Source organism: Ranitomeya imitator, chromosome 10 (assembly GCF_032444005.1).
Source record: "Ranitomeya imitator isolate aRanImi1 chromosome 10, aRanImi1.pri, whole genome shotgun sequence".
NCBI lineage: Eukaryota > Metazoa > Chordata > Amphibia > Anura > Dendrobatidae > Ranitomeya > Ranitomeya imitator.
The window spans coordinates 141,067,136-141,210,994 of record NC_091291.1 but is presented as its reverse complement, the minus strand read 5'-3'; the positions used below and the strand labels follow the sequence as shown (position 1 = coordinate 141,210,994).

General features: G+C 50.6%; 6 protein-coding genes across 13 annotated transcripts in view; 3 read left to right on the top strand and 3 right to left on the bottom strand.

Annotated features, from left to right (window-relative positions):
* The window catches only part of NCAPD3 (non-SMC condensin II complex subunit D3), a 28,334-nt gene extending 22,509 nt beyond the window's left edge, over positions 1–5,825 (bottom strand). The window contains exons 1-6 of the mRNA XM_069741745.1: positions 5,678–5,825; positions 2,776–2,918; positions 839–1,001; positions 486–670; positions 203–370; positions 1–17 (exon numbers count right to left, since the gene is read on the bottom strand). The exon at positions 1–17 is cut by the window's left edge and continues 45 nt beyond it. Coding sequence (XP_069597846.1) covers positions 1–17; positions 203–370; positions 486–670; positions 839–1,001; positions 2,776–2,918; positions 5,678–5,744 — 743 coding nt within the window. The 5' untranslated portion in view covers positions 5,745–5,825. The remainder of the gene's footprint in view (positions 18–202; positions 371–485; positions 671–838; positions 1,002–2,775; positions 2,919–5,677) is intronic.
* A 238-nt stretch (positions 5,826–6,063) lies between these two features.
* Positions 6,064–22,426, top strand: VPS26B (VPS26 retromer complex component B). Its single transcript, XM_069741749.1, has 6 exons — positions 6,064–6,399; positions 13,747–13,903; positions 14,247–14,411; positions 14,729–14,904; positions 15,169–15,311; positions 15,687–22,426. The coding sequence occupies exons 1-6, from the start codon at positions 6,177–6,179 to the stop codon at positions 15,831–15,833; spliced, it is 1,011 nt and encodes a 336-aa protein (XP_069597850.1). The 5' UTR covers positions 6,064–6,176; the 3' UTR covers positions 15,834–22,426.
* THYN1 (thymocyte nuclear protein 1) lies at positions 20,592–25,632 on the bottom strand. 3 transcript variants are annotated; one of them, XM_069741752.1, is made up of 8 exons: positions 25,496–25,632; positions 22,876–22,928; positions 22,226–22,398; positions 21,962–22,030; positions 21,795–21,887; positions 21,264–21,359; positions 20,842–20,992; positions 20,592–20,719 (listed from the first exon to the last, which is right to left on the bottom strand). In XM_069741752.1, the coding sequence occupies exons 2-8, from the start codon at positions 22,916–22,918 to the stop codon at positions 20,676–20,678; spliced, it is 669 nt and encodes a 222-aa protein (XP_069597853.1). In that variant the 5' UTR covers positions 22,919–22,928; positions 25,496–25,632; the 3' UTR covers positions 20,592–20,675. The 3 variants fall into 3 exon arrangements, with proteins under 3 accessions (XP_069597853.1, XP_069597852.1, XP_069597851.1); XM_069741751.1 differs by lacking the exon at positions 25,496–25,632 and adding an exon at positions 25,338–25,401; XM_069741750.1 differs by lacking the exon at positions 25,496–25,632 and adding an exon at positions 25,058–25,354.
* Positions 25,517–46,943, top strand: ACAD8 (acyl-CoA dehydrogenase family member 8). 2 transcript variants are annotated; one of them, XM_069741746.1, is made up of 11 exons: positions 25,517–25,639; positions 25,920–26,020; positions 26,171–26,340; positions 31,204–31,313; positions 31,396–31,472; positions 31,721–31,858; positions 32,224–32,359; positions 37,600–37,697; positions 37,779–37,931; positions 39,421–39,523; positions 46,714–46,943. In XM_069741746.1, exons 1-11 carry the CDS (start codon positions 25,534–25,536, stop codon positions 46,764–46,766), a joined length of 1,245 nt encoding a protein of 414 aa, XP_069597847.1. In that variant the 5' UTR covers positions 25,517–25,533; the 3' UTR covers positions 46,767–46,943. The 2 variants fall into 2 exon arrangements, with proteins under 2 accessions (XP_069597847.1, XP_069597848.1); XM_069741747.1 differs by having other exon boundaries at positions 25,626–25,846.
* A 3,597-nt stretch (positions 46,944–50,540) lies between these two features.
* GLB1L2 (galactosidase beta 1 like 2) lies at positions 50,541–81,463 on the top strand. The gene is made up of 19 exons (XM_069742106.1): positions 50,541–50,669; positions 66,464–66,661; positions 67,070–67,138; positions 67,678–67,773; positions 68,193–68,301; positions 68,926–69,018; positions 70,813–70,894; positions 71,042–71,106; positions 71,590–71,674; positions 71,756–71,893; positions 73,723–73,803; positions 75,171–75,277; positions 75,525–75,671; positions 76,044–76,115; positions 76,970–77,048; positions 77,442–77,529; positions 79,247–79,358; positions 80,071–80,187; positions 80,457–81,463. The coding sequence occupies exons 1-19, from the start codon at positions 50,599–50,601 to the stop codon at positions 80,541–80,543; spliced, it is 1,896 nt and encodes a 631-aa protein (XP_069598207.1). The 5' UTR covers positions 50,541–50,598; the 3' UTR covers positions 80,544–81,463.
* Positions 81,464–82,378: 915 nt separating this feature from the next.
* Positions 82,379–136,884, bottom strand: B3GAT1 (beta-1,3-glucuronyltransferase 1). Of its 5 annotated transcripts, none has more exons than XM_069742110.1 (7): positions 136,331–136,884; positions 92,442–92,575; positions 92,187–92,333; positions 87,867–88,375; positions 84,511–84,807; positions 84,130–84,230; positions 82,379–82,863 (listed from the first exon to the last, which is right to left on the bottom strand). In XM_069742110.1, the coding sequence occupies exons 3-6, from the start codon at positions 92,296–92,298 to the stop codon at positions 84,144–84,146; spliced, it is 1,005 nt and encodes a 334-aa protein (XP_069598211.1). In that variant the 5' UTR covers positions 92,299–92,333; positions 92,442–92,575; positions 136,331–136,884; the 3' UTR covers positions 82,379–82,863; positions 84,130–84,143. The 5 variants fall into 5 exon arrangements, with proteins under 5 accessions (XP_069598211.1, XP_069598209.1, XP_069598212.1 ...); XM_069742108.1 differs by having other exon boundaries at positions 92,459–92,575; positions 136,740–136,880; XM_069742111.1 differs by having other exon boundaries at positions 136,740–136,848.
* Positions 136,885–143,859: the final 6,975 nt, after the last annotated feature.

Here is a 143,859-nt window from a genome sequence, read left to right as displayed (position 1 = left end):
GTGAGATTGATGAAGGTCTGCGAAGAAAAGAGGAGAGCAGCCGTCACTCCTATGAATGATGGGATTTCCCAGGCGGACACCCCTGCTAAGAAAGGAGCTGTAATAACGGGTCGTGCCCCACTGCGCCAGCCTCGCCCTCAGCCAGGTGACAGACCGTGGGCACGAGGACTCGGAGCGTCGGACTGCAGCGGCCGCTCCTCACCTGCATACAGTGCACCAAGCTCTGCGGCTTCTCCTTCAGGGAAAACGTCTGCAGGAGACGCAGGAAGTTGTTCAGGAGGAGGATGATGGCGTCTCGGATGTTCTTCAGGTCGTGGGTAGAGAAGAAGACGTCCTCCTCCTGCGCCTCCTCGTCCAAGTCATCACTCATCTGGCAACACAACATGGAGACGAGAGATCACACGGATCCGACTGTTCTGCAGCTCGCTGCATCTTGGTCTCCGAATGCCCCGTGGTGCCCGCCGCCCCGTCATTCCTGGTCATACCTCAGTGTCGTTCCGGCGGGGTGGTCTCGGCCTCTTCCTTCCTCCGCGGTTGTTGCCCTGGGAGCTTTTTGTGGAGTCCTTCTTCCTCTTCCGGTTGCTATCCGGGTCCTGGGGCCAGCACTTCTCCAGGCAGCTCACGCTCTTATCAAACAGCACGGGGTGAAACACCCGATTGACGACACTTCCTGCCATAGAGAAGAGCGGCAGTCATGTGACGGTCACAGCCCGCGACGTTACACTTGGCCACACAGGTGGAACAGAACCAGGAGCCCAAAAACTAATCGCCGATTGCTGCTCCCCTCCCCCGACCTCGCACCAGGCCCGATGCCCGAGATGATATCGGGGGCACTCACCTGGCACTTCCAGCAGAAGGAAGTACAATCCGGCCGCAGTGAGGCCCAGCGTCCGCTGCATGGCCCCCGCCGCCTTCTTCTCTCCCGCCTGGATGAAGTGGTAGAGCACGGCCACCAAAGAGTTACAGCAGATGTTGTTCTCCGACAACAGGACCCAGGCGCTCTGCAGGAAGCGGCAAAAGTAAGAGGCGGCCACAGAGGCGCTACGCGAGGTGGACACAGAGGCGTTACACGAGGCAGGAAGCGGCAGAAGAGGCGCTACACGAGGCAGGAAGGAGCAGAAGAGACGCTACACGAGGCAGGAAGCAGCAGAAGAGACGCTACACGAGGCAGGAAGCAGCAGAAGAGACGCTACACGAGGCAGGAAGGAGCAGAAGAGACGCTACATGAGGCAGGAAGCGGCAGAAGAGGCGCTACATGAGGCAGGAAGCAGCAGAACAGGCGCTACGCGAGCCAGGAAGAGGCAGAAGTAAGAGGCGCTGCACGAGGCAGGAAGAGGCAGAAGTAAGAGGCGCTACACGAGGCAGGAAGTGGCAGAAGTAAGAGGAGCTACACGAGGCAGGAAGTGGCAGAAGTGGAGCTGCACAAGGCAGGAAGTGGCAGAAGTAAGAGGCGCTACACGAGGCAGGAAGCGGCAGAAGTAAGAGGCGTTACACGAGGCAGGAAGCGGCAGAAGTAAGAGGCGTTGCACGAGGCAGGAAGCGGAGGAAGTAAGAGGCGCTACGCGAGCCAGGAAGAGGCGCTACACGAGGCAGGAAGCGGCAGAAGAGGCGCTACACGAGGCAGGAAGTGGAGATGCACGAGGCAGGAAGTGGCAGAAGTAAGAGGCGTTACACGAGGCAGGAAGTGGCAGAAGAGGCGCTACACGAGGCAGGAATCGGCAGAAGTAAGAGGCATTACATGAGGCGGCAGAAGAGACAGAAGTAAGAGGCGCTACACGAGGCAGGAAGTGGCAGAAGTAAGAGGCGCTACACGAGGCAGGAAGCGGCAGAAGTAAGAGGCGTTACACGAGGCAGGAATCGGCAGAAGTAAGAGGCGTTACATGAGGCGGCAGAAGAGACAGAAGTAAGAGGCGCTACACGAGGCAAAAGAGACAGAAGTAAGAGGCGCTACACGAGGCGGCAGAAGAGGCAGAAGTAAGAGGAGCTACACGAGGCAGAAGAGACAGAAGTAAGAGGCGCTACACGAGGCAGGAAGCGGCAGAAGTAAGAGGCGCTACACGAGGTAGGAAGCGGCAGAAGTAAGAGGCGCTACACGAGGTAGGAAGCGGCAGAAGTAAGAGGCGCTACACGAGGTAGGAAGCGGCAGAAGTAAGAGGCGTTACACGAGGCAAAAGAGACAGAAGTAAGAGGCGCTACACGAGGCGGCAGAAGAGGCAGAAGTAAGAGGCGCTACACGAGTCAGGAATCGGCAGAAGTAAGAGGCATTACATGAGGCGGCAGAAGAGACAGAAGTAAGAGGCGCTGCACGAGGCAGGAAGCGGCAGAAGTAAGAGGCGCTACACGAGGTAGGAAGCGGCAGAAGTAAGAGGCGCTACACGAGGCAAAAGAGACAGAAGTAAGAGGCGCTACACGAGGCGGCAGAAGAGGCAGAAGTAAGAGGAGCTACACGAGGCAGAAGAGACAGAAGTAAGAGGCGCTACACGAGGTAGGAAGCGGCAGAAGTAAGAGGCGCTACACGAGGTAGGAAGCGGCAGAAGTAAGAGGCATTACATGAGGCGGCAGAAGAGACAGAAGTAAGAGGCGCTGCACGAGGCAGGAAGCGGCAGAAGTAAGAGGCGCTACATGAGGTAGGAAGCGGCAGAAGTAAGAGGCGCTACACGAGGCAAAAGAGACAGAAGTAAGAGGCGCTACACGAGGCGGCAGAAGAGGCAGAAGTAAGAGGAGCTACACGAGGCAGAAGAGACAGTAGTAAGAGGCCTTAAACAGTGAGTTCACCTGATCATCAGATGTGAAAGGCAGAAGAGCCTCATACAAGTAATTCAGCACCTCCAGCCCGTTCTCCACAATATCAGCCTCCACACGGGAGTCCAGTGGCTCAGACTCTGTGAAGTCCAAGTCCCAGACGGAATCCACCCAGGCTGCAAGAGAAGAAACACCGGTGTAATGTACATGCAGGATGAAAGAATGGTGAGCACAGCTCCGGGGACTAATATATGCTCAGTACTGTAATGTATATACACAGTGACTGCACCAGCAGAATAGTGAGTGCAGCTCTGGAGTATCAGGATCAGTAATGTAATGTATGTACACAGTGACTGTACCAGCAGAATAGTGAGTGCAGCTCTGGGGTATAATACAGGATGTAACTCAGGATCAGTAATGTAATGTATGTACACAGTGACTGTACCAGCAGAATAGTGAGTGCAGCTCTGGGGTATAATACAGGATGTAACTCAGGATCAGTAATGTAATGTATGTACACACTGACTGCACCAGCAGAATAGTGAGTGCAGCTCTGGAGTATAATACAGGATGTAACTCAGGATCAGTAATGTAATGTATGTACACAGTGACTGCACCAGCAGAATAGTGAGTGCAGCTCTGGGGTATAATACAGGATTAACTCAGGATCAGTAATGTAATGTATGTACACAGTGACTGCACCAGCAGAATAGTGACTGCACCAGCAGAATAGTGAGTGCAGCTCTGGGGTATAATACAGGATGTAACTCAGGATCAGTAATGTAATGTATGTACACAGTGACTGCACCAGCAGAATAGTGAGTGCAGCTCTAGAGTATAATACAGGATGTAACTCAGGATCAGTAATGTAATATATGTACACAGTGACTGCACCAGCAGAATAGTGAGTGCAGCTCTGGGGTAAAATACAGGATGTAACTCAGGATCAGCAATGTAATGTATGTACACAGTGACTGCACCAGCAGAATAGTGAGTGCAGCTCTGGAGTACAATACAGGATGTAACTCAGGATCAGTAATGTAATGTATGTACACAGTGACTGCACCAGCAGAATAGTGAGTGCAGCTCTGGGGTAAAATACAGGATGTAACTCAGGATCAGCAATGTAATGTATGTACACAGTGACTGCACCAGCAGAATAGTGAGTGCAGCTCTGGGGTATAATACAGGATGTAACTCAGGATCAGTAATGTAATGTATGTACACAGTGACTGCACCAGCAGAATAGTGAGTGCAGCTCTGGGGTATAATACAGGAGGTAACTCAGGATCAGTAATGTAATGTATGTACACAGTGACTGCACCAGCAGAATAGTGAGTGCAGCTCTGGGGTAAAATACAGGATGTAACTCAGGATCAGCAATGTAATGTATGTACACAGTGACTGCACCAGCAGAATAGTGAGTGCAGCTCTGGGGTAAAATACAGGATGTAACTCAGGATCAGCAATGTAATGTATGTACACAGTGACTGCACCAGCAGAATAGTGAGTGCAGCTCTGGGGTATAATACAGGATGTAACTCAGGATCAGTAATGTAATGTATGTACACAGTGACTGCACCAGCAGAATAGTGAGTGCAGCTCTGGGGTATAATACAGGATGTAACTCAGGATCAGTAATGTAATGTATGTACACAGTGACTGCACCAGCAGAATAGTGAGTGCAGCTCTGGGGTATAATACAGGAGGTAACTCAGGATCAGTAATGTAATGTATGTACACAGTGACTGCACCAGCAGAATAGTGAGTGCAGCTCTGGAGGATAATACAGGATGTAACTCAGGATCAGTAATGTAATGTATGTACACAGTGACTGCACCAGCAGAATAGTGAGTGCAGCTCTGGGGTATAATACAGGATGTAACTCAGGATCAGTAATGTAATGTATGTACACAGTGACTGCACCAGCAGAATAGTGAGTGCAGCTCTGGAGTATAATACATGATGTAACTCAGGATCAGTAATGTAATGTATGTACACAGTGATTGCACCAGCAGAATAGTGAGTGCAGCTCTGGAGTATAATACAGGATGTAACTCAGGATCAGTAATGTATGTACACAGTGACTGCACCAGCAGAATAGTGAGTGCAGCTCTGGAGTATAATACAGGATGTAACTCAGGATCAGCAATGTAATGTATGTACACAGTGACTGCACCAGCAGAATAGTGAGTGCAGCTCTGGGGTATAATACAGGATGTAACTCAGGATCAGTAATGTGTGTACACAGTGACTGCACCAGCAGAATAGTGAGTGCAGCTCTGGAGTATAATACAGGATGTAACTCAGGATCAGCAATGTAATGTATGTACACAGTGATTGCACCAGCAGAATAGTGAGTGCAGCTCTGGAGTATAATACAGGATGTAACTCAGGATCAGTAATGTATGTACACAGTGACTGCACCAGCAGAATAGTGAGTGCAGCTCTGGAGTATAATACAGGATGTAACTCAGGATCAGCAATGTAATGTATGTACACAGTGACTGCACCAGCAGAATAGTGAGTGCAGCTCTGGGGTATAATACAGGATGTAACTCAGGATCAGTAATGTAATGTATGTACACAGTGACTGCACCAGCAGAATAGTGAGTGCAGCTCTGGGGTATAATACAGGATGTAACTCAGGAACAGTAATGTAATGTATGTACACAGTGACTGCACCAGCAGAATAGTGAGTGCAGCTCTGGGGTATAATACAGGATGTAACTCAGGATCAGTAATGTATGTACACAGTGACTGCACCAGCAGAATAGTGAGTGCAGCTCTGGAGTATAATACATGATGTAACTCAGGATCAGTAATGTAATGTATGTACATAGTGAGTGCAGCTCTGGAGCATAATGCTGCACACTGTATATGAGTAGCACGCTGCCGTCACGCTGGACGTTACACAATTGCAGGTCGGGCTCACCTTTCCTCAGGCTCCGGAACCCGCACCGGTCCAGGGCCTCCAGCAGCACCGCCGACTTATCCGCCATCTCCCGGTGTTTTCTGCAGACACCGCCGCTCCTCCGTTAGTTGCTGCCCAGCGCCAAAACCCAACACGAAATTACCAATCACAGATTGGAACGTCATCACTATGCTTCGCCTTCAGCCAATGAGAACCGAGGACTTGAATGTTCGTGTTACGGCCATCTCTCTTACTGGCTCAGGTAGCGGTTGCCCAAAAGAAATATGGCGCTCCTCCATTACGTCAGTAGCACGCTGCATTGACTATGACGCCTGCGCACTGGCTCTGCTTGGCCATTCGGGGATCATATTGGTGTCTGGCATCACAGTGACGTGCGGCGTCATCCAGGCCGAGCTGTGCGCGTGCGCAGTGTGCTGGATCCTCAGCAGCGGAGACCGGGGTCTGTGGAGATTCGGTGCTGTCAGCCGCCTGGTTCCGGGCCCTCGTCTCCGCCGCAGCCATGAGCTTCTTCGGCTTCGGGCCGGCAGCGGAGCTGGACATCACGCTGACGGATGCAGAGAGCCGCCGGCGGGTGGAGCACAAGACGGAGGACGGCAAGAAGGAGAAATATTTCCTCTTCTACGACGGAGAGACGGTGTCCGGCCGCGTCACCGTCACCCTGCGGAGCCCGGGCAAGAGGCTGGAGCACCAGGGGCTGAAGATCGAGTTCATCGGGCAGATCGGTGAGGAGGGCGGGGCTCTGCGCGAGCACGGGGGTGACTGAGGGCACTACAAGTCCCAGAAGGTGCAGCTGGGGGACCACAAGTGCCAGGATTGACGGGGTGCAAATGGGGGACCACAGGTGCCAGGTGATGCAGCCGGGGGACCACATGTGCCAGCAGTGCCAGGAGGTGCAAATGGGGGACCACATGTGCCAGCAGTGCCAGGAGGTGCAAATGGGGGACCACAGGAGCCAGTAGTGCCAGGGGGTGCAGCCGGGGGACCACAGGTGCCAGCAGTGACAGGGGGTGCAGCCGGGGGACCACAGGTGCTAGCAGTGACAGGGGGCAGCCGGGGGACCACAGGTGCCAGCAGTGACAGGGGGTGCAACCGCGGGACCACAGGTGCCAGCAGTGACAGGGGGTTTAGCCGGGGGATCACAGGTGCCAGCAGTGACAGGGGGTTTAGCCGGGGGATCACAGGTGCCAACAGTGACAGGGGTTGCAGCCGGGGGACCACAGGTGCCAGCAGTGACAGGGGTTGCAGCCGGCGGACCACAGGTGCCAGCAGTGACAGGGGGTGCAAACGGGGGACCACAGGTGCCAGCAATGATGGGGTGCAGCCAGAGGACCACAGGTGTCAGCAGTGACGGTGTGCAGCCGGGGGACCACGGGTGACAGTAGGTGCAGCCGGGGGACCACAGCCAGTGACGGGATTCAAACGGGGGACCACAGGTGCCAGCAGTGACATGGGGTGCAGCCGGGGGACCACAGGTGACAGGAGGTGCAGCCCGGGGACCACAGGTGCTAACAGTGACAGGTGGTGCCACCGGGAGACAACAGGTGCCAGCAGTGACAGGGGGTGCAGCCGGGGGACCACAGGCGCCAGCAGTGACAGGGGGTGCAGCCGGGGGACCACAGGTGCCAGCAGTGATGGGAGTGCATCCGGGGAACCACAGGTGCCAGCAGTGACAGGGGGTGCATCCGGGGGACCACAGGTGCCAGTAGTGACAGGGGGTGCAACCGGGGGACCACAGGTGCCTACAGTGACAGGGGGTGCAGCCGGGGGACCACAGGTGCCAGCAGTGACAGGGGGTGCAGCTGGGGGACCACAGGTGCCAGCAGTGACAAGGGGTGCAGCCGGGGGACCACAGGCGCCAGCAGTGACAGGTGGTGCAGCCGGGGGACCACAGGTGCCAGCAGTGATGGGGGTGCATCCGGGGAACCACAGGTGACAGGGGGTGCAACCGGGGGACCACAGGTGCCAGCAGTGACAGGGGGTGCAGCCGGGGGACCACAGGTGCCAGCAGTGACAGGGGGTGCAGCCAGGGGACCACAGGTGCCAGCAGTGACAGGGGGTGCAGCCGGGGGACCACATGTGGCATCAGTGACAGGGGGTGCAGCCGGGGGACCACGGGTGACAGTAGGTGCAGCCGGGGGACCACAGCCAGTGACGGGATGCAACCGGGGGACCACAGGTGCCAGCAGTGACATGGGGTGCAGCCGGGGGACCACAGGTGACAGAAGGTGCTGCCCGGGGACCACAGGTGCCAGCAGTGACAGGTGGTGCCACCGGGAGACAACAGGTGCCAGCAGTGACAGGGGGTGCAGCCGGGGGACCACAGGCGCCAGCAGTGACAGGGGGTGCAGCCGGGGGGACCACAGGTGCCAGCAGTGACAGGGGGTGCATCCGGGGGACCACAGGTGCCAGTAGTGACAGGGGGTGCAACCGGGGGACCACAGGTGCCAGCAGTGACAGGGGGTGCAGCCGGGGGACCACAGGTGCCAGCAGTGACAGGGGGTGCAGCCGGGGGACCACAGGTGCCAGCAGTGACAGGGGTGCAGCCGGGGGACCACAGGTGCCAGCAGTGACAGGGGGTGCAGCGGGGGGACCACATGTGGCAGCAGTGACAGGGGGTGCAGCCGGGGGACCACAGGTGCCAGCAGTGACAGGGGGTGCAGCGGGGGGACCACATGTGGCAGCAGTGACAGGGGGTGCAGCCGGGGGACCACAGGTGTTGGCGCTCCTGCTCTGGTTGTTACAATGTGTCGGGGGCTCCTGCTCTGGTTGTTACAATGTGTCGGGGGCTTCTGCTCTGGTTGTTACAATGTGTCGGGGGCTTCTGCTCTGGTTGTTACAATGTGTCGGGGGCTTCTGCTCTGGTTGTTACAATGTGTCGGGGGCTTCTGCTCTGGTTGTTACAATGTGTCGGGGGCTCCTGCTCTGGTTGTTACAATGTGTCGGGGGCTTCTGCTCTGGTTGTTACAATGTGTCGGGGGCTTCTGCTCTGGTTGTTACAATGTGTCGGGGGCTTCTGCTCTGGTTGTTACAATGTGTCGGGGGCTTCTGCTCTGGTTGTTACAATGTGTCGGGGGCTTCTGCTCTGGTTGTTACAATGTGTCGGGGGCTTCTGCTCTGGTTGTTACAATGTGTCGGGGGCTTCTGCTCTGGTTGTTACAATGTGTCGGGGGCTTCTGCTCTGGTTGTTACAATGTGTCGGGGGCTTCTGCTCTGGTTGTTACAATGTGTCGGGGGCTTCTGCTCTGGTTGTTACAATGTGTCGGGGGCTTCTGCTCTGGTTGTTACAATGTGTCGGGGGCTTCTGCTCTGGTTGTTACAATGTGTCGGGGGCTTCTGCTCTGGTTGTTACAATGTGTCGGGGGCTTCTGCTCTGGTTGTTACAATGTGTCGGGGGCTTCTGCTCTGGTTGTTACAATGTGTCGGGGGCTTCTGCTCTGGTTGTTACAATGTGTCGGGGGCTTCTGCTCTGGTTGTTACAATGTGTCGGGGGCTTCTGCTCTGGTTGTTACAATGTGTCGGGGGCTTCTGCTCTGGTTGTTACAATGTGTCGGGGGCTTCTGCTCTGGTTGTTACAATGTGTCGGGGGCTCCTGCTCTGGTTGTTACAATGTGTCGGGGGCTCCTGCTCTGGTTGTTACAATGTGTCGGGGGCTTCTGCTCTGGTTGTTACAATGTGTCGGGGGCTTCTGCTCTGGTTGTTACAATGTGTCGGGGGCTTCTGCTCTGGTTGTTACAATGTGTCGGGGGCTTCTGCTCTGGTTGTTACAATGTGTCGGGGGCTTCTGCTCTGGTTGTTACAATGTGTCGGGGGCTTCTGCTCTGGTTGTTACAATGTGTCGGGGGCTCCTGCTCTGGTTGTTACAATGTGTCGGGGGCTCCTGCTCTGGTTGTTACAATGTGTCGGGGGCTTCTGCTCTGGTTGTTACAATGTGTCGGGGGCTTCTGCTCTGGTTGTTACAATGTGTCGGGGGCTTCTGCTCTGGTTGTTACAATGTATCGGGGGCTTCTGCTCTGGTTGTTACAATGTATCGGGGGCTTCTGCTCTGGTTGTTACAATGTGTCGGGGGCTTCTGCTCTGGTTGTTACAATGTATCGGGGGCTTCTGCTCTGGTTGTTACAATGTGTCGGGGGCTTCTGCTCTGGTTGTTACAATGTATCGGGGGCTTCTGCTCTGGTTGTTACAATGTGTCGGGGGCTTCTGCTCTGGTTGTTACAATGTGTCGGGGGCTTCTGCTCTGGTTGTTACAATGTGTCGGGGGCTTCTGCTCTGGTTGTTACAATGTGTCGGCGCAGAGATCAGAGTCGGCTCTGGCGTATAAGGATACGTTCACACAGGGCGTTTTTGCTGCTATATTTTTTTTTTTTGCCTTTTACAATACCAGCAGAGCCTATGAGTTTTCAGAAATCTCCTGCACAGTCGCACACATTGTTTTTTTGTGTGATCTGCATTTTGTGCTTTGCTGTGTTTTTTGGACATAGAGCATGTCACTTTTCAGCGTTTTTGCTGCATTTTTTCAGTGTTTTTCGCCAATTGACTTGAATGGGTGTTGAAAAAACGCAGCCCAAATGCAGATATCATTATTTGCTACGTTTTTGCTGCTGAAAATCCAAGGACATTAGAATGGACAAAGAGAAAAAAAAACCGCACCAAATACATACCAAAAACGCACCTAAACCTGCCTTTTTGACGCAGCTTCTTTCCTGCCAAGAAAATCAGGTTTTGCTGCAGAAAAAAAATCAGCAAGAACGCGCTGTGTGAACTTACCCTAAAGGTCTCCATGAAGACCCCATTAGGATCGCTGCCCCCTGTTAGTAAGGAACAATCAGCAGCGGAAGCAGAGATCCTAATGTGGATTTCCAGATACCGGGAACGTTATTGATTTCTGAACTCAACTACAACTCCCAGTGTGGCCACTATGTCAGCATGCTGGGACTTGTAGTTGTTCAGTTGCTGTAGTGGTGACTGATTTCTACATAGCAGCACTTGGTCTCCAGGGTTCGGCCTTTAGCGTACATTTGTGCCCGGCCCCCGGGGGACACTGCGGCCCCTGTGCTCAGCTCAGGACTGTTTGATTCCTGCTGATAGAGGAAGTTGTTTTCTTATTCTGTTCTGATAAACATCTCCCACCTCAAAGAGTGACCGTTCCCGGACCCCACGGCCGCCCGCTGGGCAACCACCCCTCCGCCCGCGAGAAGGGAAACAGCTGCTGATATGAGGTCACTGGTGGAATGGACCCGAAGGCGACTACGTCCTGTGTGGAGCACTCTGCTCAGCCTGAGCCTGCTGATTCAGGAATAGGATACCAGAACTGCAGTGAAGACTGACAAAGTAGGGGAAATATACAGCAGGTGTAGGTGGCATTCAGGCTCTGGGGAAAGCTGGGTGGCACTGTGCAGGTATTCATTATTGGAGTCATCCAGCTGAGAATGCTCCATATATCATGTATAAGACGGCTCAGGATGGGAAGTGTCTGTGCAGCCGTGACCCTCAGTGTCAGGAGATCAGTGTGTATGGTATATGCAGAAGTGCCGCTGCTGGCGGGAAATGCGGAAGCCTCCAGCTCTGCGCCCCGGTGCAGGATTGCCGGCCGGCAGTAGTGGATGGCGGCTCGTGCAGGATCCGTTATATCCAGACATCCAGGTCTGTGGAGTCGGAGTCAGTGCCCATTTTGGTGGAATCGGAGTTGGAGTCTGTATAAAATGGACGGACTCCAACTCCTAATATATAATAAGTTGGGTTCAGTGCAGGATGTGCTGTAAATGTTTTCAGAATAATTTGGGAAAGTTATGAAATGTTCTATAAATGTCTGTTCTGTTCCTGATCTTAGGATCTCGGCATTTAGTGGAGATGAATCTGTGCTGCACTTTATGCACATGCTCAGCAGTGACCGATGCTGTGGAGTCAGGGAATTTGGGGAGTCAGGGGTCTGGCTTACCGACGCCACAGTCTTATCAGTAGTGGATGGCGGCTGGTGCAGGATCCGTTATTTCTTGGTATCTGTCAGGGCTATGGAGTCGGCAATCCAAACCACTGACTCCGACTCCTCAATTTCCCTGACCCAGACTCCACAGCATCAGTCACTACTGAGCATGTGCATAAAGTGCAGCACAGATTCATCTCATCTATGACCCCACAGCAACGGTCACTACTGAGCATGTGCATAAAGTGCAGCACAGATTCATCTCAACTAAAAGCTGAGATCAGGAACAGAACAGACATTTATAGAACATTTCATAACTTTCCTAAATTACGGTATTATGAAAACATTTACAGCTCATCCTGCATTGAACTACTGAAGCCAATTTCTTATATATTTTGGGAATCGCAGTCGGTCCATTTTATACCATCTCCACTAAAACGGACATCAGCTCCGACTGCACAGCCTTCGCACCAGTAGTGGATTGCTGCTGGTGCAGGATCAGTTATTTCCAGGCATTAGTACTGGAATGTGGCTCGTGCAGGATCGGAGATCTCCTCTACGTATTTCTACATGTCAGTGAATAGTCTCCTCTTCTTCCTCTTCACCTCTTTTCACATCCTCACACTCCTCCTCTTCCGCCTCTCCTCCTCTTTTTCACATCCTCAAGCTCCTCTTGCGCATCTCCTCCTCTTACGCCTCGACCCCTTCTGATCTTGCGCCGCTCTTCTTCTCCTCTTGCGCAGCTCTTCTTCTCATCTTGCGCCGCTCTTCTCGTCTTGCGCCGCTCTTCTTCTCGTCTTGCGCCGCTCTTCTTCTCGTCTTGCGCCGCTCTTCTCGTCTTGCGCCGCTCTTCTTCTCGTCTTGCGCCGCTCTTCTTCTCGTCTTGCGCCGATCTTCTTCTAGTCTTGCGCCGATCTTCTTCTAGTCTTGCGCCGATCTTCTTCTAGTCTTGCGCCGATCTTCTTCTCGTCTTGCGCCGATCTTCTTCTCGTCTTGCGCCGATCTTCTTCTCGTCTTGCGCCGATCTTCTTCTCGTCTTGCGCCGATCTTCTTCTCGTCTTGCGCCGATCTTCTTCTCGTCTTGCGCCGATCTTCTTCTCGTCTTGCGCCGATCTTCTTCTCGTCTTGCGCCGATCTTCTTGTCGTCTTGCGCCGATCTTCTTGTCGTCTTGCGCCGATCTTCTTGTCGTCTTGCGCCGATCTTCTTGTCGTCTTGCGCCGATCTTCTTGTCGTCTTGCGCCGATCTTCTTCTCGTCTTGCGCCGATCTTCTTGTCGTCTTGCGCCGATCTTCTTGTCGTCTTGCGCCGATCTTCTTGTCGTCTTGCGCCGATCTTCTTGTCGTCTTGCGCCGATCTTCTTGTCGTCTTGCGCCGATCTTCTTGTCGTCTTGCGCCGATCTTCTTGTCGTCTTGCGCCGATCTTCTTGTCGTCTTGCGCCGATCTTCTTGTCCTCTTGCGCCGATCTTCTTGTCCTCTTGCGCCGATCTTCTTGTCCTCTTGCGCCGATCTTCTTGTCCTCTTGCGCCGATCTTCTTGTCCTCTTGCGCCGATCTTCTTGTCCTCTTGCGCCGCTGTTCTTCTTCTCCTCTTGCACCTCTCCTCTTCGCCTCTTGCGCGTTTCCTTTTGCGGCTCTCCTCTGCTCCTCTTTCTCTGCCCCGCCTCTCCTTCTCTGCTCTTTTCCTCTTCAGCCTCTTCTCTGCACCTCTCCTCTTCCGCCTCTCCTCTGCTCCTCTCCTCTTCCGCCTCTCCTCCTCTTGCACCTCTCCTCTTCACCTCTTGAGCGTTTCCTTTTGCGCATCTTCTCTTTTCCTCTAATTTTGCACATCTCCTCTCCTTTTGCTCCTCTGCTCCTCTTCTCTTCTGCCTCTCCTCTGCTCCTTTTCTCTTCTGCCTCTCCTCTGCTCCTTTTCTCTCCTGCATCTCCTCTGCTCCTTTCCTCTTCTGCTTCTCCTTTGCTCCTTTCCTCTTCTGCTTCTCCTCCTTTTCTCTTCTGCCTCTCCTCTGCTCCTTTTCTCTTCTGCCTCTCCTTTGCTCCTTTCCTCTTCTGCCTCTCCTCTGCTCCTTTCCTCTTCCGCCTCTCCTTTTCTGTCCCGCCTCTCCTCTGCTCCTCTTCTGCCTCCTCACTCTTCTCTCGCTTTCTCCTCAGAGTTGTACTACGACCGGGGAAACCACCATGAGTTCGTGTCGCTGGTGAAGGATTTGGCGCGGCCCGGGGAGCTCTCACAATCACAGAGTTTTGACTTTGAGTTCACGCATGTGGAGAAGCCGTACGAGTCGTACACGGGGCAGAACGTGAAGCTACGGTACGGTGCTGGGGAATCTCACAAGTTAAAGGGGCTGTACAGAGAAAGATAAAGCTCTGTAACTTTGGATCAATATCTCTGATTGTGTCATTGAATGGGAACATTCTTGATTCCATCCAATCCTTCTCACAGCTGAGGGTCTGGTACAGTTATACTCAGTGTTGTGTTAAGTGCCGCAGCAAACATTTGTGTCCTGTCCTGACACTTTGTTGCAATGTGTCAGCGCAGGACTGATGCTGCAGATGGATCCAGAGTGCAGTAATGGCAGCGGAGGCCGGTGGTGTGGAGCGGATGGGTGCTGCGTTTTCTGCCGTTTTCACCTCTGCCGCTCTTGTCCGCCCAGGTACTTCCTGCGCGCCACCCTCAGCCGCCGGCTCAATGACGTGGGGAAAGAGCTGGATATCGTGGTCCACACGCTGAGCACGTACCCCGAGATGAACTCTTCCATCAAGATGGAGGTGGGGATCGAAGATTGTCTGCACATCGAGTTTGAGTACAACAAGTCCAAGTAAGTCTGCGCCCATCGTCTGTTTTCCGACCCCATTCACACGCTATCTTATTTTGGTGCAGCTTTCACCCTCCTCGGCTGTATTCACACTGCGGTCAGATCGCGGTTTATTGCGGTAAGGCGGCCCTGTATATTTGCTGCCGATTGACTAGTTCCAAATTTAAAAAGCAATGCATCAAAATCTTAATTAAAATGCTGCAGGGTTGGTGAGTACGACGTGTGAATGCGGCCACCGGCTGCAGCGGTCCTAATAAGCCCCCCAGTATACGGCAGCCGTCCTCCGGGTCTGAACGCCGCCCTGTTTTCTCCTGTAACAGATATCACCTGAAAGACGTCATCGTGGGGAAAATCTACTTCCTTTTGGTGCGAATCAAGATCAAACACATGGAGATCGATATCATCAAGCGGGAGACCACGGGCACCGGCCCAAACGTCTACCACGAAAACGACACCATCGCCAAGTACGAGATCATGGACGGAGCGCCGGTGCGAGGTACCGTCCACGCCGGCGAGTGTTCGGTGACTGTCTGTGTGGCGAGTTGGCACCCAGCTTTTCCAAACTGAACGGCACGTCTGCCCAACAGTGATTGCCCTGCCCCCATGTAATGTGCTCAGGAGCCTAGAAAAGCTGGGTGACCTCCGATATAGCCACAGGCCCCCTGCAGCACCCCCGCAGTGCAGCGACCATCTTTATTCTCCGGACTGATTACACTCAACCTCCGCGGTAACTTTTCTCCTCGTCTTCCTCGCCCTGTAGGTGAATCCATCCCCATCCGGCTGTTCCTCGCGGGATACGAGCTGACCCCAACGATGAGGGACATCAACAAGAAGTTCAGCGTGCGCTATTACCTCAACTTAGTGCTGATCGACGAGGAGGAGAGGCGCTACTTCAAACAGCAGGTGAGCGGCGCCCCCCGTGGTAGGAGTGAGGGGCTGCACACACTTTCATACACAGGTACAGTCATCTCTTTTCAGCCCTGTGGCTCTAGATGATGCCGCTCTGCTGGTGGCCGCCATCACTGTGCCGTCTGGATGCCACCGGATCCGCGATTGGTGCAGTGATCAGGTGACGGAAAATATCTGAGCGCATGCGCCTGATCACTGTGCCAATCGCTGGCTTCACCTGGACTATGCGGCCATTGTTTCCAGTGAGGGTCCCAGGTGTCAGATCCGTAAAGTGATGGCGTATGCTGGCGACACACAATCGGGCGGGACGTCTGCATGCTTTTTGGCCACACCAGATTATCGTGCCTTCTCCCGTCCTCTCTCCTCCAGGAGGTGGTGTTATGGCGTAAAGGAGACATCGTGCGGAAGAGCATGTCTCACCAGGCCGCCATCGCCTCGCAGAGATTCGAGGGAACGCACCCCGACAACCGGCCTCAGCTGAGCGGGGCGGCTGCAGGAGACCAAGAGAACGAGTGACTGCCTGTTCAGTAGGACAACGGCTTCATTAGTGACTAAACAGACTCTCGGAGCCCACCCGTCCGCCACCCGCGACCCCACGGACACTCGGTGGGTCAAGCTTGCAGAGGGGCACGGCCGGCGTCTCTTTCGGGGCCGGCTGTCCGTTCCTTTTGCTGCTACTTGACATTGTGTAACATAGGGGTGGGGGAGGGAGGGGATCGCGCTCTCTTAACCCTTTGTGTTTATACTTTTTATGCTCTCATCGGCTTGTCCTTGTCGCAGTTGAAGCCCCGCACATCGGGCTGGAGGTCCTAAGGGTCAGTGCCCCTTCACCGTGTGGTTGTAGTTAGTGCTGACCCTCGACTATCGGTGCCCATATAGGACCCGACTGTCCATTCCAAGCACCTCTCACCAGTGCAGCGCTGCTCTGACCACCAGGGGCGCCGTCGCTCTGCTTTACCCCGTCCGTGGATTCAGACGCACAGGACGGACCGTCTCCGTTATATAGACAGTATAAAGGGGGATAATCAGGAGATGCATGCTGGGAAGAAGCCTCGCAGGTACAGTAGCTGGATCTTAAAGGGACAGACTGTGCCGAAGTCACAAAAGTTTTCTGTTGCCGGTCACAAGCCGCTCCGACGCGCGCTGCCATAGACTTCACTGCACTCAGACTCGCTCGCAGTTGTCTGCGATTTTTTTTTTTTTTTTCTTTCTAATTGTCTCACAGACCAGTGCTGCAGAAGTTTTGGGTTGGGCGATTTGTCTGAGAATTGTTGCCCCATGACACAAGTCGCAGGGTGGCCACGGAAACCTCTGAGGAGCGGCTGATATCAGTCACAAATTGATGGTAAAATCCAGGAGGGGTCGCACAGTAGTGATCGGGGGCCTGGGAGGTTCTGCACCTCAGATAAGTCATGAGACTGGAGGACACGGTCTGTGGTGGCTGATAAGTGAGTACATCTGGCCGGAGGTTTGGACTTTGGCCGTGACGCAGATTACACAGAGTAATGCCAGTAAATGGGGTCCCTCGGCCACCCCACGGCACCGTGACAAGCAAGGTACCATGGTTCACTGTCACGGTGGTGGTACCGGGCGGGTTACATCGCTACCTGATTCACCCGCATTACGCCACGATGTTGCTGTCATTGTGTCCTGGTCGTACGCCGGTTACCATATGACTGTGGTATGGTGTCGGGTGAAGTCACGGAGGTTCTGACCTCGGAGTCCAGGTCCATTGAGTGCCGGCGCTGGTATCTCATTCACGATCTGGTTTTATATAAGCTAAAAAAGGAGGACCCCATCTCCTTAAGTGGGGGGCGGTGAACTATGGGACCCCCCCAACAGATCCAGAGAGAAAGGTGGCCGTGACTGTTCAGCGCCGTGGTGCCTTCGTGGTTTTCCGTGCACAATGTGGCCCCAGTAACAGCACAGTCATCCCCGGGGCCCTGCCGTGCAGAGAAACAATGGCTGAAATGCCGCCCCTTTAATCTCTGGGTGGGTAATGGTCTCAGAGGTCTGACCCCCACGATCATAAAGTCCCAGTGCTTACTTTATATGATTGATATACCTCTAGCAAGAACTGGAAAGTTTACGGGATGGGTGTTCTGGAATCCCCTCTGGGACTGGACGGCGTCCCCCTCCTCTATTCACAGACGGTCATTCAACGTGGGGAGACTGACACTGACTGTAAATCACATCGGGATGACCGTCCTATAGTATAGGCATGAAGGAACTGAAGGGGTTAAATTAAAGGGGCGCCTTCTGGCTGCACATCCCACCGGGCCTCCATTAGGACAAGCTCCTTCTGAATCTCATCAATGTTCAACAGCATCGTCCTCTGCGCGCAGCGGCCAAAACGTGCGACCCCACCGCTTTTATATACAATAGGGCATTAATATGCGTTTTTGACGGAGGTCGGGCCACGCTCCTGACAAGTCTGTTAGCAAATGCTGGAATCCCCATGAAATAACCGCTCTGGAGCAGATTTCCATGTGTAGTCCTCTGTTTTCCCTCCTGGAAATGGTAGAAAACAATGCGACAATTTGCGTCACGTAACAGGGGGGTGTAAATTTTTACCATGTCTGATACTGATGATGAGACCACGTGGGGACATGGCTCAACAACAGTGGAATGCCCAGCTGTCAGGTTGGTTATGCATTGCCAGGAGGGGTAAAAGAGGATCGACACAAAGCAGAATCTCCAGATTTTTTTTTTCCTAAATGGGTAATTTTAATAATTTACTAGATTAGACCTGTCCATCATCCTGCAAAATGGACGAACATTTAGACTTCAACCTCCACGCACGCCATAACTCGCCGTCTCACTTATTGTCAACCTCACAGTATTCTTTTCTAGCTGCCATTCGTGTTTACAAACAAAATCTCCCCCCAAAAACGTTAATTTACTTTCCACTTTGACTCATCAAATCCGTTGCAAGGACGGCAATGGACCAAAATATGGAGAGGAGCGAGCAAAGCCGAGTGTATATCATATACAACTGGCACATCTCTCACATGTAAGGTAAGGGTTAAAGGCGGCAGTATCAGTATTTTTTGTTTTATGTTAAAATAATGAAAAAAAATGTATAAAAGTGAAGTCCCAGTATTTCACGTCTCCCGGGGTACAGTAATGGGTACGGACGCTGCCCCTGGTACATGGTATATTGCAGTGTATTTATTAGGTGGGCACTGATGTATTGCACTTTGCACCCATGGCTGTGCCTCTAACGCCACTAGTAGATTGTAAGCTCTTGGGAGCCAGGCTTCGGCGCCCGCACTACACGTCTGCGAGAATCATTTGGACACATTGCAGAAAGGTTAAAGTTCACCCTCGATCCAAAAATCAACCTCCATTCCGACTGCAGTGTTTATTTCCCATGGTTCATTGTATAAATGTCTATTTTACATTGTTTTTATTAGTCTCAGATTAAATAACAATGTCTCAGAATGAAGAAGGGTGCTTATTATGTGGGGGGCCCGATCCTTGGCCGAAAGGTGCTTCTAGAGCGGACAAAGCCCTCCTCGTGCAGAAAGGTGCTCATTATGTTTAAGAGAGCGCTTATTGTACAGGGGGAGTCTCATTGGCTGAAGGGGTGAGCGGAGGGGCTGCTCAGTGCAGGGGGCTGCTCCTGAGGCAGATGCTCCTTGTGCAGGGGACTGCTCCTGGGGTGGAGGGGGCTGTTCCTGGGATGTAGGGGGCCTCTCCTGGGGTGGAGGGGGCTGTTCCTGGGATGTAGGGGGCCTCTCCTAGTGCGGAGGGGGCTGTTCTTTGTAGTGAGGGTCGGTCCTGGGGTGGAGGGGGCCTCTCCTAGTGCGGAGGGGGCTGTTCTTTGTAGTGAGGGTCGCTCCTGGGGTGGAGGGGGCCTCTCCTAGTGCGGAGGGGGCTGTTCCTGGGATGTAGGGGGCCTCCCCTGGTGCGGAGGGGGCTGTTCTTTGTAGTGAGGGTCGCTCCTGGGGTGGAGGGGGCCTCTCCTGGTGCGGAGGGGGCTGTTCCTGGGATGTAGGGGGCCTCCCCTGGTGCGGAGGGGGCTGTTCTTTGTAGTGAGGGTCGCTCCTGGGGTGGAGGGGGCCTCTCCTAGTGCGGAGGGGGCTGTTCTTTGTAGTGAGGGTCGCTCCTGGGGTGGAGGGGGCCTCTCCTAGTGCGGAGGGGGCTGTTCCTGGGATGTAGGGGGCCTCCCCTGGTGCGGAGGGGGCTGTTCTTTGTAGTGAGGGTCGCTCCTGGGGTGGAGGGGGCCTCTCCTGGTGCGGAGGGGGCTGTTCTTTGTAGTGAGGGTCGCTCCTGGGGTGGAGGGGGCCTCTCCTGGTGCGGAGGGGGCTGTTCCTGGGATGTAGGGGGCCTCCCCTGGTGCGGAGGGGGCTGTTCCTGGGATGTAGGGGGCCTCTCCTGGGGCTGAGAGGTGTGTGCATTAGCTGGAGGTGGGTTGTCCAATGGACGGACCACACAAGACCTGGGGTCCCATCTCCATATTCTCTGCTCTATTGAAGCTCCCGGGCACAGTGCATTGTGGGCCGTGGGTACGTTATGGAGCATTTACACCAGTAATCGGCCATTGAGATTATTCACCGGTGTCGGCGCTCATTAGTCGGGTGATCGGATCGTTTACTGTGATAATGGAGCAATCGGATCTGACAACAATGGAGCTAAACTGTAGTCTGTTTCCAGGGGCGACGCAGGCCTTGCCTCTAATTACGGCGGTTTAGGCCCCGATTCATTGTTGCTTTTGCGCCTCTTTTCTCTTTATGGCCCTTATTCTTTGAAAGCTTTTGACTCCTGATTTATTGGTTTCTTCTCTACACCACTGGTGGGCGAATATTTGTGTCTCCTGATGTTTCCGCCTGATTCATCACTTGTGACTTTTTGGCGAATGTAACTGCAGAGGGCGCATTGTAGCTTCCCGGTTACGGATGTAAGTCCCGGTCTGATTGCAGATCTACTGCCCTGAATAATCGCGTTATACTGTTACAGGGATTGTCCGTGACTTAGGTCATCACTAGAAAAGCGAGGGGCGGTCTGACACCCGGCCCCCCGACTAATCAGGTGTTTCCAGGTCCCAGCACGGCCAGATGGAAGGTTTTGGGACAGCACAGCGCCCTACATGATAGTGGCCATTACTGGTACTGCATCTCCGCTATTGAAGCGTGTGATTTGAGCTGCAGTACTGGGAGTGACCACTACACAGAGTATGGCGCTGTGGGACCTGCAAACAGCTGATCAGGGGGCAGCTGACCCCAGAACTCCAGACAGGGACCCCAGATCTCCACTCATGAACCACAAAACTAACCTTAAACTTTTAATACTATAAAAAGTAGGAAAAAAAAGCAAAGAAGAGGTGCAGACGGTCGCTCAGTCGTCACTTTCCTGCTACGGGGTCTTCTCTTCCAGGCTCAATATAAAGTCAAACTCCTCTGTAATAAGAAAAGACCAGCCTTATATAAAGCTGCGGTGTAGCCCGACGTTTTATAACCGTAAGAGTAGCCACAACGCCCCCTAGTGGCAGCGTCCAGGACCTCGGGCCCTTTACACCCACCTTGTGTTAGCGGCTGCACAGACAGCCTCGCTCGGGTGAAGAGCGCCACGGCTCGGAGGGGGCCGCCGTCCGTCTTGTGCTTTTGGTGCAGGGTCTTCAGTTCCGCCAGAGAAATGTAACGTCTCAGCATTCGGACAAACTGCACATCCACCTGTAAGGAGCGGGGGGCACGGATAGTGCGGGTTTATGGATTTTCAGAGAGGAGGAGTGCATTGTGGGAACTGACATGACGGCCGGACAATCCACATAAACAGCACCACCCCTATGTACAGGTTATGTCTGGTATTGCAGCATGGTGACACTGAAATGCTTGGGAGGGCGGAATGAGATGTAATACCAGACATGTCCTGCAATCATGGGTGGCGCTGTTTAGTAGAAACGCCATTGACCTCTTACTAGCTGTGACGTCGGGGCGCGCTCACCATGCACCATTTCGGGTTGTCTTTATTGCTGGCAGCATCATAATGTGGATTCTTTGAATCAAACTGTGTGTGGTCCGGGTGGGCTTCCTTCACAACCTAGAAAAAAGGCAGGACAGGAAACAAGTGACAACCTGCGGTGCCTCGCTCCTGTCAGCAGCCATCCACAAACCTAATGGCACCGTCCGTTATCTCGCTCCATCAAGAAACTGGTCATATTTTTTGTCTTTCTTCAGTCTTACCATTTTGTGTATGCAGCCCCCATGCACAACTATTCATAACCCGATCCTGCAGTCACACGCTGAGGGGGCAGAGGGAACGGAGTGACGCGAGATTTTGCCACCATCTCACTGATCAGACCACACCGGGCCTGTTTGTAGTCTGTAACCATGGAGACACATAGCTATGCATGGGAGCTGTGTACATAAAACAGTAAAGTTCTTCTAATCCTGTAATAAGTCAGGTGTCCACCCTGGGATTGGTTATGACGTTCCTGACAGTATCGGCTCATAGACCCCCGCCCGCCGGACCCACCTTGACAATTCCCGCGATGCCGGGCTCCTTGCAGTTGCTGTGATAGAAGAACGCCTCCTGCCCGATCTTCATCGCCCTCATGAAGTTTCTCGCCTGGAGACATAAAAGTATAAAATAATCAATAATGGACCCGGTTCTGCTGTCGGTCTCATCCGCGGGTCCCGGACCTGGTAGTTCCGGACTCCGTCCCAGCTCGCCGTCTGGTTCGGCTGCGACTTCAAATCTTCTATACCAAACTGAAAAACATAAAAAAACTAAATTGTGACCCGTTCTGTACATACAGCTCCTAGGCAGAGCCATGCGTCTCCATGGTGACAGACTACACAATAAGCCTGTGTAGTCAGATCATCCCGTCGAACGCCCACCCGTACATTCACCACATTACTTAGGAGGAGGGGGCACGGATGTGAGTGATAATCCCCCGCCCTGACCTTCATGTCCATGCTTTTCTCCATTCTGCTCTCAGGCTCAGACTTCATCAGCCAGCAGTGATAATCTGCCTTCCGACTGTCAGCAGAGGTGGACGGCCCGGCCACTTTCTTTTGAGTCCTCCCAGCTTTCTTTGCCCCCAAGTTGCCCCCTGGGTCACAATCATCTTTTCCATCTGCAGTAATAAAAGATTTTTTCAGAAATAGTGTTTTTCAGGTCATTTCTACTTTGGTGTAAGAAAAATTGGAAGCCATCAAGAAGCTGCTGTTGCCAGATCTGTCCCGCCGCTGAGGAGTGGTGCTGTGAATGGTCATGTAACCAGCACATGGGGGCCGCCTGCTCTGGACCTCAGCATGGAGCGCCTCTTGGTGACTCGAGCAGTCTAGTATCTAGTCACAACAGCTCTGCTCCACGTGAAGACGGCAGGAACGTTACAGTACAAGAATCAACTGTAGGAACTATAAACCAGGTAAGATCCGTCAGCAGCTGCTTGTTGATGGTTTCCAGGCCACGTACAGGAAAAGCAATAAGAATACAGAACACTGTCTGGGATCTGCAGCCGCCAATGTCGTTCCCAGCATCGGACTTATGCCTGTCGTCCGGACTGGTGGCAGCACCCAGGTGAGTATGACGGAGCCGACCACTGACTGACCTGCAGCCGGAGATGCCGCGCGCTTCCTCTTATTCCGACGCATCGGTCAATTCCTGAAAAATTAGAAATTCAAAGAAAAAAGTGAAGTCAGGTAAAGAACAGCGACCAGTGGAAGCGCCGCTGCAACCCCTGTATGATCGGCCAGAGGAAACGCTGCTGCAACCCCTGTATGATCAGCCAGAGGAGGGACCGCTGCAACCGCTGTATGATCGGCCAGAGGAAATGCCGCTGCAACCCCTGTATGATCGGCCAGAGGAGGCAGAGCTGCAACCCCTGTATCATTGGTCAGAGGAGATGCCGCTGCAATCGCTGTATCATTGGTCAGAGGAGATGCCGCTGCAACCGCTGTATCATTGGTCAGAGGAGATGCCGCTGCAACCGCTGTATCATTGGTCAGAGGAGATGCCACTGCAACCGCTGTATCATTGGTCAGAGGAGATGCCGCTGCAACCGCTGTATGATCGGCCAGAGGAGGCGCCACTGCAACCGCTGTATGATCGGCGAGGGGAGGAACCGCTGTATGATCGGCCAGTGGAGGCACCGCTGCAACCGCTGTATGATCGGCCAGAGGAGGCGCAGCTGCAACCGCTGTATGATCGGCCAGTGGAGGCGCCGCTGCAACCGCTGTATGATCGGCCAGAGGAGGTGCCGCTGCAACCGCTGTATGATCGGCCAGAGGAGGCGCAGCTGCAACCGCTGTATGATCGGCCAGTGGAGGCACCGCTGCAACCGCTGTATGATCGGCCAGAGGAGGGGCCGCTGCAACCGCTGTATGATCGGCCAGAGGAGGCGCCGCTGCAACCGCTGTATGTTCGGCCAGGGGAGGCGCCGCTGCAACCGCTGTATGATTGGCCAGAGGAGGTGCCGCTGCAACCGCTGTATGATTGGCCAGAGGAGGCGCTGCTGCAACCACTGCACGGTGGGACTTGTGGAGGGTTCCCAGTATGCGGGTCTCATGGGGGGTGCTTGTGGGGTGTTCCCGGTACACGGGGGGGGGGGGGGGTCAAGTGGGGCGCTCCTGGTGTATGGGAGAGGAGGGGGGATTTTGTGGTGTTGCTCCCGATGTACGGGGGGAGATTTGGTGGGGCCCTCCCAGTGTACAGGGGGGTCTCGTGGGGCGCTCCTGGTGTATTGGGGGTCTCTTGGGGCGCTCCCAGTATAGGGAGGAAGGGGGAATTTAGTGGGGCGCTCCTGGTATACAGGGCGGGGGGTGGTGTGGATTTTGTGGGGTTGCTCCCGGTATATGGGGGGGGGATTTTGTGGGGTCGCTCCCGGTATATGGGGGGGGTGGATTTTGTGGGGTCGCTCCCGGTATATGGGGGGGGTGGATTTTGTGGGGTCGCTCCCGGTATATGGGGGGGTGGATTTTGTGGGGTCGCTCCCGGTATATGGGGGGGTGGATTTTGTGGGGTCGCTCCCGGTATATGGGGGGGTGGATTTTGTGGGGTCGCTCCCGGTATATGGGGGGGTGGATTTTGTGGGGTCGCTCCCGGTATATGGGGGGGTGGATTTTGTGGGGTCGCTCCCGGTATATGGGGGGGTGGATTTTGTGGGGTCGCTCCCGGTATATGGGGGGGGTGGATTTTGTGGGGTCGCTCCCGGTATATGGGGGGGTGGATTTTGTGGGGTCGCTCCCGGTATATGGGGGGGGGATTTTGTGGGGTCGCTCCCGGTATATGGGGGGGTGGATTTTGTGGGGTCGCTCCCGGTATATGGGGGGGTGGATTTTGTGGGGTCGCTCCCGGTATATGGGGGGGGTGGATTTTGTGGGGTCGCTCCCGGTATATGGGGGGGTGGATTTTGTGGGGTCGCTCCCGGTATATGGGGGGGTGGATTTTGTGGGGTCGCTCCCGGTATATGGGGGGGTGGATTTTGTGGGGTCGCTCCCGGTATATGGGGGGGGTGGATTTTGTGGGGTCGCTCCCGGTATATGGGGGGGTGGATTTCGTGGGGTCGCTCCCGGTATATGGGGGGGGTGGATTTTGTGGGGTCGCTCCCGGTATATGGGGGGGGGGGGGGTGGATCTCGTGCGGTCGCTCCCGGTATATGGGGGGGTGGATTTCGTGGGGTCGCTCCCGGTATATGGGGGGGGTGGATTTCGTGGGGTCGCTCCCGGTATATGGGGGGGTGGATTTCGTATACGGTGCCCCGTGGATTCCCGTGTGTCCAGACATGTGCTGACCTGTGATGTGGGGGGTGCGGCTCAGTGATCCGGATGGGGCTGAAGCTGCCGTCTGAGAGGGCGGCTGTGCCCGGGTCACTATGGCTGGCGATGTGCTGCGGCGTGTGGGGATGCTCCGGGCTATGGCGGCCGCTGCTCTGCAGTATGTGGGACGATGTTCTGCTGCTGCGGAGTCTGACGTTACAGATAGACGATGTAAATGATAAAGTAAGCACTACAGCTCCCAGCATGCCCGCTCCTCCACAGCACCGTGCGGCCCCACACCTCCAGCCATAGTTACCTAACAGCGGCGGCTCCTTTAAGACGAGCCTCTTCGCCTGGCTAATCAGAAGATCATATACCACAGAGCTCCGCCCCCTCTGCGCGGGCTGCTGGGAATTGTAGTTTCCTTTCTTCCCTGCACAATTGTGCATCTCCTGGGATATAAACTACATGTACCGTGATGCCCCGCAAGCTCGACGTCGGCGCTCACAGTTATGGCCCTCGGGGTCAGGCTCGGATCTCTGCTCTCTCGGTCTCTCAGAAATGTTCTCAGCGGGATGAGCGCAGCTCCCGGCAGAGGGACGGCTTCAGCTGTAGATCGTAAGGACACGAAGGGTTAACAATTAGTGGGCGGAGCGAACGGGAATATGGTGTACACGTGACTTATGTCATTCATCGGCTGCAGGAAAGGTCACATGACGGCTTCTGAGAGAGCAAGGGTTGTCATGTGACTAAGATGCTGTATTCTGATTGGTTAGAATGGAAACCGCTATCAGGACTGGGGTTGCCCTTGGCAACTAATTCTAGGTGTGATATTATAAAAAGGGCATGCTGGGAGTTGTAGTTCTGCTGCAGGTGTTGTGATTCCCGTGTTTTGCAGCCTCCATTGGGCTGAGTGAGGAGCAGAAGGAGTTTCAGAAAGTGGCCTTCAACTTTGCCTCCAAAGAGATGTCTCCAAACATGGCGCTGTGGGATGAGAAGGTGAGGAAGGAGCGTGTGAGGGGGAAGCTCCGCCGGGGATGTGTGTGGTGACATGTGGGGCTGAGCTGCAGTACCGCACACTCCCTGCGCACAGCGGCGGCGCTAATCCTGCAATGTGACCGATATCTCCTCCTCCTCCTCCGCACACAGGAGATGTTCCCCGTGGAGACCATGCGGAGGGCGGCACAGCTCGGCTTCGGTGGGATCTACACCCGTCCAGACGTGGGAGGATCGGGCCTGTCTCGTCTGGACACCTCCATCATATTCGAGGCGCTGGCTACAGGATGCGTCAGCACCACGGCGTACATGAGCATCCACAAGTAGGGGGCACCGCCAGCACAACGACCCACACCGCCCCACGGACCGCACAACGACCCGCACTGCCCCACGGACCGCACAACGACCCGCACCGCCCCACGGACCGCACAACGACCCGCACCGCCCCACGGACCGCACAACGACCCGCACCGCCCCACGGACCGCACAACGACCCGCACCGCCCCACGGACCGCACAACGACCCGCACCGCCCCACGGACCGCACAACGACCCGCACCGCCCCACGGACCGCACAACGACCCGCACCGCCCCACGGACCGCACAACGACCCGCACCGCCCCACGGACCGCACAACGACCCGCACCGCCCCACAGACCGCACAACGACCGGCACCGCACAACGACCCGCACCGCCCCACGGACCGCACAACGACCGGCACCGCCCCACGGACCGCACAACGACCCGCACCGCCCCACGGACCGCACAACGACCCGCACCGCCCCACGGACCGCACAACGACCCGCACCGCCCCACGGACCGCACAACGACCCGCACCGCCCCACGGACCGCACAACGACCCGCACCGCCCCACGGACCGCACAACGACCCGCACCGCCCCACAGACCGCACAACGACCGGCACCGCACAACGACCCGCACCGCCCCACGGACCGCACAACGACCCGCACCGCCCCACAGACCGCACAACGACCGGCACCGCACAACGACCCGCACCGCCCCACAGACCGCACAACGACCGGCACCGCCCCACGGACCGCACAACGACCCGCACCGCCCCACGGACCGCACAACGACCCGCACCGCCCCACGGACCGCACAACGACCCGCACCGCCCCACGGACCGCACAACGACCCGCACCGCCCCACGGACCGCACAACGACCCGCACCGCCCCACAGACCGCACAACGACCGGCACCGCACAACGACCCGCACCGCCCCACGGACCGCACAACGACCCGCACCGCCCCACAGACCGCACAACGACCGGCACCGCACAACGACCCGCACCGCCCCACAGACCGCACAACGACCGGCACCGCCCCACGGACCGCACAACGACCCGCACCGCCCCACGGACCGCACAACGACCGGCACCGCCCCACGGACCGCACAACGACCCGCACCGCCCCACGGACCGCACAACGACCCGCACCGCCCCACGGACCGCACAACGACCCGCACCGCCCCACGGACCGCACAACGACCCGCCCTGCCCCACGGACCGCACAACGACCCGCACCGCCCTGCCCCACGGACCGCACAATGACCCGCACCGCCCCACGGACCGCACAACGACCCGCACCGCCCCACGGACCGCACAACGACCCGCACCGCCCCACAGACCGCACAACGACCGGCACCGCCCCACGGACCGCACAACGACCCGCACCGCCCTGCCCCACGGACCGCACAACGACCCGCACCGCCCCACGGACCGCACAACGACCCGCACCGCCCCACGGACCGCACAATGACCCGCACCGCCCCAAGGAGCACACAACGACCCGCACCGCCCCACGGACCGCACAACGACCGGCACCGCCCCACGGACCGCACAATGACCCGCACCGCCCCACGGACCGCACAATGACCCGCACCGCCCCACGGACCGCACAACGACCCGCACCGCCCCACAGACTGCACTGCAACCCCACAGACCATGCGACGACCAGCACCAACCCATGGATCGCATCAATGTGCTCCCCCGCAGACTGCGCTGTGCCCCCCCATGGGCCACGTGACGACCCTCACCCCGCACCCCGACATGGACCATGCCGCGCCCCGCACCCCTGCATAGATCACGTTGCATCCTGCACAGGAGATTGCACTATATGGGCTCCAATGTGTAATGTCTGTATACACTATGTACAGAAAAGTATGTGCCCCCTCCACTTTACATCACCAGGGCTTCTCTGTCCTGCATCTACAGTTCTACACCATATGCAATTGTGTGAGGGGGGGGGGTGTGAGGGGCCGGAGGATATACACTGGAGGGGGTGTGAGGGGTGGAGGCTATACACTGGTGGGGGGATGTGAGGGGTGGAGGCTATACACTGGAGGGGGGGTGTGAGGGGCCGGAGGCTATACACTGGAGGGGGGATGTGAGGGGCCAGAGGATATACACTGGAGGGGGGATGTGAGGGGCCGGAGGATATACACTGGAGGGGGGGGGGTGAGGGGCCGGAGGCTATACACTGGAGGGGGAGGAGGCTATACACTGGAGGGGGGGTGTGAGGGGCCGGAGGATATACACTGGAGGGGGGGTGTGAGGGGTCAGAGGATATACACTGGAGGGGGGGTGTGAGGGGCTGGAGGCTATACACTGAAGGGGGAGGTGTGAGGGGTGGGAGGCTATGCACTGGAGGGGGTGTGAGGGGCCGGAGGCTATACACTGGAGGGGGATGTGAGGGGTGGAGGCTATACACTGAAGGGGGGGTGTGAGGGGCCAGAGGCTATACACTGGAGGGGGTGTGAGGGGTGGAGGCTATACACTAGAGGGGGGGTGTGAGGGGTGGAGGCTATACACTGGAGGGGGTGTGAGGGGTGGAGGCTATACACTGGAGGGGGGGTGTGAGGGGTGGAGGCTATACACTGGAGGGGGTGTGAGGGGTGGAGGCTATACACTGGAGGGGGTGTGTGAGGGGTGGAGGCTATACACTGGAGGGGGAGGGGTGGGAGGCTATACACTGGAGGGGGGGTGTGAGGGGCCGGAGGATATACACTGGAGGGGGGGTGTGAGGGGTCAGAGGATATACACTGGAGGGGGGGTGTGAGGGGCTGAAGGCTATACACTGAAGGGGGAGGTGTGGGGGGGGTTGGGAGGCTATGCACTGGAGGGGGTGTGAGGGGCCGGAGGCTATACACTGGAGGGGGGTGTGAGGGGTGGAGGCTATACACTGAAGGGGGGGTGTGAGGGGCCAGAGGCTATACACTGGAGGGGGTGTGAGGGGTGGAGGCTATACACTGGAGGGGGGGTGTGAGGGGTGGAGGCTATACACTGGAGGGGGGGTGTGAGGGGCCGGAGGCTATTCACTGGAGGGGGTGTGAGGGGTGGAGGCTATACACTGGAGGGGGTGTGTGAGGGGTGGAGGCTATACACTGGAGGGGGGGTGAGGGGTCGGAGGCTGTACACTGGAGGGGGGGGTGTGAGGGGTCGGAGGCTATACACTGGAGGGGGGATGTGAGGGGCCGGAGGATATACACTGGAGGGGGGATGTGAGGGGCCGGAGGATATACACTGGAGGGGGGATGTGAGGGGTCGGAGGATATACACTGGAGGGGGGATGTGAGGGGCCGGAGGATATACACTGGAGGGGGGGGGGTGAGGGGCCGGAGGATATACACTGGAGGGAGGGTGAGAGGGGCCGGAGGATATACACTGGAGGGAGGATGTGAGGGGCTGGAGGATATACACTGGAGGGGGGGTGTGAGGGGCCGGAGGATATACACTGGAGGGGGGGTGTGAGGGGCCGGAGGATATACACTGGAAGGGGGGTGTGGGGGGCCGGATGCTATACACTGGAGGGGGGGTGTGAGGGGCCGGAGGCTATACACTGGAGGGGGGGGGTGTGAGGGGCCGGAGGCTATACACTGGAGGGGGGGTGTGAGGGGCCGAGGCTATACACTGGAGGGGGGATGTGAGGGGCCGAGGCTATACACTGGAGGGGGGGTGTGAGGGGCCGAGGCTATACACTGGAGGGGGGGTGTGAGGGGCCGAGGCTATACACTGGAGGGGAGATGTGAGGGGCCGGAGGTTATACACCAGCAGTGAGGACCCGGATGTATTACAGATTGGGTGGCTAGGGGTCGGATGTTGTACCCGTGGGGGCAATGTGGCTGAATGGTATACACCAGGGGAAAATGGGGACGGCCTTCATACGGGAGGGACGATGGGACTGAAAAAATATAGCCCCCCATGAATGTGCCGTGGGACCCCGGACGTTTCTGCGTATTGTGCACATTTCATCTGTCTGTAAACGACTAGTACGAAGCAGAAACAAAAACATAAAATGCCCCAAAAGCTTCTTAAATCAATGTTGTAGTAGATGACACATCAGACCGTTGCTGGACGTCCTCGTTAATTTCGGGACGATAATAATAATCTTCCTCTTCCCTCCTGTAATCTGGCTGTTCTAGCCTGTGCCCCCCATGTGTGATGATGGGGTCCGGGCTGCTGGGAGCGTTTGCAGGGGGAACAGAAGTCATCTTTGCGGCCTCGGGCGATCCCTCCTTAGATATTTCCTTCCTGGAGTCTCTCTTCCCTGACCAGTGAGCTCTGGATACTTCTCTATGACCGCCCTGATAATCCGGAATCTTCTCTAATCCGGCATCTCCTCTAATCCGGCACCTGTCGTCCTATTGATGCAGGGGCAGTGACATGTGGTACAGGGGGGTCTTGTTGGGGGAGGATCTGAAGTGACCCTTCACGGTTGACTCAGCGATTTTCAAATTGATCCACAGGGCGTTTTGCAGGCAACTGAAAATGACCAGACGGAGACGTATGTCTCTGTGTCTCTGTTTGGGAGGATCGAGCAGATCTCTGACCCCCGTTTATTGTGTCACACTTTTCATAATCTTAACAAGTTATGCTTCAACCAATCAACATAAGAACACGCTCACAGTTATTAACCTATAAGAATGCAGGAACAGCTTGTACGACAAGGTCTCGTAGAACAATACACCCTCAGTGTCATATCTTGTTCAGGCTGAAACAATCAAGGTCTCATAACAGCTGTGAACTTTAGCCCAGTAACAGAATTTATCTCAAAACAGCAAGATGGATTCGAAAAGCACAAAATTAAGCCCTTTAGTTTAGTTTAACCCTTCACAGTCTCTGTACGGGTGGTCTGTGACGCTCACGTTCATGGTCTGCTCCCCCCTCAGTATGTGTGTTTGGATGATCGACACGTTTGGGAACGATGATCAGCGGCATCGGCTCTGCCCCGCGCTCTGCAGCATGGAGAAGTTTGCGTCTTACTGTCTGACGGAGCCAGGTGAGTACTGATCGCAGTGTATATACCGTATACCTCCTCGGGAGGACATGTTACTGATACGCTCCTCTCTGGCTATTCCCAGGCAGTGGAAGTGACGCAGCGTCTCTGCTGACATCTGCAAAGCGGGACGGCGATCACTACCTCCTGAATGGATCCAAGGTGCTGGATGTGACCACAGATCTGTCCGGTAGGGACTCGGGAAGCTGAGATATGTGGGGCTGTTGGCATTTGTCATCACTGGTAAATCTATGGTTCACCATACAAACAGCGCCTCGTATCTCAGCTTCCCGGCCTCTGGGGAGGAGGAGGACGGTTTCCACTCCAGGTGTCAGGATTTGAGTGATGTTCAGCTGTAACATGAATGTTGTAGGGTGCAGCTCGTTGTCACTCCCGTCTTCATCCTCCAGGCTTTCATCAGCGGTGGAGGAGACACAGATGTGTACCTAGTGATGTGCAGGACGGGGGGCAGCGGATCGCGGGGCATCTCCTGCCTGGTGGTGGAGAAGGGGACACCGGGGCTCAGCTTTGGAAAGAAAGAAAAAAAGGTGAGGAGGCAAATCGGATCTGTGTGCAAAATAAGGGAGTGTGACCTGGTACTGATACTGTTAGTGTGTGACCGTGCAATCACCTGCACAGCCTCACGGCACTCGCCCATAATCATCCAATCTGCTGAGCGCAGCACGGACAGTGTTGTCACCCCTCTTTTTGCAAGTTAAATCTGCCATTCAGGATCTGTAGAAAGCTGGGTGACGTCCCTGAGTGGCCTGCCAATTGCTGTGTAGAGACCTGCATTGGATTGGATGTGTGGAGGTATGTATACCTGTACTGATTTATAGGCCATTCAGGATCTGCAGAAAGCTGAGTGTTTCCGGTCTTCTCCTTTGTGACCCCGCAATGATTTCTGCTGCAGGTTGGGTGGAACTCGCAGCCAACAAGAGCGGTGATATTTGAGGATTGTGTCGTCCCCGTATCAAACCGGCTCGGTGAGGAAGGCCAAGGATTCCTGATTGCAATGAAAGGACTGAATGGAGGGAGGATAAACATAGGTGAGAGCCGGCAGATTTATGCGGTGCTATATATACCTGTATAGGTGACTGATCTGTGCGGTGATATATATACCTGTATGGGAGGTATAGGTGATGGATCTGTGCAGTGCGGTGACGGCTGTATGGGCGGTATAGGTGACAGATCTGTGCTGTGCTGTGACATATATACCTGTATGGGAGGTATAGGTGGCAGATCTGTGAGGTGCGGTGACGGCTGTATGGGCGGTATAGGTGACAGATCTGTGCTGTGTGGTGACGGCTGTATGGGAGCTATAGGTGACAGATCTGTGCTGTGTGGTGACGGCTGTATAGGTGGCAGATCTGTGCTGTGTGGTGACGGCTGTATGGGCGGTATAGGTGGCAGATCTGTGCTGTGTGGTGACGGTTATATGGGAGGTATAGGTAACAGATCTGTGTGGTGACGGCTGTATGGGAGCTATAGGTGACAGATCTGTGCTGTGTGGTGACGGCTGTATGGGCAGTATAGGTGACAGATCTGTGCTGTGACGTCTGTATGGGAGCTATAGGTGACAGATCTGTGCTGTGTGGTGACGGCTGTATGGGCAGTATAGGTGACAGATCTGTGCTGTGACGTCTGTATGGGAGGTATAGGTGACAGATCTGTGCAGTGCGGTGACGGCTGTATGGGAGGTATAGGTGACAGATCTGTGAGGTGCCGTGACGGCTGTATGGGCGGTATAGGTGACAGATCTGTGCGGTGACGGCTGTATGGGAGCTATAGGTGGCAGATCTGTGAGGTGCCGTGACTGCTGTATGGGAGGTATAGGTGACAGATCTGTGCCGTGACGTCTGTATGGAAGGTATAGGTGACAGATCTGTGCTGTGCGGTGACGGCTGTATGGGAGCTATAGGTGACAGATCTGTGCTGTGCGGTGACGGCTGTATGGGAGCTATAGGTGACAGATCTGTGCTGTGACGTCTGTATGGGAGCTATAGGTGACAGATCTGTGCTGTGACGTTTGTATGAGAGGTATAGGTGACAGATCTGTGCTGTGTGGTGACAGCTGTATGGGAGGTATAGGTGACAGATCTGTGCGGTGCGTTGGCGGCTGTATGGGCGGTATAGGTGACAGATCTGTGCGGTGCGGTGGCGGCTGTATGGGAGGTATAGGTGACAGATCTATGCTGTGTGGTGACGGCTGTATGGGAGGTATAGGTGACAGATCTGTGCTGTGTGGTGACGGCTGTATGGGAGGTATAGGTGACAGATCTGTGCTGTGCTGTGACGGCTGTATGGGAGGTATAGGTGACAGATCTGTGCTGTGCGGTGACGGCTGTATGGGAGCTATAGGTGACATATCTGTGCTGTGACGTTTGTATGGGAGGTATAGGTGACAGATCTGTGTGGTGACAGCTGTATGGGAGCTATAGGTGACAGATCTGTGCTGTGTGGTGACGGCTGTATGGAAGGTATAGGTGACAGATCTGTGCTGTGTGGTGACGGCTGTATGGGAGGTATAGGTGACAGATCTGTGCTGTGTGGTGACGGCTGTATGGGAGGTATAGGTGACAGATCTGTGCTGTGTGGTGACGGCTGTATGGGAGGTATAGGTGACAGATCTGTGCTGTGCGGTGACGGCTATATGGGAGGTATAGATGGCAGATCTGTGCTGTGCTGTGATGGCTGTATGGGAGGTATAGATGACAGATCTGTGCTGTGCTGTGACAGCTGTATGGGAGCTATAGGTGACAGATCTGTGCTGTGTGGTGACGGCTGTATGGGAGGTATAGGTGACAGATCTGTGCTGTGTGGTGACGGCTGTATGGGAGCTATAGGTGACAGATCTGTGCGGTGACGGCTGTATGGGAGGTATAGGTGACAGATCTGTGCTGTGTGGTGACGGCTGTATGGGAGGTATAGGTGACATCTGTGCTGTGTGGTGGGTGACGGCTGTATGGGAGCTATAGGTGACAGATCTGTGCTGTGTGGTGACGGCTGTATGGGAGCTATAGGTGACAGATCTGTGCTGTGTGGTGACGGCTGTATGGGAGCTATAGGTGACAGATCTGTGCGGTGACGGCTGTATGGGAGGTATAGGTGACAGATCTGTGTGGTAACGGCTGTATGGGAGCTATAGGTGACAGAGCTGTGCTGTGTGGTGACGGCTGTATGGGAGGTATAGGTGGCAGATCTGTGCTGTGATGGCTGTATGGGAGCTATAGGTGACAGATCTGTGCTGTGCTGTGACGGCTGTATGGGAGGTATAGGTGACAGATCTGTCCTGTGTGGTGACGGCTGTATGGGAGCTATAGGTGACAGATCTGTGCTGTGTGGTGACGGCTGTATGGGAGCTATAGGTGACAGATCTGTGCTGTGTGGTAACGGCTGTATGGGAGGTATAGGTGACAGATCTGTGCTGTGTGGTGACGGCTGTATGGGAGGTATAGGTGACATCTGTGCTGTGTGGTGGGTGACGGCTGTATGGGAGCTATAGGTGACAGATCTGTGCGGTGACGGCTGTATGGGAGGTATAGGTGACAGATCTGTGGTAACGGCTGTATGGGAGGTATAGGTGACAGATCTGTGCTGTGTGGTGACGGCTGTATGGGAGGTATAGGTGACATCTGTGCTGTGTGGTGGGTGACGGCTGTATGGGAGCTATAGGTGACAGATCTGTGCTGTGTGGTGACGGCTGTATGGGAGCTATAGGTGACAGATCTGTGCTGTGTGGTGACGGCTGTATGGGAGCTATAGGTGACAGATCTGTGCGGTGACGGCTGTATGGGAGGTATAGGTGACAGATCTGTGTGGTAACGGCTGTATGGGAGGTATAGGTGACAGATCTGTGCTGTGTGGTGACGGCTGTATGGGAGGTATAGGTGACAGATCTGTGCTGTGTGGTGACGGCTGTATGGGAGGTATAGGTGGCAGATCTGTGCTGTGCTGTGATGGCTGTATGGGAGCTATAGGTGACAGATCTGTGCTGTGCTGTGACGGCTGTATGGGAGGTATAGGTGACAGATCTGTCCTGTGTGGTGACGGCTGTATGGGAGCTATAGGTGACAGATCTGTGCTGTGTGGTGACGGCTGTATGGGAGCTATAGGTGACAGATCTGTGCTGTGTGGTAACGGCTGTATGGGAGGTATAGGTGACAGATCTGTCCTGTGTGGTGACGGCTGTATGGGAGCTATAGGTGACAGATCTGTGCTGTGTGGTGACGGCTGTATGGGAGCTATAGGTGACAGATCTGTGCTGTGTGGTAACGGCTGTATGGGAGGTATAGGTGACAGATCTGTGCTGTGTGGTGACGGCTGTATGGGAGGTATAGGTGACAGATCTGTGGTAACGGCTGTATGGGAGCTATAGGTGACAGATCTGTGCTGTGTGGTGACGGCTGTATGGGAGGTATAGGTGACATCTGTGCTGTGTGGTGGGTGACGGCTGTATGGGAGCTATAGGTGACAGATCTGTGCGGTGACGGCTGTATGGGAGGTATAGGTGACAGATCTGTGGTAACGGCTGTATGGGAGGTATAGGTGACAGATCTGTGCTGTGTGGTGACGGCTGTATGGGAGGTATAGGTGACATCTGTGCTGTGTGGTGGGTGACGGCTGTATGGGAGCTATAGGTGACAGATCTGTGCGGTGACGGCTGTATGGGAGGTATAGGTGACAGATCTGTGGTAACGGCTGTATGGGAGGTATAGGTGACAGATCTGTGCTGTGTGGTGACGGCTGTATGGGAGGTATAGGTGACATCTGTGCTGTGTGGTGGGTGACGGCTGTATGGGAGCTATAGGTGACAGATCTGTGCGGTGACGGCTGTATGGGAGGTATAGGGATGTGCCTATTAATTATTATTATTAGTAACTCTACAGTTGCAGAGGTATGGGCCTTTTCATTCAGTACAAGTTTTTATAGTCTTTACAAGGGGGTGTGGCTCACAGATCCTCCGGGGCGTGTCTGTATGACTCTGTATTATTACCCTGTGAGCGCCGCCTCCTTTTTAAAGGCTATAAAAGTTTGTAACTCTGGAACCATATGATGGGTTAAAAAAACAAAAAGAGGAATAATCAGCGGAAAGAAATGAAGAGCAAACGCCGTCCGCTTCTGACCTGGTGACAGCGCCTCTTTAATGATTGTTGGGAATCCGACCACTGGGACCAGCACAGATCCGGAGAATGATCGCCCCACTGCTTCCTTATTGGCCATGTTTCCTGCATACACAGGAGCGGCCACCATAATGGACAGAAAAATCCAGTCAAACCATTGACTGGAATGGAAAACCCTTCTCCAGAGAAAAGCAATAACAGGGACACAGTGCTGAGGTCCTATCATTCTTAAGGTCAGTGAGGGTCCCAGAGGTCAGACCACCACTGCTGCACATCCCAGTTATGTCATCACTCACTGAGATGGAAGTACCCTGTTAAATCTCAGGTCTTCAGGTGCGCATCTGGTTTTCAATGGGGAGAGGAGAGAAAGCTGCAGCCAAACACAGCTATCCTCCTCCCTCCTTCTCCATCTGTCCTCTCCTCCATCCTTCCCTGACCCTTCCGTCCTCTCCTCTCTCCTTCTTTGACCCTTCTGTCCTCTCCATCCTTTCCTGAGCCTTCCATCCTCTCTTCCATCATTCCCTGCCCCTTCCATCCTCTCCTCTCTCCTTCCCTTACCCTTCCGTCCTCTCCTCTCTCCTTCCCTGACCCTTCCGTCCTCTCCTCTCTCCTTCCCTGACCCTTCCGTCCTCTCCTCTCTCCTTCCCTTACCCTTCCGTCCTCTCCTCTCTCCTTCCCTTACCCTTCCGTCCTCTCCTCTCTCCTTCCCTTACCCTTCTGTCCTCTCCTCTCTCCTTCCCTTACCCTTCTGTCCTCTCCTCTCTCCTTCCCTGACCCTTCCGTCCTCTCCTCTCTCCTTCCCTGACCCTTCCGTCCTCTCCTCTCTCCTTCCCTGACCCTTCCGTCCTCTCCTCTCTCCTTCTCTGACCCTTCCGTCCTCTCCTCTCTCCTTCCCTGACCCTTTCGTCCTCTCCTCTCTCCTTCCCTGACCCTTCCGTCCTCTCCTCTCTCCTTCCCTGACCCTTCCGTCCTCTCCTCTCTCCTTCCCTTACCCTTCCGTCCTCTCCTCTCTCCTTCGCTGACCCTTCCGTCCTCTCCTCTCTCCTTCCCTGACCCTTGCGTCCATCTTCCTTGTAGTGGGAGCCTGTGGGTGGTCAGGTGGACTGCTCAGGTCATCCGTGGTTTCGCCTCTATGCGAGGACTTACTGCAGCTATGTCTTCCTCAGCCTCGTGCTCGCTGGGTGCGGCCCACGCCTCCGTATTACTGTCCCGCGATCACCTTTCTGTGCGGAAGCAGTTCGGGGAGCCGCTCGCTAATAATCAGGTAACGTTATAGCGCATCACTGTAACCGACAGAAATCATCTTCCTCCTCGGGTTTTGTTGTGTGATGTTTCTTTCCCTCAGTATCTACAGTTCCGATTGGCGGAGATGGCGACACAGCTGGTTACTGCGCGGCTGATCGTACGCCATGCAGCGCAAGCTCTGCAGGAGGAGCACAGAGACGCCGCCACGCTCTGCGCTATGGCCAAATTGTACGCTACTGACGAATGTTTTAAGGTGAGCGACGTAAGAAACTGGAAAAATACACCCTGAAATGTCATACACCTCATCAGCGCTCCAGACTGTTATGCGTTAATGCATGGTTTTCATCTACTGCATGGTTACTTTTTTAAGTCACAACCTGTATTATACCCCAGAGCTGCACTCACTATTCTGCTGGTGCAGTCACTGTGTACATACATTACATTACTGATCCTGAGTTACATCCTGTATTATACCCCAGAGCTGCACTCACTATTCTGCTGGTGCAGTCACTGTGTACATATATTACATTACTGATCCTGAGTTACATCCTGTATTATACCCCAGAGCTGCACTCACTATTCTGCTGGTGCAGTCACTGTGTACATACATTACATTACTGATCCTGAGTTACATCCTGTATTATACTCCAGAGCTGCACTCACTATTCTGCTGGTGCAGTCACTGTGTACATAAATTACATTACTGATCCTGTGTTACATCTGTATTATACCCCAGAGCTGCACTCACTATTCTGCTGGTGCAGTCACTGTGTACATACATTACATTACTGATCCTGAGTTACCTCCTGTATTATACCCCAGAGCTGCACTCACTATTCTGCTGGTGCAGTCACTGTGTACATACATTACATTACTGATCCTGAGTTACATCCTGTATTATACTCCAGAGCTGCACTCACTATTCTGCTGGTGCAGCCACTGTGTACATACATTACATTACTGATCCTGTATTATACTTCAGAGCTGCACTCACTATTCTGCTGGTCAGTCACTGTGTACATACATTACTGATCCTGTATTATACTCCAGAGCTGCACTCACTATTCTGCTGGTGCAGTCACTGTGTACATACATTACATTACTGATCCTGTATTATACTTCAGAGCTGCACTCACTATTCTGCTGGTGCAGTCACTGTGTACATACATTACATTACTGATCCTGTATTATACTCCAGAGCTGCACTCACTATTCTGCTGGTGCAGTCACTGTGTACATACATTACTGATCCTGTATTATACTCCAGAGCTGCACTCACTATTCTGCTGGTGCAGTCACTGTGTACATACATTACATTACTGATCCTGAGTTACATCCTGTATTATACTCCAGAGCTGCACTCACTATTCTGCTGGTGCAGTCACTGTGTACATACATTACATTACTGATCCTGAGTTACATCCTGTATTATACTCCTGAGCAGCACTCACTATTCTGCTGGTGCAGTCACTGTGTACATACATTACATTACTGATCCTGAGTTACATCCTGTATTATACTCCTGAGCAGCACTCACTATTCTGCTGGTGCAGTCACTGTGTACATACATTACATTACTGATCCTGAGTTACATCCTGTATTATACTCCTGAGCAGCACTCACTATTCTGCTGGTGCAGTCACTGTGTACATACATTACATTACTGATCTTGTATTATACTTCAGAGCTGCACTCACTATTCTGCTGGTTACATTGCCCGTCTGATGCTATTCTGTCTGCAGGTGTGTAATCAGGCTCTGCAGATGCACGGAGGATATGGATACCTGAAGGATTACGCCGTGCAGCAGTTTTTCCGGGACATTCGCGTTCATCAGATCCTGGAGGGTGAGTTTTGCAGTGTAGCCCCCTGCATACTGGAATGGTCTGCACTACTGAAACAACCTGGTGACATCACGTGATGTGCAGTGATCCCACCATATACTTACATAGATGGTGGTCCGGAGAGCGCTGCACCTGACAAATCATAGCAGGATCTGTTGTCCGCATCTCGCAGTAGTGCAGCCTCAGGCTTCGGGCCTGTAACTTCTGTAAATTATGCAGTCGGGAAAATAAGTATTTGATACGCTGCCGATTTTGTAAGTTTCCCCCCTTACAAAGAATGGAGAGGTCTGTAATTTTTATTGTAGGTACGCTTCACCTGTGAGACAGAATCTAAAAAAATACAGAAAATCACATTGTATTTCTGCATAATTAATTTACATTTTATTGCATGAAATAAGTATTTGATACAATAGAAAAACAGAACTTAATATTTGTGCAGAAACCTTTGGTTGTAATTAGAGGTCAGACGTTTCCTGTGGTTCTTGACCAGGTTTGCACACACTGCAGCAGGGATATTGGCCCCCTCCTCTATACAGATCTTCTCCAGATATTTCAGGTTTCGGGGCTGTCACTGCGCAACATTGAGTTTCACCTCTTTCCAAAGGTTTTCTATTGGGTTCAGGTCTGGAGACTGGCTAGGCCACTCCAGGACCATGAAATGCTTCTTACGGAACCACTCCTTAGTCGCCTTGGCTGTGTGTTTCGGGTCATTGTCATGCTGGAAGACCCAGCCACGACCCATCTTCAATGCTCTTACTGAGGGAAGGAGATTATTGGCCAAAATCTCGCGATACATGGCCCCATCCATGCTCCCTTCAATACGGTGCAGTCGTCCTGTTCACTTTGTAGAAAAGCACCCCCAAAGTATGAGGTTTCCCCCACCATGCTTCACGGTTGGGACGATGTTCTTGGGTTTGTTCTCATCCTTCTTCTTCCTCCAAACACGACGAGTGGAGTTGATACCAAAAAGTTGTATTTTGGTCTCATCTGACCACATGACCTTCTCCCATGCCTCATTTGGATCATCCAGATGGTCACTGGTGAACTTCAGTTGGACCTGGACATGTTCTGGCGTGAGCAGGGAGACCTTGTGTGCCCTGCAGGATTTTAATCCACTACGCCGTAGTAGGTTACTAACGGTGATATTTGAGACTATTGTCCCAGCTCTCATCAGGTCATTGATCAGGTCCTCCCGTGTAGTTCTGGGCTGAGTCCTGACCTTTCTCAGAATCATCCTTACCCCACGAGGGGAGATATTGCATGGAGCCCCAGACTGAGGAAGATTGACCGTCGCCTTGTGTTTCTTCCATTTTCTAATAATTGTGGCCAACAGTTGTTGCTTCTCACCAAGCTGCTTGCCTATTGTCCTGTAGCCCATTCCAGCCTTGTGCAGGTCTACAATTTTGTCCCTGGTGTCTTTAGACAGCTCTTTGGTCTTGGCCATGGTGGACAGGTTCGAGTGTGTGGACAATTGTCTTTTATACAGGTAACGAGGTCACACAAGTGCAATTAATCCAGGTAATGAGTGCAGAGTAGGAGTTTTCTCTTCGCCACGACAGCACCCACTTGAGAGAGGGGATCGGCCCCTAGGAAGAGGAAACCCTATGGAGAGAATAAAAGGGGCGGTCCCCCTCGCTCCCACAGTTGGTTTCCTGTTCCTATGGGAGACACCTGGAGAGAAGAGGATGCCCAGCCTGGATGCCGCTTGCGCAGTTTACCTGTATAGGGGCGGCAAGGGCTCCAGAGCTGGAAGCAGCGTCGGGGGTCCTGTGGCAGCTTCCCCCCTCTGCTGGCAGGTACCGTGAGACCAGGATCGGGGAGTCGCCTGGCTCACGGATGTCCAGCCAGCCGACCTGCAGGGATCGGATCGCTGGGGTAAGAGAACCTGTGACGCCATCTTTGGTGGCGTACAGGCAGCGTGTGGCCGGTGTTTTGTCCCCCGGAAGTATTACTACAACTTCTGGGGTGATACAGGAGGAGGACGGCGCCTGCGCGATCGCTGGATGGAGGCGCAGGCGCGTACAGCAGAGCCGCAACCCGGATGTAGTAGTCACTTCTGGGTGCGGCAGGAAGAAGATGGCGGCCCCCATTACAAAAGGACGCCGGCGCTGATACCCGGCATCCATCATGGCATCTCCCCAGGACACAGCGTTGCCTTCATCTGAGGTCACCGCTATAACGCCTGGTAGCCGGACAAGCAGCAGCCGCAGGTCGTCTTCTAAGAGCGCCAGAGAAAAGAGATCGGACCGGTCGGCTCCTCCATCTGTGCCTCCGTCTCCTCCTCTTCAGCCGGTATTGTGACAACAGCTTCAGGGGTGAGTGTTTGTCTACCCTATTAGGCTGATTATACTTCCCTCTTTTATCTATTTCCCTAGGCTAAAAGAACAGGGAAATCCAAACATAAGCAATGTGCTTTATGCTCTCAGCCGCTCCCGGATACTTATTTAAAGAAGCTGTGCCAGTCATGCATCGAATCCACCTTACGTGAGGAGTCTTCAGTAAGGTCGGAAGATATAAGAAGTATGATTAGAGAAGAATTACGAGCCTTTCGAAGCTCGGATAAAATTCCTGAGAGTCGAAAAAAATATAATTCTCCTAGATCTGAACAATCCTCTGATGTTGAGGATAAAGATTCGGACGGTTCCCAAGAGTTTATATCCTCAGAGGGTGAGCAGGATACATGCTTTCCTACAGACAGTATTGACAATTTAGTCAAATCAGTACGTAACACCATGGGTATTGAAGATACAAAAACCCTTAAAACACCACAGGACGTGATGTTTGCTGGCCTGTCCGAAAGAAAGAGACCTTCTTTTCCTGTTATTCCAGCGATAAAGGATTTAGTCAAAAAAGAGTGGGAAAGCCAGGGGCAAAGAGGGTTGCCGTCTTCGTCAAAAAGACGCTATCTCTTTAATGACGAGGATTTCTCCAAATGGTCATCCATCCACTTCTAGAAAATCTTTACTGCCTGTAGAAGATTCGGGATCTTTGCATGACACGCTTGACCGGAAAGCTGATTCCCTTTTAAAAAGAGCATGGGAGTCCTGTACAGGAGCTTTCAGACCGGCTATTTCGGCTACATGCACTGCTAGGTCCATGCTAGTCTGGTTGAATGATCTAGAAGAAGGTTCGAAAGGTGGCCTTTCCCGGAATAAACTCATGTCTTCCATACCATTGATTAGAGGAGCTACTGCCTTTTTAGCCGATTCCATACGATTGGCAGCCAAATCGGCAGGTCTGACCAACGCGGCTCGCCGCGCCTTGTGGCTAAAGGGGTGGAAAGGAGATCCCCAAACGAAGTCTAAGTTATGTGGTTTGCCATGCCAGGGTGAGTACCTATTTGGTACTAAGTTGGATGAAATTCTTACCAAAGCGGGTGAGAGGAAGAAGGGGTTCCCCAATAACACTTATCTTCCATCCTATAGGAGAGCGTTCCGAAAGCCCATGTTCAACAGAAGACGAGACTATAAGAACCAGGACCGTTGGGCTAATAAAGACTTTAAGCAAAAAGGAGCCTTTTTCGGAAAACGCCCTTTCAAACCTGAGGATAAACCCCGTTAGGACAGATCTACCCGTTGGTGGTAGGTTGTCCTTCTTCTCTACACAATGGCTGGCAATAACTTCTAATCCATGGGCAACTAGCCTTATAACTACAGGTCTAAAATTAAAATTTTCTCGAGTCCCTCCAGACTCATTTTTATTGACTTCCTTAAGGTCTCAATCACAACAAGAGGCCTTGGAGCAGGAAATAATAACTCTCCTGTCCAAAGGAGTATTAGTGGAAGTCCCTTTTCATCAAAAAGGAAGGGGGTTTTATTCCCCTTTATTTTTGATTTCGAAACCAGACGGATCATATAGAACAATAATTAACCTTAGGAGACTAAACGTCTTCTTAGAGAACCAAACTTTTAAAATGGAATCCATTCGGTCAACTATTAAGCTTCTGTTTCCCCATTGCTTCATGGCAGTTCTTGACCTTAAAGATGCATATTACCATCTTCCAATCTTCAGTGAGCATGAAAAATATCTACGGGTGGCAGTTATGATCAAAGGTCAAATACGGCATTATCAATACACAGCAATGCCCTTTGGACTATCAATAGCCCCTAGAGTTTTCACAAAACTAATGTCAGAGGTAATGTCATGTTTGAGGTTAAAAGACACCCTCATAATACCCTATTTAGATGACCTATTGATAGTCGGGAACTCGCTTTCTCAATGTCATCAGCGTTTATCTGATTCAATTTCGTCCCTACAGGAATTAGGGTGGTTAGTAAATTGGGAAAAATCTAGATTGTCCCCCACAACTCATCAAAAATTTTTAGGAATTATTCTAGATTCTATAAATCAAATGTGCTTCCTTCCCGAGTCTAAACAAATAGCAATCATAAACAAAGTACAATCGGTGATTAACAACCCCCTAATTTCTCTAAGAGAAGGTATGTCCCTTCTTGGTTCCTTCACTTCTTGTATTCCAGCTGTTCCGTGGGCCCAATTCCATAGCAGGAAATTACAGTACACAATACTTCGGGAGGAAGAAAGATTACAGGGCCGGTTAGATAGTCGTATTTCTTTACCAACAAACGTGTTACAATCTCTTACCTGGTGGTTAGATCCGGATCATTTTACCAGTGGGGTTCCCTGGGTGGTTAAACCTTCAAAAACTATTTTCACTGATGCCAGTCCTAGTGGTTGGGGAGCACACTTAGGAGATCAAATAGTGCAAGGTCTGTGGTCTTAGAGAATCGGATGATTCTCCTAATAAAAGAGAGCTGAAGGCCATCTATCATGCCTTATCTAAATTCCTTCCGCAGCTACACGGAACGCATACAAGAATCCTTTCAGACAGCAGTTGCATATATAAACCACCAAGGAGGAACAAGATCAGAAGCTCTCATGTCTATAGCCGACGACATTCTAGCCATAGCAGAGGAGCACCTTCTGTCCCTATCAGCGCTACATGTGAGAGGAATCGACAATTCGAGGGCAGATTTCCTCAGTCGCCACACCCTCCACCAAGGAGAATGGGTTCTAAGTCGTCGTATCTTTTTCATGATAGTAAAAAAAATGGGGCACTCCCGAGATAGACCTTTTTGCGACAAGACACAACAGGCAAGTCAAAAAGTTCGCCTCATTGTTCCGATCCGACAATCCAGATATCTTCGACGCCCTACAAGTGTCATGGGTCATGGGTATTCCAGAAGGCATATGCCTTTCCCCCGCTGATACTACTTCCGACAGTAATCAGGAAGATAAGGGAGGACAGAGCAAACGTGATCTTAATCGCTCCCTTCTGGCACAAGAGGCCATGGTTTTCCTGGCTGAGAGCCATGTCAATCTCAGACCCATGGATCCTCCCGGAGGATCAGGATCTTCTTTTCCAGGGCCCCTTCAACCACACTCATGTGAAGGGTCTACGGTTAACAGCCTGGAGTTTGATAGGCAGCTGCTAAAGATGAGAGGATTCTCAAACAAAGTAACTGACACTCTGCTACCAAGTAGGAAAAGATCCACTACCTCCATCTATGCAAGAGTGTGGAAAAAATTTCTAAACCTCTACCCGACGGCCCTGTCAAACGAAATTCATATTCCTATGATTCTAGAATTTCTTCAAAAAGGGCACGATTTAGGTCTGGCGGTCAGTACCTTAAAAGTACACATTTCTGCGCTGAGGGCTTTATATGGTCACGATATCGCAGGTAATAAGTGGGTAGCCAGGTTTGTTGCAGCATGCCAGAGGTCAGAGACAGTTCACATTCCCCATGTACCACCTTGGGATGTTAATTTAGTCCTCGAAGCTCTAACAGACCACCCTTTTGAGCCACTACATTCAGCTCACATAAAACATGTCTCCCTCCAGACAGCTCTTCTTGTCGCCTTAGTATCAGCGAGAAGAGTAAGTGACATACAGGCACTATCGATAGATCCTCCCTTTATGTCAGTCTTCCCAGACAGAGTTGTCCTAAAGACAGACCCTTCATACTTACCCAAAGTATGCACTAAATTTCACAGATCGCAAGAAATTTTCCTTCCTTCCTTCTATGATAACCGTACAAGTCAGGAAGAACAAAGATACCACCCATTAGATGTGAGGAGAGCCATATTAGCCTATTTAGATAGGACTAGTGCCTGGAGGAAGAGCTGGGCTCTCTTTGTTTCCTTCCAGGGTCATAGGAAAGGAGCTGGAATCACGAAGGGTACTCTATCTCGGTGGATTCGGGATGCAATATGTCTGGCCTATTCATCCAAAGGGGAGAATCCGCCCGAGACCGTAAAGGCACATTCCACCCGGGCGATTGCATCATCCTGGGCTGAACGAGCGGAGGTTCCGATAGAGCTGATATGTAAGGCCGCAACCTGGTCTTTGCCTACTACCTTCTATAATCACTATAGATTAGACTTGTCTTCCTCATCTGACTTGTCCTTCGGTAGATCAGTTCTTAACACGGTGATCCCTCCCAAATGACTATCTCTGAAAGTCTCTCAAGTGGGTGCTGTCGTGGCGAGGAGAAAACACCGGATTACTTACCGGTAATGCTCTTTTATAGAGCCACGACAGCACCCCTTCACTTCCCACCCTTATAGGTTTTTTTTAGGAGCACGGTTGAGGGTGTTTGGTTCTTGTAGTTAGCCATACTTAAGTTAACTAATTATAAATGATGATATTGAATGACCTACAAAAATCTGGTGGGCGGTTCCTCGCAATCTCTGTAACCCAACTGTGGGAGCGAGGGGGAGCGCCCCTTTTATTCTCTCCGTAGGGTTTCCTGGTCCTAGGGGCGGATCCCCTCTCTCAATGGGTGCTGTCGTGGCTCTATAAAAGAGCATTACCGGTAAGTAATCCGGTGTTTTTCTTTAGAAGCCTAACAGGTCTATACGTGGCAGAATTCTTGCTGGTTGGTCTGTGATCAAATACTTATTTCATGCAATAAATGCAGTTTTATTATGTAACAATCCTACAATGTGATTTTCTGGATTTTATTGTTAGATTCTGTCTCTCACAGGTGAAGTGTACCGACGATAAAGATTACAGACCTCTCCATTCTTTGTAGGGGGAAAACCTGCAAAATCGGCAGCGTATCAAATCCTTATTTCCCCACTGTCTTCACTCTGGGCTCAGGTCATTATGTTCTTTCCTACAATCTCATGATGAGGAGCAGGAGCCACTAACAAATGTTTTGTTTCCGGTACAGGAACCAACGAAGTGATGAGGATGATTGTGGCCAGAAATATATTACAGGGATGAGCACTGAAAACTCTCCATCATCACATGACCCTCATTACTGCCGGAGAGCAGCGCTCGGTCACCTCTGCTGCACGCACCGGTCTGAGGAGCAGCGACAGGAGCCACCGCAGATCACAGACCGCTGCACTGACTGTGTATTATATTTATATTCTGTGAATATAGTGACCGCAAAGTCCACCTCTGTCTGCTGTATATATGTGCACAGTGAGTGCAGCTCTGGAGCATCAGGGTCAGTAACGTATGTACACAGTGAGTGCACCAGCAGAATAGTGAGTGCAGCTCTGGGGTATAATACAGGAGGTAACTCAGGATCAGTAATGTAATGTATGTACACAGTGACTGCACCAGCAGAATAGTGAGTGCAGCTCTGGAGTATAATACAAGATAAGTGATCCAGATTGTATATATTTTATGGAGGATTATGGGGTGTCTATCGGTTACCCGGTTCATTAATATCCGTACAGCACTACTATTCCCCGCGGAGCCGTCTCTCGGAGCAGTGCTGAGATCTGGGTCTTATCTTGCTCTCATAGAGCTGGATCCACTGCAGGATGTGACCGCGGGTGCTGGAGGTGAAATCTCAATGATCGGATCCATTGGCTCTTGGACCGAGTTCACGTTATATTGTTATATCTGCAGCAGAATGTAGATGAACATATTGAGAGCCAGAGTCCAGGGCCGACATTTGGAGACTCCATCCTTCCGCTCAGCAGAATATCAGAGACACCGCCGGCGCCATCTCGCAGCCTTTTTCCGCTCCTTTGTGTTTGATCTTCTGTGCTGTGGTTCTTTTCCCTCGGCGATCTGGGTCTCTGGAAACTGCCGTCACTTGTTTTGCTGGCACATGGTGGCACCTGTGTACTGTGCCTGCTGCTCACGTTGGGGTTAACCCTTTCTATTTCTGCGGAGGAACATGACGGCAGCAGCTAGATGCCCGTCTGGGTCTGTGGTAAGCTGGGTTCCTGCACCTGTCCGGGTTATTCTGGGGGACTTTTATAGGATGGAAAACTCTTACATATAATACCATGTGTGTAAATGGGTTAGTAACTGGCTTAGTGATAGAAAGCAGAGGGTGGTTATAAATGGTATAGTCTCTAACTGGGTCGCTGTGACCAGTGGGGACCGCAGGGGTCAGTATTGGGACCTGTTCTCTTCAACATATTCATTAATGATCTGGTAGAAGGTTTACACAGTAAAATATCGATATTTGCAGATGATACAAAACTATGTAAAGCAGTTAATACAAGAGAAGATAGTATTCTGCTACAGATGGATCTGGATAAGTTGGAAACTTGGGCTGAAAGGTGGCAGATGAGGTTTAACAATGATAAATGTAAGGTTATACACATGGGAAGAGGGAATCAATATCACCATTACACACTGAACGGGAAACCACTGGGTAAATCTGACAGGGAGAAGGACTTGGGGATCCTAGTTAATGATAAACTTACCTGGAGCAGCCAGTGCCAGGCAGCAGCTGCCAAGGCAAACAGGATCATGGGGTGCATTAAAAGAGGTCTGGATACACATGATGAGAGCATTATACTGCCTCTGTACAAATCCCTAGTTAGACCGCACATGGAGTACTGTGTCCAGTTTTGGGCACCGGTGCTCAGGAAGGATATAATGGAACTAGAGAGAGTACAAAGGAGGGCAACAAAATTAATAAAGGGGATGGGAGAACTACAATACCCAGATATAGATTAGCGAAATTAGGATTATTTAGGCTAGAAAAAAGACGACTGAGGGGCGATCTAATAACCATGTATAAGTATATAAGGGGACAATACAAATATCTCGCTGAGGATCTGTTTATACCAAGGAAGGTGACGGGCACAAGGGGGCATTCTTTGCGTCTGGAGGAGAGAAGGTTTTTCCACCAACATAGAAGAGGATTCTTTACTGTTAGGGCAGTGAGAATCTGGAATTGCTTGCCTGAGGAGGTGGTGATGGCGAACTCAGTCGAGGGGTTCAAGAGAGGCCTGGATGTCTTCCTGGAGCAGAACAATATTGTATCATACAATTATTAGGTTCTGTAGAAGGACGTAGATCTGGGGATTTATTATGATGGAATATAGGCTGAACTGGATGGACAAATGTCTTTTTTCGGCCTTACTAACTATGTTACTATGACAATCTTCGCCATTCACCACGACCCTCAAGTTTGTGCTGAGGATTTCTCGAGGGTCTGTTCTCGGATTGTCTGGCGGTCATGGCGCGTCGCTGCGGACCGTCCGGAGGAGTCTACATGAGACGCAGCGGGCGACAGTTTTACTTTCGTGTGACGTCACCACCCGGCCTACATGTCTCAGCCCAGTTTTTTATGAATTATTTTCATTTATTCCATATTTTTTGAGGATTAAAAAATAAAATACCAAAATTTAAAAAATATATAAATCCTAGAAAAGGGGGAGCGGCGAACGTTTAGGAATGAAGATTGTTGTATGTAAAGGTTCTGTGCATCTCTGCAGAATAGTTGCACAATCTGGACAGGGGAGAAGGGTGACGTCGGGGGAGAAAAATGTCAGATTGTCACATTATTAGGGGTTCGTATTATGGGAGACCTCCGCCTGCTGCTTTCAGGTTCCCCCCTGCTGTTTTTCAGGTCCCCCTGCCTGCTGTTTTCGGGGTCCCCGCCTGCTGTTTTCGGGGTCCCCACCTGCTGTTTTTGAGGTCCCCGCCTGCTGTTTTCGGGGTCCCCGCCTGCTGTTAGGGGGCGTGTCGGTCCTGCTGTCTGCGGGATCAGAGCGTCCCGTGCCAGACAGCAGGGCAAAGGCTCAAAACCGGGACAATCCCGCACAATGAGGGATGGTTGGCAGCTATGGTTTTTGGGCCCCCGCCTGCTTTTTTGAGGTCCCCCCCCTGCTGTTTTCGGGGTCCCCGCCTGCTGTTTTTGAGGTCCCCACCTGCTGTTAGGGGGCGTGTCGGTCCTGCTGTCTGCGGGATCAGAGCGTCCCGTGCCAGACAGCAGGGCAAAGGCTCAAAACCGGGACAATCCCGCACAATGAGGGACGGTTGGCAGCTATGGTTTTTGGGCCCCCCGCCTGCTTTTTTGAGGTCCCCCCCCTGCTGTTTTCGGGGTCCCCGCCTTCTGTTTTCGGGGTCCCCACCTGCTGTTTTTGAGGTCCCCACCTGCTGTTAGGGGGAGTGTCGGTCCTGCTGTCTGCGGGATCAGAGCGGCCCGTGCCTGACAGCAGGGCAAAGGCTCAAAACCAGGACAATCCCGCACAATGAGGGACGGTTGGCAGCTATGGTTTTTGGGCCCCCGCCTGCTTTTTTGAGGTCCCCCCCCCTGCTGTTTTCGGGGTGCCCACCTGTTGCTTTTGGGGTCGCAAGCCTACTGTTTTGGGGGTCCCCACCTGCTGTTTTTAGGGTCTTCACCCCCCCTTGAAGACTTGGGAAATATCTAAAATAAAAATTGTCCTTGTTGCCCATAGCGACCAATCACAGCTCAGCTCGCATTTCGTATTCTGCTCTTGAGAAATGTAAGCTGCTCTGTGATTGGTTGATTGATGGCTAGGTCGTATATCGCAGTGACACGGTGCCGGTAGCTGCAGGGTGAGGCCGCTCCTCTCCTCACCGGCCGCGGCATTTATAATATTCGGCACAGATCCCTTATTGACAATGACAGCTGCAGGACGCGAGAATCCTTGCAACCAATCAAAGCCGAGCTTTCATCAGAACAGCCAATCAGAGCCTTGGCTTTGCTTCTAGGGGGCGGGACAGATGTATCCAGTCAGCAGGCGTTGTTAGAGGTCCGCTTGGAGTTGCCATGGTGACCCGGAAGTGGCGGTTTTCGGTGTCGGAGGCAGCGGAGCTGTGAGGCGGAGAGATGAGGCGGGAGCAGCGCCGGCGGCTGAGCGCCCTGTGCCTGCTGCTGCTGGCGGCCTTCGTGGTCCTCAGGTAACACCGCTGCCTGCTGGGGGTTGTGCTCCGGGGGTCCCGGGCTGTAAGAACAACAACAACCCTCATCAGCGGATCAGAGCATCGACAGTAGGCTTTAACCCCTTCATGACCAGTGTGATTTTAGTTTTTTTTTTCCTCCTTCTGGATCCAGAACATTTCTTTATTCCCAGTCTCCAGCGCGGGGTCGTGGTCGGGGTCGTGCTGGTGATTGTGGTCAGGTTCACAGTCGTGCTCTGGCTTGTGGTCAGGCTCGGGGTCGTGGTTGAGCTCAGGGTCGGGCTTGTGGTCGCAGTCGGGCTCGTGATTGGGCTTGTGGTCAGACTCGTGCTTGTGGTCGAGCTTGTGTTTGTGGTCGGGCTCGCGGTCGTGCTTAGGCTCGTGGTCGTGCTTAGGCTTGTGGTCGTGCTTGTGGTCAGGGTCAGGCTCGTGGTCGGGCTTGTGGTCGTGCTTAGGCTTGTGGTCGTGCTTGTGGTCAGGGTCAGGCTCGTGGTCGGGCTTGTGGTCGTGCTTAGGCTCGTGGTCGTGCTTAGGCTTGTGGTCGTGCTTGTGGTCAGGGTCAGGCTCGTGGTCGGGCTTGTGGTCGTGCTTAGGCTCGTGGTTGTGCTTAGGCTTGTGCTTGTGGTCGGGCTCGCGGTCGTGCTTAGGCTTGTGGTCAGGCTCGTGCTTGTCAGGCTTGTGCTTGTGGTCGTGCTTGTTGTCGCGGTCAGGCTCGCGGTTGTGCTTAGGCTTGTGGTCAGGCTCGTGCTTGTGGTCGTGCTTGTGTTTGTGGTCGGGCTCGCGGTCGTGCTTAGGCTTGCGGTCGTGCTTGTGGTCAGGGTCAGGCTCGTGGTCGGGCTTGTGGTCGTGCTTAGGCTCGTGGTTGTGCTTAGGCTTGTGTTTGTGGTCGGGCTCGCGGTCGTGCTTAGGCTTGTGGTCGTGCTTGTGGTCAGGGTCAGGCTCGTGGTCGGGCTTGTGGTCGTGCTTAGGCTTGTGCTTGTGGTCGGGCTCGCGGTCGTGCTTAGGCTTGTGGTCAGGCTCGTGCTCGTGGTTGAGCTCAGGGTCAGGCTCGTAGTCGTGCTTAGGCTTGTGGTTGTGGTCAGGCTTGTGCTTGTGGTCGTGCTTGTTGTCGCGGTCAGGCTCGCGGTTGTGCTTAGGCTCGTGGTCGTGCTTGTGGTCAGGCTCGTGCTTGTCAGGCTCGTGCTTGTTGTCGCGGTCAGGCTCGCGGTTGTGCTTAGGCTTGTGGTCGTGCTTGTGGTCAGGCTCGTGCTTGTCAGGCTCGTGCTTGTGGTCGTGCTTGTCGCGGTCAGGCTCGCGGTTGTGCTTAGGCTCGTGGTCGTGCTTGTGGTCAGGCTCGTGCTTGTGGTCGTGCTTGTTGTCGCGGTCAGGCTCGCGGTTGTGCTTAGGCTTGTGGTCGTGCTTGTGGTCAGGCTCGTGCTTGTCAGGCTCGTGCTTGTGGTCGTGCTTGTTGTCGCGGTCAGGCTCGCGGTTGTGCTTAGGCTTGTGGTCGTGCTTGTGGTCAGGCTCGTGCTTGTCAGGCTCGCGGTTGTGCTTAGGCTTGTGGTCGTGCTTGTGGTCAGGCTCGTGCTTGTCAGGCTCGTGCTTGTGGTCGTGCTTGTTGTCGCGGTCAGGCTCGCGGTTGTGCTTAGGCTTGTGGTCAGGCTCGTGCTTGTCAGGCTTGTGCTTGTGGTCGTGCTTGTTGTCGCGGTCAGGCTCGCGGTTGTGCTTAGGCTTGTGGTCGTGCTTGTGGTCAGGCTCGTGCTTGTCAGGCTCGTGCTTGTGGTCGTGCTTGTTGTCGCGGTCAGGCTCGCGGTTGTGCTTAGGCTTGTGGTCGTGCTTGTGGTCAGGCTCGTGCTTGTCAGGCTCGTGCTTGTTGTCGCGGTCAGGCTCGCGGTTGTGCTTAGGCTCGTGGTCGTGCTTGTGGTCAGGCTCGCTGTCGTGCTTAGGCTCATGCTCGGGCTTGTGGTTGAGCTCAGGGTCAGGCTCGTGCTTGTGGTCGTGCTTGTTGTCGCGGTCAGGCTCACGGTTGTGCTTAGGCTCGTGGTCGTGGTTGTGGTCAGGCTCGTGCTCGTGGTTGAGCTCAGGGTCAGGCTCGCTGTCGGGTACAGGCACAGATTTATTATTTGCCTTAAAATGCAGAGAAAGAAAACGCAAGTGCGGAAGAATGGGGAGACGCCGCGGCCGCTGCTTTCTGGTCCGGTTCTCGTGGCGTTCGTTGTGTGGTGACAGTGACCCGGTGACGGGATTCTCCAGTGCAGGACGGTTTCGGCGACACCAAGCGTGTGTTTTTTAAGGGTTGACTTTTTTAATTTATAAAATAAATCTTTATGTCCCCATAACTTTTTTTTTTTGCAGAGGTTTTTCCAAGGATCTGTACTGTTTACCCCACCACAATTTAGGCTGCCAAAGCTCAACTGCTCCTTTTAAGTGATCACAGTCGTCATGACAACCCGCCCGGGGGGGTTTCCACTGATGTATTTTGGATTGTTGTTTGCTGTCAGTGAATGGCAACTTATGAAAACCTGGACAGAGCATGTATTTTTCACAGCTGAGGTTGTGTTACAGTTGTAGTAATGTGGTGTCTGCAGCGGTGACAGAAGACTGCACTTTAGTAGACGTACCTCTCTGGTCACAGGACGGTCCAGTGCCCTCGTCTTGTCACCTCTCTGGTCACAGGACGGTCCAGTGCCCTCGTCTTGTCACCTCTCTGGTCACAGGACGGTCCGGCACCCTCGTCTTGTCACCTCTCTGGTCACAGGACGGTCCGGCACCCTCGTCTTGTCACCTCTCTGGTCACAGGACGGTCCGGCACCCTCGTCTTGTCACCTCTCTGGTCACAGGACGGTCCGGCACCCTCGTCTTGTCACCTCTCTGGTCACAGGACGGTCCGGCACCCTCGTCTTGTCACCTCTCTGGTCACAGGACGGTCCGGCACCCTCGTCTTGTCACCTCTCTGGTCACAGGACGGTCCAGCACCCTCGTCTTGTCACCTCTCTGGTCACAGGACGGTCCGGCACCCTCGTCTTGTCACCTCTCTGGTCACAGGACGGTCCGGCACCCTCGTCTTGTCACCTCTCTGGTCACAAGACGGTCCGGCACCCTCGTCTTGTCACCTCTCTGGTCACAGGACGGTCCGGCACCCTCGTCTTGTCACCTCTCTGGTCACAGGACGGTCCGGCACCCTCGTCTTGTCACCTCTCTGGTCACATGACGGTCCGGCACCCTCGTCTTGTCACCAATCGGGTCACAGGACTGTCTAATGTGACCTCACAGCCAGCAGTCCTGTGCCCGGTGCATGCGGCGTGACCTCACAGCCAGCAGTCCTGTGCCCGGTGCATGCGGCGTAACCTCACAGCCAGCAGTCCTGTGCCCAGTGCATGCGGCGTAACCTCACAGCCAGCAGTCCTGTGCCCAGTGCTTGCGGCGTAACCTCACAGCCAGCAGTCCTGTGCCCGGTGCATGCGGTGTGACCTCACAGCCAGCAGTCCTGTGCCCAGTGCATGCCGCGTAACCTCACAGCCAGCAGTCCTGTGCCCGGTGCATGCGGTGTGACCTCACAGCCAGCAGTCCTGTGCCCGGTGCATGCGGTGTGACCTTACAGCCAGCAGTCCTGTGCCCGGTGCATGCGGTGTGACCTTACAGCCAGCAGTCCTGTGCCCGGTGCATGCGGTGTGACCTCACAGCCAGCAGTCCTGTGCCCGGTGCATGCGGTGTGACCTCACAGCCAGCAGTCCTGTGCCCAGTGCATGCGGTGTGACCTCACAGCCAGCAGTCCTGTGCCCGGTGCATGCGGTGTAACCTCACAGCCAGCAGTCCTGTGCCCGGTGCATGCGGTGTGACCTCACAGCCAGCAGTCCTGTGACCGGTGCATGCGGCCTAACCTCACAGACAGCAGTCCTGTGCATGCGGTGTGACCTCACAGCCAGCAGTCCTGTGCCCGGTGCATGCGGTGTGACCTCACAGCCAGCAGTCCTGTGCCCGTTGCATGCGGCGTGACCTCACAGCCAGCAGTCCTGTGCCCGGTGCATGCGGTGTGACCTTACAGCCAGCAGTCCTGTGCCCGGTGCATGCGGTGTGACCTCACAGCCAGCAGTCCTGTGCCCAGTGCATGCGGTGTGACCTCACAGCCAGCAGTCCTGTGACCGGTGCATGCGGCCTAACCTCACAGACAGCAGTCCTGTGCATGCGGTGTGACCTCACAGCCAGCAGTCCTGTGCCCGGTGCATGCGGTGTGACCTCACAGCCAGCAGTCCTGTGCCCGGTGCATGCGGTGTGACCTCACAGCCAGCAGTCCTGTGCCCGTTGCATGCGGCGTGACCTCACAGCCAGCAGTCCTGTGACATTGTATATGGATATTTGCAGCTTTTGTCTCGGTGGAGAAGTTTTATTAGTTAGGTTGTCGGATCAGTGTGCAGCTTATTATCCTGCCCACACCTAACACTTCTCACAGCTGAGGGTTTGTTACAATGCATTTCTGCAGGTGACCTTTCAGTCTATGGCTGGGTTCACATCATCGAGATTTTGTCTTATTACTGAAGCATCAAAAAATCGAATTTGAACCAAACCCTTGATGGAGCCTTCAGTGTGGAGGGGCAGACGGGGCCTCTGGCCTCAGGTCCGTCTTCTTGGGTAGAGGGGTGTGGGAGACCGTGCACTCGTACTGCCTAAGAAGACGTCGCCTCGGATGGAGCCTTGAACGAGGGTTTATATGTTCTGTTTGGATGGTTTATGTCGGAGAATTGTCCGGACTGGACACAATAGTAGCAAACCCTCAGCTGTGAGCAAGACTGAATCAGCACTGTAAGCAGAAAATGTTCTTATTTGCTGACAGCAAGCAGAGATCTTGTAATCAGGAATTGATTTGTTGTTCTGGACGACGCCGTGCTTCTGTATCGTGGATGAGCCCTCACGGTCCTCTGATACTGTCTTGTTTAACCCCTCGTGGTGGAGGCCAGATTTTGTGCTGCGCTGGGTCCTTGTATGGGGGAAGGGCAGCCTGTCCTGTGATCTGTTCTACAGGGCGCTGTCATCACCGGGACACACGGCACCGTCTACTAACCACAGTGTCATCTAATCCCATGCAAATGTCACAGGTGGAATTTGCATCTGGCCAATGATGCAATAGATTTACTCATAGTGCCGCTTAAAGGGGATTGCTAGGATCACAGTCCCATAGACCACCATAGAGACACAAAGCCACCATCGCCTGTATTCTCCCAGCACCGATCACACCATTCACATTCGCCCGTATGTACACCGATCACACTGTCCACTATCGCCCGTATCTCCCTACACCGATCACACCATCCACCATCGCCCGTATACTCCCTACACCGATCACACTGTGCACCATCGCCTGTATACTCCCCGCACCGATCACACCATCCACTATCACCCGTATACTCCCTACACCGATCACACTGTGCACCATCGCCCGTATACTCCCTACACCGATCACACTGTGCACCATCGCCCGTACACTCCCCGCACCGATCACACCATCCACCATTGCCCGTATACTCCTCACACCGATCACACCGTCCACTATTGCCCGTATACTCCCTACACCGATCACACTGTGCACCATCGCCTGTATACTCCCCGCACCGATCACACCATCCACCATTGCCCGTATACTCCTTACACCGATCACACCGTCCACTATCGCCCGTATACTCCCTACACCGATCACACTATGCACCATCGCCCGTACACTCCCCGCACCGATCACACCATCCACCATTGCCCGTATACTCCTTACACCGATCACACCGTCCACTATCGCCCGTATACTCCCTACACCGATCACACCATCCACTATCGCCCGTATACTCCCTGCACCGATCACACCGTCCACTATCACCGGTATACTCCTTACACCGATCACACCGTCCACTATCGCCCGTATACTCCCTACACCGATCACACCATCCACTATCGCCCGTATACTCCCTGCACCGATCACACCGTCCACTATCACCCGTATACTCCCTGCACCGATCACACCATCCACTATCACCCGTATACTCCCCGCACCGATCACACCGTCCACTATCGCCCGTATACTCCCCGCACCGATCACACCGTCCACTATCACCCGTATACTCCCAGCACCGATCACACCAGTGTCGTCCAGGAATGATGATTACAGACTCCGGGTACTTTGGTGCCAGTTTGCGAAATGTGCGACTGTTCACTAAAAAGTTGTAAAATAGGTAAAAGACAAAAAAGCATTTTTTATACAGTGCAAAATTCATGAGCCGTTTGCGCCAATTTGAAGAATTTAGTGCAAAAAAGCAATGAAAACCACAAGTTCTAAAAAGAAAAGTGACTTGAAAAAATGAATTTCAATAATGAGCGGAGTTAAGTTGTCAGTGGTTTGTTAGAATAGATTTCATGGTTGTTTTGCCTGTGGGGGTCTGTGGAGGGTCTCCCTGCTGCCCCGTGTCACTGTGTATTTTCTCCTGGGCTGCACCTGTCATCCTGCTCCGCAGAGCGCCCTCCCGGGGGGACGCCGGCTGCTCCTTCCACCAGGGACGTTCCCAGACCTCCTGCTATCTCCATAATTACATCCCCGGGAATAAGAGTTTTTACCTTGCGATTGCTTCACTCCCTCACATCGCCCCTTGAGAGGAGTGGATATCGCACATTATCCCCCTCCGCACCGTGATATAAGGCCGCATAAATACTACAACCCCCTCCATCCATCGCTCCATGGGGCTGTATGGATCAGTCTGTCCCCGTGGGCCCCGGCAGGGCTCGTTATACCCGCACATCCTGCTCTCTGCGCCACTGCTTTCGGAAACTTATTAATAACAGGAAGACGTATAAATGTCTCCTCCAGAGCCGCGGTATAAAATGGAGCAACACCGACAATATATAATACATTGGGTGCAGTAGTGCGCCTGTAGGGCTGTGGGGGCAGGGAAACTTATCGTGCAACATTCCTCCCTCGCTCCTATTCGCGCATGTGTCAGACCCCCTTCTTTCCCGTTCGTGCATGCATAGGGCTCACTTATTCCCCGTTTGTGTGTTCGTCGGGACCCTTTCTTCCCCATCCTATCCAGTCTGTGCTTCACCCCCTTGTTCCTTCCAGTCTGTGTTTCGGCACCCCCCCATGTCACGTTTGATCTGTTCTTCAGTCCCCCCTTTGTCCAGACCGGTCTGTGCCTCGGCCCCTCCTTGTCCAGTCTGTGCTTCCCGTCCCTTTTGGTCTGTGCTTCTGCCCCCCTTATCCCGGTTGGCTGTGCTTCGTCCCTCTCTTGCCCCGTCCGCTCTGTCTTCACCCACCCCAACTTGTCTTCTCTGGTCTGTGCCTCTCACTCCCTCCCTCACCTTGTTCAGTCCGGTCAGTGCTTCCCTTCCCCTGTCCCTTTTGGTCTGTGCTTTGCTCCTTCTCCCCTTGTCCCGTCCGGTCTGTGCTTCCCTTATTTTTTCCGGTCTGTGCTTCTGCCCGGACTGTGCTTCTTCAACACCCCCCCCCCCCCTCTTGTCCATTCTGGTCTGTGCTTCAGCCCCTCCCTTGTCCCGTCCACTCTGTGCTTTGCCCCCTCCCTTGTCCCGTCCGCTCTGTGCTTCATCCCCTCCCTTGTCTAGTCCGCTCTGTGCTTCATCCCCTCCCTTGTCCCGTCCGCTCTGCTTCATCCCCTCCCTTGTCCCGTCCGCTCTGTGCTTCGCCCCCTCCCTTGTCCCGTCCGCTCTGTGCTTCGCCCCCTCCCTTGTCCCTTCCGGTCTGTGCTTCAGCTCTCCCCGAACCCCCCCCCCCTTTTCCCGTCCGCCCTGTGCTTCGCCCCCTCCCTTGTCCCATCCGCTCTGTGCTTCAGACCCCCCCCCCCCGTCCTGTCCGCTCTGTGCTTCGCCCCCTCCCTTGTCCCGTATGCTCTGTGCTTCGCCCCCTCCCTTGTCCCGTCCGCTCTGTGCTTCGCCCCCTCCCTTGTCCCGTCCGTTCTGTGCTTCGCCCCCTCCCTTGTCCCGTCCGTTCTGTGCTTCGCCCCCTCCCTTGTCCCGTCCGTTCTGTGCTTTGCCCCCTCCCTTGTCCCGTCCGCTCTGTGCTTCGCCCCCTCCCTTGTCCCGTCCGCTCTGTGCTTCGCCCCCTCCCTTGTCCCGTCCGCTCTGTGCTTCGCCCCCTCCCTTGTCCCGTCCGCTCTGTGCTTTGCCCCCTCCCTTGTCCCGTCCGCTCTGTGCTTCGCCCCCTCCCTTGTCCCGTCCGCTCTGTGCTTTGCCCGCTCCCTTGTCCCGTCCGCTCTGTGCTTCGCCCCCTCCCTTGTCCCGTCCGCTCTGTGTTTCGCCCCCTCCCTTGTCCCGTCCGCTCTGTGCTTCGCCCCCTCCCTTGTTCCGTCCGCTCTGTGCTTCGCCCCCTCCCTTGTCCCGTCCGCTCTGTGCTTCGCCCCCTCCCTTGTCCCGTCCGCTCTGTGCTTCACCCCCTCCCTTGTCCCGTCCGCTCTGTGCTTTGCCCCCTCCCTTGTCCCGTCCGCTCTGTGCTTTGCCCCCTCCCTTGTCCTGTCCGCTCTGTGCTTTGCCCCCTCCCTTGTCCCGTCCGCTCTGTGCTTCGCCCCCTGTTAAAAATCGTTATTGAGCAAAAATATCTAATCAAGACTTAACCAGGTGCGTTATTCTTAAAAGAAAAATGTCATGATATTCTGCCGAAAGTATAGTGGTTTATTGAGTTATCCACCATCGCAGCAAAAACATAAAAGGTAGATGAAACAATTACAAACAGAGTGTCCATGTGTAGATATCAGCGCTTCTCCTGTTACTCATCTTTAAAAGGTAGAATGGTAGAAGTCATCTGTCTGTGTGAAAGTCTGAAGTCATCATGGCATGGAGTAGCTAACAGCTGTTGTTCCTCGTGTCGTGTCTCATGTCCATGGAGAATGATGGTGAAGGAAGGGAGGTGACCGTCCCACGTGACAAAAAGCCCCCACCCCCTCCTAAGAGACGTTTATATATGTTCAACACTGATCACGTGTCTTCTGTATATGGAGTTAACTTATACTCTGAGCTACATACACAGAAATAGCTTTTGATAGTGTCAGCAAGAAACCATGTGCTCGGTACAGAATAATTAATATTTAACAATTCCCCCTTTTGAGGGTGACAGACATTGATTGGAACCCTCAAATTAAAATATTAATAAAATCTTCTTTCTTCTTTGGCAAAATGATGTAATAAATAATATTATTAATAATAATATCGTTATATGTTCTCAATAATATAATGATATGTAAATTCATGTTATGGTAGGCCGTGACCAATATTCATATAAAATATATATTATACTTCCCTATATCTACTTGAAGCATCTCAGGTCTGATGTCATCTGGTCTTCATCTTGGTTCTTCTTCTTGGTTCTTTCAAACAATCTTTAATATGTCTTTTGCAATAGATGATAGCATGTAGATATGTAGAGACCGTGTGTCATGTGTCAATCAAAGTCCATAAATTCAAATGTTGATAAGAAAACAAAGTCCATAGATGAAATGTAGCTTTAATATCTGTGTAGTGTCACTTTTAGAGACCTGGACTTACATTGGCTCGCCTTGGAAATCATCTGGAATCCTCATATCATCCACGCTGGTCTTGGGACAGGTGTGACGTCTTTGGTCAGCACAGCAAGGGTTACATTGACTCTTCCTTGCCAAACATAGCACCATAACCAGTCCTTAGTGCACAGGACACATGTCAGGGTTATTACCTGAGTGTTCACCAGCTTTCATGGAAGTCTTATAGGTGATAGGAAACCACTGGATCGTGATAAGAACGTAATAACACAGTTCATCTTTGATACTGTACTCATAGTCAGTGATGGATGCTGTAGTTGTGAATGGTGACATGAATTGTATTTGACACAGTCTATTATTACTCAGAAATCAGAACATTGTTACCTTGTGGAACTTCTGGATAACGGCTTTTCTTCTTGCAACTTTTAAAAATCAATTGAATTTAGAAAAATATAAAATCTTTATTAACGTCTTTAGTATCTTGATTGAAGTCTTCATTCCCTATTCTATACCAAATCTGGTAATTTCCCTAACTTATAATATCACAGCGTACCATAGCAATCAATAATATCCATATAATTATTAAATGATATTAAAATGGAATTTATATTTGGAAAATAATAATAATAATAAATGATAGTATATTATTGACCATATTCTTCATGTGATTGGACATTTTTATGTCATAGGTGTAATTTCTTTTTGAACCCATAGATGTCAGTATGTCTTTTATGTAACAAGTGCTGATATTTAGTATTAAAACTTTATTAATTTATGTTCAGTAGACCAATAATATGTAAGTATGTATAGCCATGAACCAAAATAAGAATATATATGAATAAATGAATGAATGAGTGAAAGAATTGTTGTATTTAACTCAGGAATTGAAACATTTCTTATATAATGAAACCATATGATCACTATATTTGATAAAGCAATATGCTTGTAGACATTACTCTATTAAATATTGATTTTTCCTTGATGAAAAATAAGAATGAAAAATAAAAATTGAAAGAAAAGTGGAAAAAAATGAAAAATAAAAATGAGAATAAAAAAATAAAAATAAGGCCTTTATATGTTGATGACAAATGCTGAGGTTATGTCTCAGTAACACATTCCCTTAATATTTTCCTCATGTAGATGTTGTCATAGCCTTGGATCACCAAAATATTGAAATTATGCAGTTTTGCATATAATACCCTTCATTAGAGGAAAAAATGACTTTTATAATATTTATTGTTATTGTACCCAATAATACCTTATTAATATTTCTTCTTTATTAAAATGTGTGAAGAAGAGGTATTGATGAAATGTGATGATGTGATCAGGATCAAAAACACATTTCCCCCTTAATATCAAAAAATATTATTTTATGAAAAAATTAATTTGTAAAAACCCAAGTGAAAAATCATTATTTTTATAACTGTCATATCAACTTGTGCCATATATTTGTTTGAAGATGTGTACTCATCTATGTAACTATAAAAAAAAAACACTGAATATCATAAAATTATAATTTGGAAAAATTATTCTAAATGTAGGTTTTCTAGAAAAATCATATTGATGTATTATTGTACTTATTAAATAATAATCACCAAAGAAATATATGTTGCATAATAATATTTAAATATATCTTAATATTCTAATAATTTAACTGAATCCTATTATTATTATTTTTTTTAAACACACAGTTGTTGGTTTTTTTTTCTGACATACCATAAATCATGAGGCCTCAGTCAAACTGTGCATCCACATTCCACATTCCACATTCCACATACCACGCTCTGGTCACTCTTACATCACATCTCATGTCAAATTCACTCAGCAGCTGCTCATATGTTCTCTCACCTGTCACATGTGACTCACATAGACGTTCACAATACATTTCACATACAAAGAATAAAAAAAACATGTATATTAACCCAAAATATTGTATCCTAATTATCAATCAATGCGCATTGTAATCTATTAAATTTAGTATTCTAATATTCCTTTGAATATTCCCCAAATATTATGTAACAGTATGTTTTAACCTATAGAAAGGACTCCTCCATTTACAAAAAACCCGAGTTGAATGTTTCAACACTATTTCGGTACAGGAATCCATTTGCAAGTAAAGGCTGAGGAAAATTCCTAAAATTAAAAAACAAGGCTATATGATATTTCTTAACTCACATATGTCACACCATGCACCATGCAGTGGGAGGAAAAAAAAACATAATGTTACAGAAAAACATGTAGTACACACATTTTTAGGTTATTAGATATATTATTTTAAGTGTTAAATATATATATATATATATATATATATATATATATATATATATATATATATATATATATACGGTATATATAAAAATCATGCAGTTAATATAGCTTCCTGTGTGAATAAGACAAATTCATGAAACAGGTATTTTTTGTTCAATCCTCGCTTTGAAAGTAAAATTCTAAGGGAAATGAAAGATAAAGGTTAATTTCATATTTATTTCAAAACAAAATAATTTAAATATCTTATACATATGTATATATTTAATAAATGTATTTAATTGTAATTCTAAATATTTTTTACTGGAGTAAATTTTAATTATTTCACTATATATATAAAAATACAGTTAATATAATCTCTATTTATACAAATATGCTACAGTATTTACTGTATACTATATTAATATATATAACTGCAGAATTATATTGAATAAAATAATTACATATTAATAAATAATACATTGTATAACTCATCATATAATATAATTACATATTTAGCCAATTCCTATCCCAAAATGTAACTCTCTGTCGATTATCTGAAATGCTGTATTTAGTAAGGTCAGATTTAACCCTATGGACTCTTTGAAGAGCTGCTGCGATAATGGAGTGTTCAGCTGAGCTCCCCCTGGGATACTCACCTGCTTCCGTCTGTCAGTTTCCGCCATCTTTAGAGACAGATCTGACCCTTCAGATTTTAAATCTTTCAGAGAAATTTCTTTAATAGACTCCTGAATCTTTTCATACGGTTTGTAACAAATATGTAATTTTCTTCGTACTTCATAGATTTGATTTTGGATCAGATTTGAAGATTTTGATTTTGGCTTTTGATAAGATTGAATTCTGACTGGTTTCAAAAACTTAGTAAAATGTGTTTTCCTTTCAAGATTCTCGTGTTTTCTAGAAAAATCAAGGGATTGGGCGCATTCGTATAAAGAATTTTTCTGTGTAGCAATTATACGAGATACAGGATTTAAGAATTTAAACTTGTTTACAAAACAATTTATCATGGATTGTTGATTCAAATTCGTACAGACCAATTTATAAGTCCTTTCAAAAATGGCCATAAAACTAAACGTACATTCTTCCCGGCCAATCTTCAATTTTAGAAGAATATCAAGATCTGGATAATTTTCTTTCAATCCACAGAAAATCAAAATTCTTAATCTTTCTACATCAGTCATCTTTTCGTGGAACTCATCAGTCTGCATTTTTAGTGAGAGTCTTCTGGAGAAGATTACCGGAAGCCAAATTTTAAACAAATTATTTCTCTGCACATTAGTCAAATCAAACTTATCAGCAAAACTCTCAAATATCTCTGAATTTCTGCACACATGGATTTTGTCATCATATGCAGGAATGATTTTGCATAATTTTAGCAGGATTTTCCTAGATTTAAGTTGGAGTTGGGCCTCTGAGTCGTCTATTTTTAGTGGCCCTTGTACATCTGTCCCTCGTAGATCATCTTTGTCAATTGTCATGTCTCCTTCACTTCCTCCATCTTGTTTTTCATCTTGTGTCACAAAGTCAATGTCACTTTGGGTGGTCATCGTCATCACAGATACGTGCGTCACATCTTTCTCACTCTTCTCATTACAATCAATCTTGGGAACATCATTCGTTTCCTTAGAAATTCTTTCTACACTGTCTTTTTTTGGACTTCTCTGTCACAAACTCGTTAAATACATAAACCATATGTAAAATATTTTTAAGTTGCTCTTTTTCTTTTTTCTTAGACATTAGCTTAGAATCTAAATTCAAATTCGAATTCGCTATTCTGCATTCTGCAAATAAATTAGACCAAAATATTTCTAAGCTAGATCCGTACAAACTTACAAATTCTATCTGACTTGATTTAGCATATGAATTTATCAAATCCATTTGTCTTACCTTGAAATCTCAGCTTGTAATCCCTTTGCTTTTACAACGCTGGGCTCCGGACTTCAGCACGGCTATTTTTAGCACATCTATCTTCAGCACTACCAGTGCTTGCTGTCAATCCGTCTGACACCTGTTAAAGTCTTCGTAATTCGTAGGTTCTTGTATGAGTTCTTTGTGACTTGAAGTGGAATTCCTGAATACTTGCACAATCTAGCGGAACTCTTCTGTCTTCCCCCGTGTGCAAGAAGAAGGAAATTCACGCAAAAATAGCACAAAAAATCAAAACTGGCTGGCTAGGCCAAATGTTAAAAATCGTTATTGAGCAAAAATATCTAATCAAGACTTAACCAGGTGCGTTATTCTTAAAAGAAAAATGTCATGATATTCTGCCGAAAGTATAGTGGTTTATTGAGTTATCCACCATCGCAGCAAAAACATAAAAGGTAGATGAAACAATTACAAACAGAGTGTCCATGTGTAGATATCAGCGCTTCTCCTGTTACTCATCTTTAAAAGGTAGAATGGTAGAAGTCATCTGTCTGTGTGAAAGTCTGAAGTCATCATGGCATGGAGTAGCTAACAGCTGTTGTTCCTCGTGTCTTGTCTCATGTCCATGGAGAATGATGGTGAAGGAAGGGAGGTGACCGTCCCACGTGACAAAAAGCCCCCACCCCCTCCTAAGAGACGTTTATATATGTTCAACACTGATCACGTGTCTTCTGTATATGGAGTTAACTTATACTCTGAGCTACATACACAGAAATAGCTTTTGATAGTGTCAGCAAGAAACCATGTGCTCGGTACAGAATAAAAATAAGAATAATTAATATTTAACACCCCCTCCCTTGTCCCGTCCGCTCTGTGCTTTGCCCCCTCCCTTGTCCCGTCCGCTCTGTGCTTCGCCCCCTCCCTTGTCCCGTCCGCGCTGTGCTTTTGGCTCCCTTTTGTCCCTTCCATTGATCACAGTACTTCTGGCAGGTCAGTGGTTCTGTTGTTTTCTTCTTGTAAATGAAGGGTTAATTGGTTACATGTCCCCCTCTGCTCTGCGGCCCCCTGGAGATGACTTGTAATGTGTTTATACACTGTACACTGTGTAATTTGGATATTTTCCTCGGTAATAATGGGGCTTCCGCTCTGCCGCTGCGGACAAGTCTCCCCTCCTCTGATATTAGTCAGGACATTAAGTGTCTCTCGTCCAGCCCTCGTGCTTTTCACAGCTGAGGTTTTGTTACACTTGTGTCCCGGCTCTGCACTGCTTCCTCCAGCCATTCTATGAAGCTGATCTTTCCAATGGAAATGTAAATATTCGCGCTGCTGGTCACCGTCTGTCACCCCCAGGGACGGCAGCGCTAGGAAATCCTCCTGTGTGGGGGACCTCAGTCCTGGAGGGGATTCTACTGAGCAGCACACTGCCAACACTGAAGACAGGTGGTCCGGGTGGGGAGACCCCCACCGATGGCCCAAACAAAGGAGGCCCAGCCACTTCTCATGCTGGAGGCCCCGATGTCTATATATTACGTTCATAGTGAGGAGCGCTGAGCTCCGCTGTCTCTGGCAGGCCCATAGTCAGTGAGGAGCGCTGTGCTCCGCTGTCTCTAGCAGGCCCATAGTCAGTGAGGAGCGCTGTGCTCCGCTGTCTCTAGCAGGCCCGTAGTCAGTGAGGAGCGCTGTGCTCCGCTGTCTCCGGTAGCCCCATAGTCAATGAGGAGCGCTGTGCTCCGCTGTCTCCCGCAGGCCCGTAGTCAGTGAGGAGCGCTGTGCTCCGCTGTCTCCGGTAGCCCCATAGTCAATGAGGAGCGCTGTGCTCCGATGTCTCCTGCAGGCCCGTAGTCAGGGAGGAGCGCTGTGCTCCGCTGTCTCCTGCAGGCCTGTAGACCATGAATGGAGCAGTGGAGGATATTCGGGCCGGTAATATAGCGCTCTGTTTTGGGGGTCCTAGTTTGTCACATATCTTTTTCCTTGGTGCAGGCTCCTTTAGAGGGCTGTTACTGATTGTCTCCGATTAACCTGTTAATGGCTGGCCTATAGATGCGCGTCGCAGACTTGGACATTGACTTCCAAGATAAGAACTGAGCTGAATGTTGCGGCGTCATTGGCCCTGCAGAGTACAGTGTATGGGGGCCGTGTGTCCACAGAGTATTTCTGCTAACGTTGTCGTCTCCGCGCCCGCAGGCCGTACCTCCAGGATTCCTTCTCCTTCAGGATGTGGAGCCAGCATAGGGGTCTGCAGGCAGAGAACGGGCAGTTCCTGCTGGAGGGCGAGCCGCTGAGGATCCTGGGAGGGTCCATGCACTATTTCCGGGTCCCCAGGGAATACTGGAAGGATCGGATGATGAAGATGAAGGCCTGCGGGCTGAACACGCTCACAACGTACGTACCACGTGGTGGCATATGGCGGTGCAGCCAAAGACAGGCAAGTACGGTGTCACGTGGTGCGGCCCGTTATCGGTGTCACGTGGTGCGGCCCGTTATCGGTGTCACGTGGTGCGGCCCGTTATCGGTGTCACGTGGTGCGGCCCGTTATCGGAGCCCCCTCACTCCCGTATCTGCTGTGCAGAGTGACCACACGGCCCTCGGAGGGGTTTTCGGAACCTCATCCACGTGTTCGGTCGAGCTCCGATCTGATCTGGATTCTGTGACCTATGAACCTGTGGCCCCCGCACACATGCCGGTAAGCAGCCCAGCATCTCGTGTATGGGGGCTGAGGAGAGTGCGGACCCCTGCTAACGCCCACAATGCACTGCTGTGTGATGTGACCGAACCCTTCGTGTGTCCTAGGTACGTGTCCTGGAACCTGCACGAGCCGCAGAGGGGCAAGTTTGACTTTTCTGGAAATCTGGACCTCAGGTAATGTCACATGTGTGGTGGGGGCCGAGCTGCCGTCTGTGCGGCCCCCAAAGATGACTCCTCACCACTCATCTGTGTACAGTCTATTGTGCTTGGTTATCAGCCACTAACTCATGAACCGAGGAGACCATGTCGGCCGGTTCTGCCAATATGGGGGGCCGTCAGCCTACAATCTGTGTATGGGGGCTCCCGAGCGTTCTCATGTCGTCCCCCTCACTGGTCGCCTCCGTTTTCCTCCTCTGCACAGAGCAGTCACACGGGGCGCGCAGGTCTCGTCCCTTCCTTGCCTACCGCCAGCACAGGAGGCTCGGACTAGACGCGCTTCTAGAAGCCAGAAGAAAAGCCGAGGGCTCCAGCGAAGGGGCGACACATGAGAAACACGCAGCCGCTCGTCAGTCACTTCATAGATCGGCCACAATCTCTGATTTTGCTCCTCCGCTTCTGATCTCCACATATTGCTCATACAATGGCTCATTGCGCCGCCATCTTTGTGACATCATTGTCTTCTTGCTCTTCTTCATCTCCTCTGCCCCCTACAGGTCATATTTGGACACAGCCGCTGAGGTGGGATTATGGGTGATTTTACGTCCAGGACCCTATATCTGTTCAGAATGGGATCTCGGGGGGCTGCCGAGGTGAGTTCACACGCAAAGACCGGGAAATGTCCTCTTACATGACATCAGCAGCGACGCTTCCCACGTACCGTCGTCCTGAGTATTTGGCACCATGTCGACAGCCACATGCCGGGCCGCCCCCTGGAGGATGCCGGGCCGCCCCCCACCTGGTGGATGCCGGGCCGCCCCCCACCTGGTGGATGCCGGGCCGCCCCCCCACCTGGTGGATGCCGGGCCACGTGTGCTCGATCCTTTATCACCACAGCACCACATAACGAGGGGTAAGACTAAGTGGAAGAGACTTTCTGGCTCTGGAGAGGTCTAGGCGTTTCTTAGGGCACAACGTACAATCTGAGCCAGAATCTCCGGTGGTCGTAAATGAGAACAATGCGGATGTTCAGATCGGCGGTCCTGTAACGCTCACTGTCCGTGTCTCTCAGCTGGTTACTACAGGACCAGGACATGCAGCTGCGGACCACCTACAAAGGCTTCGCCGAGGCGACCGAGGCTTACTTCGATCACCTGCTCCCCAGGGTGGTCCGACATCAGGTGGGTGCACATTCATCACATCCTCAGCTCTGACTGGTATTGGGGTCTGCTCCCCTGGGACGTGTCCTCCACTGAATTTCCCGATGCGGATTTTGCAGTGGAAATTCTGCTGCACATCTCACTATTTGCTGTGGATCTCGGCTTTGTGAAATCTCCTCAATGCCGCTATCGTATTACACAGCACATTTTCCACCCATAAAATCCACTGCACATACACCCTCTGTCCACCCCGCCTTACACCGCTCACTGAAGAGTTTTGTCCTCCAGGACGGGGGTCAGTGCTGACTAGACCGGTTCCAAGTCGATGGATCCTCATCGTTCACCTCCCTTCTATGTCTATACATCAGCTGTGATGAAGAAGGGGGCTGGCTTGGCCATTAAAATCAACAGCCAGCCCCCTTCATGCACAGCCCTGATGTGTATCTGATGGGAATCGGGGCCGTTCCTCAGTGGTATACGGTTGTAGTATTCTCCATGATGGGGTTGGTTCTTTTTTGTGCTTCTCAGAGCAGTGGGACGGGGATTATTCACATAGTATCCCCCCACTGTACAATCCTAAATCCGGACCAAAGAGACGGGATATTTTATAGGAATCCTAAATGTAAAACCGCTCTGTCTCCGCAGTATTCCAGGGGAGGCCCAATCATCGCAGTGCAGGTGGAGAACGAGTACGGCTCGCACGCCAAGGACGCCAACTACATGGAGTTCATAAAGACGGTGAGTGCGGCCTCGGATCACGGCGTCCGGGCTCGGGTCACGGCGTCCAGGCTCGGGTCACGGCGTCCGGGCTCGCAGTCCGCGGCTCAGCGCCTTCATCTCAGTAAATCACTTACAATTTTACATCTTCTGCTGATTGCTGTCAGTGAATCTGAACACCCCAGCCGTGATCTCAGAGGTCGCACAAGTGTGTCAGTGTAGAGAAAGCGCTGGTCGTTTGTTGCAATGTGTCAGGCAGACTACAAGCGCTTCTCACTAAATTAGGAGATCATCAAGAAGTTCATTTATTTCAGTTCTTCAGTACAGAAAGTGAATCTCCTATATTCTATAGAGTCATTACACACAGAGTGATCTATTTCAAGTGTTTATTTCTGTTAATGTTGATGATTATGGCTTACAGCCAATGAAAACCCCACAGTCATTATCTCAGTAAATTAGAATACTTTATAACACGAGCTTGAGAAAGGATTGTAAAATCCGAAATGTTCCCTACTGAAATGTATGATCAGTAAATGCCCTCAGTACTTGGTCGCGGCTCCTTCTGCATCAATTACTGCATCAATGCGGCATGCGTGGCATGGAGGCGATCAGCCTGTGGCGCTGCTGGGGGCACGCAAAGCTTATTAGAAAGTTGGAGAACTTTTTCACTCCCTGGTTTTCCAGGAGGGCGAGATAATGATAAAAGCGGCTTTACTTGCCTGTTGAATCCTGTCCTGCTGCTCGGGTCATCATGCCGCAGTGATCCGCCGTACAGCACACGCGGGCGCCGCGGCTCTTACACGTGACGGCGGCAGTAACCGCGGAGTACGTCCATTCTGTAGCCCGTCATGTGGCCGGGGATCGTCAGCTTTACGTTCCACTCTTATAACAGCATCGCAGTGTATTGTGTTTAGGTCATCAAGTCCTCCAAGGGGATTAATAAAAACTAAAGATGCCGAATTGTCCAAACTACCAGGAATTCACTGTGCTTAGATTTATCCCTTATGGTGAATGTCACAATGCAGAAAAAAAATTAAATTCCAGATTCACTTTTTTTCATAACTTTACCTCCCCCAAAAAGATCAGAAACCCAAAGTGGTATCAGCCGAAATGACAGCACAAAAAATAACCAAGCCCTGACACAGCGCCATTGTCAAAGGAAAAAAGCTAAAGCTCCGTCAATACGGCTAAATACTCTATAAACTTGGTTTCATTAGTGTTCTCGCCCATAGAACAAAGCGTGCAAAGGGGAGCGCCGTAAAACACCCAAAAAACAAACATGGAGCCATCTGAGAGTTTGGTTTGCGTCGTAAAAAAAAAAAAAAAAATCCTATAATATAACGACGGTCTGCAGACACAACCCAGCTCTCGTATGGCTCCGCTGAACGCTGAAAAAACAAAGTATCACGGTGGAATTTCATTTTTTTTTTTTTTTGCACCCACTTGTAATGTTTTTTCCAGTGCGTTATACGCTAAAATGAACGGTGTCAGGAAAAGATGCAACTTGTCCCGTAAGAAGCAAATCTTGTGGCTGTAGGGAAGGTACAATACAAACGTTACAGCAAAACAAAAGCAGAAAAATAAAAAATGGCCAAGAAGTGAAGTAGCAGCCGGAGCCTTGAATGGACTTTCTCTTTTTGTATTACGTTCATATAGGACCCCGATAATAATAATTATTATTATTATTAATTCCCAGCTTCCCGGCCCCATATGCACATAATAATTTTTTACTTTTCTAAGTGCTCAATATGGCGGCATCCATTGTGTTTAGTAATATCAGGCTGGTTCTCCTTACGATGCACTTTGTCGCTGCAGGCTCTGCTGCGCCGCGGGATTGTGGAAACGTTACTGACCTCCGACAATAAGGATGGGATCAGCTCGGGCAGTATGGAAGGAGGTAGGACGGGATCTCCAGAGTTTACTTTTTTTTTTCTGGGCGTTAAAGGTGAGCGCTTTATGGCGACTTTGGTGTGCGCTAATTTCGCCATGATGGTGTAATGGATTTCTCACTCGTCCTTTATAACCTTGCTTTTCCCTTGCACAGTCCTGGCCACCATCAATTTCCAGAAGATTGAGCCCGTCCTCTTCACGTATCTCGAGTCCATCCAGGTAACGCACACGTGTCAGGTGCTGGTTGTCCGGCGCCGTTCGCTTCTTACTGACCGTAAGTGGAAAAATGTACAAGTGCTCTGCAAACATTGCCGCACATATGTACACAGGGCTGACGACGGCTCCGGCCCATCAGGGATCATAGTCGCACCATTCAGCTATATACCTGCTAGTATTTCTTCCATAGTACAGCCACAAGTCCAGGCCCGACCACAAGCGTCATATCTTAGGACTTGGCTTTCCTCTGTAATTCCTCCTGGAAATGTCGGGAGAAAGATTGTAGCCTGGGTGTTACCATTCCCCTTGTCAGTATGGAAAGTGGTCGCACTTAGGTCATTCATTTCCAGGAGGAGTAACGGAGGAACTGTACAAGACATAATGCTGGTGAAATCGAGATAAATGGCGCATTGTCCGCAGCTTCAGACTCTACGAATAGATGAGGGGTCATCTCGGCGGGTGTAACGGGCCTCTCTCGCCCTGCAGGGTAACATGCCGGTGATGGTGATGGAGTATTGGACCGGCTGGTTTGACTACTGGGGAGGGGATCATCACGTCTTTGATGTTGACCGTAAGTATCGACTCTCTGAATGGCGGTCAGTGATGCACTCACTAATGTCCGAGGACGTTTATTGCAGTTCTGTCTTTCCAGAGATGGTTTCCACCGTGTCCGACGTGCTGACTAAAGGAGCCTCCATTAACCTCTACATGTTTCATGGCGGCACCAACTTTGGGTTCATGAACGGAGCGCTGCACTTCCATGAATACCGCGCCGATGTCACCAGTTACGGTGAGGACGAGGTGCAGGAGGGACGGCCATGCCGGAGGATGTGTTGCCACCTCTGACACTTATTAGGGCACCATGTCATCTTACATATTCATTTAGTTACTCCTGCACCCCGGGCCCCCCTGCACTCTGGGCGTTCCCCTGCTCTCCGGGCCCCCCCCCTGCACTCTGGGCGTTCCCCTGCACCCTGGGCCCCCCTGCACTCTGGGCCCCCCTGCATCCCAGGGCCCCCCTGCACTCTGGGCCCCCCTGCACTCTGGGCCCCCCCTGCACTCTGGGCCCCCCCTGCACTCTGGGCCCCCCCTGCACTCTGGGCCCCCCCTGCACTCTGGGCCCCCCCCCTGCACTCTGGGCCCCCCCTGCACTCTGGGCCCCCCCCCCCCCCCGCACTCTGGGCCCCCCCTGCACTCTGCCCCCCCCCCCCTGCACTCTGGGCCCCCTCCTGCACTCTGGGCCCAGCCCCCTACACTCTGGGGGCCCCCCCTGCACTCTGGGCCCCCCCCCATGCACTCTGGGCCCCCCCTGCACTCTGGGCCCCCCCCATGCACTCTGCCCCCCCCCCCCCCCCCTGCACTCTGGGCCCCCCCTGCACTCTGGGCCCCCCTGCACTCTGGGCCCCCCTGCACTCTGGGCCCCCCTGCACTCTGGGCCCCCCCTGCACTCTGGGCCCCCCCTGCACTCTGGGCCCCCCTGCACTCTGGGCCCCCCTGCACTCTGGGCCCCCCCTGCACTCTGGGCCCCCCCTGCACTCTGGGCCCCCCTGCACTCTGGGCCCCCCTGCACTCTGGGCCCCCCCCCATGCACTCTGGGCCCCCCCCCCATGCACTCTGGGCCCCCCCCCCTATGCACTCTGGCCCCCCCCCCCCCTGCACTCTGGCCCCCCCCCTGCACTCTGGGCCCCCCCTGCACTCTGGGCCCCCCCTGCACTCTGGGCCCCCCCTGCACTCTGGGCCCCCCCTGCACTCTGGGCCCCCCTGCACTCTGGGCCCCCCCTCCCCTGCACTCTGGGCCCCCCACCCCCCTGCACTCTGGGCCCCCCCCCCTGCACTCTGGGCCCCCCCCCCCTGCACTCTGGGCCCCCCCTGCACTCTGGGCCCCCCCTGCACTCTGGGCCCCCCCTGCACTCTGGGCCCCCCCTGCACTCTGGGCCCCCCCTGCACTCTGGGCCCCCCCTGCACTCTGGGCCCCCCTGCACTCTGGGCCCCCCCTCCCCTGCACTCTGGGCCCCCCCCCCCCTGCACTCTGGCCCCCCCCCCCCCCTGCACTCTGGGCCCCCCCCCCCCCTGCACTCTGGGCCCCCCCCCCTGCACTCTGGGCCCCCCCCCCCCTGCACTCTGGGCCCCCCCCGCACTCTGGGCCCCCCCTGCACTCTGGGCCCCCCCTGCACTCTGGGCCCCCCTGCACTCTGGGCCCCCCCTGCACTCTGGGCCCCCCTGCACTCTGGGCCCCCCTGCACTCCGGGCCACCCTGCACTCCGAGCCGCTCCTTCTCAATTGTTAAAAAACATGGAGAAAGGAATTAAATACCGGGAGCTGCGGCGTCTCCCTGTGTATGTGAGACTTCATGCCAGAGGCAGCGGGGAACAGAAATTGTCCCTACCACAAGGTTAGACACAATCGGCCAGGATTAGAAAAACACGGCTGCTTTCTTTGATAAACCATGTCGCCCCTGTCCACGGGCTGTGAGGGCGACGCCGCTGACCACCGGTCTCTGATAATGTGGGAGAAGTCGCATGAATTCTGTGCTAATTGTACATAAAGGGTTAATCCCCGATAGGAGTCCACATTGTCTGACGCTCTGTTATTTTGTGTTTTTATGCCTCTTCTGTCCAGATTACGACGCTCCGCTGACCGAGGCCGGAGATTACACCTCCAAGTACTTCAAACTACGGGAATTGTTCAGCAAACAGTACAGTAAGTGCGGCCTCCCTGCTGCCATGTTGGGGGGAGTAGTTCTATCTGGCGTTACATTAATACACATAAGAAAGCCGTCACACACTCAGCAAAGACAAGCCGATGCCGGACCCTTCAGTCTCCCACCATCCCATCTTATCCTCCCTGTGGACCCTTCATCCTATCATCTCTCCGTCCCCTCTGCCTCCCTCACTTCTCTGACCTGACCCCTCCTCCATCCCCTCTGCCTCCCTCACTCCTCTGTCTGGACCCCTCCTCCATCCCCTGTGCCTCCCTCACTCCTCTGTCCGGATCCCTCCTCCATCCCCTCTGCCCCCCTCTCTCCTCTGTCTGGACCCCTCCTCCGTCCCCTCTGCCTCCCTCCTCTTTCTGGACCCCTCCTCTGTCCCCTCTGCCTCTCTGACTCCTCTGTCCGGACCCCTCCTCTGTCCCCTCTGCCCCCCTCACTCCTCTGTCCGGACCCCTCCTCCTTCCCCTCTGCCCCCCTCACTCCTCTGTCCGGACCCCTCCTCCATCCCCTCTGCCCCCCCTCTCTCCTCTGTCTGGACCCCTCCTCCGTCCCCTCTGCCTCCCTCCTCTTTCTGGACCCCTCCTCCATCCCCTCTGCCTCTCTGACTCCTCTGTCCGGACCCCTCTTCCTTCCCCTCTGCCCCCCTCACTCCTCTGTCCGGACCCCTCCTCCGTCCCCTCTGCCCCCCTCACTCCTCTGTCTGGACCCCTCCTCCGTCCCCTCTGCCCCCCTCACTCCTCTGTCTGGACCCCTCCTCTGTCCCCTCTGCCCCCCTCACTCCTCTGTCTGGACCCCTCCTCCGTCCCCTCTGCCCCCCTCACTCCTCTGTCTGGACCCCTCCTCTGTCCCCTCTGCCTCTCTGACTCCTCTGTCCGGACCCCTCTTCCTTCCCCTCTGCCTCCCTCACTCCTGTGACCGGACCCCTCCTCCGTCCCCTCTGCCTCTCTGACTCCTCTGTCCGGACCTCTCTTCTGTCCCCTCTGCCTCCCTCCCTCACTCCTCTGGACCCCTTCTCCGTCCCCTCTGCCTCCCCACCCCTGTGTCCGGACCCCTCCCCCGCTTTCCTCTGGAGGTGGTCCATCTCCCTGAGAACAATCCTAATCGGATGTTCGAATCCATACTGATTTATTGGGGAGATTCGGGAGACCCCCGCACACTGGATGGTGAACCTTTCCCCAGACATCGGCAGGTTTGGCCGCCATTTATTATTAAGTTTTTGCTGCCATAGTTGCATTTTCCTGCGTCACCTTTGGGGTGTAACTCCTGGGTTGGGGGTCCCATAATTTGTCCTCTCTGGTAGCTGTTGACATCTCCCCATTATACAATGAAGACCATAAGATTCTCTCTTTTCCCGCAGCCGCACCACTTCCCCCCACGCCGGCGCTGATCACAAAGTCCACATATGGGGCCGTGACGCTGAAACGCAGCCTGTCCTTGTGGGACTCCCTGCATCTGATCGGAGAGGTAGGAGATGTATATATGTGTCCTCCACCCTCCGGGGACGGCCTTACATGTATATACCCAGGACGTGACGGTGGAGGAGACCCCACGCCGGTGCAGACTTGTGTCGCCACGCTGCGGTGTCGTCTGATCCTGCTGACATGAGCGGCTCCTCTTCTCGTGGCTTCTGTACATGGCGATGGAGCTGTGTACACAAAACGGTGGAAAGTTTCTCGCACGAGATATAACGCGGTGACTACTGTGTCTGCAGCCGTATAAATCTGAGCTTCCAGTGAACATGGAGAACCTGCCGGTGAACGAAGGAAACGGCCAGTCCTATGGCTACACCCTGTACGAGACTGTCATATACGGCGGCGGAAAGTTCCAGACTAGAGGGAACGTCCGTGACCGCGCTCAGGTGAGGACGGACTTTACATCTGAACCTCTTAAAGGGGTGTTCTGGTGTCCTAAAAGTTCTGTCCCTTGGTGCAGTTTACAGTAAAGCACAAACACACTGTGCTTTACTCACCCTCCACGGGTCCAGCACTGCCAGTCTGTTAATGACTTGATGATGTCACATCAACAGCGCTGCCGCCAATCATTCAGCTCAGTGGCTTGTGCCATTACAAGGGCTGAGCTCAGTGATTGGCTGCAGCGCTGGCTGACTGGCAGCATTCTTGCTGCCCTGCACTGATGTCTTGTCTGTTGTGATTTCTCAGCAGCGTTCCTGCGCCATCTGGTGGCCGTTCAGTGCATGTTCATTGTGACCGGCTTCCACTTGGTTTTGCAGGTTTTCGTCAGCGGTCAGTCTGTGGGATTTGTGGATTATAAGAACACGGAGCTGGACATCGCTGAGGTCCCGGTAAGTAATCTGCGTCCATCATGTCTGTGTGTACAGGACCAAGCGCAGTGGCGTGTACGCAGCGCGGCCTGACAGCCCGGCCCTCACAGGAGAGATCTTCTGGGTCTGTGCTGTTCACACTCGGTGATTGCGACCGCTGCGGGTTCCACAGAATTCGCCGCCTTCTTTTCCGTGCATTTATATTTCTTTTCGTAACTTTCCAGGTGTCTCAGCGTCTCAGGCTCTTCAGACATAAGTTTCCATTTTGTGACAACAAGCAGAGGCAGGGAAGTTGCCGTGATAACAAGCAGAGGCAGGGAAGTTGCCGTGATAACTTTTAGTTGATCCAGCATCATGGCCGATTCTCCGCGCTGCGGCTGCTGCATGCGGCCACGATGGCTGCCGGAATACTAAGGTGTCACCTGAGGCTGCACTGCCATCGCCCTCCGCATGCAGCGTGGGATCGGCCTCAAGCTGCGGCCAGTAAACCCAGAGGTGCGAGCGACGTGTTTCTATTCAGTGACAGCAAGCAAGGTCTGATACCCTGCTCATACATGTGCATACAACGCTAGAAGATGGCTGCCGACCATATGACGCCCAAACTGCACCCGCATATGGTGGCTGATGGTGGCACGATCTTATAGGTAACGCCTGGAATCGTGCAGCCGCAGCATGGAGACCCGGCCCGACAAGCCATGATGCCATATTGGTGAGCAATGGCCAAGGGGGGTTCTGCCTCTGCTTGCGGTCAGTGAATGGCACCATTCTTGTGAGGCAGGTGGAGTCGGTGTGACAGAAGGTCGCAGAGTTTTATATATAACATTGAGAACCCGTGAACATGGCGCAGACTAATCCTGATCTCATTTCGGCCCCAGGGTTACAGAAAGCTGCGGATATTGGTAGAAAACTGCGGACGAGTAAATTACGGAGTCAGAATAAATGATCAGCGCAAAGGTATCTAAGAGGAAGAAGTGTATGGCTGTCTGGGAACTACAAGTCCCAGCATACAAGGTGACAGGTCCCTGTGGTTCTAGAAGTCATCATCTAGATATAAACAACTCTTCCCATCATTTCATCTACAGATCACAACTCCTGTCCTCCGTCTGCTTGTAGTCGCCTCCGGGGGGCGCCCCCTGCTCTGACTTATTAATGTCAGACTGGTGACAGCCCGGCTCCCACCCGATCCGTGACTGAAGGGACTGCGGAGCATCGGAGGTGGCACATGTGCCCCTACATGTTATAACCACCCTTTCCCCCATAGGCCCAAAGATGTCAGTGAGGCCGCAGCGACATCTGGCGTCCGGCCATTAATCTTCTACCTGGTCTCTCCTTTTACTCCCAACTCAGGTCTTGTTGGTGACGTTTTCCTGCGAGATGTTCCCCTGAGGAATTATAAGATCTACAGTCTGGATATGAACTCGACCTTCATCAGGAGGTGAGAGCGGCATCAGTCCGTGCCACACGTAGACCCCGGGCCTCATGCTTTGCTTTTTATCCCATTCCCTGTTTTCAAGTGCTGGAGCCGCCTTTACTAGGACCAAAATGGCGGCTGCAGTGGCGGGTAGGCAGCCAGGATGAACGTGCACTTACGTCATCAGTGTTGGTCCATCTCGTGGCAATGGATGGTTTTGACTTACCACTAGACCTTCCATCCCAGAGGAAACTGCCACGATCTACAACAGGGCACCGACGTATAGAAACTGCGGCGGATCGACGGCGGGGCACCGATGTATGGAAACTGGCAGATCGACAGCGGGGCACCGATGTATGGAAACTGGCAGATAGACGGCAGGGCACCGATGTATAGAAACTGGCAGATCGACGGCAGGGCACCGATGTATAGAAACTGGCAGATCGACGGCAGGGCACCGACGTATGGAAATTGGGGTGGATATACGACAGGACACAGACGTATGAAAACTGGAGTGGATCGACGGCAGGGCACCGATGTATGGAAACTGGCAGATCCGACGGCAGGGCACCGACGTATGGAAACTGGGGTGGATCGACAGCAGGGCACCGACGTATGGAAACTGGGGTGGATCGACAGCAGGGCACCGATGTATGGAAACTGGCAGATCGACAGCAGGGCACTGACGTATGGAAACTGGGGTGGATCGACAGCAGGGCACCGACGTATGGAAACTGGGGTGGATCGACGGCAGGGCACCGATGTATGGAAACTGGCAGATCCGACGGCAGGGCACCGACGTATGGAAACTGGGGTGGATCGACAGCAGGGCACCGACGTATGGAAACTGGGGTGGATCGACGGCAGGGCACCGATGTATGGAAACTGGCAGATCCGACGGCAGGGCACCGACGTATAGAAACTGGGGTGGATCGACGGCAGGGCACCGACGTATAGAAACTGCGGCCAATCGACGGCAGGGCACCGACGTATTGAAACTGGCAGATCAACGGCAGGGCACCAACGTATAGAAACTGCGGCAGATTGACGGCAGGGCACCGACGTATGGAAACTGGCAGATCAACGGCAGGGCACCAACGTATAGAAACTGCGGCAGATTGACGGCAGGGCACCGACGTATGGAAACTGGCAGATCAACGGCAGGGCACCAACGTATAGAAACTGCGGCAGATTGACGGCGGGGCACTGACGTATGGAAACTGGGGTGGATCGATGGCAGGGCCCCAATGTATGGAAACTGGCAGATCAATGGCAGGGCACCGACATATAGAAACTGCTGCGGATATACGGCAGGGCACCAATGTATGGAAACTGCTGCGGATATACGGCAGGGCACCGATGTATAGAAACTGCAGCAGATCAATGGCAGGGCACCGATGTATAGAAACTGCAGCAGATCAATGGCAGGGCACCAATGTATGGAAACTGCTGCGGATATACGGCAGGGCACCGATGTATGGAAACTGCTGCGGATATACGGCAGGGCACCAATGTGTGGAAACTGCAGCGGATATACGGCAGGGCACCAATGTATGGAAACTGCTGCGGATATACGGCAGGGCACCGACGTATGGAAACTGCTGCGGATATACGGCAGGGCACCGACGTATGGAAACTGCGGGGGATCTACGGCGGCAAGGATTTACGGCAAGGCACTGGGTGCATATTGGAGGGGTTTCCACACTACATGGCGTCATCTTCTCCCTCTATTTTCCACAAGTCTGGACAACATCCAGTGGTCGGATGTGAGCGAGGAGAAGACGGGTCCAGTATTCTGCCAGGGAGCGCTCCAGGTGACCTATTCCCCGGGGGACACCTTCCTGTCTATGAAGGTAAATGTGTTCTGGGAATTATCTGCCGGTATCAGTGACTCCCCTGAACCCCAGGACATGGTGCAAAGGTAACAAGGGAGTCCGAAGTCTGACCCACTGGGCTGTGGCCTTTGTGTCGGGGGTTGGGCCCAGCTCTCAGCGGTGTGACCGGCCTGGGCTCGGCTATACGTTCTTCGGGTACCGTCACACAGTGCAATTTTGATCGCTACGACGGCACGATTCGTGACGTTCCAGCGATATAGTTACGATATCGCAGTGTCTGACACGCTCCTGCGATCAGGGACCCCGCCGAGAATCGTACGTCGTAGCAGATGGTTTGAAACTTTCTTTCGTCGTCTAGTGTCCCGCTGTGGCGGCATGATCGCATGGTGTAACATATATCGTATACGATGTGCGCATAGTAACCAACGGCTTCTACATCGCACATACGTCATGAAATTATCGCTCCAGCGTCGTACATTGCAAAGTGTGACAGCAGTCTACGACGCTGGAGCGATATTGTTACGATGCTGGAGCGTCACGGATCGTACCGTTGAAAATTGCACTGTGTGACGGTACCCTTACTATACCTCTACAATCTCCCACTCCGTGCGCACCCCTCGTGCATGCCCTGATATATGTGGATGTTTTCTGACCTCCGTACCGATATGTTCTGCTCTCACTATTCTTCTGTGTTCAGACCCGAGCACTCGGATGCTTTGTTCTGTTACAGGGATGGAAGAAAGGAGCGGTGTTTGTAAATGGGAAGAACCTGGGCCGGTACTGGGATATAGGTCCTCAAGAGACGCTTTATTTACCAGGATCCTGGTTGTGGCTGGGAGTCAATACAGTGAGTAGCGTCACTCTCCTGATCCCCCCCATCATGGTGCCCCCTCATCTGTGGTGTAAGGGGTTCAGGTTACATAGAGTATATAAGCTCTCAGGGGTCTCCATCTCTTGGCCCAGTAACGACCCTCCATTGTGGGCACTGGGGTCAGGGACATATGTGAATGCCTTCCTGTAACACCCGGACCCCCACAGTTTGCTTAATGCAGACAGATCACTAGAGAACCTAATGATGACCCCTAATAACAGATTGTGACCCCCTATGTTTTGTAGATAACAATATTTGAAGAACAAGAAGTCGGCAGCTCGTTATATTCTGTGGATTCCCCTCATCTAGGAAGGACCCAGTATGTGGATTAACTGGAGCAACTGGTATTTTGCGAAGAGCAACTTGGAAGAGGAGGACAGCCAGTGTGTGTCCTGTCCGTGCAGCCGGCCCCCAGTCCATCCATCCATCCGGCCCCCAGTCCATCCATCCATCCATCCATCCGGCCCCCAGTCCATCACTATCCGTGCAGCCGGCCCCAGTCCGTGCAGCCGGCCCCCAGTCCATCTCTCTGTCCGTGCAGCCGGCCCCCAGTCCTTCACTGTCCGTGCAGCCGGCCCCCAGTCCTTCACTGTCCGTGCAGCCGGCCCCCAGTCCGTCCAGCCGGCCCCCAGTCCATCTCACCATCCAGCCGGCTCCCAGTCCATCTCTCTGTCCGTGCAGCCGGCCACCAGTTCTTCACTGTCCGTGCAGCTGGCCCCCAGTCCATCTCGCCATCCAGCCGGCCCCCAGTCCATCTCTCTGTCCGTGCAGCCGACCACCAGTCCATCACAGTCTGTCCAGCCGGCCCCCAGTCTGTGCAGCCGGCCCCCAGTCTGTCCATCTCTCTGTCTGCCCAGCCTGCGTTCTTCTCCTGTGTACCCCGGACTACAGCAGGTCAATGGCTCAGTTGTTTCCATGCTGGTAAGAAAACTGCATCCCACCCTGCAGGACACGGCCGCTGCCCTACACAATGGCTCTTTCTGACTGGTTCTGGTCCGGGGTCCTGATATCGCTCAATGAGAAGCAGGAGAACAAGCCAAACACAGTCGTCTTCCATATTTCTGGAGCTTTCACCAGAGATTTTTCCCCCTTTTTTTAAATTTTTTTAAACTGTGATTTTATTTATAATTTAAAAAAAAACACAGAACTTTGATCTCAGGGTCCGGTGGGTAAAATGTCTGCAATGGTGAATGTAATATTGTATTTTCTAAGTTATTTCGAGATAAAAGGCTCGTATTTAATGTTGATAACACTGCGGGAACGTCACGTCTTTTCCAGTCATTTTATAGAAATAAGAGTTTTCCTTTTTTTTTTTTTTAAATGTATGGAGTCAGTGAGTTCAGTGCTCAGGAAATGTCAGAGATGAACGTCCCCGGTACACGGCGGGGCTTTCTATAGCCCCGCTCTCAGGTCTGTGGGGGTCCCACCAGTCCACATGTGACCGCTTTATAGGTTGGCTTTGTTACAGTCATACCCATTCTGGGGAATTCAATGCACAAATCTCTGTCCTGCCCTGAGGGTCTGTTCCAATGTACCAGCCACATGCTAGGGGTAGTAGTACCAGGAGAGCTGGAGGATGCAGACCACCCATACACCATACTGCTCCCATAATCCATCCTGGCGTCGCACCATGAAGATTTGCATTGAGATTATTTCTAGACCTTTTCATATTAATTTGGAGCAAAAAGAAACATTTCACAAACTTCATTTTTTTTCCATTTTAAATATGCAAAAAAAAAATCTTGTTCCAGGAAAGGGAAAAAAAAACAACTTGTTTTAAAAGCAGCCGCCGGAGGGTGAGGACGGCGGGCGGATGGCGTCGCAGGTTAGTGCAGCTCGCTGCAGGAAGAAAATTAATCACTGTAGCCAGAAGGGGGCGCAAGAAACCCAGCAGTGATGGCGTCCTCTGATGGCAAACACTGCGGCTGGTTATCGAGATTACTCCATGGTGGCCGCTTCGTATCTCCACCATAGCGATGGGTTAAAGAGGCGACGTAACCACTAAACATGGGCCCCCCACAGCAAGCCTTAGGCTGGGACCCCCAGGCCATGATCAGGACTCGGACACGTCATTAGTCCAGTCCCTGCCATCCTCCCCGTCACCTCTACTGGTTCCGCTACTGCCAATAATTGGAATTATTACATACATAAGACCAGTGATGAAAGCTTTCAGAGTTGCATACTGAATCATTTCTTTTTATTATTTGCTGCAGTAAATTGATATGAGCTTGGAGAATCAGTGGTAAATATTACCAAAGTTAGGAAACCGTCAGTAAGGCGATATCCAGGGAGAAGTGATGAAGTCAACCATTTCATGGAGTGACCAGCAGATGGCAGCACCTGCAGTAAGGTCAGTGAGCAGCTCCGCTGATGATGGGGTGGACGGATGTGGGGGTCTCAGTCTGCAGAGAATGGAGGGACAATGGCGCAGGCTGTCACTGACCAGGGGGACGGGGGTCCTGTGCCAGAGGACGACGCAGCTGCCTCCTTTCTCCACATTTGTTTTTCATCACATGTGCTGTGCTTGTAGGAAAATATACCATACACATGGAGTCCTGTGCGAACGGGGCCGATCGCTGCCGGAGGAGAACTCGTCCTCAAAGTTTCTCTGTTAGAGGCCCAAGCGGCGACCAGTAACCAAGGAATCAGCCCCTAGATGGAGAGAGAATACGGGGGGAGACGTCAGAACGCAGCTAGAGACCCCCACAATAGAGAGGTCTCATCATCCGGAGAGCAGGATGATGGGAAGTACTGTCCTGGGACCTTAATAAGAAAGTCGCCTTTATGTGACGGTTTTATACCTGTGCTCCTATGTGTATACGGACTGATATATATATACAGCTGCCATCATCCCCCCACAGACCCTCCTTTCTGTTTATGAGCAAAATTTACAGACTTTCTGCAGTTTGCAATAAATCAATGAAACAAAAGCCATGTAAATATCTGAACCCGACATAGAACAAGAGGTTTATCCAAATTCAGTACAAAATGACTTTCCCGACTGCTGCGGTCTCCGGATTATTCATCCCTTCACAAGCAGTGTCGTTAGCGCCTAGTAGAGCCTCCCTGGCTGTTGTGACCTGCTGCAGACATGATGCATAACCAGACATCCATAAAACTTGGTAGAGCCTCCCTGGCTGTTGTGACCTGCTGAATACATATGATGCATAATCAGACAACCATAGAACTTGGTAGAGCCTCCCTGGCTGTTGTGACCTGCTGCAGACATGATGCATAACCAGACATCCATAAAACTTGGTAGAGCCTCCCTAGCTGTTGTGACCTGCTGCATACATATGATGCATAATCAGACATCCATAAAACTTGGTAGATCCTCCCTGGCTGTTGTAACCTGCTGTAAACATGATGCATAACCAGACAACCATAGAACTTGGTAGTGCCCCCCTGGCTGTTGTGACCTGCTGCAGACATACGATGCATAATCAGACATCCATAAAACTTGGTAGATCCTCCCTGGCTGTTGTGACCTGCTGCATACATATAATGCATAATCAGACATCCATAGAACTTGGTAGAGCCTCCCTGGCTGTTGTGACCTGCTGCAGACATACGATGCATAATCAGACATCCATAAAACTTGGTAGATCCTCCCTGGCTGTTGTAACCTGCTGTAGACATGATGCATAACCAGACAACCATAGAACTTGGTAGTGCCCCCCTGGCTGTTGTGACCTGCTGCAGATGCTGGTGATGAAGGTGTTCAGAAAAGTGGCCTTTTATACAGAATGCAGAGAATCCTCTTGTTTCCAGTCGTGTTCAGATATTGCCAATATTTCAATGAAACAAGAACAATACAAAAGGCAGTAAGTCGGTAAATTTTACTATGACACTGGATTTCCATTATGGGGGGTAATTGTGCGTTACCCGAGACGTCACCCCACTGCGGGCCGTGCTCACCTGTGGACGCATCCTCAGATCTCCACATTGGGGTCTGTGAATCCTTTCTTCCCCTCGTTGACCAGCACGGGCTTCTCCGTCCGCGTGTGCCAGACCAGGATCTGGAATCATGAGCACATTGTATACAGTTCCGGGACCCCTGCACATTTTCCGGTGCACCCTATTCATCGATTCAACAGACCTTCCGGCTATAGAGACCCCTCGTAGAGGTTTGACCTCTGGTTCTCCCCAGTAATCCTGAGGTGCAGGTCTGTATTCCCTATGGACCAGGAGATTCGCCTGGTACTTTGTGTCTCCCACAGGGTATAAAGCAGCTTGGACCCTCCCATTAGACCATTGAATTTTCTGGCTGGTGTGCACCCCGTCCCCGGTCCCACGTACCTTAGTGCAATTGTCGGCTTTGGGCTCCAGGTCGTTGAGGGTGACGAGCTCCCGCAGTAAGCTGCTCTCCTGGTAGCCGCCCTTCACTCCTCGTAGCTTGAAGTACGCCTGCGGTCGCTGCAGGATAAGCCGCAGGTTGACAGAAAAGCCCGCCATGTCTATCGCAAACGGCCGGTGCGGATCGAACACAGTCTTCCATCCGTACACTCTCCCGGCAGAGTTGACCTTTGGCGACTCGTAGCGCAGTCCCCCAACGAAAGCCACCGGCCACACCGACACCTTTCTGGTATTCCGCATCTAGAGAGAGCATGTCAGTGTATCCTTCATATCACACTCCAGAGCTGCACTCATAACGCTGCAAACTTCGAATTCAAAAGCCTCCCAGTGTAGAGCTGGACGCACAATTGTGTCTCATGTACTCTCTGCTATTTCTCCACATTTTCAATATCTCTGCTGTCTGTCAGTGACTCTAAAGGCTGAGAAACTCCACTGACCCAATACCGCTCACAGCTGAGGATTTACCATTGTATCCTGTCTGGACAATCCGCAGTAGGAATCGCCCATCTGTCCTGATCATTTGTTACAATGTGTCGGTACAGGCTATTCAGTAGTGTCTAATCTGGACACAACTGTAACAAACGCTCAGCTCTGAGCAGTATTAGATCCAGACATCTTTTCCCATGAAAGGCAGAGTTCCCATTTCCAAGAAAATCAATGTCAAAGCCCAGAAGAAAGAAATGAACTGGTGAGCCAATAAGTTCAGAAACCTTGTAGTAGGAGCAGGGGGCCCCTTTAATAATTGTGGAGCAGCAGTAGGCGAGGGCTGGGCAGCAGTAGCAGTAGGTGAGGGCTGGGCAGCAGTAGGCGAGGGCTGGGCAGCAGTAGCACTAGGTGAGGGCTCAGCAGCAGTAGGCTAGGGCTGGGCAGCAATAGGCTAGGGCTGGGGAGCAATATGCAAGGGCTGGGCCGCAGTAGGTGAGGGCTGGGCAGCAGTAGCAGTAGGTGAGGGCTCGGCAGCAGTAGGCTAGGGCTGGGCAGCAATAGGCAAGGGCTGGGCCGCAGTAGGCTAGGGCTGGGCAGCAATAGGCTAGGGCTGGGCAGCAATAGGCGAGGGCTGGGCCGCAGTTGGCGAAGGCTGGGCAGCAGTTGGCGAAGGCTGGGCAGCAGTAGGGAAGGGCTGAGCAGCAGTAGGCGAGGGCTGAGCAGCAGTAGCAAAGGGCTCGGCAGCAGTAGGGGAGGACTAAGCAGCAGTAGGCTAGGGCTGGGCAGCAATAGGCGAGGGCTGGGCCGCAGTAGGCGAGGGCTGGGCCGCAGTAGCTGAGGACTGAGCAGCAGTAGGCGAGGGCTGGGCCGCAGTAGGCGAGGGCTCAGTAGCAGTAGGCGAGGGCTGGGTAGCAGTAGGCAAGGGCTAGGCCACAGTAAGTGAGGGCTCGGCAGCAGTAGCAGTGGGCGAGGGCTGGGTAGCAGTGGGCGAGGGCTGGGCCGCAGTAGGTGAGGGCTGGGTCGCAGTAGGCGAGGGCTCGGCCGCAGTAGGCGAGGGCTGGGCAGCAGTAGGTGAGAGCTCGGCAGCAGTGAGGGCTGGGCAGCAGAAGCAGTAGGCGAGGGCTGGGCAGCAGTAGGCGAGGGCTCGGCCGCAGTACCATTAGGCGAGGGCTGGGCAGCAGTAGGTGAGGGCTCGGCAGCAGTACGTGAGGGCTGGGCAGCAGTAGCAGTACGTGAGGGCTGGGCAGCAGAAGTAGTAGGCGAGGGCTCGGCCGCAGTAGGCGAGGGCTGGGCAGCAGAAGCAGTAGGCGAGGGCTGAGCAGCAGAAGCAGTAGGCGAGGGCTGGGCAGCAGTAGGCGAGGGCTCGGCCGCAGTACCATTAGGCGAGGGCTCGGCCGCAGTAGGTGAGGGCTGGGCAGCAGAAGCAGTAGGCGAGGGCTGGGCAGCAGTAGGCGAGGGCTCGGCCGCAGTACCATTAGGCGAGGACTCAGCAGCAGTAGGCGAGGGCTCAGCAGCAGTAGGCGAGGGCTGGGCAGCAGCAGGCGAAGGCTCGGCCACGCTGGGTGCATTCACCGCGCCCTCATACACCGGAGGTGACTGATTACAGTCATTGTGCCTGAGGCTTGTCAATCGCACCATGTGCCACTGACACCCCCTCTCCCATGTGAGCACAAAGCCCCCCAAACAAAGTGTTCCTGCCCCCTGCAGCAGTGGCGGCACATGTCTCTTTTCACGGCCCCTTTACAAACAATATTTTCCATCATGGAGAAAACCCCAACTGCAGATGTACTGATGGGGCCGCGGCTGCACTGAGGCTTTGGTCACACAACTTGCAGAGGATGTCGCCTTAGACTTTGGCCACGACACAGGACATGTGGACGCAGCACAACGCAGGCGAGTGGGTGGGTCGTGCTTCAGACTATGTACACATTACCCCCCTCCAAAAAAAAATTGCTTCCAAGTTTTTGTAACTTTTTGTGATCCCCTACAGGTCGCAACCCCGTCACTGGCACCATGCTGCGATGTAGCTGCAGCCAGAAGACCGGTGTCGCCCGTTGCCCCTTGCACATTGGAGAGATCAGGAGAACATTCAGGGGGGCTTTATAGTCACATCCAGAGAGTTTAGAATTGCGATTTAGCTTTAAAAATAAAAAGTCGCAAATGTTTTTAGTCCCCCAACTTGTTTGTTGCAGCCCTCGTCTATGTGGCGTTAATGGGAATGTCCAGGACTTATTAATAATTACCGTTCCTATTGATAGGACAGCAAAATCTTATCAGATCAGTGGGGTCCCACACCCAGCACCCCCCACTATCTTACACCATGTAGTGGCCGTTCTCGGCTCCTATTGAGGTGAATGGATCGGAGCTGCAGTACTGAGAACGGCCACTACACGGTGCAGAGCGCTGCCACATCTCAGGACCTCACGACCTTGTGGTGGTGCCAGGTGTCCGACCTCCAATCTGATATTGAGGACCACATGTAGTCAACGCAATGAGAAGGATCAAACCTGAGACCACCGCCTTATACCAAGGGTTCGTACATTACCACTGCTTCTGCCAGACCCCAATATTGCAGTAAGACCCCAGCTCATCCATGCTTCTGGAATATCGGGGTCTGTACCCCCTACTGAGCTGCGGCCTCTGTGCTTTGCAATCACTGGGGTAGTAAAGGTAGAAGCAGCTGCAAAGCAAAAACCCTCCTATTTCTATGGTTGCAGCCCAATGTTTCCCCCATACTTTACACTGCAGCTCTCATGATTAGGCACAAGTATAAGAATATCAGCGGGAAGTGAATGGACGCACAGTAAGGAGTGTAGTCCAGCAGTCCCAGGTAACGGCCCCGCACTGGGGGCTTCCCCAATACACAGACTCACCTCCTCGAACAGATCCAGGCTGTACGTGTTGTCGTCATCGGCGAAGTACACGACTCCCGGTAAACTGCTGTTTTTGTTAAAAGTCTCTCTAAGCCATCGCAGGGCGAGGTTCCTCTGCATAGTCCCCCGGGGTATTCGGGGGTCCCGGGTATCTCCCCTCAGTTTATAATTCCGGGGGGTCTCCACATTGAGGTGGGTGTAGTTGAGACCAGACTCCTGCAGCAGGCGGGTGACCAGCGGGGTGCGGCGCTGCGCGTCCTCCACCAGGATCCAGTGCAGATTGGGCACATGCAGTAACGTGTTGGACAGGCGGGTCAGCTCTGCCTTCTGCACCGGCCGGCTGTAGGTGGGGGTGATCACGTGGATGGTGGCGAGGTTGCCCATCCAAGGCGGCGGCCGGGTGTACACATACTCAGTCCTGACCACTTCTACTATATCCCGCTCGGAGGAACAATACTCCCTGGAGTCGGAGCCCGGACTTGCATCTCTGCGGCCATCGCTGCCGTCCTCTGCGGAGACAGAAAACAAGATCAGCTCAAGAAAGTCAGAGGAAGAGACTAAGAAGTTCTGCAGCAGACTCGTCTGCACGATCCTGGAAGGACGGGATGAGTTTCACCTTATCACTCGCGCCTCCATAAAGCCTCATCGGATTTATTTTCTCGCCGTCAGGACTTTTTATTTATGGGACGAGATGTTAAACATCAACAATGATCTTATAATAAGTGGAAAAAACGACAAACGATGATTTACCGGAAACAGAGAATAGTGGGATTACGGCGACGCCAAAGTCATCCACATCCGCCGTGTCACGGAGAGGACGACAACCGTGATTATTGGCGCTGGGCGAGGTCTTGTATTTTATTGGTGCCCTTACACAGACAATTATATCACTTTGTGGAAAGGAGAGAAGACAAAATTGTCATTTTTTTTATTAGTATTATTATTTATTTATTTTTTATTAATTTGTTTTTACATTTTTTATTTTTCGCCGTCTGGAATAACCTGATATTTTAGAAGTTTGGATTTCAGCAGATGTGAAAATTCTCTTATTAAATTAGAGGAGGGGGAGATTTTGTAGTTTTTAATTTTTTACATTTAGTTTTTAATCATTTTTTTTTTTTTGCCCCCGTTCGAGGACATGAACAATAACACGAGTAATAAGCTGTACGTGTAGGTATGGTCCTGACTGTGTCACCTGCGGGGGCTCGGACACGTTTTATAGGGGGGCTCAGGGATCCGGCAATGATCTAATAGAACGATATGGACCAGAACCAATAACAGAAACCAAAGTCACAAGCGGATCCAGAAAACGGATGATGATGATGAAATAATGATGGTTGATGGATCCTGCAGAGTCATGGAGCTGCAACATAGGTCTGTTATACCTATATACACTGTATATGTTGTATTAACAGCCAGGATCAGAAATCCTCCAGCACTACCAGTACTATCCGCGCTGCTCCTTATAGCCCATGAACCTCACTATAGAGACCAGGACGGTGCAGAGACTAAACGCTGCCGGCACCGAGCTCCAGACTCTGACGTGGAAGCGATTCTATAATGTATCATCAGCTCAATGAGAGCGTAATAAATGGAGGCGCCGCCTGCACCCCGACATCTGCGGCCGCGCGACTGTATAGAAACGAGACATTTACTCTGAAATCAGAGCCGTCTACACAGAATCATGGAGAACAGAAAGGCCGCACAATCCCAGAGGGGAAGCACCGAGCCAAAGGGGAGATAATCCAGTATATTCACAAGAGACCGCGCCACGAGATCCGGATCAATGACCTGATACAGACTCTTTACGAGAGGTCGAAACGTCACTTTGTATATAGCAGAATAAATGTAGTTTTATCTCTACATCAGGGATATGGACGCTGTGTCTTGTGAATATACATAGAAAGTGCAGTCACTGTGTACACACATTACTGATCCTGTATTATACTCCAGAGCTGCACTCATTATTCTGCTGGTGCAGTCACGGTGTACATACATTACATTACTGATCCTGAGTTACATCCTGTATTATACTCCAGAGCTGCACTCATTATTCTGCTGGTGCAGTCACTGTGTACATACATTATATTACTGATCCTGAGTTACATCCTGTATTATATCCCAGAGCTGCACTCACTATTCTGCTGGTGCAGTCACTGTGTACATACATTACATTACTGATCCTGAGTTACATCCTGTATTATATCCCAGAGCTGCACTCACTATTCTGCTGGTACAGTCACTGTGTACATACATTACATTACTGATCCTGAGTTACATCCTGTATTATACTCCAGAGCTGCACTCACTATTCTGCTGGTGCAGTCACTGTGTACATACATTATATTACTGATCCTGAGTTACATCCTGTATTATATCCCAGAGCTGCACTCACTATTCTGCTGGTGCAGTCACTGTGTACATACATTACATTACTGATTCTGAGTTACATCCTGTATTATACCCTAGAGCTGCACTCACTATTCTGCTGGTACAGTCACTGTGTACATACATTACTGATCCTGAGTTACATCTTGTATTATACTCCAGAGCTGCACTCACTATTCTGCTGGTGCAGTCACTGTGTACATACATTACATTACTGATCCTGATTTACATCCTGTATTATACCCCAGAGCTGCACTCACTATGCTGCTGGTGCAGTCACTGTGTACATACATTACATTACTGATCCTGAGTTACCTCCTGTATTATACCCCAGAGCTGCACTCACTATTCTGCTGGTGCAGTCACTGTGTACATACATTACATTACTGATCCTGAGTTACATCCTGTATTATACTCCAGAGCTGCACTCACTATTCTGCTGGTACAGTCACTGTGTACATACATTACTGAAACTGAGTTACATCTTGTATTATACTCCAGAGCTGCACTCACTATTCTGCTGGTGCAGTCACTGTGTACATACATTACATTACTGATCATGAGTTACATCCTGTATTATCCTCCAGAGCTGCACTCACTATTCTGCTGGTGCAGTCACTGTGTACGTACATTACATTACTGATCCTGAGTTACATCCTGTATTATACTCCAGAGCTGCACTCACTATTCTGCTGGTGCAGTCACTGTGTACATACATTACATTACTGATCCTGAGTTACATCCTGTATTATACTCCAGAGCTGCACTCACTATTCTGCTGGTGCAGTCACTGTGTACATACATTACATTACTGATCCTGGGTTACATCCTGTATTATACCCCAGAGCTACACTCACTATTCTGCTGGTGCAGTCACTGTGTACATACATTACATTACTGATCATGAGTTACATCCTGTATTATACCCCAGAGCTGCACTCACTATTCTGCTGGCGCAGTCACTGTGTACATACATTATATTACTGATCCTGAGTTACATCCTGTATTATATCCCAGAGCTGCACTCACTATTCTGCTGGTGCAGTCACTGTGTACATACATTACATTACTGATTCTGAGTTACATCCTGTATTATACCCTAGAGCTGCACTCACTATTCTGCTGGTACAGTCACTGTGTACATACATTACTGATCCTGAGTTACATCTTGTATTATACTCCAGAGCTGCACTCACTATTCTGCTGGTGCAGTCACTGTGTACATACATTACATTACTGATCCTGAGTTACATCCTGTATTATACTCCAGAGCTGCACTCACTATTCTGCTGGTACAGTCACTGTGTACATACATTACTGAAACTGAGTTACATCTTGTATTATACTCCAGAGCTGCACTCACTATTCTGCTGGTGCAGTCACTGTGTACATACATTACATTACTGATCATGAGTTACATCCTGTATTATCCTCCAGAGCTGCACTCACTATTCTGCTGGTGCAGTCACTGTGTACATACATTACATTACTGATCCTGGGTTACATCCTGTATTATACCCCAGAGCTACACTCACTATTCTGCTGGTGCAGTCACTGTGTACATACATTACATTACTGATCATGAGTTACATCCTGTATTATACCCCAGAGCTGCACTCACTATTCTGCTGGCGCAGTCACTGTGTACATACATTATATTACTTGTGTTATACTCCTCCAGAGCTGCGCTCACTATGTGTGGTATGGGTTTCTGGATGTGTTTTGCACTGATGAGTAAGTACACTGTTTCTTGTTTCGGCACACTGTAATCTGTGGTGGAGCGATGGGATTTTGCCGTTGGACTTTGGACGGGTCCAGCAGGTCATGTTATGATGAAGCCATGCAGAATGGAGAGGTCAGGGGTGATGGCCATGAGGTCAGAGGTTATGTCAGGGTCATGTGACGGTGATGGGGGTCACAGAGTCTCCTCACCCTTGTGTGCAGTGAGCAGCGGGGACAGGGTGCTGTGGTGCCATACAGTGATGAGTAAGGTCCAGGGCAGAACGATGAGTACAATAGCCAGAATGTCCCTTCTCTTCAGCATCTCCAGGGTGGGCTGACCCCAGTGCTCCTCATTACCTGAGGGGGGCGCCCCGACAGCACAGAGAACAGCAAACAGACAGGAGAGAGGTCAGTATACAAGACAGGCGCAGGAGACACCGCACCGCTCACACAGTCACCTCTTACCAGCGCTTAGAACCCACCCATTGCAGCAGGCTGGGGGTCCCAGGCTCTGCCCAGAAGGGAAGGCAGGTCACAGAGAAGCGGGGCCCGGGCCCCTCACTGGCCACGTCCTGCAGAAGGTCTGCACAGAAGGAAGCCTGCGAGATACACAAAGAGAAAGCAGAGGTTAGCGCTAGATGGAGCCGTCACCAAGGAGGTGAAACCCAGTGAGGACCGCAAGGCAGCAACCAAGTATGTGTGAGAAATGTACCCCAGAAGTATAACTGAGAAATGTACCCCAGAAGTATAACCGAGAAATGTACCCCAGAAGTATAACCGAGAAATGTACCCCAGAAGTATAACCGAGAAATGTACCCAAGAAGTATATCCGAGAAATGTACCCCAGAAGTATATCCGAGAAATGTACCCGAGAAGCATAACCGAGAAATGTACCCCAGAAGTATAACCGAGAAATGTACCCCAGAAGTATAACCGAGAAATGTACCCCAGAAGTATAACCGAGAAATGTACCCCAGAAGTATAACCGAGAAATGTACCCCAGAAGTATAACCGAGAAATGTACCCAAGAAGTATATCCGAGAAATGTACCCCAGAAGTATATCCGAGAAATGTACCCGAGAAGCATAACCGAGAAATGTACCCCAGAAGTATAACCGAGAAATGTACCCCAGAAGTATAACCGAGAAATGTACCCCAGAAGCATAACCGAGAAATGTACCCCAGAAGTATAACCGAGAAATGTACCCCAGAAGTATAACCGAGAAATGGACCAAAGAAGTGTATCCGAGAAATGTACCCCAGAAGTATAACCGAGAAATGTACCCCAGAAGTATATCCGAGAAATGGACCAAAGAAGTGTATCCGAGAAATGTACCCCAGAAGTATATCCGAGAAATGTACCCCAGAAGTATAACCGAGAAATGTACCCCAGAAGTATAACCGAGAAATGTACCCGAGAAGCATAACCGAGAAATGTACCCCAGAAGTATAACCGAGAAATGTACCCCAGAAGTATATCCGAGAAATGTACCCCAGAAGCATAACCGAGAAATGTATCCCAGAAGCATAACCGAGAAATGTACCCCAGAAGTATATCCGAGAAATATACCCGAGAAGCATAACCGAGATATGTACCCCAGAAGCATAACCGAGAAATGTACCCCAGAAGTATATCCGAGAAATGTACCCGAGAAGTATAACCGAGAAATGTACCCGAGAAGTATAACCGAGAAATGTAACCCAGAAGTATAACCGAGAAATGTACCCGAGAAGTATAACCGAGAAATGTACCCGAGAAGTATAACCGAGAAATGTACCCGAGAAGTATAACCGAGAAATGTACCCCAGAAGTATAACCGAGAAATGTACCCCAGAAGTATATCCGAGAAATGTACCCCAGAAGTATATCCGAGAAATGTACCCCAGAAGTATATCCGAGAAATGTACCCCAGAAGTATATCCGAGAAATGTACCCCAGAAGTATATCCGAGAAATGTACCCCAGAAGTATAACCGAGAAATGGACCAAAGAAGTGTATCCGAGAAATGTACCCCAGAAGTATATCCGAGAAATGTACCCCAGAAGTATAACCGAGAAATGGACCAAAGAAGTGTATCCGAGAAATGTACCCCAGAAGTATATCCGAGAAATGTACCCCAGAAGTATAACCGAGAAATGTACCCCAGAAGTATAACCGAGAAATGTACCCGAGAAGCATAACCGAGAAATGTACCCCAGAAGTATAACCGAGAAATGTACCCCAGAAGTATAACCGAGATATGTACCCCAGAAGTATAACAGAGAAATTTACCCCAGAAGCATAACAGAGAAATGTACCCCAGAAGTATATCCGAGAAATGTACCCCAGAAGTATAACCGAGAAATGTATCCCAGAAGTATAACCGAGAAATGTACCCCAGAAGTATATCTGAGAAATGTACCCCAGAAGTATAACCGAGAAATGTACCCCAGAAGTATAACCGAGAAATGTACCCCAGAAGTATATCCGAGAAATGTACCCAGAAGTATATCCGAGAAATGTACCCCAGAAGCGTAACAGAGAAATGTACCCGAGAAGCGTAACAGAGAAATGTACCCGAGAAGCGTAACAGAGAAATGTACCCGAGAAGCATAACAGAGAAATGTACCCGAGAAGCATAACAGAGAAATGTACCCGAGAAGCATAACCGAGAAATGTACCCCAGAAGCATAACCGAGAAATGTACCCCAGAAGCATAACCGAGAAATGTACCCGAGAAGTATAACCGAGAAATGTACCCCAGAAGTATAACCGAGAAATGTACCCCAGAAGTATAACCGAGAAGTATAACCGAGAAATGTACCCCAGAAGTATAACCGAGAAGTATAACCGAGAAATGTACCCCAGAAGTATAACCGAGAAGTATAACCGAGAAATGTACCCCAGAAGTATAACCGAGAAATGTACCCCAGAAGTATAACCGAGAAATGTACCCCAGAAGTATAACCGAGAAGTATAACCGAGAAATGTACCCAAGAAGTATAACCGAGAAATGTACCCCAGAAGTATAACCGAGAAATGTACCCCAGAAGTATAACCGAGAAGTATAACCGAGAAATGTACCCCAGAAGTATAACAGAGAAATGTACCCCAGAAGTATAACCGAGAAATGTACCCCAGAAGTATAACCGAGAAATGTACCCCAGAAGTATAACAGAGAAATGTACCCCAGAAGTATAACCGAGAAATGTACCCCAGAAGTATAACCGAGACATGTACCCGAGAAGCATAACCGAGAAATGTACCCGAGAAGCATAACCGAGAAATGTACCCGAGAAGCATAACCGAGAAATGTACCCGAGAAGCATAACCGAGAAATGTACCCCAGAAGCATAACCGAGAAATGTACCCCAGAAGCATAACCGAGAAATGTACCCCAGAAGTATAACCGAGAAATGTACCCGAGAAGTATAACCGAGAAATGTACCCCAGAAGTATAACCGAGAAGTATAACCGAGAAATGTACCCAAGAAGTATAACCGAGAAATGTACCCCAGAAGTATAACCGAGAAATGTACCCCAGAAGTATAACCGAGAAATGTACCCCAGAAGTATAACCGAGAAATGTACCCCAGAAGTATAACCGAGAAATGTACCCGAGAAGCATAACCGAGAAATGTACCCGAGAAGCATAACCGAGAAATGTACCCGAGAAGTATAACCGAGAAATGTACCCCAGAAGTATAACCGAGAAGTATAACCGAGAAATGTACCCAAGAAGTATAACCGAGAAATGTACCCAAGAAGTATAACCGAGAAATGTACCCCAGAAGTATAACCGAGAAATGTACCCCAGAAGTATAACCGAGAAGTATAACCGAGAAATGTACCCCAGAAGTATAACAGAAATGTACCCCAGAAGTATAACCGAGAAATGTACCCCAGAAGTATAACCGAGAAATGTACCCCAGAAGTATAACCGAGAAGTATAACCGAGAAATGTACCCCAGAAGTATAACAGAAATGTACCCCAGAAGTATAACAGAGAAATGTACCCCAGAAGTATAACCGAGAAATGTACCCCAGAAGTATAACCGAGAAATGTACCCCAGAAGTATAACAGAGAAATGTACCCCAGAAGTATAACAGAGAAATGTACCCCAGAAGTATAACCGAGAAATGTACCCCAGAAGTATAACCGAGAAATGTACCCGAGAAGCATAACCGAGAAATGTACCCGAGAAGCATAACCGAGAAATGTACCCGAGAAGCATAACCGAGAAATGTACCCGAGAAGTATAACCGAGAAATGTACCCCAGAAGTATAACCGAGAAATGTACCCCAGAAGTATTACCGAGAAGCATAACCGAGAAATGTACCCGAGAAATGTACCCCAGAAGTATAACCGAGAAATGTACCCCAGAAGTATATCCGAGAAATGGACCCGAGAAGTATAACTGAGAAATGTACTTGAGAAGTTGTCACGGATCCCAGGGAGGATATCTTTATCATCCCGGCAGATCACACTAATATGTCATGAACCGGGGTTGTTTGGTTGCCCAGTTCTTTCTGAAGAGAATTTATATCCCACTTCCCAGTACCGGTTTGGAACCTGCAGCTCTCTGGCGCCCCCCTTACCCTCAGGTCAGACAGGGTACTGCACTTAGGATTAGTCTCCAGAAAAGCTGCCTTACTTTGTACTGGCTAATGGGCACACTGCAGCGAGGGCGATATAACTACTCCCACTCAGGCGGGAGCAATAATTATCAACGCCATCCGTCGCTACAAAGTCTCCCAAACGCACAGGACAAATCTGCTGCCACCATCTCCGATTTCTTAATAACGGGTCCAGAGCCAACCCAAATTAGTGTAATTCACTTCAGAGGACGTGACAGTACATTATAGAGCAAGGAGAAACAAAGCTAGTAATTTTATTTATTTTACTCCATAAAGGTAGGAAGTGTTTACAGAAGGGTTAAAAGATATTATAAAAGAAGCCAAGTATCGTATGTACAGTACAATTACAAATAAAATGGGATTAACAGTTCCTTATGTCATTTCATCTCATGGCAGACCATGTGCTGTGGGGGATAGGCATATATCCCAGTGCATCACAGATATGATTCTCAGCTCATTCCTTGGGCAAAAGACTCGTGAAGACTGATGTCTCACTTATCTCCGTGCCCAAAACCAAGGCACTCCCCCTGTGGTGACCTCACTCAGAGGCTGAATACTCCCCTTTCTTAGTTATGAAAAGCCATTTCTATACATAACTCGCTGTATGAACCTCGTAGAAGAGCGACACAATGATCATGATGCTCACCACGTCATAGGGGTTGTATTAAGTATAAACACGGCGTAGACATATGACCCACTTACGGAGAAACCTGTTCCTTGCATTTCGTTGGGTTTAGATCCTAGAGATTTCAGTGAGTTATAGATTTCTCGGTGGACATTCGGAATATGTAACCCTTATATCTCTATCCCTGATCAGTGCCAGTATACATAACTTTTCAAGAACAAGAGAGTCCCATGTGGTTTGAAAGTTGCTGTACCAGTTATAGCTGGTATCAGGCGGGAGGGGGGGATGAGGGCTTTAGACAGAAGACTGGCTTTCCCAGCACAAAGCCATAAAAATTCCTCAGTGGATGTTGCTGGCAGCTGGCCTCACATTACAGCTATATAGCAGGGGGGAGGGAGGAAGAGTGGCTTAGAATTCCAGCCAGTGCTGGCAGGCAGAGGAAACTGCAGCTGAGAGCACTGTATGTGTAATTGAAGTAATCAGAACTTCTTCCTATTTCCTGACAGAAGTATATCCAAGAAATGTACCCGAGAAGTATATCCGAGAATTGTATCCGAGAAATGTACCTGAGAAGTATATCCAAGAAATGTACCCCAGATGTATATCTGAGAAATGTACCCCAGAAGTGTATCTGAAAAATGTATCCCAGAAGTATATCAGAAAAATGTATCGGAGAAGTGTATCCAAGAAATGTATCAGAGAAATGTACCTGAGACGTGCACCCACCTATGATCCCAAGTAACAGGAGAAACCTCCGGGAGCAGCGCCACCATTTTCTAAAGTGTCCAGTCACCATTGTAGCTGCGGGCTGATATCTGGGGGGTCACGGCCTATGAGCAATGGGGCTGATCCGGGGCCGCAGTCACCCCGGGGTCTGGAGCTTAGCGGGACCCAAAAGATCTCTTGGGTCAAAAGAAGAGGTCAACACTATCAAAGACACATGACATCAAGGGTATGGGGGCTTTTGGAGATTTTGCATTGGGGTCCATGAGTCAAGAGACGCTTCTGTGGCTGATGTTACCCCTTACTGACAGTGGCTGTCGACCATGAAAATCCCCCCTCCCATATGAGAAATCCCAAAAATGTCTGCCATAGTTTCCAATGTGAAGTAAACATGTAATCTATGGGGACTCATGGCAATGATAAATATTGGGCACCGCCACACTCCTAACTTAACATCAGGGGTCCGTGTGCCCCCATATTTATTACAAGTAGATTGTCCATGGCAGTAACTGTGAGATCACATCACGGTGCAGGGTCTTCCCGATCACCAACATAGCGCTCGCCCCCTCTGTGCTGGAGCCATAACTGCTGTCATCAGAAGTTCTAGAAGTTTATTGCTGCAATTTCATTCGCTCTCTTTTTGGGGGGTTATTAAACTGAGAAAACTGGATCCCTTGTGGATCATCTGCCACAGCACGGGCTCACATATCTGCGACCCCACGGTGGGAATACGGCATTGCCAACCTCCAGTCCTCACCTGCACTAGTTGGCTTCTCACGACTGCTGCAAGTTCACCCGTTGTCCCAGCTTGAAACCACTTTCGTGAGGCAAAACTGTATCCTAGAAACACCATGAGACCAGCCGTGTACTGGGAGTACACCAGGAGCTATGCTGTATGCTAAGGACATGCCACAGGATCATCAAATACCGGGAACACAGCACAAGACATGCCGTATACCGGAAACACACCTACAAGTCCTCCCATATACTGGGAACACCCCTACAAGACCTTCCGCATACTGGGAATATCCCACAAGACCTGCCGTATACCGGAAACACCCCACAAGACCTGCTGTTTACTGGAAACACTCCACAAGACCTTATGCATACTGGGAATATCCCACAAGACGCTCCGTATATCGGGAACACCCCACAAGACCTGCCGTATATTGGAAACACCCCACAAGACCTGCTGTTTACTGGAAACACCCCACAAGACCTTACGCATACTGGGAATATCCCACAAGACCCTCCGTATACCGGGAACACCCCACAAGACGTGCCGTATACCGGAAACACCCCACAAGACCTTACGCATAATGGGAACACCCCTACAAGACCTTACGCATACTGGGAATATCCCACAAGACCCGCTGTATACCGAGAACACCTCACAAGACCTGCTGTATACCTGAAACACCCCACAAGACCTGCCATTTACTGAGAACACCCCTACAAGACCTGCCGTATACCGGGAACACCTCACAAGACCTGCTGTATACCTGGAGCACCCCCTCCCCCCCCCCCCAAGACCCTCCTTAAACCAGAAACACCCCACAAGACCCTCCGTATACTGGGAACATCCCACAAGACCTGCCGTATACCGAGAGCACCCCACAAGACCTGCTGTATACTTGGAATACCCCACAACACCCTTCGTATACCGGGAACATCCCACAAGACCTTCCGTATACCGGGAACACCCTACAAGACCTGCCGTATACCAGGAACACCCCACAATACACTCCATATACCTGGAATAAACCCACAAGACCCGCCGTATACTGGGAACACCCCACAAGACCTGCCATATACCGGGAACACCCCACAAGACCCTCCGTATACTGGAAACACCCCACAAGATCCTCCATTTTGGAGATGCTCTGACTCATTGAACATCACAGTATGTCTCTTGTCTCGGTCACTTGGTGCTTTACATTTGCTCATTTTTTCTGCTTCTAACACCTGAACCACAATAGCTGACAGTTAACTTTCCGATATCATCTCCCACCTCTGACAGCCGCCATTATCAGAAGATAATCAGTGTTCTTCTCTCCACCAGTCAGTGGTCTTATTGTTATGGCTGATCAGTGGTGGAGATTATGACAAAGAAAGCTCCATCTAACGGTTACAAATATGTAATAAATAATAATGTAACAGATTCATGAAGAGGTAATGACAGTTTCGGCTAGTGCCCCCAGAGCTGGACAGTCCCTGACGGCGTCTACTCCGGGATGAAGACCTGGGAAATAATAAACCTAAAGGGAAGAAACAATGGAAAGTGTCCGCGCACAACATATATCCGGCAAGCTGCGGCCATCAGCACCATCCGTCCAGTATGATGCGGCATCGGGGGTCCCGGAGCGCTTCCCTATTTAATCCTCAGTTCTATCATGGAAGTGACAACCCAGCAGTGAAGCATTAAGAGGACTGGGAGCAGTTGTCAGCCCTGGGTTGGAACCAGCGCACGCTGCTTTCATGTTGGTATTTCTTAGCTTTTTTTTTTTAAGACGCTCAACCCATCGCCCAACCACCGATCTGCACGATGTGGAATAAATCTAGTTTGACGTTCGGACCTAGGGGCCATTATGTGCGGGTCAGCGGCTCATAGACTCGCAGTAACTAGTCACAGGCAGCAAGCGGCTCCGACAGTGAGGAATCTCGAAGTCCTCCCTGCGTGAATGTCATCTCCGCTGATATCTATGTCTACAGCAGAAAACCGTGAGACTTCCCAACGAGGGATATAACACAGCCACAAGTACAGAGAGCGGCTGCGATGGGGCAGCAAATCACGGAACCCTGTCATAGAATGTTAGAGTTGGAAAGGACCACCAGGGTCAAGGTGTCCAACCCCCTGCTCAATGCACCTCTAGATTTGTGACCAGATCATCAAGGGTCTCTCCTTCCTATGAGGGGTAACAGATACTGCACCTTCCCTGGTAGGAACTCTGGACATGGTGCATTGGGCCAGCACCTGGAGGGGGCGCTCACTTTACTTGCAGTGCAAAAATGACATTCATCTGCAGATTTACATGAAAAATATACCTTTGTCCAGTTCTACCTCAGTTACTCTGATACAAGAATGTGCATCCATACCCATCAACGCAGCAACAAACGAGCTTCTCAGTGGGCATCCAGAGGACATGTGCCAGGAGGCATCAGAGAAGAAGAGACATGAGTCAGGTGGTGCAGTTGCAGCGCCCCAGGGTCCTGGTCGTTGCAGTAATGTCATTCTTCCACCAGGGGGAGTGATGTTACGTCTGATGGCAATAAAGGAGATCACCTTACCAGGTTTCACAAACCATATACCACACTTCACACTCCAGTCCACCAGGGGGAGCTTTGCTCCTATCTATTAGGGCACTCCTCACAATTGGGTAAAACTGGTGGTCTGGATAGGAAGTGAGGCAGAAGCTGACTGGGCTTCACCCAGGCAGCACCTGTCAGGCAGACAGGGGGAAGGAGGAACATCTAAGAGCTTCAGACAGAGTGGTCCCTGACAGGGGTGGGATCCTGTCAGAGGCTTAGATAGAAGGCCACGGAGCTGCGCCTGCCCGCCGTGCGGCAGCATCCTAAGAAAGGACTCGAAGAGAATTGTGTTGTAGCGGGTGAGAAACTAAGTCATAGCACAGGAGAGGAAACCAGAAGGAGTTCTGCCCTGCAAAAGGCTGCCTCCTTCTGAGGCTCAGAAGCCGGTAGCCGGAACACCGAGGGAGCAATCGTCTCCAAGCCTTGCTCCAGAGACCGGCAGGACAGATAATTCCACGTTACCTGCCTGCACCTACACCCAGGAGGCACGGTGGCAACTTGTGGGGGCTGGGGAGTGATAGAGTCCCTGTAAAAAGCCTCAGGCAAGCCATCAGTCATACGGGTTTGTCCTATCCTTACCATCAGAAGGGACAGAGAGAAAGAGACTTAACATCTACAATAGTTGTGAGGACCTCACCAAGAAGCTCAGCAGGGAGGGACTACAACACTCAGGCGCTAGAGGAAGGCTACTGATTTCCACCTGGATAAGGGGACTCTGGATTTGCCTTCGGACCGGCCAGACTCTGCCTGCCCTGTGATCTGGTGCTCTTGACTGTGGATGCTGAAGCCTTCAGTAAAGGTAAAGAGACTGCAACCTTGTGTCCTCGTTCTTCACTGCGCCTTTCACCATCCACACTCTGGGAAGCCCTGGGGACACACTTCACCTGTGGGAAGGTATACCAACTAGCTGCCATAACATCACCCCAGCGGACCCCTAAGCAGGGTCGGTCACCCTGATCGAATACCAGAGGTGGTGTCACGAACATTTCCCCTTTAAAGACCTTTCCCCCCATTTATTAACGGACGTCCCCTAGGGCCATGGACCAGGTCAGCCACCGTGACATCCCTCCTCGAGAACCGAAGGGCCCGGCTCCGAGTACCCCACTGCCCTACTGGGGGTGCTCCACAGTATACAAGTCCAGTCCCAAACTCCACTCCCAAAAGTCTGCCATAGACCCTGCCCAATAAACCGAAAATCCACAGTGCCTGTATTACTATGCAACACGAGGTGGAAGAACCAGAACCTGTGTAAGGAGCTACGTCATGGGTGTGGGCAGTGCATGGAGACCACCTATGGGTACAAGCCTCTTGTTTAATGGAAAATCTGTCTCAACCAGTCCATGGAATCAAGGAGTCATTAATTGTAATGTCAAGTTGCACATGCGACCTGCTGCTCTGCTAAAAACTAAGACACTGGTGATATTAGCCGAGCGCAACGCTCCTCTCTGCTACCTGTAGAGTCCTAGACGGGAGCCGAGTGGTGGGACGCAGGCACGAGCTGCCACTATGCTCAACTCCACCTAGCCGTAATGTTGCATCCAGGGGAGACCGGAGCTCAAAGTGGCCTGTGGGGGTCCCAGTGGTGGGACGGACGTCAATCTAACAATCACCTGCACCCCTTAAACATATGGTCCAGTCTTCTGTGGCAGCTGTCTTGCATCTCTGGGGTCTTGGCCAACATTTGGATGGAGCTGGTATGTACTCTGCTTGCTCGCATGGGTCTCCGCTAGGGGTCTTGCGCTACCCACCCATGCGGTATGTACATTGGCTGATAATAGATTGGAAGCTCCTGGAGCCGCAGACCGATGACCACAACCTCCATACAATGCTGCAGAACAACTTGGTAGAAAAACAAAAAATGATACGATGATTTCCCCAATGCCAATGATAAATGAACATTTTGTTGGTCCTGTATGTAAATGCCCCGGACACGACAGAGTGACAGCATGGCAGAATGGTGGCGTGGCAATGTGGCAGCATGGCAGAGTGGTGGCGTGGCAGCAAAGCAGAGTGACAGCATGGCAGAGAGGCAGCATGGCAGAGAGGCAATGTGGCAGCAAGGGAGAGAGGCGGCATAGCAGAATGGCAGAGGCGTGGCGTGGCAGCATAGCAGAGTGACAGCATGGCAGAGAGGCAGCATGGCAGAGAGGCAATGTGGCAGCAAGGGAGAGAGGCGGCATAGCAGAATGGCAGAGGCGTGGCAGCGTGGCTCTCCTCTGGCACCTGGGGTACAAGCTTCTCCCCGACTGCAGTCATATAAATCTCTGCACATTATTAGCGCCATTTTCACAGCTGTTATAATAAATGGCGCCAGGTTTCATGCTGCAGTAAAGACTCTGCTTCCCCTATAAGATGCCGTGTATATAGGGCAGGTCCCCGAGCGTCAGTCCTACAGTGTCCCATAGGAAAAGCTTCCAGACTCCTCTAATTAACCTGTAAAGAACCAATAGACGCCGAACACAACTCAGAAATCTTTATTGGGAACGTTCTGACCGGGAAATGTGACCGGAAATTGATGACCGAGGTCTCGGCCGAATATTAAGCCGAAGCAAATACCTGAAATTGTCATTAAATTGAGGATAAAATGGAAGAACCGTGACTTCCACTGACACAGGAAAATGCAGTGAACGCAAGCCTTCATATCTGATCCAACATTCACTGGTTATATATATATATATATATATATAATAAGATTACTTATATTATAAATGTATCGCTCAGCCATTCACCTTTCTACATGCATTACTAATCCTGAGTTACATACTGTATTATACCCCAGAGCTGCACTCACTATTCTGCTGGTGCAGTCACTGTGTACATACATTACATTACTGATCCTGAAATACCTCCTGTATTATACCCCAGAGCTGCACTCACTATTCTGCTGGCGCAGTCACTGTGTACATAAATTACATTAGTGATCCTGAGTTACATCCTGTATTATACTCCAGAGCTGCACTCACTATTATGCTGGTGCAGTCACTGTGTACATACATTACTGATCCTGAGTTACCGTACATCCTGTATTATACTCCAGAGCTGCACTCACTATTCTGCTGGTGCAGTCGCTGTGTACATACATTACATTACTGATCCTGAGTTACATCCTGTATTAAACTCCAGAGCTGCACTCACTATTCTGCTGGTGCAGTCACCGTGTACATACATTACATTGCTGATCCTGAGTTACATCTTGTATTATACCCAAGAGCTGCACTCACTATTCTGCTGGTGCAGTCACTGTGTACATACATTACATTACTAATCCTGAGTTACATACTGTATTATACTCCAGAGTTGCACTCACTATTCTGCTGGTGCAGTCACTGTGTACATACATTACATTACTGATCCTGAGTTACATCCTGTATTATACCCCAGAGCTGCACTCACTATTCTGCTGGCGCAGTCACTGTGTACATACATTACATTACTGATCCTGAGTTACAGCCTGTATTATACTCCAGAGCTGCACTCACTATTCTGCTGGTGCAGTCACTGTGTACATATATTACATTACTGATCCTGAGTGACATCCTGTATTATACTCCAGAGGTGCACTCACTATTCTGCTGGTGCAGTCACTGTGTACATACATTACTGATCCTGAGTTACATCCTGTATTATACTCCAGAGCTGCACTCACTATTCTGCTGGTGCAGTCACTGTGTACATACATTACATTACTGATCCTGAGTTACATCCTGTATTATATCCCAGAGCTGCATTCACTATTCTGCTGGTGCAGTCACTGTGTACATACATTACATTACTGATCCTGAGTTACATCCTGTATTATACCCCAGAGCTGCACTCACTATTCTGCTGGTGCAGTCACTGTGTACATACATTACATTACTGAGCCTGAGTTACATCCTGTATTATACTCCAGAGCTGCACTCACTATTCTGCTGGTGCAGTCACTGTGTACATATATTACATTACTGATCCTGAGTGACATCCTGTATTATACTCCAGAGCTGCACTCACTATTCTGCTGGTGCAGTCACTGTGTACATACATTACATTACTGCTCCTGAGTTACATCCTGTATTATACTCCAGAGCTGCACTCACTATTATGCTGGCGCAGTCACTGTGTACATAAATTACATTAGTGATCCTGAGTTACATCCTGTATTATACTCCAGAGCTGCACTCACTATTATGCTGGTGCAGTCACTGTGTACATACATTACTGATCCTGAGTTACCGTACATCCTGTATTATACTCCAGAGCTGCACTCACTATTCTGCTGGTGCAGTCACTGTGTACATACATTACATTACTGATCCTGAGATACCTCCTGTATTATACCCCAGAGCTGCACTCACTATTCTGCTGGCGCAGTCACTGTGTACATAAATTACATTAGTGATCCTGAGTTACATCCTGTATTATACTCCAGAGCTGCACTCACTATTATGCTGGTGCAGTCACTGTGTACATACATTACTGATCCTGAGTTACCGTACATCCTGTATTATACTCCAGAGCTGCACTCACTATTCTGCTGGTGCAGTCGCTGTGTACATACATTACATTACTGATCCTGAGTTACATCCTGTATTAAACTCCAGAGCTGCACTCACTATTCTGCTGGTGCAGTCACTGTGTACATACATTACATTACTGATCCTGAGTTACATCCTGTATTATATCCCAGAGCTGCATTCACTATTCTGCTGGTGCAGTCACTGTGTACATACATTACATTACTGATCCTGAGTTACATCCTGTATTATACCCCAGAGCTGCACTCACTATTCTGCTGGTGCAGTCACTGTGTACATACATTACATTACTGAGCCTGAGTTACATCCTGTATTATACTCCAGAGCTGCACTCACTATTCTGCTGGTGCAGTCACTGTGTACATATATTACATTACTGATCCTGAGTGACATCCTGTATTATACTCCAGAGCTGCACTCACTATTCTGCTGGTGCAGTCACTGTGTACATACATTACATTACTGATCCTGAGTTACATCCTGTATTATACCCCAGAGCTGCACTCACTATTCTGCTGGCGCAGTCACTGTGTACATACATTACATTACTGCTCCTGAGTTACAGCCTGTATTATACTCCAGAGCTGCACTCACTATTCTGCTGGTGCAGTCACTGTGTACATATATTACATTACTGATCCTGAGTGACATCCTGTATTATACTCCAGAGCTGCACTCACTATTCTGCTGGTGCAGTCACTGTGTACATACATTACATTACTGATCCTGAGATACCTCCTGTATTATACCCCAGAGCTCACTCACTATTCTGCTGGCGCAGTCACTGTGTACATAAATTACATTAGTGATCCTGAGTTACATCCTGTATTATACTCCAGAGCTGCACTCACTATTATGCTGGCGCAGTCACTGTGTACATAAATTACATTAGTGATCCTGAGTTACATCCTGTATTATACTCCAGAGCTGCACTCACTATTATGCTGGTGCAGTCACTGTGTACATACATTACTGATCCTGAGTTACCGTACATCCTGTATTATACTCCAGAGCTGCACTCACTATTCTGCTGGTGCAGTCACTGTGTACATACATTACATTACTGATCCTGAGATACCTCCTGTATTATACCCCAGAGCTGCACTCACTATTCTGCTGGCGCAGTCACTGTGTACATAAATTACATTAGTGATCCTGAGTTACATCCTGTATTATACTCCAGAGCTGCACTCACTATTATGCTGGTGCAGTCACTGTGTACATACATTACTGATCCTGAGTTACCGTACATCCTGTATTATACTCCAGAGCTGCACTCACTATTCTGCTGGTGCAGTCGCTGTGTACATACATTACATTACTGATCCTGAGTTACATCCTGTATTAAACTCCAGAGCTGCACTCACTATTCTGCTGGTGCAGTCACCGTGTACATACATTACATTGCTGATCCTGAGTTACATCTTGTATTATACCCAAGAGCTGCACTCACTATTCTGCTGGTGCAGTCACTGTGTACATACATTACATTACTAATCCTGAGTTACATACTGTATTATACTCCAGAGTTGCACTCACTATTCTGCTGGTGCAGTCACTGTGTACATACATTACATTACTGATCCTGAGTTACATCCTGTATTATACCCCAGAGCTGCACTCACTATTCTGCTGGCGCAGTCACTGTGTACATACATTACATTACTGATCCTGAGTTACAGCCTGTATTATACTCCAGAGCTGCACTCACTATTCTGCTGGTGCAGTCACTGTGTACATATATTACATTACTGATCCTGAGTGACATCCTGTATTATACTCCAGAGCTGCACTCACTATTCTGCTGGTGCAGTCACTGTGTACATACATTACTGATCCTGAGTTACATCCTGTATTATACTCCAGAGCTGCACTCACTATTCTGCTGGTGCAGTCACTGTGTACATACATTACATTACTGATCCTGAGTTACATCCTGTATTATATCCCAGAGCTGCATTCACTATTCTGCTGGTGCAGTCACTGTGTACATACATTACATTACTGATCCTGAGTTACATCCTGTATTATACCCCAGAGCTGCACTCACTATTCTGCTGGTGCAGTCACTGTGTACATACATTACATTACTGATCCTGAGTTACATCCTGTATTATACTCCAGAGCTGCACTCACTATTCTGCTGGTGCAGTCACTGTGTACATACATTACATTACTGATCCTGAGTTACATCCTGTATTATACCCCAGAGCTGCACTCAGTATTCTGCTGGCGCAGTCACTGTGTACATACATTACATTACTGCTCCTGAGTTACAGCCTGTATTATACTCCAGAGCTGCACTCACTATTCTGCTGGTGCAGTCACTGTGTACATATATTACATTACTGATCCTGAGTGACATCCTGTATTATACTCCAGAGCTGCACTCACTATTCTGCTGGTGCAGTCACTGTGTACATACATTACATTACTGATCCTGAGTTACATCCTGTATTATACCCCAGAGCTGCACTCACTATTCTGCTGGCGCAGTCACTGTGTACATACATTACTGCTCCTGAGTTACAGCCTGTATTATACTCCAGAGCTGCACTCACTATTCTGCTGGTGCAGTCACTGTGTACATATATTACATTACTGATCCTGAGTTACCTCCTGTATTATACCCCAGAGCTGCATTCACTATTCTGCTGGTGCAGTCACTGTGTACATACATTACATTACTGATCCTGAGTTACCTCCTGTATTATACCCCAGAGCTGCATTCACTATTCTGCTGGTGCAGTCACTGTGTACATACCTAGCATTACTGATCCGGAGTTACCTCCTGTATTATACCCCAGAGCTGCACTCACTATTCTGCTGGTAGAGTCAGGATACACATTGCTGGACGGGGCGCAGTCACTCCTTTCCTACTTCCATAAACCCAGTGCTAGATGTCAGAGTCAGTACTGTGAATACACTCTGGACCTCGTGTTGTTTCCCTCTCTGCCTGATGGTGGCGCTATGGCTGATGTAATGTAATGCAGAAACTTCCAGAGACAACACCCAGTGCGGATAATGAAGGGAAAACAATATATATTACTTTGAAATGAGGGAAATTAATTCCAAGGCACCTTATTAGTTAACTCATCAGAATTTCCATTAAGTCAATTAGCGGCCCCGATGAAATACCTGAGCAGCTTCATTCTACATCCGCAATTCATGTCACAATTAGCGCCATAATGAGTTCCCAGATGTCATTGAAACATGTTTCACTTTTCTCGTATTTCCATTGTGATGCAAATGAATCAATTACCATCACACCATGGACATAATGCAGAGGAGCTTCATGTCCAAGACACCCACAGAAAGGTAGGAGGCCAGACCCTGCGCCCACCGCCAGCCCGGGAAGTGACATTGTGCTCGGGGGGCACGATCCCAGCCAGGTAGCAGGGGCTCGGCAGGAGATATATATATATATATATATATATATATATATATATATATATATATATATATATATACATATCACACATACTGTATGTGCATAGACACGTGGTTGGGGTTCAGTAGCTAACATATAGGTCAATATTCAGCCCTATAATGACGACCAGGGATAAGAGACAAGCCGGACTGCTGTTTCGGGGTACTTGCCCCTCATCAGTACACAGCAGAAATGGGCTCGATAAAGGAGGTGCTCTTGACACAACTTTGGGGAGAGACTGGCTGCCATTAAGGACTCCATATCCAGCTAGTCTTATAGAGGGTCAATGCCTCCATAAAGCTGCAACAAGGACGGATCATTCCCTGCACTACACTGATGAGGGGAAAGTGCCCGAAACAGCTGCCTGCTCAGCATCCGGCCATGTTACAGGGCTGAACATTGACTGATAGGGAGCAGCCTCTAATCTCTGACACTTGTGAGACCGTTTTCTTTCATTCCTTGCAAAGAGTCAAATGGTCTGGTACAAGTGGCAGATGTCCACGGGCCCCAACACCCCATCGGGGGCCCTAAACTTCCATCCTGAGATAATGTCAGGACGAACGCGGGTCGGTGTAAGGTTCCCAGCAGCTTCGCAGATTTATTGATCGTATCTTTGTGGGGAGACGTGCAGTCGACATTAATGAGATCTATACGGGACAATCAATTTGAACCATCCGGATAACTGCTGCATGTGAATGAGCACCGACCGGCCTCATATAGCGCTGATCTGCGCTAGGTATGTGCAGTGGGGCCGCCGCAGGGAGATGGTGAGATGTTCCCGCCGCAGGGCGATGGTGAGATGGTCCCGCTGCAGAGAGATGGTGAGATGGTCCTGCTGCAGGGAGATGGTGAGATGGTCCCGCCGCAGGGAGATGGTGAGATGGTCCCGCCGCAGGGTGATGGTGAGATGGTCCCGCCGCAGGGAGATGGTGAGATGTTCCCGCCGCAGGGAGATGGTGAGATGTTCCCGCCGCAGGGAGATGGTGAGATGTTCCCACCGTAGGGAGATGGTGAGATGTTCCCGCCGCAGGGAGATGGTGAGATGTTCCCGCCGCAGGGAGATGGTGAGATGTTCCCGCCGCAGGGAGATGGTGAGATGTTCCCCACCGTAGGGAGATGGTGAGATGTTCCCACCGTAGGGAGATGGTAAGATGTTCCCGCCGCAGGGAGTTGGTGAGATGTTCCCACCGCAGGGAGATGTTCTCTCCGCAGGGAGATGGTGAGATGTTCCCGCCGCAGGGAGATGGTGAGATGTTCCCGCCGCAGGGAGATGGTGAGATGTTCCCGCCGCAGAGAGATGGTGAGATGTTCCCGCCGTAGGGAGATGTGAGATGTTCCCGCCGCAGGGCGATGGTGAGATGGTCCCGCTGCAGGGAGATGGTTAGATGGTCCCGCTGCAGGGAGATGGTGAGATGTTCCCGCTGCAGGGAGACGGTGAGATGTTCCCGCCGCAGGGAGATGGTGAGATGGTCCCGCTGCAGGACGATGGTGAGATGTTCCCGCTGCAGGGAGACGGTGAGATGTTCCCACCGCAGGGAGATGTGAGATGTTCCCGCCGCAGGGCGATGGTGAGATGGTCCCGCTGCAGGGAGATGGTGAGATGTTCCCGCCGCAGGGAGATGGTGAGATGGTCCCGCTGCAGGACGATGGTGAGATGTTCCCGCTGCAGGGAGACGGTGAGATGTTCCCGCCGTAGGGAGATGTGAGATGTTCCCGCCGCAGGGCGATGGTGAGATGTTCCCGCCGCAGGGAGATGGCGAGATGTTCCCGCTGCAGGGAGATGGTGAGATGTTCCCATCGGGGGCCCTAAACTTCCATCCTGAGATAATGTCAGGACAAACGCGGGTCGGTGTAAGGTTCCCAGCAGCTTCGCAGATTTATTGATCGTATCTTTGTGGGGAGACGTGCAGTCGACATTAATGAGATCTATACGGGACAATCAATCGGAACCATCCGGATAACTGCTGCATGTGAATGAGCACCGACCGGCCTCATATAGCGCTGATCTGCGCTAGGTATGTGCAGTGGGGCCGCTGCAGGGAGATGGTGAGGTGGTCCCGCTGCAGGGAGATGGTGAGATGGTCCCGCTGCAGGGAGATGGTGAGATGGTCCCACCGCAGGGAGATGGTCCTGCCGCAGGGAGATGGTGAGATGTTCCCGCCATAGGGAGATGTGAGATGTTCCCGCCGCAGGGAGATGGTGAGATGGTCCCGCTGCAGGACGATGGTGAGATGGTCCCACCGCAGGGAGATGGTGAGATGGTCCCGCCGCAGGGAGATGGTGAGATGTTCCCGCCGCAGGGAGATGGTGAGATGTTCCCACCGCAGGGAGATGGTCCTGCCGCAGGGAGATGGTGAGATGTTCCCGCCATAGGGAGATGTGAGATGTTCCCGCCGCAGGGAGATGGTGAGATGGTCCCGCTGCAGGACGATGGTGAGATGGTCCCACCGCAGGGAGATGGTCCCGCCGCAGGGAGATGGTGAGATGTTCCCGCCGCAGGGAGATGGTGAGATGTTCCCACCGCAGGGAGATGGTGAGATGGTCCCGCCGCAGGGAGATGTGAGATCTTCCCACCGCAGGGAGATGTGAGATGTTCCCTCTGTGCAGGTTCTGATGGTTCTTTCTATTAATCGGACATAACGCACATAAATGAGATGTCTGCATTCAAGGACAGGAGCGCTCGCCGAGACGACAGCAACCTGGAAGATTTCACTCCCAGCGGACAGGAAAGTCTGAGGCTGTCAATCACACGGACAAGACGAGACACCTCGGGCGCTGACAGCGATGGGACAAGGTACATGAATGGAAGGAGACGGCGAGATGCCAACAAAAAGGGTTTCTCATCAGTGCCCGGAAACAATGTATCCTCCACTGTGGATCTATCACAGTACTACAGAAACAATGTATCCTCCACTGTGGATCTATCACAGGACTCCACAGAAACAATGTATCCTCCACTGTGGATCTATCACAGGACTACAGAAACAATGTATCCTCCACTGTGGATCTATCACAAGACTACAGAAACAATGTATCCTCCACTGTGGATCTATCACCAGACTCCACAGAAACAATGTATCCTCCACTGTGGATCTATCACAGGACTCCACAGAAACAATGTATCCTCCACTGTGGATCTATCACAGGACTCCACAGAAACAATGTATCCTCCACTGTGGATCTATCACAGGACTCCACAGAAACAATGTATCCTCCACTGTGGATCTATCACAGGACTCCACAGAAACAATGTCTCCTCCACTGTGGATCTATCACAGGACTCCACAGAAACAATGTATCCTCCACTGTGGATCTATCACAGGACTCCACAGAAACAATGTATCCTCCACTGTGGATCTATCACAGGACTCCACAGAAACAATGTATCCTCCACTGTGGATCTATCACCAGACTCCACAGAAACAATGTATCCTCCACTGTGGATCTATCACAGGACTACACAGAAACAATGTATCCTCCACTGTGGATCTATCACCAGACTCCACAGAAACAATGTATCCTCCACTGTGGATCTATCACCAGACTCCACAGAAACAATGTATCCTCCACTGTGGATCTATCACCAGACTTCCTCGAGCTCCTTATCTGCATTCTGAGATGATGACACTATCATTGTCCAATAAAGCAAATAAGAAAAAAGGTGAGCAGCACAGCCCAAGGAACCAGGGAGAACTGGATGTGTACTTCAATAGCAGATGCCCGACAGCTGATCAGAGGTGCTCGCATGGAACATGGAGTTGAATAGCATGTGAATCACAAAGAAGCTGAAACAGCACTCACTGATCCTGGAGTTAGACAGTCCTTTATTCAAGCATGTGAGAAAACATGGGACCCGTAGAAGCGCTACTCACAGCGCGAAACGGCCGTCGTCGACCCCTGCACACTCCTGTTATTATTGCACACAATGAGCCGTGAAGATGTTTTTTCACATGCTTGAATAAAGGACTGTCTAACACCAGGATCGGTGAGTGCTGTTGCAGCTTCTTTGTGATTCACATTCACTAATTATCATTGTACTTTATGTGTTGTTTCCAGAATCTGCAGTTCTGTTATTACACGATCGCTTGTATTCTGTATCCGGGGGACGACATGACCTGCGGTCTGCGGAGCTGGATATTACAAAGTATCATGGCCGGCATCAATGAGAATCGCTCCAGGTCACCGTATTGTAGATTAAAAGGCAATGTCACATCAGAAAATGACTTATTGTTTAAATCAAGCTTTTATGTCCCGTATCCAAACCATTACCAGCAACTAGAAAAATAACAAAATACCAAAATATCTCATTAATAATCAATCATAGCAATAATAAACAACTAGACAGACAAAAAAAAATTAAAAAGCCCCTAATACAACCATTAAAAACAATTGAAGGGCAGTGTGGTTTAATACTACTTTAAAATAGCATATGTGTATATATATATATATATATATATATATATATATATATATATATATATATATATATATATATATATATATACATACATACACACATACACACATACACTGGTCAAAAAAATAAAGGGAACACTAAAATCCCACATCCTAGACATCACTGAATGAAATAGTCCAGTTGTAAATCTTTACTCATTACATAGTGCAATGTGTTGAGCAGAATAAAGCATAAAAATTATCAATGTAAATCACAACTAATATCCCACGGAGGTCTGGATTTGGAAAGATGCTCAAAATCAAAGTGGAAAATGAAGTTACGGGCTGAATCAACTTCAGTGGAAATGCCTCAAGACAAGGAAATGATGCTCAGTAGTGTATGTGGCCTCCACGTGCCTGTATGACCTCCCTGCTGTACAATGCCTGGCCATGCTCCTGATGAGGCGGCGGATGGTCTCCTGAGGGATCTCCTCCCAGACCTGGACTAAAGCATCTGCCAACTCCTGGACAGTCTGTGGTACAACGTGACGTTGGTGGATGGTGTGAGACATGATGTCCCAGATGTGCTCAATCGGATTCAGGTCTGGGGAACGGTCGGCCAGTCCATAGCTTCAATGCCTTCATCTTGCAAGAACTGCTGACACAGTCCAGCCACATGAGGTCTGGCATTGTCCTGGATTAGGAGGATCCCAAGGCCAACCGCACCAGCATATGGTCTCAGAAGGGGTCTGAGGATCTCATCTCGGTACCTAATGGCAGTCAGGCTACCTCTGGCAAGCACATGGAGGGCTGTGCGGCCTTCAAAGAAATACATATGGATAATGATCCTAAACACAAGTCAAAATCCACAATAGACGACCTCAAAAGGCGCAAGCTGAAGGTTTTGCAATGGCCCTCACAGTCCCCTGATCTGAACATCATTGAAAATCTGTGGCTAGACCTCAAAATAGCAGAGGATGCAAGACGCCTCAGGAATCTCACAGAACTGGAAGAATTGTCCAGGGAGGAATGGAGGAAAATCCCTCAAACAAGAACTGAAAGAGTCTCGTCTGGCTACAAGAAGCGTTTACAAGCTGAGATACTTGTAAAAGGGGATGCTACTAAGTACTAACCATGCAGGGTGCCAAAACTTTTGTACTGACCCATTTTCCTTTGTTTAAAAAAAAAAAACACCAACCCCCCCAAATCCTAAAAAAGTGCACACTGGATGTCAACAATAAGTAAATGCCAGTCAATGCAATGCATGCAGTCGTACAGCACCATGGAATTAATGGTGCTATATAAATTAATAATAATAATAATACCAATAATTCAATTACAAGATTATTTCCAGACGGTATAAACCCCAGCACCCTGTACTGCCCACTGCAGGCGATGTGACTGTGAGCTGCGCTCTCTCATTTCTCAAGATTTTCTCCTCTAAAATCAAACAATTCTAGGAAAATGTAGAAATCCACATAGGAAGTGTCCTCAGCACCAATATAAAGCGACCCTGGTGAGCACTACTTTACCTAAAGGCCACATTCCACATAAACGTTCTATCATTTCTCACATTGTTAACACCACTAAACTCACCATTACAAGATCACGGAATGACATGTATAATTATATACATTAGATGCCCAGGTTACACCAGCTGTATATATATATAATATATATATATACAGTGGGGCAAAAAAGTATTTAGTCAGTCAGCAATAGTGCAAGTTCCACCACTTAAAAAGATGAGAGGCGTCTGTAATTTACATCATAGGTAGACCTCAACTATGGGAGACAAACTGAGAAAAAAAAATCCAGAAAATCACATTGTCTGTTTTTTAACATTTTATTTGCATATTATGGTGGAAAATAAGTATTTGGTCAGAAACAAAATTTCATCTCAATACTTTGTAACATATCCTTTGTTGGCAATGACAGAGGTCAAACGTTTTCTGTAAGTCTTCACAAGGTTGCCACACACTGTTGTTGGTATGTTGGCCCATTCCTCCATGCAGATCTCCTCTAGAGCAGTGATGTTTTTGGCTTTTCGCTTGGCAACACGGACTTTCAACTCCCTCCAAAGGTTTTCTATAGGGTTGAGATCTAGAGACTGGCTAGGCCACTCCAGGACCTTGAAATGCTTCTTACGAAGCCACTCCTTCGTTGCCCTGGCGGTGTGCTTTGGATCATTGTCATGTTGAAAGACCCAGCCACGTTTCATCTTCAATGCCCTTGCTGATGGAAGGAGGTTTGCACTCAAAATCTCACGATACATGGACCCATTCATTCTTTCATGTACCCGGATCAGTCGTCCTGGCCCCTTTGCAGAGAAACAGCCCCAAAGCATGATGTTTCCACCACTATGCTTTACAGTAGGTATGGTGTTTGATGGATGCAACTCAGTATTCTTTTTCCTCCAAACACGACAAGTTGTGTTTCTACCAAACAGTTCCAGTTTGGTTTCATCAAACCATAGGACATTCTCCCAAAACTCCTCTGGATCATCCAAATGCTCTCTAGCAAACTTCAGACGGGCCCGGACATGTACTGGCTTAAGCAGTGGGACACGTCTGGCACTGCAGGATCTGAGTCCATGGTGGCGTAGTGTGTTACTTATGGTAGGCCTTGTTACATTGGTCCCAGCTCTCTGCATTTCATTCACTAGGTCCCCCCGCGTGGTTCTGGGATTTTTGCTCACCGTTCTTGTGATCATTCTGACCCCATGGGGTGGGATTTTGCGTGGAGCCCCAGATCGAGGGAGATTATCAGTGGTCTTGTATGTCTTCCATTTTCTAATTATTGCTCCCACTGTTGATTTCTTCACTCCAAGCTGGTTGGCTATTGTAGATTCAGTCTTCCCAGCCTGGTGCAGGGCTACAATTTTGTTTCTGGTGTCCTTTGACAGCTCTTTGGTCTTCACCATAGTGGAGTTTGGAGTCAGACTGTTTGAGGGTGTGCACAGGTGTCTTTTTATACTGATAACAAGTGTAAACAGGTGCCATTACTACAGGTAATGAGTGGAGGAAAGAGGAGACTCTTAAAGAAGAAGTTACAGGTCTGTGAGAGCCAGAAATCTTGATTGTTTGTTTCTGACCAAATACTTATTTTCCACCATAATATGCAAATAAAATGATAAAAAAACAGACAATGTGATTTTCGGGATTTTTTTTTCTCAGTTTGTCTCCCATAGTTGAGGTCTACCTATGATGTAAATTACAGACGCCTCTCATCTTTTTAAGTGGTGGAACTTGCACTATTGCTGACTGACTAAATACTTTTTTGCCCCACTGTATATATATATATATATATATATATATATATATATATACACATATATATATATATATATATATATATATATATATATATATATATATATATATATATATATATATATATATATATATATATATATATATATATATAATTATATACAAGAGATGCCCAGGTTATACCAGCTGTAGATATAGAATTATATACAGGCGATGCCCAGGTTATACCAGCTGTACATGTATAATTATATACAGGAGATGCCCAGGTTATACCAGCTGTACGTATATAATTATATACAGGAGATGCCCAGGTTATACCAGCTGTACATATATAATTATATACAAGAGATGCCCAGATTATACCAGCTGTATATATATAATTATATACATTAGATGCCCTGGTTATATCTCACAGAGAATAAAATAAAGTGTCCCTTATTTTAAACAATTCACCGACATATGACACCATAAAGGTACAGTAAATGACACCAATAAAACTTAACATTTACTAATTCAAATATTAAAACAATACGCCATACACGACCTATAAAAACATATAGCTGCTAATAAAGATACAGAGTGCACAAAATCCCTATAGGGCCAACTGTCTGTACCCTACCTTGCAGCGGAGGTTGGCACCCTATAAAACCTGCGCAATGGCGCCCCCGCTCAACGTAGACTAGCCCAATCTGACCCTAATAAGCCCTATCGTGTGAAAAATAGGGTTACCACTCAGCAGACCATACAGACAGACAAGACAAACAAAAAACACTAGGACTAAGAGAAGATAATATTGCACATATATATAAGATACATTTATTGTGCAATACAAAGGCTGTGCAACCAGTGTATAATAAAACACTCGTTAATTATATTGCACATATAACGCCTTACCCAGGAAAAACTAAACTGTACCTATAGATACGCCCTACCTGCCTGCGGGGATTGGCACCCTAATAACCTGCGCATATGGCGCCCCCGCTCCCGTCGACTATCCCTATTAAACCCTAAAATAGAAAAAAGGAAAAATAGAAAAAAAAGAGCAGACCAAAAATTAGTCCAAGAAAAAACTATTGTTCTCTAAGGCAGGTGAGCCAACAAGGCACAGAAAAAGTGCAATAATAGTGCAAGAAAAGTGCAAAAAATATTAACGTAGCCCCAATGACCAAATGTATTATCTTATAGCATTAGATCTGCTTTGCTCATGTAAGCTTTTGCTATAGCATGGAGTATGCTTTGCTCGACGCGTTTCCCCTATGTAGGTTCATCAGGAGACATACCCATATCTAAACTAAAGAATGTAACTTATCTGACTGTGTTCAGAGAAGCGCTATATCCTCTACCGCAGTGGGGAGCAATGTCCATCCAGCAACTGCCGGTCTATATCAGCCAAGGTAGGGTACAGACAGTTGGCCCTATAGGGATTTTGTGCACTCTGTATCTTTATTAGCAGCTATATGTTTTTATAGGTCGTGTATGGCGTATTGTTTTAATATTTGAATTAGTAAATGTTAAGTTTTATTGGTGTCATTTACTGTACCTTTATGGTGTCATATGCCCTGGTTATACCAGCTGCATATATATAATTATATACAGGAGATGCCCATGTTATACCAGCTGTACGTATATAATTATATACAGGAGATGTCCAGGTTATACCGGCTGTATATATATAATTATATACAGGAGATGCCCAGGTTATACCAGCTGTACATATATAATTATATACAGGAGATACCCAGGTTATACCGGCTGTATATATATAATTATATACAGGAGATGCCCAGGTTATACCAGCTGTACATATATAATTATATACAGGAGATACCCAGGTTATACCGGCTGTATATATATAATTATATACAGGAGATGCCCAGGTTATACCAGCTGTACATATATAATTATATACAGGAGATACCCAGGTTATACCAGCTGTACATATATAATTATATACAGAAGATGCCCAGGTTATACCGGCTGTATGTATGTAACTATATAAAGGAGATGATGATGCGGATGATGAGAGTGACACACGGCTCCTCCACCTCGCGCAGGATCCTGCAGCTGCCGGGCAGATCTATTAGTGATGACGGAGTGGAGGACGAGTGCGCCGGTCACAGGAGTCAGGAGGTAATGGAATTACACAAAGTCAATCAGTGATAATAATTCCTCACCCATAAATCATGTTAAATAGCTCCGGGAAAGAAACAATTAGCATCGGATCAGGACCAAGGCTCAGAATTATCTGCAGGATCCTCCAGTGGCCAGAGACCTCCGCAGAGGAGGGAAGCAGAACCCGACACTGACACTCGGGGTACAGGATAATGACGCTGATACTCGGGGTACAGGAGAATGACGCTGATACTCGGGGGAAAGGACAATGACGCTGACACTCGGGGTACAGGATAATGACGCTGACACTCGGGGTACAGGATAATGACTCTGACACTCGGGGTACAGGATAATGACACGGACGCTCGGGGTACAGGAGAATGACGCCGACACTCAGGGTACAGGAGAATGACGCCGACACTCGGGGTACAGGATAATGACGCTGACACTCGGGTACAGGATAATGACACTGACACTGGGAGTACAAGATAATGACACTGACACTCGGGGTACAGGATAATGACGCTAAAGCTCGGGGTACAGGATAATGACACGGACACTCGGGGTACAGGATAATGACACTGACACTCGGGGTACAGGATAATGACACTGACACTGGGAGTACAGGATAATGACACTGACACTCGGGGTACAGGATAATGACACTGACACTCGGGGTGCAGGATAATGACGCTGACACTCGGGTACAGGATAATGACGCTGACACTCGGGTACAGGAAAATGACGCTGACGCTCGGGGTACAGGATAATGATGCTGACGCTCGGGGTACAGGATAATGACGCTGACACTCGGGGTACAGGATAATGACACTGACACTCGGGGTACAGGATAATGACGCTAAAGCTCGGGGTACAGGATAATGACACTGACACTCGGGGTACAGGATAATGACACTGACACTCGGGGTACAGGATAATGACGCTGACACTCGGGTACAGGATAATGACGCTGACGCTCGGGGTACAGGATAATGATGCTGACGCTCGGGGTACAGGATAATGACGCTGACACTCGGGGTACAGGATAATGACACTGACACTCGGGGTACAGGATAATGACGCTAAAGCTCGGGGTACAGGATAATGACACTGACACTCGGGGTACAGGATAATGACACTGACGCTCGGGGTACAGGATAATGACGCTGACGCTCGGGGTACAGGATAATGACACTGACACTCGGGGTACAGGATAATGACGCTGACACTCGGGGTACAGGATAATGACACTGACGCTCGGGGTACAGGATAATGACGCTGACGCTCGGGGTACTGGATAATGACGCTGACGCTCGGGGTACAGGATAATGACGCTGACACTCGGGGTACAGGATAATGACACTGACACTCGGGGTACAAGATAATGACACTGACACTCGGGGTACAGGATAATGACGCTAAAGCTCGGGGTACAGGATAATGACACGGACACTCGGGGTACAGGATAATGACACTGACACTCGGGGTACAGGATAATGACGCTGACACTCGGGTACAGGATAATGACACTGACACTGGGAGTACAGGATAATGACACTGACACTCGGGGTACAGGATAATGACACTGACACTCGGGGTGCAGGATAATGACGCTGACACTCGGGTACAGGATAATGACGCTGACACTCGGGTACAGGATAATGACGCTGACGCTCGGGGTACAGGATAATGATGCTGACGCTCGGGGTACAGGATAATGACACTGACGCTCGGGGTACAGGATAATGACGCTAAAGCTCGGGGTACAGGATAATGACACTGACACTCGGGGTACAGGATAATGACACTGACACTCGGGGTACAGGATAATGACGCTGACACTCGGGTACAGGATAATGACGCTGACGCTCGGGGTACAGGATAATGATGCTGACGCTCGGGGTACAGGATAATGACGCTGACACTCGGGGTACAGGATAATGACACTGACACTCGGGGTACAGGATAATGACGCTAAAGCTCGGGGTACAGGATAATGACACTGACACTCGGGGTACAGGATAATGACACTGACGCTCGGGGTACAGGATAATGACGCTGACGCTCGGGGTACAGGATAATGACGCTGAAGCTCGGGGTACAGGATAATGACGCTGAAGCTCGGGGTACAGGATAATGACGCTGACACTCGGGTACAGGATAATGACGCTGACACTCGGGGTACAGGATAATGATACTGACACTCGGGGTACAGGATAATGACGCTGAAGCTCGGGGTACAGGATAATGATGCTGACACTCGGGGTACAGGATAATGACGCTGACACTCGGGGTACAGGATAATGACGGTGACACTCGGGGTACAGGATAACGACGCTAACGCTCGGGGTACAGGATAAAGGCGCTGACACTCGGGGTACAGGATAATGACACTGACACTCGGGGTACAGGATAATGACGCTGACGCTCGGCGTACAGGATAATGACGCTGAAGCTCGGGGTACAGGATAATGACACTGACACTGGGAGTACAGGATAATGACACTGACACTCGGGGTACAGGATAATGACACTGACACTCGGGGTGCAGGATAATGACGCTGACACTCGGGTACAGGATAATGACGCTGACACTCGGGTACAGGATAATGACGCTGACGCTCGGGGTACAGGATAATTATGCTGACGCTCGGGGTACAGGATAATGACGCTGACACTCGGGGTACAGGATAATGACACTGACACTCGGGGTACAGGATAATGACGCTAAAGCTCGGGGTACAGGATAATGACACTGACACTCGGGGTACAGGATAATGACACTGACACTCGGGGTACAGGATAATGACGCTGACACTCGGGTACAGGATAATGACGCTGACGCTCGGGGTACAGGATAATGATGCTGACGCTCGGGGTACAGGATAATGACGCTGACACTCGGGGTACAGGATAATGACACTGACACTCGGGGTACAGGATAATGACGCTAAAGCTCGGGGTACAGGATAATGACACTGACACTCGGGGTACAGGATAATGACACTGACGCTCGGGGTACAGGATAATGACGCTGACGCTCGGGGTACAGGATAATGACACTGACACTCGGGGTACAGGATAATGACGCTGACACTCGGGGTACAGGATAATGACACTGACGCTCGGGGTACAGGATAATGACGCTGACGCTCGGGGTACTGGATAATGACGCTGACGCTCGGGGTACAGGATAATGACGCTGACACTCGGGGTACAGGATAATGACACTGACACTCGGGGTACAAGATAATGACACTGACACTCGGGGTACAGGATAATGACGCTAAAGCTCGGGGTACAGGATAATGACACGGACACTCGGGGTACAGGATAATGACACTGACACTCGGGGTACAGGATAATGACGCTGACACTCGGGTACAGGATAATGACACTGACACTGGGAGTACAGGATAATGACACTGACACTCGGGGTACAGGATAATGACACTGACACTCGGGGTGCAGGATAATGACGCTGACACTCGGGTACAGGATAATGACGCTGACACTCGGGTACAGGATAATGACGCTGACGCTCGGGGTACAGGATAATGATGCTGACGCTCGGGGTAGAGGATAATGACGCTGACACTCGGGGTACAGGATAATGACACTGACACTCGGGGTACAGGATAATGACGCTAAAGCTCGGGGTACAGGATAATGACACTGACACTCGGGGTACAGGATAATGACACTGACACTCGGGGTACAGGATAATGACGCTGACACTCGGGTACAGGATAATGACGCTGACGCTCGGGGTACAGGATAATGATGCTGACGCTCGGGGTACAGGATAATGACGCTGACACTCGGGGTACAGGATAATGACACTGACACTCGGGGTACAGGATAATGACGCTAAAGCTCGGGGTACAGGATAATGACACTGACACTCGGGGTACAGGATAATGACACTGACGCTCGGGGTACAGGATAATGACGCTGACGCTCGGGGTACAGGATAATGACGCTGAAGCTCGGGGTACAGGATAATGACGCTGAAGCTCGGGGTACAGGATAATGACGCTGACACTCGGGTACAGGATAATGACGCTGACACTCGGGGTACAGGATAATGATACTGACACTCGGGGTACAGGATAATGACGCTGAAGCTCGGGGTACAGGATAATGATGCTGACACTCGGGGTACAGGATAATGACGCTGACACTCGGGGTACAGGATAATGACGGTGACACTCGGGGTACAGGATAACGACGCTACTAACGCTCGGGGTACAGGATAATGGCGCTGACACTCGGGGTACAGGATAATGACACTGACACTCGGGGTACAGGATAATGACACTGACACTCGGGGTACAGGATAATGACGCTGACGCTCGGCGTACAGGATAATGACGCTGAAGCTCGGGGTACAGGATAATGACGCTGAAGCTCGGGGTACAGGATAATGACGCTGACACTCGGGTACAGGATAACGACGCTGACACTCGGGGTACAGGATAATGATACTGACGCTCGGGGTACAGGATAATGACACTGAAGCTCGGGGTACAGGATAATGACGCTGAAGCTCGGGGTACAGGATAATGACGCTGACACTCGGGGTACAGGATAATGACGCTGACACTCGGGGTACAGGATAATGACGCTGACGCTCGGGGTACAGGATAATGACACTCGGGGTACAGGATAATGGCGCTGACACTCGGGGTACAGGATAATGACACTGACACTCGGGGTACAGGATAATGACACTGATACTCGGGGTACAGGATAATGACACTGATACTCGGGGTACAGGATAATGACGCTGACACTCGGGGTACAGGATAATGACGCTGACGCTCGGGGTACAGGATAATGACACTGACACTCGGGGTACAGGATAATGACGCCGACGCTCGGGGTACAGGATAATGACGCTGACACTCGGGGTACAGGATAATGACGCTGACACTCGGGGTACAGGATAATGACACTGACACTCGGGGTACAGGATAATGGCGCTGACACTCGGGGTGCAGGATAATGACACTGACACTCGGGGTACAGGATAATGACGCTGACACTCGGGGTACAGGATAATGGCGCTGACACTCGGGGTACAGGATAATGGCGCTGACACTTGCGATTTCATGATAACTGCGCTAATGACGCCTTTGACCTGTGCGGTTTTTTTTTTTTTCTCTAGATGTTTTTATTTTAAACACATACAAAAACTGCAGGATTTTTCTTTTTTTTAGAAAGAAGGAAAATGAAAATGGCTGTGATTAGGGGTGTGGTCAAAATGTGCCGCTGCTCGCCGATACTGAATCTATGGACAGGACGGCCCCGCACAACCACACAAGGAACACAGTGAAGAATCACCAGATACATTGTATCTCAGCACAGAACGGTGGGAGGGAAAGGTTTTCTTTCATGGTAAGATTGATGGATTATGTAAGATCTCATAATTATGTAACACTGTATGGACCCTACGGATTGCACCGTCACCTGTACGGCCCAACCCCTGTGTGCGCCGTCCCCGTACACTCCGTCCGCCATATCCACGGTCTGCGCTGCCTGCATTATAGATCCTCGTTCCCAGCCCCGAGCGCCGCTGATCTGAGAGGATTGCTATTTCTGGAATCAGCACATTACACGTAGGTGTCAAACGCTAGAACGAGGCCTCCTGTCAATAAAGACGTCTCAGCCGAGGACTGCGGTTCAGATACACCTGGAAATCTGCAAAACCACCGCAGCATGCCAGACCTGGGAGGGAAACCTGGAGAAGCTGCACAACATCCTCCTCTATGAGCTCAGAAACCTGCAGAGGCCCCAGGAGTGAACATCACAGAGAATATAACCCTGCACAAGTGAGACAATAATATGCACAGTAATCACACCGATCACGACCCTGAACCCAGGAACCAATCGTCCTCCCCGTATCACTTTTTATGGATACCAACTACTAAATGTAGGGAACACCCCACAAGACCTGCTTTATACCGGGAACACCCCACAAGACCCCTTGTATACTGGGAATACCTCACAAGACCTGCCGTATACTGGGAACACCTCATAAGACCTGCCGTATACCGAGAACACCCCATAAGACCCACCGTATACCAAGAACACCCCACAAAACCTGCCGTATACCGTGAACAGCAGTATATTGGGAACACTCCACAAGACCTGCCGTATATTGGGAACACCCCACAGGACCTGTAGTATACCGGGAACATCCCACAAGGCCCACTGTATACCGGGAACACCCCACAAGACCTGCCATATACTGAGAACACCCCACAAGACCTGCCGTATAGCGGGAACACCCCACAAGACCTGCCGTATCCTAGGAACACCGCACAAGACCTGCTGTGTATCGGTAACACCCAACAAGACCCGACATATACCGGGAACACCCAACAAGACCTTCCTGTGAGGACATAGCATTGTATCTTAATTAACCAGATGTCTATTTTCAGCAAGTCAGGACGAATAGACTGTTATATATATATATATGTTGACATTTGAATTTATATGTTTCTTTCTGGTTGGTCAAGAAAACAGAATTTTGCTTGTGTAAGCCTGTAGTATTGACTTGTAAGTTGACAATTTGTTGTGACACATTGTGCTCTTATTCTGGATGACTAGTGATGTTTGCTGATTTGCTGGTCAGACATTGTCGAGGTCAGCCAGTTTGTTGACTTGGAAAATACAGAAGAGCAGGAAAACTATGCAAATAGATTACATAAAATAATACGAGTTATTTTAAGAATCAGCATTCTTCCCTTTTACCTGTAAATGCTGAATGAAGTACACTTGTTACTTATAAAAAGGTTAGATGCCTCTGTAAGAGAGACAGATTCAGCCAGGATATCCAGACATCAAAACATCCAGAGACTCTAGAGGACTGCAGGCAAGACATCATGGCTAAATCACGAGGGACACAGATTTATCATTCTAAAGAATATCAGCTTAGGGGACCTCAGCCCCGGCTGGAAGAATACAGATTTGCTCCATTGACCATTGCTGAACCATGAATACGTTTGTGAAAACCAGGTTGGGACCCTCCAATCACCTGGAACCTATGGATATATTTAGAGAAACCAGGTTGGGACCATCTGGTCACCTGGCACCAGGGACTCGTTTGTGAAAACCAGGTTGGGACCATCTGGTCACCTGGAACCTATGGATACATTTGGAGAAACCAGGTTGGGAACATGCAGTCACGTGGCAACGTTGGTACATCTGTGGAAACTAGGTTGGGACCATCCGGTTACCTGGCACCATGGATACATTTGGAGAAACCAGGTTGGGACCATGCAGTCACGTGGCAACATTGGTACATCTGTGGAAACTAGGTTGGGACTATCCGTTTACCTGGCACCATGGATATGTTTGGAGAAACCAGGCTGGGGCCATCCGGTCACCTGGCCATGTACCTAAATGAACTGTCATCCTTCTAAGCTTGTGGTTACATCCTCTCTGTGCATGCCACAGGTGGGTAGTTGGCCCTGGAACCTCTGAAGTTACAGCTGCTCTTATCCCAGCAAGTCAGCAGAAAGATGAGACTCTGTGATGTGCACGATCTTGGATATTTTTCTGAGACTGTTCTATATGTTATCTGCCTGTTTTGTGGTTCAGTAAAGTATTGCCACACTGCTTTACCCTCACCCTGTGTTGTGCGAGTAGTGTTAGTTCAACGTTAACAGGAGAGTGGGCCTGTGGTGAGATGACCCAGAGTTCATGCGGTTTAAGCTAGTGGACCGCGGCACCCACTGACCCCTCCACTGGAGGACCTGGTCATGACCTGAAGACAGCTGGGACCACAGTCTGAAACATTACCATTAGTAACACACTACACCGTCATAAAGTAAAATCCTGCAGGGCACACAAGGCCCCCTGCTCACACCAACACATGTCCAGGCCCATTTGAAGTTCACCAATGACCATCTGGATGATCAAGAGGAGGCATGGGAGAATGTCATGTGGTCAGATGAGACCAAAATAAAACTTTTTGGTGTCAACTCCACTCCCCGTGTTTGGATGAGAATAATCCCAAGAACACAGTCCTACCATGAAGCATGGTGGGAGAAACCTCATACTTTGAGGGACCTTTCTACAAAGGGGACAGGACAACTGCGTTGTATTGAAGGGAGCATGGATGGGGTCATGTATCGCTCTATTTTGGCCAACAACCTCCTTCTCCCAGTAAGAGCATTGAAGATTGGTCGTGGCTGGGTTTTCCAGAATGACAATGACCTGAAACACACAGCCAGGGCAACTAAGGAGTGGCTCTGTAAGAAGTATTTCATGGTCCTGGAATGGCCTAGCCAATCTCTAGACCTGAACCCAATGGAAAATCTTTGGAAAGAGCTGAAACTCAATGCTGTCCAGCAACAGCTCCGAAACCTGAAAGATCTGGAGAAGATCTGTATGTAGGAGGGGGCCAAAATCCCTGCTGCACTGTGTGCAAACCTGGTGACGAACCACAGGAAACGTCTGACCTCTGTAATTACAAAGGTTTCAGGACCAAATATTAAGTTCTGTTTTTCTATTGTATCAAATACTTATTTCACGCATTGAAATGTAAATTAATTATGCAGAAATCATACAATGTGATTTTCTGGATTTTATTTTTAGATTCTGGTGAGTGTACCTATAATACATTACAGACCTCTCCATTCTTTGTAGATGGGAAAACTTGCAAAATCATCAGTGTATCAAATACGTGTGTGTGTTTGCGTGTATATAAATAAATATATAAATATATATATATATATATATATATATATATATATATATATACACATACATACACACACATATATATATATATATATATATATATATATATATATATATATATATATATATATATATATATATACATACACACACATAGACATATACAGACCTAGAGACATGGATCCTACAGTGCAGATGTTTTGTGAACTGATAAAAGTAATCCATTAACTCTTCCATTTTTGCCTTCCTGCCTGAACCTTTTGCACAGAACCGCACATACGATACATATTATACAGCCCGGACCTTGGGGACGTCACACAACAGCTCGTAGATCAATGACTGGGAATAAATCATGGCCTCCAGGGCCACAAATACCCTGATGTCATCCCTGTGTTGTGCACATGTCATTTCCTTAGACGCCGCTATAAATCGTATTACCAGGATGACGTTCGCACCCGGCTGAGGAACAAGGTAACAACTAACTGTCCATTACCCTCGCTGGTCACCGCCGTCACCCCACAGTACAGAAGTGATCAGGGCTCGGGGGCCATTTCCATAATTCAGTCCCATCAATGACGGAGGAGTCAGTGCCGCATTCTCCTCTGTACCAAGCACAGATCTCACGCACATCCGCAGATAAAGTATCTGCCCCCTACTATTTTTACATATTCGACCCCACAATGTAGAAGGAAAACCCGGAGTAATCACACATTGCGATCATGAATGTTGCTGCAAATATTTCACATGTGTAAAAAGTAAGTGCACCTTTATTATCAGCTGGGATGTGTTTGCCATCATCTTTCACCTCTGCTTGTTACCAAGTAGAGGATTAGACTGCGGGTACATGAAGGGTTAATAAAACAACGGACCCGCAAAACGTCACACGATAATAGGGGTCCACTTTACTGATTGCTATTGGCCGCCTGATCCTGTGTGTACAATCACTGAGACAACTGCCGGCCATCCAGGGTCCGGCACTACAACCACCAACATGTGAGGGCCGAGTCCGGTACTACAACCACCAGCATGTGAGGGCCGGGTCCGGCACTACAACCACCAACATGTGAGGGCCGGGTCCGGTGCTACAACCACCAACATGTGGGGGCCGGGTCCGGCACTACAACCACCAACATGTGAGGGTCAGGTCCAGCACTACAACCACCAACATGTGAGGGCCGGGTCCGGCACTACAACCACCAACATGTGAGGGTCAGGTCCAGCACTACAACCACCAACATGTGAGGGCCGGGTCCGGTACTACAACCACCAACATGTGAGGGCCAGGTCCAGCACTACAACCACCAACATGTGAGGGCCAGGTCCAGCACTACAACCACCAATATGTGAGGGCTGGGTCCGGCACTACAACCACCACCATGTGAGGGCCTTGTCTGCCACTATAACCACCAGCATGTGAGGGCCGGTTCCGGCACTACAACCACCAGCATGTGAGGCCGGTGGAGATTGTAGTCTCCTATTCTGCCCTCATCAGATCACATCACCCCGGTGAAGCGGCGATGCTCCTCTTGGACGGCAGAGAGTTTCCTTCTTGCTACTTTCCAATGAATCCCCTCTTTGCTCGGTCACTTCCTTCGTCTTCTCCTTAGAGGTCCTCGCGTCGCCTTTACACCTCTGATGAAATCTCAGCAGATCATAAACTCCTGGAAACCGTCCCCTTGTATAAAGCCTTGTGTATCTGGAGATAATGTCACTTTCCGAGGTCTGGAAGAATTGGAAAGACTTAGGAATAACTTAGGAACTTTTTCCAGCCTGATACATTGTAGCGATGATTTCTGGTAGAACTTCTGGACGTTCTGTCAAAACTTTGTAGCAATTAATCCAAATCAAGTTCAGCTCAACGCACAAAAAAAGACGTCAATTTGTAGGAAATATTGAGCAGCGATGACCGAGGTGGTCTCGGGGTTATTACTTTTTCCCATATGTGACAGATGTTGTCAGCGGCAGGAACAGAGGAAACGTGTTACGTGATTAGTGACCAGAGTGCGACAGAAACGCAGGAGGCGCAGATCCGATATCACGGCGGCGGATTTATGCATCAAACACATTAGTGGTTAGATTGTAATGATCTCCGGAGGATCGGCTCATTAATCTCAATGGCTGGCGCAGAGCGTTCGCTTTAAATAATATATGAAGAACTTCCGAAGGGTCACGTTGGCACCATCACGAAGAAATGGCTTGTTTCTTCCTCCCTAATTAGTAACATTTAGAGAAAATTGCAGCTAAATCATAAGATCATAAGATTGCATTGTGAGATGTGCGGTGGACGCTGAAATTATTATTACGGAGAGCAATCCAAAACGATGGGGCGGCTCACAGAACCCGGTCATGGGAGAGACAAGAGGACAGCGCTCCAACAAGTCCTACGCTCGTCAGAAAGCCGAGGGGGTGTCCAGAATTAGATGGCTGCTTTCTTCCAAGAATAGAATCAGAAATCCGGGGGTTGTTTCTGAAACTGCAGCTCAGCCCCGTTTACTTCAATAAGCCTGTACTGCAATACCGCACACAACCTGTGGACAGTCGTGGCGCTGTTCTCGGAAGAAAGCAGCCATGATTTTCTAATCCGACATAACCCCTATAGTTCAAGCATCATACTGTTTAATATGAACCTATGGCAGGAACCTATGGCAGGTTATTCATTTCACTATTTACGCATCCCAAATACTATGGAGCCAATATTACACTACCATCATAAGAAGAATGGAGAATATCGCAATATTACATGGTCGCTGCTGCTAGAACAAACTTTGCAATAATACAAGTGAATAGAAGAAGCTTTGTGATACGTCTTATCAGAGAAATTTGCTTCTTTCTCCACTTATGAGCCACTTCTCTCTACAACTTCCTGAACTCATCGTTCACTACAGCTCAAGACAAGACAGATCGTCACTCAGGCAGCGGATTACAGCTGCCTATGTAAGTCATTGTAAAGGAGAGGCTTGAAAAGGAAGGAGAAAGATATGCAGATTGTGCTGCAGCTTTTTAGTAAGTGTTTTATCTCACACCAAAGGTGGATTCCACAGCTACGCTGCTCAGTCCTGATGTATAACATCCTCCCTACTGCAGAGACTTTCTGTTAAGGATTTTATCTCACTCCAGTGTTGGTTCCACAACTATACTGCTCAGTACTGATGACTAAAATCCTCTATGATACTATTCTAGTGAGTGTTTTAGTTCATTACAGAGCAGGACTTACATCTACGCTTCTCAGTCCTGATGTATAACATCCTCCCTACTGCAGAGACTTTCTGTTAAGCATTTTATCTCACCCCAGTGTTGGTTTCACAACTATGCGGCTCAGTACTAATGACTAAAATCCTCTATGATACTATTCTAGTGAGTATTTTATCTCATCATAGAGCAGGACTTACATCTACACTGCTCAGTATTGCTTTATAATGTTCTCTATGCTGCTGCTTCTGATTTCTTGCTACTTAGCGTGCAGGAATCCCTCATGTCTGCGTGTGCTGTGTATGGGAGACATCATATGCGCTAATCTCCCCCAACTAGCTTAGAGACAAATGAAAACTTGACAAAGAGCCTGCAGAGAAAAAGAACTTAAGGATACAAGTCATATAACAGCCAAATATAGTGTTATTTCTCATGTACACACAGCACGGCTTATTCCGAAAAGTTCCCTGAAAGGACAGGTGGTCCTAAGCAATTATGCGCAGACAACTATTCTCCTGCTCGCAAACAAGGGCCAAAATATCCAACATGACCAACATCTCCGCTCTTCACTGGTCAGACTCTGACTGGCCTTAAAGCAGCTGCAGAATAGATGTTCTGTGCCTGGAGATGGCTCCCAGCCCAGGCCAAGAAGATGCATCTCTGCTAGTTAAAACCCTGCCACCCAGCAATGGTTATCAGGATGAGAAATGTCACCGGCTGCTCCCCCGTCCATCATTCCCCGGGGCTGCGCCAACTGTTTTCTTTAACACCTCAACAGCTTTCTCCAAATCTAATACAAGCTGATTTACCGGCGTCTTAAACGAGATGAAACATCAAACAAACTATGAAGGAAACGGCTGTGTCCGAGTCCATCTCTTCCCAGAGATCACGGCACATTGAGTAGATGTAATGTTTCTTGATCGCTGACATAATGTCACCACAGTGAAGGTCAATGAGAAGCACCAGGATTGCTCCAGACCATCCAGAGAAAGAAATATGAACCTGCAGATGATAAGAGTCAGAGTGCGGAGAATGTATCTGATGGGGGTTAGATGCCCGACGCCATAGATGAGGGTTAGATGCCATAGATGAGGGTTAGATGCCTGATGCCATAGATGGGGGTTAGATGCCTGACGCCATAGATGAGGGTTAGATGCCATAGATGAGGGTTAGATGCCTGATGCCATAGATGGGGGTTAGATGCCTGACGCCATAGATGAGGGTTAGATGCCATAGATGAGGGTTAGATGCCTGATGCCATAGATGGGGGTTAGATGCCTGACGCCATAGATGGGGGTTAGATACCATAGATGAGGGTTAGATACCATAGATGAGGGTTAGATGCCTGACGCCATAGATGGGGGTTAGATACCATAGATGAGGGTTAGATACCATAGATGAGGGTTAGATGCCTGACGCCATAGATGGGGGTTAGATGCCTGACAACATAGATGGGGGTTAGATACCTGACGCCATAGCTGGGGGTTAGATACCATAGATGAGGGTTAGATGCCTGATGCCATAGATGGGGGTTAGATGCCTGACGCCATAGATGAGGGTTAGATGCCATAGATGAGGGTTAGATGCCTGATGCCATAGATGGGGGTTAGATGCCTGACGCCATAGATGAGGGTTAGATGCCATAGATGAGGGTTAGATGCCTGATGCCATAGATGGGGGTTAGATGCCTGACGCCATAGTTGAGGGTTAGATGCCATAGATGAGGGTTAGATGCCTGACGCCATAGATGGGGGTTAGATACCATAGATGAGGGTTAGATACCATAGATGAGGGTTAGATGCCTGACGCCATAGATGGGGGTTAGATGCCTGACAACATAGATGGGGGTTAGATACCTGACGCCATAGCTGGGGGTTAGATACCATAGATGAGGGTTAGATGCCTGATGCCATAGATGGGGGTTAGATGCCTGACGCCATAGATGAGGGTTAGATGCCTGACGCCATAGATGGGGGTTAGATACCATAGATGAGGGTTAGATGCCTGATGCCATAGATGGGGGTTAGATGCCTGATGCCATAGATGGGGGTTAGATACCATAGATGGGGGTTAGATGCCTGACGCCATAGATGAGGGTTAGATGCCATAGATGAGGGTTAGATGCCCGACGCCATAGATGAGGGTTAGATGCCATAGATGAGGGTTAGATGCCTGACGCCATAGATGGGGGTTAGATACCATAGATGGGGGTTAGATGCCTGACGCCATAGATGAGGGTTAGATGCCATAGATGAGGGTTAGATGCCCGACGCCATAGATGGGGGTTAGATGCCATAGATGAGGGTTAGATGCCTGATGCCATAGATGGGGGTTAGATGCCTGATGCCATAGATGGGGGTTAGATGCCTGACGCCATAGATGAGGGTTAGATGCCATAGATGAGGGTTAGATGCCTGATGCCATAGATGGGGGTTAGATACCATAGATGAGGGTTAGATACCATAGATGAGGGTTAGATGCCTGACGCCATAGATGGGGGTTAGATGCCTGACAACATAGATGGGGGTTAGATACCTGACGCCATAGCTGGGGGTTAGATGCCTGACGCCATAGATGGGGGTTAGATGCCTGACAACATAGATGGGGGTTAGATACCTGACGCCATAGATGGGGGTTAGATGCCTGACGCCATAGATGGGGGTTAGATGCCTGACGCCATAGATGGGGGTTAGATGTCTGACAACATAGATGGGGGTTAGATGCCTGACGCCATAGATGGGGGTTAGATACCATAGATGGGGGTTAGATACCTGATGCTATAGATGGGGGTTAGATGCCTGACGCCATAGATGGGGGTTAGATGCCTGATGCCATAGATGAGGGTTAGATACCTGACGCCATAGATGGGGGTAAGATGCCTGACGCCATAGATGGGGGTAAGATGCCTGACGCCATAGATGGGGGTTAGATGCCTGACGCCATAGATGGGGGTTAGATGCCTGACGCCATAGATGGTGGTTAGATGCCTAATGCCATAGATGGGGGTTAGATGCCTGACGCCATAGATGGGGGTTAGATGCCATAGATGAGGGTTAGATGCCTGATGCCATAGATGGGGGTTAGATGCCTGACGCCATAGATGGGGGTTAGATGCCTGACACCATAGATGAGGGTTAGATGCCTGACACCATAGATGGGGGTTAGATGCCTGACACCATAGATGAGGGTTAGATGCCTGATGCCATAGATGAGGGTTAGATGCCTGACGCCATAGATGGGGGTTAGATGCCATAGATGAGGGTTAGATGCCTGACGCCATAGATGGGGGTTAGATGCCTGATGCCATAGATGGGGGTTAGATGCCATAGATGAGGGTTAGATGCCTGATGCCATAGATGAGGGTTAGATGCCTGACGCCATAGATGGGGGTTAGATGCCTGATGCCATAGATGGGGGTTAGATGCCTGACGCCATAGATGGGGGTTAGATGCCTAACGCCATAGATTGGGGTTAGATGCCTGATGCCATAGATGGGGGCTAGATGCCTGACACCATGGAAGGGGGTTAGATGCCCGATGCCATAGATGGGGGTTAGATACCAGACGCCATAGATGGGGGTTAGATACCTGATGCCATAGATGGGGATTAGATACCTGACGCTATAACTTGCACTTTCAGCTCCTGGATGTTGCCATATCTTATAAGATGTAGAAGGTGCAGGGTGATGATATTTCCGTCCTCATCACTGAATCATTCCTGTGAGCGGCAGAAGCCGGTGTCGCACCGCCCCTGGTATAACACCCAGGACACATTGTGCATTTACCACATTACCGAGAATAGCCGGCTGAAATCGAGACAAAAATCCGGACTGGACTCTACGGACCAAATCAACACGATGACACGGACTCTATCAGGCGACTACTTAGCGGCACAAAACCAATACAAGCGGGATGTTCACGGGGAAATAAAGCTCAGGAAATAATCAGGAAGCACAAATGTATCTATTTACAAATAGAACATTTACTGACAAAGTAGCATCTGGACGTGACACCTTGTAAGACAAAGTCACAAAATCCCACATTTCCACCATTTCTTATACTTCATAGCTCAGAAGTTTCAATCCTATATAATGTAGAAACTCGTGTAAGTAACAAGCCTGAGCGTTCGCTGAAGGCAGCAGATCTGATCTTGGAGAAGTGACCTGACATCTGTACATCTATATCTGCCGGATGGTCGGGGCTCCATCATTGTCATATGCAGCCTCGAACTCCCAGGTCTCTGTCCCACTCCTAAGTCTATCCAGCCCTTACAAAGGCCTCAGCGACAGTGATGTGATTTTGACAAAAGTTTTTTTCTCTATGTGCAATGCAGCAGCGATAATCTGGGTTGTCAGCTCCATTGCCGTCAGCTCCATCGCCATCGGCTCCTGCGGTTGTTTGGCTTCTTCCATTTATGTTATGTAAGTTGGTGGAAATCTGTTCCCAACTTTGCTCCATAGTGTTACCCTTTCGTTGCCATTATTGGGGTCTCTGAAGACATTAAATCCCACATTAGGGCCACAATGTTGTATTGGAGGCTTCCAGTGTCTCTCTTGGCTCCGCAGTCGCTCATTGTGAATGCATTAAATGTTGGAAGCCTCATTATATCGGGGGTCACATTCAGGCTTTCAGGATGGAGTCACCCACCCCAGCCGCCCTCGCAGGAAGCGTGCAATTCCCAATCCTAACTCTCTAATATCATCCACAGATGCACCCAGACATTGGCTCATACCTCAGCATTTATTATGTGACCCCCAGGATTGCTTTACATGAAAAAAAAAATCCATGGGCTGCAAATTGTCACAGGTGGAACTGAGACATGAGGGCAATGAAGTCTTCTCCTGCTGCAGAAAGCCCTGGAAGCAGTTTGCATTTATGAGTCTCAGCACAATGAGCATCCAAGGGCCCCTCTGCAGATAAAGTCTGAGCCTGCTGCAGAGTCCAGAAGCCACAGAGACCTGCTCTCTCCAGGTAGAAGATCATCAGACCAGATGCAACAGAGCATCACTGGTCTCCTAATGTCTAGACCTGTTGGATGAGACCGTGCCAACCCCATCAACTGATGCCAATCCGCCAAAGTCAGAGCAACCCACCACAATCATCTGGTCACAACAATGCAAACAATATGAGCCCCGAAAGCACAACTGAAAAACACTGCTGCCCCCAATCAGAGCCTAAAGGTGATTGCAGAACAGCCTGTATAGCAGGATGGCAGATGATTGCAGGGGCTAAGTGGCTCATTTAGACACCCAGGGCTCATATCTACAATCAAGTGATGCAAAACTAAAGCTAAAGTTATGGGGGGAGGAAGACTTCTATGGCACCTCTCCTCTCCTGTATCACTGGGTACCAATGTGATGCAGGTGAAGAAAGGAGAGGAACCTCAGGCTCCGGGCAAGCATTACAGACATCATGGGGTGTCTGGAAGCGGAGGGATGAAATGTATGGACCATACCTCATTGTGGAAGGAAGAGCGGCTTCATTCTCCCCACTGATCTCTGCCTCTCATTCATTCCTTAATCCTTCCTGCTCTGGGAACAGAGAGCGATTCACATCTGCTCAGTGCATCCTTTGTGTGGACCGCAGAGCCGCTCACAAGGATCCTGGCTCTCAAGGCACCAGATCCTCAATCAGATCACTCAGGGGTCTTGACAGACTCATAGATATTGCCCAGCAGTGGTCGCAGGGTTGCAGATATTCGCCCTCCCGTCCGTCCGTCCGTCAGGGATGCGCTTGCATGGAGCATGAGACGGTTATTGCATCCAAGACCCAGACAAAGCCCCAGCTCCTTACATGCAGCATAGAGAGCAAGCAGCTCACATAGAGACAGCGAACTGCACAGTGCTCAGCCGCTACCAACCTACCAGCATTGTGGGGGGAAGCGGCAGCGAGAACAATGCACTTGGTACGAGCTGCAACGCCTCTCGGAATCCAAAATACGTCTCCTTTCATACAGCAGGTGGTGAGAGGGGCAGGCGGCCCTCATAGTTTACACTGCAGCTTCCCACTGGTCCGCCTCGCAAGGGCGCGAATACTGGACACGGAATCTACGACACGGATCAGATCTATCACAAGAGCGCGAATACTGGACACGGAATCTACGGCACGGATCAGATCGATCACAAGAGCGCGAATACTGGACAACCATCTACGACACGGATCAGATCGATCACAAGAGCGCGAATACTGGACACGGAATCTACGGCACGGATCAGATCGATCACAAGAGCGCGAATACTGGACAACCATCTACGACACGGATCAGATCGATCACAAGAGCGCGAATACTGGACACGGAATCTACGGCACGGATCAGATCGATCACAAGAGCGCGAATACTGGACAACCATCTACGACACGGATCAGATCGATCACAAGAGAGTGAATACTGGACACGGAATCTACGACACGGATCAGATCGATCACAAGAGCGCGAATACTGGACACGGAATCTACGACACGGATCAGATCGATCACAAGAGAGTGAATACTGGACACGGAATCTACGACACGGATCAGATCGATCACAAGAGAGTGAATACTGGACAACCATCTACGACATGGATCAGATCGATCACAAGAGAGTGAATACTGGACACGGAATCTACGACACGGATCAGATCGATCACAAGAGAGTGAATACTGGACACGGAATCTACGACACGGATCAGATCGATCACAAGAGAGTGAATACTGGACACGGAATCTACGGCACGGATCAGATCGATCACAAGAGCGCGAATACTGGACACGGAATCTACGACACAGATCAGATCGATCACAAGAGAGTGAATACTGGACACGGAATCTACGACACGGATCAGATAGATCACAAGAGAGTGAATACTGGACACGGAATCTATGACACGGATCAGATCGATCACAAGAGTGTGAATACTGGACACGGAATCTACGACACGGATCAGATAGATCACAAGAGCGCGAATACTGGACAACCATCTACGACACGGATCAAATCGATCACAAGAGAGTGAATACTGGACACGGAATCTACGACACAGATCAGATCGATCACAAGAGCGCGAATACTGGACAACCATCTATGACACGGATCAGATCGATCACAAGAGAGTGAATACTGGACACGGAATCTACGACACGGATCAGATAGATCACAAGAGCGCGAATACTGGACACAGAATCTACAATACGGATCAGATCGATCACAAAAGAGTGAATACTGGACACGGAATCTACGACACGGATCAGATCGATCACAAGAGCGCGAATACTGGACACGGAATCTATGACACAGATCAGAGCGCTAGCGATCATTAATCACGGAGGAAAATTCAATATCATATGGATCTGTGGCACGATTATTTTAGCAAATATCTCGCTGATTGGATACCAACAGTGCCCAGCCAAGTCCCCACAATTCTACAGCCTACGGAGAGTGCAAATACCCCCTAAATACATGGGCTGAGCCCCCCGGGATACACTTCATGATATTAATCTGGTCACAAACAAAGCAAGTGAATTATTATATATACAACAGACTATCTACATAAATTCATATTTGCACTGATAAATATAAATCTGGATGACAATTCCTCCCTAAGAGAGTCATTGCAAAGCTACTGAATCCTCCCGGTGAGGCACAATCCAGACCGAACATTATGTAAATTTAACAGCAAACGTGGACTATAAAGATTTATACAACTGCCACTAGAGGGCGCTCAGTACATACAGATGTATACAGCCACCACTAGCAGGAGCTCAATACATACAGATTTATACATTCACCACTAGGGGGAGCTCACTACATACAGATTTATACAGTCACCACTAGGGGGAGCTCACTACATACAGATTTATACAGCCACCACTAGGGAGGAGCTCACTACATACAGATTTATACAGCCACCACTAGAAGGAGCCCACTACATACAGATTTATACAGCCACCACTAGCAGGAGCTCAATACATACAGATTTATACATTCACCACTAGGGGGAGCTCACTACATATAGATTTATACAGTCACCACTAGGGGGAGCTCACTACATACAGATTTATACATTCACCACTAGGGGAGCTCACTACATACAGATTTATACAGCCACCACTAGAAGGAGCCCACTACATACAGATTTATACAGCCACCACTAGCAGGAGCTCAATACATACAGATTTATACATTCACCACTAGGGGGAGCTCACTACATATAGATTTATACAGTCACCACTAGGGGGAGCTCACTACATACAGATTTATACAGTCACCACTAGAAGGAGCTCACTACATACAGATTTATACAGCCACCACTAGAAGGAGCCCACTACATACAGATTTATACAGCCACCACTAGAAGGAGCCCACTACATACAGATTTATACAGTCACCACTAGGAGCCTGTAGTCTGTGGATGAAGGTGCTGTTCTGTTTGCTCCAGGAGAGTCACCAGTTTTTTTCACTCAGGAATTCCCCCCTCTCTGACCCAGGAAAGAGAGGGGTGTAGTGGATGGACTGTGGGGCTGAGTCCTCGTCTCCCACCCCTCGGTCTAGGCCGGCGAGGAGTTACATAGTAATTAAGGTTGAAGGAAGACTATAAGTCCTTCTAGTTCAACCCATAGCCTAACCTAACATGCCCTAACATGTTGATCCAGAGGAAGGCAAAAAAAAAACCCATGTGGGTGGGAGCTCATTGCTACCAGCAAAGAGGGTCACCAGATCCGGCAACGTCCAAAACATGGAAGAGCCTAGGAAGACCCAGGTGGAGGAGGTGGACCATGAGGAGATAGAGGAGGCACCGTACCCACCTGGGGGCTTGGTAAGTGATCTCCAGGCCACACACAGCGGGATAGATCCAGTGCAGGTCCCACTCCCATCAGACAATAGTATTTCAGAGGATGATGGGGGTGATGCGGATGATAGCAGCAGCGATAACAGCAGTAGTGGGGGTTGCTTCGTCTTGCAGCAGATCCGTCAGCTAGAGTCCCCAGTAAATTTTGCCCACCTGAAGTTTGGGGATGAGGTCTGCGGGGACGAGGCAACCAGGAGGGGGGAAAAGAAAAGCAAAAAAACATCGGAGGAGAGGTTGGCGTTTGTCCCCCTTCCTGGGACCCCCCGGTCCCGCTGTGTGGAGCCCGCTACCCACCCCGGCCCGGGACCTGCAGTGGGTCCGGTGCGAGGGAGCGGGGAGAGTACAAGTCATATGGCGCAGGTCGCCGTCTCTGCTGGCGGTAGCAGAGGGGGCGAGAGTGGGCATGCGGCTGCAGAGCCGGACAGTGTGCTTGGTCTGGAGTGTGGCCCTGTGGCGGGCAGTAATAAAACCTGTGGAGGTGTCCAGGCCCGATCCTCTGTGGAAACGGGGGACGGCCTGGTGCCTGCTGCACCCGCTGACGCTCGGGGGGTAGGGGCTGTGGGTACCTTGCCGGTGGTCACCGCTCCCCGCAGTGTTGGCGGTGCACTGTCAGCCGGGGCCGCATCATCGGCGGCGTGTGCTGTGGTGTCGGGGTCCCCCACATGCAGATCCGATGCTGGGTCAAAGTCCGGGACCCCGGCACCGGTTATCATCTCGGGTGCAGCTGTAATGGCTGCGGTAATGCCGGCCCGGACCGCATCCTCGCCGGAGAAAGTCGCACCGCCGGGGTCCTCTGCATGTGTGTCACCTGTATCTGTGGGGGACCCTGCGGTGAAGTGCACACAAGAACATGGAGATGGTCTGCAGGAGAGGTTGGAGCAACAGTCTGCAGCTGCCAGCACATGCTCTGCTGAAAAGCAGGGTGGGGTAATCAAACCCTGCAGTATCGATCTTAAAGGGGCAGCTGCACTGCAAACTGCAACAACCCCAGCAGAAAGCAGGAAAAAAAATACAAACAAAAATGTAAATAAGAATGGAAGTGGTGCAAGTGGTGTGAATAGTGTGTGATAATGGTGAAGGGTCAGGTGTTGGAAGGGCGGTTTCTGCTGGAGGTATGGTTGGTGTGAATGGTGCCAGCGTGGGGACTTCTAGTGAAACTGGTGAGGCTGAGGTAAATGAGGTGGAGATGGTTGACTGTGAGGTTGAGGGTTCAGGGAATATAGCGGCTGGTCCATCGTCCCCCTCACCTGCAGCCGCCATTAGTTATGCGTCTGCTGCCGCCGGTGGGGTTCCACAGGGGTCTTCCTCATCACCGAACCCAGGGAATGAAGCTTTTCACCGCCGTTTCCTGGATGCCCTCAAAAAAGGAGAGCGGACGATCAATGCAGAGGGAAGAGAGGTGGCGTTGTCCTACTGGCTAGATAAGTTTGGTCTAGCTGCCTTCCATGAGAAAAGGGGGGGGGGGAGACTGTGTGGTCCCTCCTGACAGCCGGGCAGGGGGTCTCCAGGAGAAATATGGTTCGTCTTCGCTGGAGGGGCGATGAAGCGTGTCCATCCAGGACAAATGTGGTGAAGCTCCTCATGAAGATGGACTTCAGGGCTATTGACATCTTTGCTCTGATACATCCTTTTGGGACCTCCACCTTTGATATCAGCTTTGTTCGGCCAGAGGGCTTGGAGCTCTTTTGGTCGAATTATGAGCTGGTAAAAGAGGAGCCCGGCTGGTGAGGTTTCGCCGTGGAAGCAATTTCTCGCCAAAGTGGGCCGAAGAAAGTGACCGTTTTAACATGTAATGAGTCTCTTTCTGGCGTTGACATAATGACCTGGTTGAGTCGGTACGGCGAGGTTGTGGAGGTCCCGAAGAAGAACCGGGACGATTTTGGTATCTGGTCAGGAGGCTGGACCTTCATGGTAAAATTGAAGCGTTCAGGTGGCACTGTCACTCACATCCCTTCCTCGGCTTTTCTGGGAAGGGATCGGATTCTGGCCTTCTACCAGGGGCAGCCGAAGGTATGCCACAGGTGCGGTGATCCTCGCCACTTCAGCGCGGGCTGCAAGGTGCAGAAATGTGCCTTGTGTGGCGAGGTAGGTCACCTCGCCGCATCCTGTGGTGTCATTCGATGTCACCTGTGTGGTGGTCTAGGTCACCCGTTCAGCCGCTGCCCTCGTTCCTTCTCTAATGCCATGGCCGGGCGAAGGGGAGCCGTGAGGAAGTTCCTGGTGGTGCAACTTCTGCAGAGGTTGGAGGTGTCAGCGGGGAAGGAGCCGAGGGGCCGATGAGGAATGGCAGGGCTAGGGGCCCCTCTTACCAGCGGAGGCAGGCAAGGCAGCAGGAGGAGCCTCGGGAAACTGGGGTAATGGCTGCCCCCTCCTCCGAGGCGACGGCCCATGTCACTGAGGCCCCGGGGGAGGAAGCGGTGAATGAGGAGATCAGACGGATGGAGAATGAGGAAGTGGCTGATCTCTCAGATGCCTCTCAATATGAAAGTTTTGATGAGGATGGAGGGGAACAGCCGAAAGAAATGGGTGACAAGGGTACCAAGAGTGCCAAAAGTAAAGAAAAAAGGTGGAAAATCTTCTTCCCTGGCCAAGGTGCCTAAGGAAGGTCCCACCGACTCCCTTCTGATCACCCTCTCCAACCGGTTCCAAGCCCTTGACGATCCTGCTGAGACGGGATTCGGGGGTGAGGTTCCGGAGGTAACATCGGGAGGGCCTTTGGGAGGCGGGGGAGTCCCTTCTCCGGGGGGTGTGTCTTCCTCGGGAGGTGGGGACGACCCTGGGTCCGGAGATGAGAAAGAGGTGGGAGGGATGGATACCTCTGTCTCTCTGAAAAGAAGAGGGGGGGCTTCATCGTCCAGAGATGAACGGGATAGGAAAATGGGTGGGGTGAAGAAAAAGGCCATCTAACTCGATCACTCATGATGACGGCACCCACCCCGTTGACTCTAGCGACCATTATGTCGCTAGTATAAAGTCTGATGCAGCTAGATTTGCGGCCTTTGATTTTCTCACCCGATTTGAGGCTGAAATTTTGTTTTTACAGGAGACCAGGCTTACGGATATGGGGGCCATACGCAAGGCGGAGAGCGAGTGGAGGTGCGGGTCTTCGTACTGGTCTCTTGCGGCCGAGCTGTGTAGCGGGGTGGCAGTCCTTTTTAAGAATGCATCGGTTGAATGCCGGAGAGTTGTCGAGGTAGAAATGGGGAGGTGCCTGGTCTTAGACGTCTTCATGAGGGGACAGGAGCTTCGGCTCATTAACATCTATGGTCCGCAGTCAAAGTGGGACCGTAAAGGTACCGTCACACTAAACGACGCTGCAGCGATACCGACAACGATGTCGATCGCTGCAGCGTCGCTGTTTGGTCGCTGGAGAGCTGTCACACAGACAGCTCTCCAGCGACCAACGATCCTGAAGTCCCAGGTAACCAGAGTAAACATCGGGTTACTAAGCGCAGGGCCGCGCTTAGTAACCCGATGTTTACCCTGGTTACCGTTGTAAATGTAAAATAACAAACACTACATACTTACATTCCCGGTGTCTGGTCATGTCCCTCACCTTCAGCTTCCAGCACTGACTGAGCACCGGCCGTAAAGTACAGCGGTGACGTCACCGCTGTGCTCTGCTTTACGGCTGGCCGGCGCTCACCAGTCAGTGCGGGAAGGTGACGGCGAGGGACATGACCAGACACCGGGAATGTAAGTATGTAGTGTTTGTTTTTTTACATTTACAACGGTAACCAGGGTAAACATCGGGTTACTAAGCGCGGTCCTGCACTTAGTAACCCGATGTTTACCCTGGTTACCAGTGACGACATCGCTGAATCGGCGTCACACACGCCGATTCAATGATGTCAGCGGGAGATCCAGCGCCAAAATAAAGTGCTGGACTTTCCCCAGCGACCAACGATCTCCCAGCAGGGGCCTGATCGTTGGTCGCTGTCACACATAACGATTTAGTTAACGATATCGTTGCTATGTCACAAAAAGCAACGATATCGTTAAATGTCTCTTCCTGAAGATTAAGCCCTATCTTTTTACGAGTCGGCAGGTGGTCTTTGGAGGTGACTTTAACACTGTCACAAGTCTTCGTGATAGGGGAGGCTCCATTGACCGGCTGGCTTATGATAGTAATACTCTTAATAGCATAGCTAGTGAG

Coding starts and splice junctions, on each gene's coding strand:
- ACAD8 (XM_069741746.1), top strand. CDS start 25,534: ATGGCCCTCGGGGTCAGGCTCGGATCTCTGCTCTCTCGGTCTCTCAGA. Junction 26,021..26,170: donor TGGCGCTGTGGGATGAGAAG/GTGAGGAAGGAG, acceptor CTCCGCACACAG/GAGATGTTCCCCGTGGAGAC. Junction 31,473..31,720: donor ACCTCCTGAATGGATCCAAG/GTGCTGGATGTG, acceptor TTCATCCTCCAG/GCTTTCATCAGCGGTGGAGG.
- VPS26B (XM_069741749.1), top strand. CDS start 6,177: ATGAGCTTCTTCGGCTTCGGGCCGGCAGCGGAGCTGGACATCACGCTG. Junction 6,400..13,746: donor CGAGTTCATCGGGCAGATCG/GTGAGGAGGGCG, acceptor CTTTCTCCTCAG/AGTTGTACTACGACCGGGGA. Junction 15,312..15,686: donor GGCGCTACTTCAAACAGCAG/GTGAGCGGCGCC, acceptor TCTCTCCTCCAG/GAGGTGGTGTTATGGCGTAA.
- B3GAT1 (XM_069742108.1), bottom strand. Junction 88,376..92,186: donor GCTGCTCACTGCACACAAGG/GTGAGGAGACTC, acceptor CTGTCTCCGCAG/AGGACGGCAGCGATGGCCGC. Junction 84,808..87,866: donor GCCTGGATCTGTTCGAGGAG/GTGAGTCTGTGT, acceptor TGCTCTCTCTAG/ATGCGGAATACCAGAAAGGT.
- THYN1 (XM_069741752.1), bottom strand. CDS start 22,918: ATGCGTCGGAATAAGAGGAAGCGCGCGGCATCTCCGGCTGCAG. Junction 22,031..22,225: donor AGAAAAGCATGGACATGAAG/GTCAGGGCGGGG, acceptor TATGTTTTTCAG/TTTGGTATAGAAGATTTGAA. Junction 21,360..21,794: donor GCATCGCGGGAATTGTCAAG/GTGGGTCCGGCG, acceptor CCTTTTTTCTAG/GTTGTGAAGGAAGCCCACCC.
- GLB1L2 (XM_069742106.1), top strand. CDS start 50,599: ATGAGGCGGGAGCAGCGCCGGCGGCTGAGCGCCCTGTGCCTGCTGCTG. Junction 71,894..73,722: donor CGCCGATGTCACCAGTTACG/GTGAGGACGAGG, acceptor TCTTCTGTCCAG/ATTACGACGCTCCGCTGACC. Junction 77,049..77,441: donor AATAAATGATCAGCGCAAAG/GTATCTAAGAGG, acceptor CTCCCAACTCAG/GTCTTGTTGGTGACGTTTTC.